Source organism: Arctopsyche grandis, chromosome 4, assembly GCF_051622035.1.
Source record: "Arctopsyche grandis isolate Sample6627 chromosome 4, ASM5162203v2, whole genome shotgun sequence".
Classification (NCBI taxonomy): domain Eukaryota; kingdom Metazoa; phylum Arthropoda; class Insecta; order Trichoptera; family Hydropsychidae; genus Arctopsyche; species Arctopsyche grandis.
The window spans coordinates 22,405,764-22,549,942 of record NC_135358.1 but is presented as its reverse complement, the minus strand read 5'-3'; the positions used below and the strand labels follow the sequence as shown (position 1 = coordinate 22,549,942).

The 144,179-nt window shown below is 32.2% G+C and overlaps 8 protein-coding genes across 14 annotated transcripts in view; 5 read left to right on the top strand and 3 right to left on the bottom strand.

The window, feature by feature from the left end:
• Positions 1 to 5,608, bottom strand: part of LOC143910875 (adipocyte plasma membrane-associated protein Hemomucin-like) — an 8,699-nt gene extending 3,091 nt beyond the window's left edge. The window contains exons 1-4 of the mRNA XM_077429487.1: positions 5,239 to 5,608; positions 1,674 to 1,811; positions 925 to 1,133; positions 566 to 851 (exon numbers count right to left, since the gene is read on the bottom strand). Coding sequence (XP_077285613.1) covers positions 566 to 851; positions 925 to 1,133; positions 1,674 to 1,795 — 617 coding nt within the window. The 5' untranslated portion in view covers positions 1,796 to 1,811; positions 5,239 to 5,608. The remainder of the gene's footprint in view (positions 1 to 565; positions 852 to 924; positions 1,134 to 1,673; positions 1,812 to 5,238) is intronic.
• Positions 5,609 to 8,059: 2,451 nt separating this feature from the next.
• Positions 8,060 to 16,214, top strand: LOC143910373 (uncharacterized). The gene is made up of 10 exons (XM_077428811.1): positions 8,060 to 8,114; positions 8,422 to 9,658; positions 9,744 to 9,830; positions 9,895 to 10,053; positions 10,135 to 10,409; positions 10,480 to 10,621; positions 10,719 to 10,861; positions 11,604 to 11,735; positions 13,094 to 13,180; positions 13,259 to 16,214. Exons 1-10 carry the CDS (start codon positions 8,062 to 8,064, stop codon positions 13,386 to 13,388), a joined length of 2,445 nt encoding a protein of 814 aa, XP_077284937.1. The 5' UTR covers positions 8,060 to 8,061; the 3' UTR covers positions 13,389 to 16,214.
• A 10,315-nt stretch (positions 16,215 to 26,529) lies between these two features.
• qvr (glycosylphosphatidylinositol-anchored protein quiver) lies at positions 26,530 to 58,085 on the bottom strand. Of its 2 annotated transcripts, none has more exons than XM_077429493.1 (4): positions 57,433 to 58,085; positions 29,694 to 29,741; positions 27,890 to 28,036; positions 26,530 to 26,936 (listed from the first exon to the last, which is right to left on the bottom strand). In XM_077429493.1, the coding sequence occupies exons 1-4, from the start codon at positions 57,503 to 57,505 to the stop codon at positions 26,707 to 26,709; spliced, it is 498 nt and encodes a 165-aa protein (XP_077285619.1). In that variant the 5' UTR covers positions 57,506 to 58,085; the 3' UTR covers positions 26,530 to 26,706. The 2 variants fall into 2 exon arrangements, with proteins under 2 accessions (XP_077285619.1, XP_077285620.1); XM_077429494.1 differs by lacking the exon at positions 57,433 to 58,085 and adding an exon at positions 39,623 to 39,687.
• Atf-2 (Activating transcription factor-2) lies at positions 46,559 to 49,722 on the top strand. 4 transcript variants are annotated; one of them, XM_077429286.1, is made up of 7 exons: positions 46,603 to 46,678; positions 46,841 to 46,991; positions 47,082 to 47,199; positions 47,471 to 47,946; positions 48,502 to 49,279; positions 49,357 to 49,526; positions 49,619 to 49,722. In XM_077429286.1, the coding sequence occupies exons 2-7, from the start codon at positions 46,853 to 46,855 to the stop codon at positions 49,696 to 49,698; spliced, it is 1,761 nt and encodes a 586-aa protein (XP_077285412.1). In that variant the 5' UTR covers positions 46,603 to 46,678; positions 46,841 to 46,852; the 3' UTR covers positions 49,699 to 49,722. The 4 variants fall into 4 exon arrangements, with proteins under 4 accessions (XP_077285410.1, XP_077285411.1, XP_077285409.1 ...); XM_077429284.1 differs by having other exon boundaries at positions 46,559 to 46,637; positions 47,471 to 49,279; XM_077429285.1 differs by having other exon boundaries at positions 46,559 to 46,678; positions 47,471 to 49,279.
• LOC143910876 (uncharacterized) lies at positions 51,602 to 67,418 on the top strand. Of its 2 annotated transcripts, none has more exons than XM_077429489.1 (14): positions 51,602 to 51,862; positions 63,508 to 63,621; positions 63,725 to 63,808; positions 63,891 to 63,998; positions 64,072 to 64,169; positions 64,286 to 64,352; positions 64,429 to 64,531; positions 64,612 to 64,697; positions 64,777 to 64,968; positions 65,054 to 65,155; positions 65,236 to 65,323; positions 65,431 to 65,555; positions 65,630 to 65,754; positions 65,834 to 67,418. In XM_077429489.1, the coding sequence occupies exons 1-13, from the start codon at positions 51,833 to 51,835 to the stop codon at positions 65,735 to 65,737; spliced, it is 1,305 nt and encodes a 434-aa protein (XP_077285615.1). In that variant the 5' UTR covers positions 51,602 to 51,832; the 3' UTR covers positions 65,738 to 65,754; positions 65,834 to 67,418. The 2 variants fall into 2 exon arrangements, with proteins under 2 accessions (XP_077285615.1, XP_077285614.1); XM_077429488.1 differs by lacking the exon at positions 51,602 to 51,862 and adding an exon at positions 57,960 to 58,103 and having other exon boundaries at positions 65,834 to 67,337.
• Positions 67,419 to 69,333: 1,915 nt separating this feature from the next.
• LOC143910877 (protein KTI12 homolog) lies at positions 69,334 to 73,679 on the top strand. The gene is made up of 5 exons (XM_077429490.1): positions 69,334 to 70,615; positions 70,712 to 70,916; positions 70,999 to 71,137; positions 71,229 to 72,509; positions 73,621 to 73,679. The coding sequence occupies exons 1-4, from the start codon at positions 70,351 to 70,353 to the stop codon at positions 71,526 to 71,528; spliced, it is 909 nt and encodes a 302-aa protein (XP_077285616.1). The 5' UTR covers positions 69,334 to 70,350; the 3' UTR covers positions 71,529 to 72,509; positions 73,621 to 73,679.
• Positions 73,680 to 75,045: 1,366 nt separating this feature from the next.
• Positions 75,046 to 79,509, top strand: LOC143910878 (LHFPL tetraspan subfamily member 2a protein). Of its 2 annotated transcripts, none has more exons than XM_077429491.1 (6): positions 75,046 to 75,083; positions 76,503 to 76,747; positions 76,815 to 76,930; positions 78,022 to 78,132; positions 78,207 to 78,320; positions 78,395 to 78,598. In XM_077429491.1, exons 2-6 carry the CDS (start codon positions 76,572 to 76,574, stop codon positions 78,535 to 78,537), a joined length of 660 nt encoding a protein of 219 aa, XP_077285617.1. In that variant the 5' UTR covers positions 75,046 to 75,083; positions 76,503 to 76,571; the 3' UTR covers positions 78,538 to 78,598. The 2 variants fall into 2 exon arrangements, with proteins under 2 accessions (XP_077285617.1, XP_077285618.1); XM_077429492.1 differs by having other exon boundaries at positions 75,053 to 75,213; positions 78,395 to 79,509.
• On the bottom strand, positions 79,087 to 90,129 carry LOC143910880 (uncharacterized). The gene is made up of 3 exons (XM_077429496.1): positions 90,047 to 90,129; positions 81,169 to 81,397; positions 79,087 to 81,079 (listed from the first exon to the last, which is right to left on the bottom strand). Exons 2-3 carry the CDS (start codon positions 81,357 to 81,359, stop codon positions 81,007 to 81,009), a joined length of 264 nt encoding a protein of 87 aa, XP_077285622.1. The 5' UTR covers positions 81,360 to 81,397; positions 90,047 to 90,129; the 3' UTR covers positions 79,087 to 81,006.
• Between the last annotated feature and the right edge of the window lie 54,050 nt (positions 90,130 to 144,179).

The window sequence follows — 144,179 nt, the reverse complement described above, 5'->3', positions numbered from 1 at the left end:
ACAAACATATGAGCCGTTATATTTGAAAGTGGTATAAGTCCACTTGTCTTCATTTCGAGAAATATCTCGCAAAATATGAAATATAATGTTTTGCGTTTTACAATATTTAAAAATACTGGTTGCCTATAATACGTTTATTCTGCTTATTCTATTGAAGTAATAACAATTTGTGAATTAATCAAAACAGAAATAGTGTTTTTAGAACTGAAAATTGGACTTCCGCCATTTTCAAATGTGATGGCTCATATACATATGTATGTATGTAGTTGCATGCATTTAACAAATCCTATCTAACTAGCTAACTGTTGCACATTAGTTTGAATCTAACAATTAAAAACTATAGTGAATCGCGTGCCTTTACAATACTGTTTTATTTGTAAAATGTGTGCAAGTTTACTGTGTTGGATAGTATGTAAACAATAGCTTACTGTCTTTAATATGGGGATTTAGGAATAAATCAGCTCTACATATGCACTGATAAGGCGATCCTAAGCTTTATGCATATAACACAATACTATACTACTAAATACGTGTAAAATAACATTATAGGAAATATGGTTCTTACCTTCCACTGCCATCAAGAAGCATTCCAAACACTCCATCTTGTAAACTAACATCTGATGAAGAATCGGTCCAGTAAAGATCTCCATTCATAGCCAAAGCCAAACTATTAAAAATTCTAGGTTTTTTGCCTTCGATTTCAACATCAGGGGAAATTAATAGTTGTTTCTGACCATTGATAATGTCGATTTTCCAAATTCCATAATATGCATCGGATACATACAAAACGCCTGATTTGTCGAATTCAATACCCAATGGACGACCACACTTTGGCTCTTGCCAGTAACCATCTATAAAAAAAGAAAAAGAAAAGTTTTAATACATATCCATAATAAAAAAAATCAATAAATATTGGTACAGTACCACATGGCTGTCCAATTTTAGCGACATGTTTCACTTCTCCGTTTGGTAACAACTTGATAACTTCTCCTCCATGTATCGATGCATACAATTCTCCATTCCATTCTGCAAAGCATTCAGGACCTTGGACTTTGTCTTCGTATAAATGGTCCGCATTATTTAAGTAATTGTTTAAGGTGTAAGGCCCCTCTAATGGCTTAGGAGATTTAATGCTGAAATCATATGATTGGAATATTTTACATAACATATGTATGGATATGCTTGACAATATCTTCATCGAATAAACCTATTGATTCAACTCAATAAATAACAATTGATTTTTTACATATTTCCTTGGACTTTGATTTGGATATTAATAACAGGAAAATATAACTTGCAAATTAATAAATGGAAAAAATTATAATGGTGAAGTTGAAATGTTTACATGTTAATGAATACGATTTCCTCATGTAAAACTCTCTTCACAAGTAGCAACAAGTTAGAATACGTTGTAAAAATGTTGTAACACTCAAAATATCTTACTACAAAATAAATTGCAGTTTTCAGTATTAAATATTATTAACGTATGACATTATTGAACAAATGTTATCTAAGAGACGATATCATGTGTAAGGTTCGCAGACATACAAGTTCACGAGTAATTAGATAACACCTGTATTACATACTGAAAGTAATATAAACAAATATTGATTTAAACCGCTACGTATTGACTTAATTGCGATCAATATGATACGACTGAAAAAAATATATACCTAGTGGCGGTGAAGGATCCTTCAGGCGGCAGACCAGGCATATAAACGACTAGTAAAAATGCCACAGTCAGTTCAAACAGCCGCAAGGCCGCATATCGCAAGAATCTTCCCATCACGCCCATGTTGGTTCAATATGAACTACAAATACAAAAATATACACATGTTTATTTAAATTTAAAGAATTATTTTCAGATGAAGCTATCAATTTAGAACAAGCGTGTAATTCAATTTTAAATTCGATAAAAAATACACATATTTTTATTGCTTGAACATTTGTACATGCACAAAAGACATTCATACATAAGTAGGTTAATGCAGAACTATTTGAATTCAAAATATAAAATAATATTATAAGTTAACATATCTTAACGATATATCAATAACATACTTTCTTGTGAGAAATAACGAACAGTAAACGAAATACAAAACAATTTGCAATCCAATATCTATTGGATATGTTACAATTAGAGGGTAAGTGTTGAGTGTTCTAATTGTACAAATTTTTACTTCATTTTTTGTTAGAAGCACAATCGTTTGTAAAATATTGCATAAAGTGTACGATTGAGTACTGAGAGTACTCACAAACATGTCTTTTTGATGTAATTACCAATTTTCATACATCAACGATTGTGAAATATTTTAAGCCTACACAGTCTGTAATATTTGCCGTTACAAATTATCATGTCGATTTGATACAATTAAATCATGCGGTACGAATAGGATGTGACAAAGTACATATGTATATATAAGGTCAATGTTTAAATAATGTCATATTTTTTAAGGAAAAAATATATACAAATATTATAAATTCAATCGATTTTATAATTTCATTATTGCAAATGACTGTTATAATACTTTTATGAGGACGATATTAAGGTTATCATTTTAAATAACTAAAGAGCGTTCTGTTTCGTCTTTATTATCTGTTGCTAAATTCTCAGATCGGAATTTAATAAACCATCTTGAATATTTCGAATATCGAATGCATTTTGCAAAAGTTTTCAATTGTCGCATTATGGTCATTATCAAACTCAAAAATCAAAAAGGTTGAATATGCACTACTCTTTTCAAAATTTTAACGACTCACAAAAGCTACAATTTTTTGTATAAATAGTAATAAGTGAAATACTATAGTCGTTAGTAGGGATTTCAATACCGAAGGTACCGATATCGATTTTAGTATGGATTTTTTAAAATTACGTACATACATTGAAAATGTGATAAAATATATTATTTAGTACATTTTTCAGTACGATATATACATATACAATGATTTCACGACAGGGACTATTTTTCTAATTAGTGTATGGAAAAAAATATAATTTGTCATTTAACAACAACTAATTCCCCAGCTGATGGTTGATTCTTCTCCAAGTTTTGCATCTCCAGTGAGCGATGATTGATTATCTGATACGCTTATGTCGGAATTGCAAAAAAAAACAACAACACTAGTTTCTAGGAAACATTATAATCCTTTATACCTGGGACGTACCTACTTTACAGTTTTGTACCCGAATATCCTGTATTTGAATGTTTGGTTTTGACGTATTTTTCAATAAACATGTTGAAACATGCAGGCGGTGCTCGAGATATCGTAAGCAACGCTTTTTTTTATTAAAAATTAATTAATTTGAAAAAAAAAATACCGAAAGTACCGTTAATACCAGTATTGTTCTTTATATATTTCAATAAGGCCTCTATTTAACCGATCAGTAAAAAATTCACATTTTGATCACTGGTGTTTTGATTTCTCGCTTTTCTCCTGGAATTCGAATTCTTTTTTCAACTGGCTTTCTTTCACTTGCTGACGCTACTGGCTTTCTGATTTGTTTTTTTCCTTGGACTGGCTTTTTCTAAGATATGTGTTTGACCCAGCTTTAACAACTTGAACATCGTTCATAAACAAATATTGACCCCCTCTCCGTTTTCAACCCTCTCGCTTCAAGTTCATTTCAGTCTCACTGTCTCAATTCTCGCATGTCTGTTAAATTAATAAATACCGACCCTAACAACCTAATCCTTAATGAATAGGGCCAACCCTAACTTAACCTGACCCTTAAATAAATAAGTGTTGGCTGCTAAGATATGTTTTTTTAATAAATACCGACCCTAACCTAACCTAATCTTAGATGAATAGGGCCAACCCTAACTTAACCTAACCTAACCTGACCCTTAAATAAACAAGTGTTAGCTGCTAAGATCTAAGATGAGCGACGCGCTATCATCCAACTGTCAAAAATTATAATTTATTTGGTTTTACTTATCATTTATATTAATTTATTTGGTTAACCCACCAAATAATTAGTTCCCTTTCAATAATATCGGTATCCGAAATTCCGTTACTTTTGCAATCCTTAGTCGTTAGCCATGCGATAATCATTGGCCACTTGAATTAAAATGACACATAAACGCCAACTGATGTTAAATTAAAGTTTTCATTAGTTAATACTTTAGCAGTAAACTATCGAGGGCACAAAAGGTGCTCGGAAATTTCACAGGGTTCTTATTTAATTTAAAAATTAAATGGCCAAAAGGCGAAAAAATACAACTTCACTTATGCATCATCAACTCAATATTTAAGATGTTAAGAGGGCTGTACACCCGAAACCTTAATTTTATTGCTGTTCCTTTCTTCGATATATATATTGAGTGAATGCATATATTGAGTGAATGCGACAGTTGCGCTTCGACCAGATAAAACGTATTTTAAATTGACAAAATCGAGGTTTTGTATTCTCCTATTTTCTCCTCCGAAACTGGACCAATTTTTAAAAAAATTTCATCATCGGTATGAGAAAGATATTCTCCGTGCAACTATGCGCGTATTTTTTTAAAAATCGACCGTTAAATAAACACGCTGGACTTTTTTCGTGTGTGTAAAAAAGAGGCGATTTTATTGATGTTTGGTGGCTCCTAGCTCCTATAAAAAATAATTAATCAAAAAAATAAAACGATAGATGCAACCCAATGGTGGATATCCATAGCATATTAAAAAATAATTTCTCTAGTGCCATAATTTAAGAAGGGAGAAGTCAAATACGTTTGTATGAACAAGGCGCTGTTGTCCAGCTCTCTTAATGAATAATATAAACTCAATGTAACAATATTTGCACAAAATTGAATTATAGTTTAATTTTTCGATGTCGTCCACGGCCTACTTTGCACAAGTGAACAACGATAAATCGGCGACCGTTTAGCCGACATTCCCAATTTGTACAATTACGATCAATCTATTGTAGAAGGGACAAAGTGAAAGGATTAATATATATAGAGTGAATATGAAAAAAAGTGGGCGAATTTAATCGAACGGTCAGGTCAGAAGAGGGCGAATGAAATTACCATCCGAGTTCAAGGTACAAGTGCAATTTCAATCGCTGCATAATATGAATCTATAAATAGTGTGAATGTGTATTGAAAAAAGTTTTAAATTCGATAGTCGACCGGGGGATGAGTTGGCATCACTGATGCGTTTATTAATTGAACATTTTATTAATGAATTCGAATGAGGGGGTGGCAAGGTGGGCGGGGCGGGAGAGGTGGGGTTGGGTCGATTCGCGGTGGTCACCTGGCGATTGGCAATTGGCGATTGGCGATTGGCGATCGGCGATCGAGGCGATGGTCGGTATCGAGTGAGTACAAAAGATGGCGTGTGCTATGTGGATGGATGAGATGGGTTTCACTCTTGTGTAGCTACAGCGGTTGTGACCGGTGCGATCTGCGCTGCAAACGTAGAGCGCGATCACCGACACCGACAGTCATCGACACAATCGACTGCCGCCACCACAACTGCACGACTGCACGACTGCACCACTACGCGCTGTCCACTGCTCGCCACTCACACACCCACACACACACACATACACTCCCAAAACGTCAATGCCACGCACACGCTCGCACAATACACATCACGCTCCCGTCACATTTACAACACACTCATCAATGACACGCCTTACCTTTTCACTTTCTTACGACTTTCATTCGCTTTCGAACTGTACTGCTATATACTAGAGCTGCCGCTCCAGTAAACACGCTTCTTGCAACAGGAAACGTGTGTACTGGAGAAGTTCCGGAGTCCGTAAAGACTCAATTGAGTTTTAACTATGGGGACTAATCTAGTTGTGAAGGTTTTCTTCACCACCAGTCCGCCATGTGTTATAGACAGGTTCGTCTGTGTTCGGTATTAAATACAACTATATGTGGGATATGGTATTTATTTGGTAGTAACACGTATACACAAGTATGATTAATTGTTGGCAAAAGTATGTCGTTCAGAGGTCTCTGGATGTGGTAGAGTGTCGCTGGCTCGGCATTCGGCTATGTTCGGCTAGTCTCTGGATACGGTAGAGTGTCGCTGGCTCGGCATTCGGCTATGTTCAGCAAGTCGCTGGATACGGCAGTGTTGCTGGCTCGTTGTTCGACTATGTTCGGAAGGTCTCGGGATACGGCAGTGTGTTGCTGGCTCGTTCGTTCGGCTATGTTCGGAAGGTCTCGGGATACGGCAGTGTGTTGCTGGCTCGTTCGGCTGGTTGATCTTCCAAGTCCGCGTAGTGAAGTGGTGGCTGGTCAGGAGCTGGATGTCGACTGGTCTGCTGCTGTGGGTCGACTGGCGTTGTTTGGGTTGTACCTCCTTTTATAGTGTTTCTGGAATCACCTGATCGATGGTGGTGGTTGTTGATGCGTAAGCGAGGAATTTGCTTTTGTCGATGGGGTGGACTTTTCTGGAACGATTGGCGCCGTTCCGCTCGATATAGTTTAATGGTGGCGGCGTGTTTCGACCGTTTTGGTTCCACTCGACTGGTAGGGGCGTTCCGCTTGAGTTTAATATAATGGCTGCAGGTGTGCGTCGTCTGGGTTTCGTTCCGCTCGAGTGTGAAGGGTGGATCATTCTCGAAGGATTTGGCACCGTTCCGCTTGAGTTGGATTTGGCGCCGTTCCGCCTGAGTTTAATATAATGGCTGCAGGTGTGCGTCGTCTGGGTTTCGTTCCGCTCGAGTGTGAAGGGTGGATCATTCTCGAAGGATTTGGCGATTGATTCCAAGAAGTGCACGGGTTGTTTACGTGTGTGAGTTTTGCAAGGAATGTGGTTTGTTGTTGTGGAATATTCTCGAATGTTTCGATGACGATGACGATGACGAGATTCCTACATAACCAAGTATTTTATTTCTCAATAATGTAGGGGAGGTGTATTGACCGTATCTCAGCCTATGAAAACACAGCTGTGTTTGTAAGAGGATCGTTTACTCACTCACTCTGTCTCATAAAGACCTTTATCAAATTATATACAAGGATAATATTCAGATGGCCTTCCTCTACTTGTGATAATAGGGGGCTTGGAGGGGCCTCATAAGTATAGATATAGCCTAAAGCGATGCGGTGCAAACGATCGAAAAGCGCCAGACAGACTGAACCACAGATTAACGACACGTGTACCTTGTGCGTGCGCACTGCTCGCACTTACACTAAGCGAAATCTACCCGAAGTCCCGACATACCTACCCTGTATACGTTCTGTGCTTCTGATACCATTTTAATAATTGTATGGGGGATGAACGAATGAGACGACTGGCATGTTAATGCACGTGTTTTATTTATGACAGCTGAAGGCAGAATGAGGTAGCTAACTCCGAACACAATCGAGTTGGTCCCCACTCGCAGGAAGGTGACCAAACTCGACCATGTCGTATAGCGAGCCGCCACAATCGCATCTATGCACATCGAAAGGTTACTCGTCATCTGATGTGCAATTTTTCATTCGTGAAGTCGAGAATTGCGTTTAAAACAGCCATCCAGTTAATCTGTGGTTCAATCTGTCTGGTGCTTTTCGATCGTTTGCACCAAACCCAGCCTAAAGCCTCTCTTCATCTAAATACGTCTTTACCACTCCAAAAAAAGTATCTACTTGCATTGTAAAAAGTATAAACTTGCATAGTATCTGGAAATGTTAAATAAAAATTTCATCAAGTTTAAACAATGTCCTGTGCTTGTTTAAACAATTGATTTATCTCGGCAAAATTTGTTGAAAAGTGTTTTTTTTTTTATATAATATATTTTTTAAATAGTTTAAATTTCTTGCTATTTAATTCACATATTGCAGTTTAATCTGGTCGATTATGATATGATAAGTTTGATAAACAAATTATTGTGCAAATTGCGATCGCGTGCACGACAATCGTTGCTACAAAAATTGCGAATACGGAATATCTGGCACTCGAGTTTTCGTTAGTACCATATTTTTTTGGGTGCTGGATGATCCATGATCGAGATTTTAGTGATTTTAGTATTTTAGTTTAGATCGCTTTTTGCGGAATAATCACCAAACCGATAAGTTTTGACTGATTGAATTTTTTTTGTAATTAAGTAAACGTGTATAGCGTTGGCTACAGTGTTACATGGCCGCCTGCAAACAAATCAGCTGTCATCGAGAGGTCGCTGCAGACATGAGGTAGGATGACGTTTACACTGAATTTGTATTTCCCTCAAATCTTAAAATAAATATGTGATTGATTATTTTATTAATGAATATCATGAAAATATATCAATGCATTTCTAAACAGAAATAATTGCTGGATCTATTTTATTGATATTTTAATATAATATCATTCTTATAATTTTCAAATGATTTATGATTTTTGATATGAAATTTGGATATTTTTGTTTAATCATATGAGTTACTTTTTTACTAAATGCATGATAATCAGTATTTGATTTATCAGATGTAAATTGACGATTTTTATTTCTCTACTTTTCAGTAATCATCACTCATGCATTTTACAACGAGATAGTCCACCGAGTGTTGAGTTTTCCGATGAGAAGCTAGATTCACTCTCTGGATCATGTACTTCAATGCCAGTCACTCCGAATTCGCCTTTGGATATGGATGATTGTGATATTCCATCAAAGCATGAAAGTGATGTGCTATATTTCCATACCAAAATTGAAAATCAAACTATTATAATGCGTGACGATGACGCTGATGTAAAAAATGTGCATAATGAAATAGATGAATGCGCTGCAAGTATCCTATCTACAACAGATGTAAACATTTCAGTACCTTCTTCTATATCCCTTAGCAAAATTGAAATATTAAGCAATAACATAACAAATAATTCAGACAATAGTTTAAAATGTGATGTTGATGTATCAAAATGCAATCAAAACAACGATATTTTATTTAGCTCTAATGAAAATGTAAAAAATTTGGAGGCGAAATCGAAAATTGTTCCAGAATCGTCTATAAAGCTAGAGGAGAAAAAGTCTGATAGTAAAAATTCCAGATTAGAATCAAATGTACCTAAATTAATTTCTACCCTCACGTTGACTGACGATCATCCGTTGATGGTGTTGTCGAGTCCTGACAGTCCACATTCAACTGGTAACTATCCTGATCTCATACTTCCGTCCTGCAAGAATAGAGATGACAATCGAACCGAAACTCGCCCGAGCCCTTACGAGAATAATCATTTGCTCAGCTCGGAGTGTACGGGTATGATGAGTCTTTCGAGCACCGAAGACGAAAGTTTTAACCGTAGTTTAGCCAACGGCGATATGAACAGCCTACATTCTGAAAGTTTTACAAATCCTTATGAGCCCCAAAGAAACACGTCAAAGAATAATTTGTATTTTTCGGAAAACTTCACAACTTCAGATGGGTGTAAAGGTGTCGAAGAGTTTTTCGCAAATGAAAATGCCAATCGGTGTAACGCCACTGAAGGAACCAGAGTCAATCTTGAGAGAAATTCTAATATTCAGCCTGATATTTTAGATTCAGGTCGCAATAAAGGTAGTAGGCATACTTCAAATGTTAACAATCTCAATCCTCCAGACTTAACAGTTGAAAGGAAAAAGATTAAACCTGATGTGAGAGCGCCTAAATCTAATAATACTGTAACTAAGCCAGCTAGTGGTACTTATAAAATACTTGGCAGAGAAATTAATCCATCGAAAGAACAGAAATTGTCTTCAACTGTTATTGTTACCGATAAAAAGGTACTTGTACCCATAATTTTACACTGATTATTAAAATTCAACTAATATATAATATTTTATTTATTATCGGTTTGTTTATATATAGGTGTGTGATATTGTGGAATCTCCAACCCAAACTAAAAATAATCATGAACTTTCAATAGATATGCCTTCAGATTTGTCAGCAACAGATGTTAGTATGTTTTACACAATTTTTTTAAACTGTATATAAAAAATCTAATAACAAAAAATTTCAGGACATTCCGTCCCCTGATAGTTCTTCAACATCTCGTGCTGAAAACGAACGTTCTTTATACTTAGCGGAAGTAGATCCTGTAGGCGGCTGTGTTACACTTAAACCGAGAACATCAGCACCGGTTACTCTTCCCACAAGGAAACGCATAAAACCATTACCTGTAAATTAAAATGATGTAAATTGTTACTTACAGTGAGCAACATTTTTTCATGTATAATTATATATTTTCTTTTATAACTAGAACGAAACTGATACCGAGTCGACTGTCCAGTCTGACGCTACACTATTTGTATCTTGCCAAAATAAAATATCAGGAAGTACTAGTAGTCTTGATAGTTTGTCGGATTGTAGTCTACATTCTGACGGCGCTGGCCAAGATCAATTTATTGCAACTGCTTCTAATACGTCCACTCCTCGAGCGCAAACGAACACTTTTATGAAACAAATCAGCGTTTTCAAAGCCAGCGATGCAGACGATTGCAGCGATACGGAAACGGAAACTGATGGTCCACTGAGGTAAATCCGCATTTTATAATGATCATCAAATATTTATCATCTATATTGAATACGGTAAACAATATTTTAGAAATAAGCTGCTGAATAACGACGAAGATAATGCCACTCCTGAAAAGATACCTGAATATTCATTGAGTGAAGAAAGACAAGACACTAGGCGTTGGCTTAAAGTTACTCTGCCATCAGGTGAAAAGCGCACTATAGATATGAAAGTAAGTTAAATGGCAAATTACACTCTATAATTGAATTAAGATGCAGTAGTTATTTTTAAGATGTTTTAAATATTACATATATTTATCTAAATTTTAGGTAATAGAACCATATAAACGCGTTTTATCCCATGGTGGTTATGCATTGTCTGGACGTCGGGATGCTATAGTAGTCTTCAGTGCTTGTTATTTACCAGACAGCTCACGTGTTGACTACAACTATGTTATGGATAATCTCTTTCTGTATGTATTTTAATGTTCTATTTATTTTTTATTGTGTAGTAAGAACATTAACCCTTTGAATGCTGACCAACGCCGATCAGCGTTTTGCCAACAAGTCCATGAACCAGAAATACGAAATCCTCGGCAGTAGTTATCTGGGGTTTGTTTGGATTACTTACAATTTTTATACCTGCTTTCAATTGGATTTCTAAATAATACTAGTTGGAAATATTGCCGGAATTTTCAGCTTGGCGGGCTCTCAACAGAAAAGACGTTAGCACTCAAAGGGTTAAGCAATTTTTGAAGCTTGGACGTTATGAGCCTCTCCATATTTCATGAGATCAAGTATCCAAGAGGCATTCGTTTTTTCAACAATATTGTTGAATGCATCAGCATGAAAGAGTTGTTGAACGTGCCAAGTTTCTCATTAACTCTCCATGCCTTGGTGGTGATGTTTGCACATCTGCACATACTAATTTACATTGATGCTAGCGTTAGATGCTAGTCTAATTTTTGACACAAACCCTAATTTAACTCTAGGATAGAACTGTTTCATTTTTAATTTATCACATCTATTCATTTATATTATTTACATATTGTTATTATTTTCATTTTTATTAGAATTATATGAAGTATAATATAAATAAAACAAGTGTTTGTATTTTCTTTGTTAACTATTGTGGCGCAATAGGATTTCCTATAATGCTACAATGGTCTGAACTTTCAAAAAAACATATATTAATTTTTAATCAATTGATTGCAGTTATGTATTGACAACATTAGAACAACTTGTGACTGATGATTATATACTCGTATATTTGCATGGTAGTGCTTCAAAACGTAGCATGCCTACATTCCACTGGCTCAAAAAATGTTATCAACTCATCGATAGAAGGTACATGTGTATAATATACATATACGAGGGTTGCTCTTTAAGTTTCTGGCCTAATAATGAAAAAACAAATATTTATCATCGAAATTGGTTTTATTGTTTTTCGAAATATTCTCCATGAAGATTAATACAATTTTGCATGCGTTGGAACCAATTTTCGAAGCACTTTCTCCAATCTGATTGAGGTACCTCCAAAATAAGCGTTTTGAACGCATCAACCGCTTCTTCGGCCATCGAAAATCGTTGATCACGTTATTTATTTTTGATGTTCGGGAATAAAAAGAAGTCAATGGGTGTCAAATCAGGGCTGTACGGTGAATGACCCATCAATTTGATGTGTTGAGTGCTCAAATAGGCGGTTGTTTGAGCTGATGTGTGAGAGCTCGCATTTTCATGATGGAGAATGATTCGTCTTTGGCGGCTGGTTTTCCTTATTTCTCCGAAGACTTCTGGCAGACAAATGGTTGTGTACCATTCAGAATTGACCGTACTACGTTCCACCAATGGTACGGTTGCGAAATGTCCAGTTTTTCCGAAAAAACAGGTGATCATTTGCTTTGAAGTGCTTCGTGCGCGAACAACTTTTGTCGGCTTGATTCATCTTGGAAGGTCCATACGGTGGACTGCTGATTTGTTTCGGGCTCATATGCATAGATCCATGATTCGTCACCTGTGCAGATGTTATACACAGCATTTGATTGTGATTGTAATTTTGCAACATTTCCTTGCACCAATCGACACGAGCCTCTTTCCGCGCGATTGTAAAATTATGCGGGATCCAACGCGAACAAATCTTTTTTACGGCCATATCTTATTGATTGGTGTCATACCAATGGTCAAGGATGCCTGAATCTCTCAGTATATCACATGACGATCTTGAATTATCAGTTCACGCACACCATCAATATTTTCTGGAGTAACAGCTGATTTTGGACGACCTTCACTAAATTCGTCCTGGAGCGAACTAAGCCCACGATTGAATTCGTTATACCAGTTTTTCACAGTACTGTAGAATGGTGCTTTATCGCCATATAAAGAACTAAGTTCATCGATACACTCTTGCCTTGATAGTTCATGTCGAAAGTTATGAAAAATAATCGCACAGAAATGTTCACATGCTAATTCCATTTTTGACAGCTATGATTTTTTCAAGTCTCCGTAAACAAAAGAATAAATTATTGTAAGTGTTCTGAGAACGTTTATGCTAAAAATGTCAAACTTCCCGATTTCGATGATACATAAATATTTGTTTCTTCATTATTAGGCCAGAAACTTAAAGAGCAACCCTCATATATTGTTGAGATTCAGCTTTGTATTTGTTAATATTTTTTATTTATGTCTTGTTTTGTGTGATATTTCAGATTAAGAAAGAGCTTAAAACATTTGTATCTTGTGCATCCTACATTTTGGCTTAAATCGATTATGTGGATGACGAGACCGTTTATTAGGTAGCATAACCAAAATGTTATAATTAATATTGTTATGATTAACTTTTTATACATATCTTTTGTACACGTTTGTTTCAGTTCGAAGTTTTCGAGAAAATTGAGTTATGTTCATACCCTTGAAGAATTGGAAGGCTTAGTACCCGTAGAATATGCGTCAATACCAGAAAAAGTTCGAAGATACGATTCAACGAGAACCTCATCAATATGAAAATTACTATTTCAATATAAACCTTTCATGGAATTTATATTATTTTCTTTGAGCGATAACCGCTCATTCGTCCATTCGGTCCTCTTTTCGTAGTTTTTGTGAATTTGTTTGACCTAAAATATTTATTTATTACCCTTAATTCCTCACAACGACTATTTATCGTATAGATAATTGATATATGATACTATTCGAATATATTGCTGATTTTTTTTACTCAGTTAAAAATTTTTTCATTGATTGAAAATAAATTCATAGTGTGCCGAATTAAAAAAATCATCGAAATAAAAAAAAATATAGTCCGTATTTATTTTCATATGTATATGATCAACAAATAAATTTAGGGGACCATTTTACATATACATACATATGTATAACAGATGATCAGTTTAAATGAAATTTTCCAAAATACACGCAATCTCATTATATTATACATATGTATATGTATTAATGTTGGTTATTATTTCGAATTTTTACAAGGCTTTTTTTTATTTTAGTGTTGATTTGGAGCAAGTGATAATTTACAATTATTCTTATTACATATACATATTTAAAATTATGATACTCCCAAGTAGGTTATAATTTATTACTTTATTTAAGAATTTCTGATAATAGTGGAACTTTTCATTGAACTGATCACTCTATGTATTCTTTAAGTATGTATATGTATATACATTGATGTACATATACACACAAGGAAATTAGTATTTGCTATGAAGCACTTTGCATTTGATGTTTTGTGAATGTTTATATAAATTTATGTGTGGTTTGTTCCTTTTTGAAAGACCAAGTTGAAAATATGCACATGCCTACAAACTATTTGCTACTTTGAATTGAATCTCAATTAATTGTTTGCCGACCTGCATTCTTAGACCCATTCCCTTGGCCTGCGTTCATAAATAATGGAAACCTTGTGTGTGAGTGTATTCTCATGCGTATACATAATATGTAATTGTTATATTGTCGTGTGTCTGTGTACGTGTAGGAAATAATTTCATGTTTTATAAGAGTGTGTAAATGTTGTATGTATTTAAATAATGTATGTATCATTATAGAAAAATTTTCAGTCAAACAATATTTAATGTTTAAGTGATTGTGATGCTGGTTATGAGCATTTTCATCTTTGCCTTAAATAAATCATTCCTTTTAGTACAGCTTAGAATATTGTGTATTTTGTACACGTGGCGTTAATCTTGAGATATTTCTAGCATAGTCTTACATATGTATATCATTATACAATTATCACCCATTGTTCATGTTCTTACCTTGGTTTACGTTCAAATTATCCATCATTATAATAATAAAAGTGCAGTGACCGTAAAGTCTATATATTTATGTACCTACATATTACAATTACAACGTGTAAAGATGAATGGGAAATTTGGAGAAAAAAAATACTTTGCAAATTTTTCATTTTTACAAGCCTCTTCTATATTTCTTTATTATTATAGAAAATCATGAAAATTTTGATTCGAAAAATGTTACCACAAATAGCAAATGTATAACATTTCGTAAACAAATCTTAACACAATGGGTGCATTCAGTTTAACTTTTCTGAATTCGAAGCTCATCAAAAAGACACATCATTATTATAAATTAATAAAGTAATTTACTTCAAATTGCATAACATTTAACTTCAATGAACTCGTCATAATCTATATTATAAATAATTTATTGTGAACTTGTACTTCATCTGATTTGTTGTTATATATATTTAAATTAACACTCGAAACAATTTTAATTAAAAATATTATTAAGAATCTTTAATATTGAAGCACTACTTTGAAGCTTTTGCAATAGAAAAATATGCCTAATTAAATATTTTACGAGACCTTATTATAATCAAAGTATTTTTCCTCCTGCAATAAGTATTACGGATCAAAGTTATATTTTGTAATAATTTACAAAGAAATATTATTTTTTATTTATAAATTGTATTTTTCCTTGCTTGAAAGAATTGTAAGCTTGTACACATTTTTAACTTACCATTTGATTCTTCTCGTTGCCATGTTAAATCATTAAAACTTTAATGCTGCAAATCAAGGTTTAATTCCATATTTTCAGTACAAAATGTGTCGTACTTTCTGTTTTATGTTGGTGTTTGCATTTAAGACTTCTTCTGTTTAACATTGCTTTATATGAGTACATAGTATTGATTAGACTAAATTTTTATGTATTATATTATTGAATTTAGTTTTATTTGTAACTTTCAGTGCCACAACGCTAAAGCTTTATATTATCAAGAGCATGAAAATATTATCAACTTTTAGTTAACAATAGAATGAGTTAAATTGTAAGGATTGTTAATGTGTGCATAATAAATACACGTAAAAACGTAAATATGATTAATTGTTGGATTAGAACACGGTAGAGATTGTAGAAACTAGAGCGGTGTTAATTCCATTTGAATAATATTTTTAATATATTACCGAACAGTAACCCTCATTCCAAAAAATAAATATTTTAATAATCATGCTTTCGTTCGAACAAATAAAATTATGAATGTCAGTATTTCTAAATAAAAAGTTGTGATTTTATTTTTACAAGTCATTCCAAACACAATAATCGAACTGATTTTTTGTTTCATAATATGTATTTTAGAGATCTCATTTTTTTATATAAATATATTGTTAGTAATTAGGATTAAGACATACTTATGCATTTAGGAAGAACAAATATTTGTGCAATGGTGTAGTTTATAGTGAGAATATAACATATGAAAACCAAACTTGTCGTGCTATTAATTTAGCTTAAATTAGTTGCTTTTTTATGTCAAAGTATTATATTGGTTTATATATTTTTTATTTTTGTTTTAATAAATTATAATGCAATAATTACTGTTTTCTTTATAATAATTGACTCCAACTCTTTTCGCCCCTACTGTTTTCTTGAAAGCTTTTATTTACACATGAAGACATGCATACATAGTTATTGGACATAAATATTTCATTTTCGTCGTATGATAAATTATTAAATATGCTATTACTATTGCATATATATATAAATTCACCAGAAGAAAAAGGATAAAATCAGGGATTCAATTGGGTAATGTTGGAATAAAATAAAATTGCATTATGATAGTGAATGTATTATTTCGATTAACATTCTCTATTGTACAAATAAATATATTAACATTAAAAGTATAACATTAAAAAAAATATATAAATATATATATATATATATATATATATATATATATATATATATATATATATATATATATATATATATATATATGTATGTATGTATGTATGTATGTATGTATATATATATATATATATATATATATATATATATATATATATACATATATAGATATATGTATATATGTGCCCATAATTATGAAAGTGGTCTAAGTCAAGATTTTTTTGAACTTGAAATTTTTTTCGACTTGAAAAAAATTTTTTTTTTCAAGTCGATTTTATCGTTTAATATCGGTATTATTTTAATATGTAATTTTTTTTTCTTGACTTAGACCACTTTCATAATTATGGGCACATATTATATATATGAATATAAATATATATTATGTATGGTAAATATAATAGAAAAAAATTGCGACGGCATAGCGTATCAGTTAACATTTTTTTCTGTTTATTTCTTGCCAAGCCGTATATATATTTTTCAATTTAAACTTTGATTATTCATCCATTTATTCATCGGTTTCATTCGTAAGTAAATAGTCAAGTTTTATATTATATGCATTTAAATATTAAGGCAATTACATTAATGTTTTGGTTACAAACTCGTTATTATGACTATATAGACACTAGTCTATTATTAAAAGGGAAAATTTGATTTGTGTAAAATGAAATAAAAACAAAAGAAAATTAACAACATTTTATTGAAAAATCTAAATCGAATATTTTTTGTCTTCCGTATTAAAAATACTTAAGCGTATCACAGGAGCTTTCAAACTTTGTGAAACTTCAATAAATCAAGTTTTGCTTTTTAAAACAGTTTTTTTTTTGTGTAATTTTTTATGTAAATTACCCCTATTATTCTGCCACACTAGAGCTTGAAAAAACTCGACGTTTTTATGTACAATCTTCTTTTTCAAAACTCTTCCATTAAAAAATCTCCAATCTAAATATACTAAATATTCTTCAAATTCTATTTAAAATACTTTCAAATCAAATTCACAGTTAAAATTTTCAAATACATACACATACGTATCTATGTATGTAGTTATGTACATTACGCATAAAAAGAAAACCTCATTGAATTATTAAAATATAAAATTTCAACTCGTTTACAAGCAAGACATAGTTTTTAAATTATTTTTTATTGTTCCACTTATTTTATTTTCACTTTTACGCTTTGTACGACTTGCAAAGTCGCCCTCGGAGTACAAGGATTTATTATGTACGTACGAAGCCACTTTACCAGGTGCATATATAATATAATATGTCAATGTATACACTATGTATAAGCTTCTGCGTAAAGCGTACAAGCGAATTTATTCAATTCTTTTTATGAAAAATTTTTCAAATATCTAAAATACAAAAGCTTTATTGATGAAATAATAAGCTTTGTCAACGTAGTCTTACCTGGCTGCTCGATAAAACTTGGCAGTTCCTCGATCTATCACATTAAAACCTTTATATTCACCATTATCAAAATTAGACATACTGCAATTTCTTTAATTAATTTTGTTTTTGTTAAATAGCAAAAAATTTTGTCGAATTTAAAATAAGATGGATGGTATACAATTTGTAAATATGTTTTATCTTTCTACAAAATTACCATTATGTATGTAGGTATATTTTAAATACAATATAATCATTAAATCAAAATTATAATAAATGAACGATGGAATGATACAAGTTGGAAAACTATTAAAATTATTCATACTTTTTTTCAATTTTTTGTTTATTTATTAGTAAATTGACCATTTTTTCATTATTATGCATTGTACGCACACACACGCACACACTCATTCACAGACACATACTCAAATTATCGTACATACAGATAGTAATGTATATAAATACATACATGTATTTGACTTACGCTAATAAGTATTCGTAGAATGGGATTCACTAAACTATAAGTTGCGACCCAATATTGTTATTACCTCTGACGCTTTTTGTTATAATGGCCAAATTTTATATTATGTAGTTATAGTGCATAAGTAATGAAAGGAAATATGTACCTTAATTTTTAGAAAAATTTAACTTCGATACAAAGATTTTAAATCATTAAATACTAATTTTTCAGGTTGAATCTTCTATTTGAATTGTAAACGTCCGAAATTCTTAAATATGTAGATCTAGAAAAGACTTAGTGTAGTTCCAGGCGAAAATATTTACACTAGAAAGGCGTATGCTATGCCGACTGCTGTTGAAATATACCTAATAATATATCTCACTGCAGGCATTTAAGTAACTTTCTAATGTCACAACGTTTGATGATCAAAAAATAGATCATTGGACAACATGTCAAAAATTTATTTCAATCAAAATATAATGATTACAAAATTAAAATTACTCCAAACTCAAATATGTAGTATGCTGCACTCTTGAAGTGTCGTTAGTATCTGGCATTGCATCACTGATGTGTCAGTAATTAGTACACACATGTTTCTTATTGTAATAAAATCTATTTAAAAATGTCAATGGAAGAGTTTGGGTGATGACAAATATGTTTTGTAGTGTTCTTGCAATTCCATTACTAATATTTTTTATTCAATTTTGCTAATCAATCGTTTTGTTGAAGAATTCCAATTTCAGTTGTTCATTTGGGAATCATAAATTTGCTCCTGTAATTGGTTTCTCAATCGTTAAATATAAATATGTAACGATTGATCTTTATCATTTATCGCATTTAGCGACATATCGGGTTGTCCACTGCTTAGATTGCTTTGTGGGTTTACCATAACTCATTAAATAATATATAAGAATTTGGAAGAACAGGGAAAAACAGCATTTTGATTAAAATATGTAAGATAATAAGAAAAGTTTCGAGAATGGAAATATTATCTTATGAAATATATAATTTATTGAAAAAATACAAATGCACAAATGAATAGGGATTCCCGGCAAATCTGAGTCAGTCGACAACCCTGACAATAAGTGTAGTGTTCGCGTTTATGTCTGTGAAAAGTATCTCTTAATACTAATTTTACAAAATAGACTGTGACAACTGCTTGTTTGTTAATATTTGAGACACATGTACAATGAGAAAAGAGACAATACACAGAACACACATGATCAAACCTTTGACGTCACAAATAAGTGAGAGGACATGGTATGAGGTGGTATATTTTTTGTTCCAATTTATTAATCGTACATGAGAAGTAGGATTTAGGAATTTTTTTTGTTTTATAATATATTTTAATTATTTTTTTTTGGTTCTGTAAGAGGATATACATATTAATTCAAATATAAAAGGATTGGTTCAGCAATGATGTGAATGATTCGATTACAAATAGCAAATGATGAGTGATATTTCTGAAATGAGTTAAAATCTACTCAATTTTAACACTACATTTAATAAAAAACTACTAGATAAAATTGAAGCAATTAGCTAATGAGTATTAATGATTTTAGTACTGTTATTTTTGTTTTGTAAAATAAATTTAATCGTGCAGCATGAGTGTGATTTAAAATGTGAAATCGTTAATATATATAGCAAGCAGATTCAATAAATTATTAATATATGTATGTATATAAATATATACCTTAAAAATTTATGTTTGTATTTGTATAAAATCTCACGAAATACTTTGTGATGTCTACGTATTATTATAATAATAATTAATAAATTAAAGAAACAAACAATAAAATAAAATACTATTCATGCATAAATATAAGAGTGAGTTACGTAGTATTTAAACTTAAATTACACTAATTTGAAAATTACTAAAGTTTTAATTTGTATTAATTTAACTTAAAATAAAATAATTTACTACAAATATAATTTAACTATTCATATGACTAAAATTAAAAAAAAAAAAAAAAATTTTAAATCCTACCAGTTCTGCATAAACACGGTGACATTAGTAGAAGGATGTCAGCTTATCAATACCGAAGATTTTATTTTTATTAGATAGGTACAAAAATTAATTAAAAATAATATAAAATAGCATTAGTGCATATTTTCGTATATAAACAAATTTTATTATATTGAATGAATTTTTAAAAATATTCAAAATGCGTTTTGGCATGTGTTATGTGTACAGTGTTTACATGGCAAATTGTTCGAATTCAAAATATTTTTAAAAATCACTTATCGATCGCTATATGTGCTACGAGTTCTTTGAAATTTGGGAATAATTATCTTTTATGAATTTGCATACATTTTATGGGTTGGGCTGAGATTTGATATAATATTTGTGTCAAATTTGCAGCATTAACATTACAATGCAGGCGTCACATGCTTTCTAAATATTAATACGCTAAATTACATTAAAAATACTTTTCACTATAGTAAAATCTCCACTTGGTATATTCATGTTTTATTTTTTGATTCGTCTGTATAAGCGTAAAGCTCTATACGCTTTACATACTTAAACATGTATATGTGTAAGGAGATTCTACTATAAATTGGCTATTCGAATTATTTCAGCAGTAAAATTGAAAAGGTAAGTGTAATTAAATAGTGCACATTACAATATTGCGTGAAATTATTTATTAATAATGTATAAATATAAATATAAAATGAATATGGTGGTAAGTTAGTATACAACTTTCGATTTACAGATATTAAAACTTTACAGCCATTTCTCTTCTCAGAACTAAAGCATTACATGAGATGATGTTCTTACACTTATTCTTCATTTTGCTGACTATCAAAAAATATTTTTATTTTTTTCAATAAATCAACTTCTATATTATTAATGCACAGAAGAAACAGTGTATAAACATTTCAATAAAATGATAAAATCTAATTTTAAAAAAATATTTGACAAAATGTGATATTTCAATTTAATTATAGCGTTACATACCTTTTAATTTGCAAATTTACATACAATAAAAAATGGACAGAAACGAGGTTAGGTTCTATGTAATTTAAACATTATATTATTTCTATAATACAGAATTTGAATGCGTAAAAAGCAACTATTGTGAAATTATATGCAAATATTGTTATATTCGGAATTAAGTAAATTTCAACGTTCACTGATAAATGTACCATTATACATATGTATGTATAATGGTACATTTATATACATTTATTGAATAAAATTTGTTCCAAATAGATTGAGACGATATATTTAGAGATATAAATATATAGAATCCATTCACATTTATCAAATAACGTTCATTTACCGTAAAAATACACATGCTTTAAGTGTATTTCGAATATGGACAGCAATGTGTTTATATATCTGCAATAACCTTCATTAACTATCTAGATTTGAATAAGACTTTCTTCAAATTGAAAATATGTAGTTTGAAAAATACATGTGAATAGCACGAATCTGACAACCATTATGTTTTGTTGAAATATAGAGTAACAAAAAACCAAAACAAAAAAAAAAAACAGACTAAACAATTCTCAAAATGGCTTTATTGTGATTCTGAATCTGTTTAAAAATTCATATTATTTTTAACTGCTCGTTCGACAATTGAATAAATATATCCGCAATTCAAATAAACGTGAAGTATATAATACATATAATCTTATTAACATGAAATTTAATTAAACGGAACAGATCATATAAAAAAGCCTTTAAATGAAAGGGCTTAAAGAATTTCTTTATCAAAGAAATTCCAGTTGAATTCGATGAATATAAATGTCTGCTTACCTAATATATTTTTTTCGATTTCAAACACAATCATAGTATTTCCAGGCACTTCTCACCATTCTGTCGTTATAATAAAAAGAACCACAAACAATGCTAACTAAAGGTATTTAACATATTTTATATAAAAGCATGGTTGTGGACAAAGGCACTAGTGCTAATAAATTGAATAAATTGACGTTTTATATGAGAAAATATTTTAAATAAAAAAGTTTATGCATAGATAATAAAAATCACCTATACGTTTGCTACATTTAATTTTAGTACTGGCTTTAGACATATGGCTGTTCACAAGGTACGTTATCATAAACTTAATATTGCAATATATTGTATGTATATAGGATGATGTTGATTATAATAATTTTTCGATTTTAAACGTACTTACCGAATTGTTTATTGAGACTGTTCTAAGATTCTATTAAGGTACGTTATGATGAATCAATTATCTATGTATATATAAATACAAGCAATATAATAAAAGAATAATCAATTAAAAAACCTAATTGAGAATCGCGGATATATTTATCATGCGTATTCAAACAGACTACAAAATTTAAATTATAGATAATATAATAAGTAAAGCTGAGTACGCGCATGTACAAATGTACGCACAGTGAAAACTGGTGTCCCAAATATTTAACCATAATTCTAATAATTAATGTAATTAATCAATCAATCAATAATAAAAATTCTCACTTTCAATATAAAATTTTAACCTACATAACAAATTCTAATTTGACATACATACTATTTAGGTAATAATAGTTTTTTTCCTGATATTTATCATTGGTTTGTTTAAATATATGACAAAATATCACTTCATTTTGAATTAATGGCATTTTTTAAGCAAACATTTACATTAACACTTTTTTCTGACAAAACAATACAAACAAATTCAGTGGTCAATCATATTCAAAAGTCACCATGTTTTATATTATGTGGTCATCATGTTTTATATTATGTGGTCATCATGTTTTATATTATGTGGGTCACAAATTTTTTTATTTGATTTTGAGCAAACATAATTCACCTAATTATTTATGTTATATTTCTTGTGCCATTTAACGGTGTTTTTATTATTACATACAAATCACTATTTCAAAAATTGAGGAGGATATTACTAATAATACGAAAATTGAACAATCATAAAACAAAATTAACACTCCACACATGCAAAAGAATAAAATAAAACTTAAAGAAACTACATACGTACATATATGAAATTAAATTAATTTTAAAATATTACCCTTTTAAATTGACCCCACTATTAAAATCTATGGCACATTACCCCAATATTGTGTATGTATGTATGTATGTATACATCATCTCTATAAAATATCAAAAGGTTAAGCGAAAAACAATGAAAATTACCACTGATGCCTTCTGACAATAATGTGTATTGTATATTAGGATTTTATCATGTGAGAAACGTTGAGCAATGTAATATTTATAATATAAGACTTCTTATATTTAAATTTTAACGACTCACAACTCCTTACTGTGCATGACCGGAATTATTGCCCATACACACATATCTGTAGGGGAAACGTCACAAATCTCTGTTTGGTTCAATGAAAATTATTTTAAATTAATTAAGAAAATATTTTAAAAGCCTTGGATATTTGTTTTTGAAAATGAAAGCTTTCTGGTTAATTCTAGTATGTACATTTAAGATATTGAAAAAAAATGAACAAAGACAAGAATGAATCTCAGTTGAAGTTTTGAAGTTTTGAAGTTTTACAAAAAATAAATGAAATATAGAAATAAAGCTTTAAATCAATGATAAAATTCCATTTCCTCCAAATATATGTATATGTGCTTTTGTATGTTTAGCTCTCAAAATATTTTGTTTCCACCAAATGATTTTCATATGCTTGTAAACAAAAGTCGTGCATATAAATTTATAATTTAGTAAATCAATAAAGTAAAATTGTAACATTTAAAAACTAAGTTGCATGCTATTACTGCATAACACTAATCATACTATTTATATCACAATATTTGTAATAACTATCGTAATTTCAAATGAGATATTTAAAAAAATATATAGGTATGTGAAAATATATGACTAATACAATTATATGTAATATATTATGTTTGCTGCATCGTATCCAAAAAAGACACAATGAAATGATCAGTTTTCGCAAATAACAAATATTCCGAATCACTGTAAAATAATCATGTTGTTTATAACTCTCTATGTAATACCCCCCTCAGCTGATTATTTTAACAATGACAATAAAATAATAATAATAAATTATCACTTTGACAAAATTCACTTTCCTACCAATAAAAAAATAATGATAAAGAATTGCTATTACAATAAATATTAGCACACTCGTTTTTTTATTTAGAACACTTTATATTTTGATCATTTCGCATATTAATTTTTACAATAAACATGTCCTAGCTATTTCGCATCAACTAATTATCTATATTTAACATAATTATTATCATAAAAATTTTATTAAAAAACACTACAGGCTTTGCGAGTATCAATAACACATTGTCTAGCATCCAGCTGATGCAATAAAAATTCGGTAAATTCTATATTATACGACCACTTGTTCTCGTACAAGCTCGTACAGGACACTAAATGTTTTAACTGCATAAGCTGAGATTCATATTAGGCCTATTCGTATTTTACTTATACACTTTTATATCACAGACAAATTCTTTTTCCGTTGACACATCCACTCTATTCCCTCATACTTTAATAATGCAGAAATATTTCGCCAGGATAAAGAACAAAACAAATTTAAACCATAAATGCAAAGCTTCACGTTCAGATGCGACATTCCGTTATTGATACTCTCATGACCTTATTTCATGCGTTTTAACTTACTTAAGCTTTCAATAGTTTATCAGGTGCAAAATGTTGTTGTACGTTGCCCTAAAATATGGCATCGATATATCAACCGACATTTTGGAGTGAATCAACCGTTAATTTTTTTTAAATTTGTTTCTTAAAATGTTTAATCGAAAGCTCCAAGTAAAATTATTATTTGTGTTGACATGAGTCAACACCAAGGTTTTTGCATGCAATTACTTATTTGATCGGGCTCATGCGCCGTGCATACTACGGCCACTCTGGGCGCATGACGATGGCTGCAGCTCCATTATCACCTCAATACAGAATAGTAAGTAGTATTTTTTTTATTATTATACATTCATACTAAAGCCTCTGCCTGATGACCAACTCCCGTCTGTTGAATTATGAATGATTTTAATTGTTCGAACTGATTGTCTGATATTGATAATCATAATTATTAACTTCAATCAAATTTCTATACAAGAATAAAATAGGTACACCTATTTACACTGAAATAAAACAATCAAAACCCCGTTCATAACATATAAATTAATTTATTGCATTTTAAACAATTATATCAATTGATTAATGTACTCGAATATATTTAAAATGGAAAAAAATGTATTGCTATTATTGTTTTATTATGAGCCGATATCATATTTTTTTTAATATCTAAATCGTTTAAGAAAAATTAATCAACAGCATACTAAAATATAAAATTTAACATTAATTGAGCAATTCGTACAATATTTTAAAATTAAAACAGTATTATTTTATTGCATTCATAGTTTCCGACGAATTTATTCACCTGAACCTAACCTCAAAATTTTAAAAGTGCTTTGTATTATTTAAGAAAATGTTAAATATTTGGAAGCAAATATGTTGAATAAGAATTCAAGCTTTTTAAGAATGATAGTAAATATTCAATTATAATAGATAGAAATTTATATAGGAGAGAAACTTATGTGAGGGCAAAAATGGCATAATATCTTATGATTGTCTTGTAAAGAGAAAAATAAGCCGTATTGCCGTATTATAAAACACTTACCTAGTAATGCAATTATTAAAGATAAATTAGTTATATAATGAGAAAATGATATTCTTTCAATATTGCTTAATTTCATTTGAATATTTCTTTGAATGAAAATAATTTATTATTATGGTCCCTGAGACTATAAAAATTATTTCGAAAATCATTGTAATTTAAATTGAATGTAGAGAATGTAATTATTGTATTATTTTTAGTAAAAGTAATGATAGAGGTTGAAGCGAAAAGAAGGTAAAAATGTAAACATGCATTTTATACGTATAATAAGGAGCTGAAGCGAATCCATCGTTGTGCACCCATCGTAATTATTTGTTCTAGACCTTATTCAAAATTTCACAAGCGTCAGCTAAATATTTTTCTATAAAAAAACATTATCAGTCGAAAGCTTCTACAGCACTCGGTGAAATTTTTTCTTTCGTATAATAATATATGTATGTAATAATATTCGGGGGGAGGGGTGCTAATTGGTGACTTGTTCTAACCCAACGAGTATAGTTGGAAGACTTAACACACAAGGTATTTTTATTTTTATTTTACCTAAGTTAACTTTTATTTAAAAATCATATACATGTTCACTCTGTGAATCGTCAGACTTAACAACGGTAAATTTTCGACTGATAATGTCACTCAAGAGACAGGTGGGCGATGATACAGAAAATAGTAAATGTGAGGAGAGACAGGCAGTTATTGGCATTAGGAGCAGGGGTAAGCCTCAACTGGCGGACGAGAATAGGAGATAGGGAGCCAGCAGTGCTAGCGTGGCCACTAACGTTAAACACGTGGCGTCACGGGGCCGGGGCCGTAACGCTGCCTCATTACACATGTCCTCCTCACAAAAACACATGTGCCCCGTGCCTGAACTTTCCATCATGCACACGTGGTCCACCATAAACAAGTTTATCTGCAACTGTGATGTGCACGTTCGCCGCACTACCTCGTACGCTGCAAAATAACACATACAACAATTAGCCTACCATCTGACCTGTTTAGCTTCCACAAAACTTCTTCTTCAATACAACTTTCATCAATTACATCAATATTTATCTTAAGTGGCTCAAAATATATAATACAACTGTGTATATACATAATATACATTTGTGTTATTTAATTTCCGTAACGATAGGTTTCCTACAAAAAATTATCTCAATACATGCTGTGGTTACAAAAACCATTTTCTTCAACAATACATATGAATAAATTATATGGCATTTTCATGATTTCATCATAACTCCTCAATTCATTTCAGAAAAATATCATATTTTTGTTCAAATCAATATAATATTTATCAAAAAAAAATAAAATGTGTCATAAAATTTACAAAAAAATCACCATAATCATTATAATATTTGAATATACCTGGAAGCCTGATTTTTTATGAATGATGAATGTTTACGTTTGAATGATGAATGTGATATTTAAAGAGGTTTTCTGAAAACCTTTGGAAATCCCCTTGATGTATAATACATATCAGTGGCGTGCGCTGAAATTCTCTCTCTTTTTGTCGTACAGCCTTACTTAGTGTGCACGAGCAGGATACAAGAGGAACAGGCTGTTCCTCTTGTATCCCGTTCGTGCACATTAAGTAAGGCTGTACGCCAAAAAGAGAGAGAATTTCAGCGCACGCCACTGATACATATGTATGTATGTATATTTAATGTAAATTATCTATGACTTTTTATGTGTCACAATTTAAAGTATGGATTATTGAAATGAAGTTCATTTCTAATAAAATGGATAATTATCATGAAAGAAACAATTTGCTTTGATTCTACAAGAAATGCACTTCAACAAACCTCTTTATGTTTGGACGCTCTCTCAGTTTTCAGTATGTGTACTTGAATTAATGGAAGTTTTTGAATTTTAGAATGGTTACTATTAATGATAGATTTACTCACGTGATTTGGAATGCCTAACCATCTTGACGCAGCAACCATGGCACTTCATCAACGGCGGCTGGTCTCTAGGTAGTGCCGTGTAATTGAACGGATCTTTACAACGAAGGTCCGTCCAGCTGTCACATTCATAGCAGTAGATGGAGCGAGCTATTGCATCATTATGAAACATATAATACGTGTTATTTATTGTTTTTCAATATTGAATTTTAAATTTTAAAGAGAAATTTGAAATGTGATCTATCAAGTAGTGGTGCTTTAAAAATATGTATGTTACTATAGGTAGGAAGAATTTTGTAATACCTTCAAGGATATATTGTCAAAATTGATACAGGTAGATCTCTGGTAATTGCAAACATCGATAATCCTCTCCCATTAAACCAATTATTTCCTGATTATTCTCATATTCATTGATAAATTAATTTCTTCATAGATTTTAAGATCAATATATTGATTATATTATTAATAATGAGTGAGAATAACATTTATATTTTAATTGGGATGATTTAAACCAAAAAAAAAATTGACCATGTGTTTTTTTAAATTACTTTTTAGACCCAAGCAATCAGAAAACTTTTCATCTATAAATTTAAATACAGGTTTTTCATTCCAAATTGACCCTTTTTCTTTACAAATACTCCTTAATATATCTTGCAACAATATAAAATAAACAAAATAAGCTTATTAATAAATATATTTTTCCAAAACTAGTTTCATCTTCTTCATTGTTGTTAAAATGTAATGCTCACAATCTAAATGCCAAGCCACAATCTAAAATACTTAGCAGTTAAGGATTTCCATCGGGAATTTCTGTTAAAAATTCAGAAATTCCGGTGTCTACCAATTTTTAAAAACAATTAAATGGATCACATGACCCATGTTCAATGCTTGACTTAATGGAAAGGCTTAGCGTGTTCTTGTTTATTTTTTACATACTTAAAAAACAACGCCTATCCGCGTATTTCATGGTTATTAATTTAGAAATTCCTGTGTAAGTCAGTCTTTATAAACGTTGACAAATGAATGACACAGATTACACGACCCATGTTCAATTCTTTTTTTTTCAATGCTTCCTGGAAAGGCTTAACGGGTAGTATTCTTATTTACTTTGTACATGCTCAAAATACAACGCCTATCGGCGTTTTTCAGGCCATGGACTTGTTGGCAAAACGCCGATCGGCGTTGGTCAGCATTCAAAGGGTTGATTTGAAATGAAAAAGGGTCAATTTGAAATGAAAAAGGCTCAATTTGGAATGAAAAACCTATACTTTTTATACATTTATACATTTGTATTGAAAATATATTTTGGGAAAGATAAAATAACTAAATTTAGCTCGTAAATTTTTCCATATATAAATATTGTTTATGTAATTCGGAGTTTTATCTTAATTTTTTAAAATGAATCATATCTCAATGGAAATAAGTTTTCATAATAAATAGTAACAGTAAATGTGAAGTATTAAATACAAAAATATATATGTGTATCTGCTACGTTTATTATTCAAATATATTCAACGTGTCAAAACGAAATAATTCAATATTCGATGGTGGGAAATCATTATCGTAGAGAGCTCAAAGTTAATATATCGTACCGAGTGTTCTGAAAATCTGGAATGGAATCTGGAAATTAGAAGCGGAAGTCGTTATGCGGCAGTTAAACCCGTTAGGAGTTGCTCCAGGAAAACATTAACGGGGAAAACTACGCTAAGGGTGGGACAGGGGGCGTTATCGATTATTTTGCAATAAATAGACATTAAATATAATAAATTAGAAATATATACATATGTATATACAACATTATACTCACTTTGACACTCCGCCCTGGCTAATGGGACTGTGGTTAATGCCAGAAGCACTGAAAGGGTTAGAAAAGCACGTTAGTTACACAAACGAACACACACACACACACATCGTAAAAAATTTATAAACATATAATAAATAATCGATGTGAGCAGACTGCGGACTTTGGCAGTAAATTGTGAAAAAAAAAGGAAAAATCAATGGCGGTTCTGACAATTTTGGCACACGTCTGCAATGCGGCAATTATCAAACGATGCAACTTAAAGTTCAAAGATTCAAAATTTTGGTCTAACCTCGGCCTAACCGCATTGATATTTATACATTAGTTATACATTTTTCAGAATAGATACATAAAAACCATATCTTTTAAAATAATTTATCTACACTAGTTAAATTAATTTTTGAACAAGATGATTATTGATGATTATCTTTAAGATATAATAAACATATGGTACTGCCGAAAAGGGAACACCAAGCGAGTTCCAAAACTAGCTATCTATCCAGATAATATCAAATAGGTTGCGTTATAAACGCCAATATAGTTGCGATCATTAATATCTGAAATTATAATTCTCATACGAAGAGTTATGTACATAAGTTTATTTTCGTTAACAGGCATAATGCATATAAACAATTGAATATACTAAAATATTTCAAAGATTATTCAAAAGATTAAATAAAAAATTAACATTCCTTCAGTATTAAACAACTACTCGCACACACATAGATGTACATGTATCGTTTTTGAATATGCAACAATGCGATTATTTTAAGTAATTAATTTAATTGTTGATTATTTTAACCTTTTTAGCTTATGTAAACATTATTCTGTTAGTTCTAAAGCGAAATTTAAACTGACCGGTTCTGATACAAGGGATCGTGTTCGCTTCTTTGACACCCATCCAAGTGAATATCAAAACTAAAAAATTAAAATAATTTTTCTTCTAAATGTACCTATACGTATATAAATGTGCATGTCATAAAATTATAATATACGTATACGTATTTTAATAATAATGAAATTTTTTCCATGTCGTTGTGTAGAGATGTTCTTTTTATTGAAATAAGGCAGGAAAAATTTTCCTTTGCTAATTGAAACATAAACCGAAACAAAATATTTCACTATTATAGGAACTTTTGTTTTTGAGACAAAATATTCAAATTATTTTCATGCAAAAGAACAAATAAGTAGAAAAATATATCAATTTTAAATGGAAAATCTGAATTTAACTACAAATGTAGTCAAATTTGAACATTGCCGCTTAGAAATATGCCGTAAATAATTAATGTAAATTATGGTACTTGAGCGACCTTTAGTTACGCTCGTTAGAATTGTAAGTAAACGTATCTTAAACGTTGCGTTAGCAACACAATGTCGAGTTAACACATTGACGTCGGGGAAATTCGACAGATTACAAGAGGCTCTTTAAAATTTAAACCGCATCCGCAAAGATACGTACATACATACGTAAATAAATCCTTTTTAGCGGTCACAATTGAAGACCATGAAATGAAAACGGCACTCGTTTGAAAATCTTGTATAATTAGATTGTGTCGTCGCAGTTACACTTTTCCAACTTCAACGATATCTTTACACTGATTGCGTGCTTACCTATCCGATCGATAAATTAATCTTGTTACTTCAGAATGGGATCAATTTAACCGTGTGGTTTTAAACTGTAGTCGTCGGTGTACTACACAGTAACAGTAGGAATTTCCGCGCATCCTAATTTAACTTAAAAAATAGTCATATTTAGTTCAATTAAAGGCAAGCGTTACGTTACATAGCTTTCGTAATAACTAATTAATTTCGAACGAAACCCGACACGTTTGCCAACGATGAACATGCATATGTAATTTTAGTATAAGTACACATCGAAACTAACGACACGTCTCGCTAACGACAAAGGTTTTGCATTTCCGACGGATGAAAAATGCACCGAGATGCATTCAGAGACTGTTTGCTGAAGTTCTTTGATGTCGGATGCCAGCGACACTAGCATACATATCAAACTATAATATACATATGTACATATATTGCGCTAAAGGCGCTTGAGCTGTTAACAGCTCAGCTCGAGTCACAATACACTACATACAAAAAAGTATGATTGGCGTTAAAGCATAATACTTACATACACACATAGACGTTTCCATCAAAACAGAATGTCTGGCTTTCGACGGTTTTTTCGTGAGATCGAAAAGTAATGGTACATTCATTTGTAATCGATGATAGCTAAACAATATGCCAAAAGAAAGTAAATAATTAAGAGGGTGAGGTGTTAAGGCGCATTCGGCACAACCCAGATCAATAATAAACGCTATTGCGAATTCTATTATATATACATACATATGAATGTGAGTTGAAACATGAGAATTTTTAGCATATGATTATGCGATTTTTTGCATGATCTACAAAGTTCGAAAGCTGCAAAAGCTTGCATATATTTTGAAAGTGTGCTCAATTTATACAATCGACATGTATCCGAAGGGGTCAATGATTTGGTGGGTGGGATAAATACGTATTTTTGGTGCCAATTTTTGTATAGAATCCTACCAAGAAATACAAATGGCAAGTTCTAACTGAAGACAACTGGTCTGAATTACATAAGTGTAATTCATATATTGCTATCATTTAAATGGGTCTACGTGACGAGACAGAATGTTAAATGACAGAAAACGCAAATATCGGAAGGCAAAGATCGAAAATCGAAAGATCTTAAGTCGAAAGATCAAAAAAAAAAAAAAATGGTGCATGGTAAACGGTACATACTCACGTACATACTCACTTAATTTGCGCGAGCAGGATACAACAGAATTTATAAATTATAAATTTTATACCCTGATATTTTTTGAATATTTTTACCTGAACGGGAAGTAGTACTTTTACTCTAGAGAATTTAGGTGTTTTATGTTTTTCTCAAAAACCTTTAGGGATATTGAACTGAAATTTCATATCTAGAAGTTTAAGCTTAATACCAAGCTATTTATAAAATTTGGTAAGCATTCGTCAACTGGAAGTGGCAGTTTACTCTTGTTCGATTTTTCTTCCACTATTTGTGTACAATAATTATGATTTTAAGTAAAAAAAAATTTTTGAACACAATCCGACGACTGGAAGTAGAACTTTTGTCTTGTGTAAGTTTCCCTACATTTGCGCTCAATTTATATCGAAAATGCTCTCATTACCGGTATGTTTTATCGAATTATGTTTTGTGACCTTCTTATATTCCTCAAATACATAGATAAAGTCATGGTTTTTTTATTATTTTACATTCATATAATACATATGAATTTGGTAATATTATATTTCAAATAAAACTTGGTGAGTTACTTACACAAATAAATACAAGTTATTTAAAAAAAAAAATTAGAGCCACCGAGGAAGGGAAATACTTGAACGACAATTAAAATCATTTTTCATCCCTAATAATAGCAGACGAGAAGTTTTGAAATCCCAATCAAAAAACGCGAATCGAAAAATCGCAAATCGGTCGAACCGATAAATGACACGTGAAGGCAATAATTCGAAAATAGTTTTTCGAAATTTTCAATAATATATTTTTTGATTTTATATTAATATAGCACACAACCCCAGTTCATTACCTATTTATGATATACAAAGTTTATATCGATTAATACAATCACGCTACTTAATATGGATCACGCTCACTCAACACGCATATTTGGAAAACCCGTTGAATAAACCACACATACATATGTACATATTAAATAGGCAGTTAGATACATACGTACATATGTATGTTGGTTCAAACGCAAATCTGGTATTAAAATAACCAGATATATGTATATACGTAAGTATACTAAAATTTGTCATTTGGTAAGGTTTCCGAGACAATAATTTTTCTTCTTTAACAGAAATTTTCATAATTCAATAGTAACATTATATATAAACATATAGGGTCAGAATTTTCTGTCGTAATTTTTATGAATTATTAAAATATTATCTGTCCATCTTAAGTTTGTCATATAATAGGTACACATATCATTTGACTTTAAATTTTTATTGTGGTAAGTCACTTCTTTGAATTATTTTGGAAAAAAAATAATAAAAGACCGTTTCCATACTACGCTACGTTTTATTTTTGTGTAAAAGCTTATAATTAGAGCTACAGCTTTTAAAGATCAAGGACGAAGACGCGTTGTTTACCTTCCAGATTAAGTCATAGGATTGTTGATTTCTGCCAAAACGCAAATAAAAATCATAATAAAATAGTATTATATAAACGAGATCGTTGATTGATAAACAATATTTACAATTTACCGTCTTGAACAATTTCCTATTATATTATTATTAAATGTATCTACCTATAATTAAACCACTTTTGACGAGTCAAAGAAAATTCTCTTTTCCCTTTGGTGGTTTTCCTTCAAATTATTTTTATATTTTCCAAGGTCCCGTAATTAAATTATTTTTACGATTATGTATTTCATCCTAATTCATTATATTCCAAACTATGAATGTTTACAAATATGTACTACTAGCGTTGGGCCGGATGAAATATCATCGCATGGATTATGGTTTATCAAGTTATTAAATAAAAATAAAATAAAATAAATGTGTCGGTCCTGTGTTCCATCCGCACGCAGTCGTATTTTTTCAAATACCTTTTAAATATATTTATATTTAATTGTTTAATATGAAAAAAGATAAAAATACCTGCCTACCTACATGTAAAAAATATAAAACACCAATAGAAAAATGAATTATTTAAATTAATTTTCAATAGTTGGCGCTAAATGCTCAGAAATTTATTTGCCTAGAAGAAACATTGGTAGCAAACAGTATATATAGAACATTTTTTGTTAATCTCTTATTATGTTCGTATTATATTCGTACTTTTTGTTGGCAGTGTTCTAACTGTGACGAATCAAACGTGAATCAAAGAATCAGACGAATCAGATGAATCAAATCAAAATCAAATCTACATATGTCGAATCAGACGAATATTATAGCACAAATCTACATATGTATATCGAATCAAAACGACTATTATAGCACGTGAGCGTTATCTTACACAGACAAACAGAATAGCGCTATTATATATATGATTACTATACATTACATACTCTTTTGTTTTAAAAAGTTGGATTTTTTATATCAAAATAATTATTAATATCCTCTCTTCCATTAAATTTTGATATAATTTTCTTTTGCAAATTGTGACACTTAATATAAACATAAAGGTAGTCAGATTGATAAGAATTTTTTAACAGAATTGTTAACGGCTAGAATGACATATTTGGTCCAAGCGCTACAAATTACGCTGACATGTCAGAAATGTCTATTTTCACAACGCGAACTTTTTGTTTGTGCACGCTTTTTATAACAACCAGGGGCTGTGAAGTGGGAGCCGAAGTTGTGAAGTCGTGGCTTTTTGACCGGAGTTGGAGTCCTTAAAAATCAAGCAACTTCGATTTCGCATTTATTTATTTTTTTACTAAATAATATTATTTATATATTTATATATACTTTTTACTACATAGTGGCGGCTCGTGAGAATTCCCAGATAGGCGGTGCAGAGTTGAATCGGTCTGTAGTAGCTCGTTGATCATACCGGTGACTAAATGCAAACAAAAATTGCATGTATGTGTTATATACTAGAAGGCTGCAGCCAGACGACAAAAGTATCATGCATATTTATTATATTGGGAGGTCTGCAGCCCGAAGCCCATTTGGATGAGTCCCCACGTTGTATATACTGAATTATTAACATAATTGTACAAATATGTGATGAGAGTGATTCACCATACCCAATGTACGCAGACCTGAGACATACATATGTGGTGTTTATATCTTTATCTTTTTCATTAGATGAACAAGCGCTTAAACTGAAGAATGAAGCTGACAATTTGACAATTTCATTTTTAACAATTAAGTTTAAAATATTCGCAATTACAATATGTATTTTTAAACAATTCAACTATTCACAGATATAAAATAAAATAATAAAAGCAAAAAAATATCATTAAAAGTTAAAGATTTATATCAGGGCAGGCGAACCTAGAACACGCGTGGACTTAAACGATTTAAAATTTTGATAGTTTCATCCAGAATTTCTTCAGTAAATGAAGAATAAGAAATGATGCAGAATTAAAAATAGTGAGAACTCGGAACACCATTCCAGAAAACTTAAGCTTATTAAAAAAAAACAAGCGATGGAAATATTATCAATTTTCTCTTTTACAAATGCTTGTGAACTATTATTTTCTGAAATGAATTTAAAAAAATCCAGTTTAAGAAATGCATTGACAGATGAATCTACTTGGGCATGCATATTGTTAAAAGTCACGAAATATAAAGCAGGCATGAAGCATTTGGATTCAAATTAAGGAGCAAAGATCTCATTAATAAATAATTGTGTATTTTATTTCAAATAACTGAACCCGACATTCGTTGCAATGCCACAATAACGCATGCAATTCCCGTTGCCGTTCGCATTTGTCGGAAAAAGGCAGGCGGTGAACACATTTGAAATTATTCAATTGTTTATTTATCCTAACAACGCAGGTGGTGACGCGAATACATTTGAAATTATTGCGTTGCAATGCCACTCATTCCCGTTTTTCCCGCATCCGTTCCCGTTTTTGGGTGATTTTTTTTACAGAAACTATCGCGGTCATACACACAATAACTCCTGTAAGTTTCATCGTATCCGGTTGAATGGTATAGGGACGCATACGTGACAGACAAACAAACGAACATTGATTTTTATTTATATGTATATAGATTTATTAAATTAAATAATATCATATTATAATTTTAAGTATCAATAAATAAATATTTTGAAATTTTGGCACGTGATTTTAAAAATGTTCGCCACCACTGATTTATGTACGCCAGAGATATTCAAAAATTAGACCATCCATCGTATTTGTTGGTGAAGTTTCGATTTGAATTTCGATTTTTTTTTAACCGAGTCGCATTGCGGGAAAATGTCCTACTCGGAGTCGGGGTCGAAGTCGAATTGTGGAAAATGTCGCAGTCGGAATCGCGTTTTATTAAACGACTACACACCCCTATAATAATTATTATGTATTGAACATAATAATATATGTAGATGCTGAACTTCATCTTTTGAAGCAGTGAATTCAGTGATAATATTAATAATTTTGACATATCGTGACCGCGAACCAAAATGACGTTGGTATCAAAACACACGTTACACTGACCCACAGAGGATCTATTTTCGTTATAATCTAAATTCATCGCGGTGAAGTGGTTCAAAAATGTATCAACTTTATTAATACAAATATTTTTATTTACATAACAGCTGCGAAGAGGCGTTCGATATTGTTTCAATGTTTTCCCTTCTGCATCGAAATAGTAGCACGAAAATTGATGTCGGTGGGGCTAATTCAAGCTAAACGACTAGATGAAAATGTTAACAGGGACAAATTAATCTAGAAAATAAGGACGGGAGTAGGTCATAATAAATGAAACAGCGAGTCCCATAAAAATAGTCTGAATACGTACTGAAACAAAAATAATATTTCCGTACCATTCGTATTCGTTCGACTGCTCGTCGTGCTTTGAACAAATTCCAGCTCATTCAATTATCACACATCGATGGAGCTCAAAAGTTTCTTTTTACGGATCAAAGATAGATACTCTGTTAAACTCTTTCGCACGAAATAAATTAATAATATTTTCCAGCATAACACTATATAGGCGATAAATAAATAAACCCACGCATTATTATTTTTTGTTTTCCAATTTTATGCGTCTGTCAAAGCTATCCGATTTCAGTGTGATTGATGCGGACTGATGATATCTGTGAGTATTTACAGTGCAAATTGCTTCGAATTCGATTCGATGCGGTCAATACGTCATGTTCTACGTATTTATTTTATTTCCTTTATTAACTCTCTGCGGTTCAGAGACATATTCATACATACAGATGTATTTTATAATAGAAAATAATTTACCCAGTTTTTTTTCTGAATTTTATAGACACACTATTCGGTCCCCTTTAAATTTTTCTTATACAGTTTACGTTTCGATAATTTTTTTTAGATGTTTGTTTACATACATACATATAATACATGTAAATATTCTTTCCCGGCATCAAGTCAGTATAATAGTGTTATTCAACATTTAATGCAAATCTAAGATACTTTTTTTTAGCATAACGAAGCCCCAATGTATTTAGGTATGCAAGGGAAATGCAATATTTAAATTATTTTATTTTTAATTATCAATCAGAAATTCTCTAAAAATATATAAAAATTTTCATATAATAATGTTCATATAATAATTTTCATATAATAATGTTCATATTAAATGCACTAATCTTATATATAAAACAAAAACAGCTCGTTGTGTGAGTGGAATTCGTTTCTGATTGGCTGTCGTTATATATTCAAATAAATTTAATAAAAAAACAAATGAATGTTAACTATTAGATTAGTCATATTTAAGCGGTTTATATTTGGTTGAAAAAGGAAATTTTTTAAAGTAAACGTATTCCATAGGTAACATACATATGTACATATATATGACGACACTAGCGCCACCAATTCTCAAAATATCCATAATGGTATCCACGATTTTTCAAATTTAGTTCCTTCACTTTTGATATGATTAAAAAAGGATACAATTTCAGCTCTTGTAGCCGAGCCAAAAAAAAAAATACTTAGTAGTAACTAATGTAAAAAGAAAATTTAATAAAAATAAATAAAATACGACACGATAGACTGGTAAATTGAGAGATTTATTTGTCTTGCATAAGCAGGTATATAACCAGGCGCGTCATTTCAGGTTTTCCCAGGGGGGGGCATAATTTTTTACCACAAAGGAATGAATTTCTAGGTGGGGGGGGGGGGTGTATTACATAAAAAAATAGTGTATATGAATCATTTGTTCAGTAATAGTAAGGCAATTTTATTCAACAATTTGTTTCGTAGGATAAATGAGTTCTACAAATATGTATCTTTCAAACCAAGACAAACAACAAAATAAAATATATTTGGGAGTTAAAAATTTTCTGGGAGAAATTGACGTGTTTATACCTGACAGTGTTCTAAAGAATTTTAATATTGTTGGTTTATTATATTAATTCAAATTCATAATAATATATTAAATAACGTGGATACTAGGGGAGGATGCTGCCCCCCCCCCCCCAAATAACTGTATATAAAAACAAAGTTAATTTATTTATGTATAGCAGAAATAATATTAATACCCTCATAGATTCAACTAAATAAATTAATTTGAGCTTTAAGGTATAATAAAAATCGTCAAACGTAATGTGTATTTTTCATTCGATGGATCTTTACTTAAATAGTAATACAATTTTTCGCTTCTAAAATGACAAGTAAATGGAATCCAGCCTAAATTGTATACGATAAAACAATAACAATTTGGATATTAAGTGCATATGTACATACATATGTATGTACAAACATATGAGTTTGGAACTAGTGACGCTGAATGATTTTTTTATTTTTATTTTTATAGAAAGATACATTTACATAGTGCGTGTGTGATCACATAATAAAATGCTTTTGAACCGGGCCTCTATTTTGGGATTCTTGTTCTCCTTTACGTTCCAATTTCTCAAAAGATAAAAAAATTAGAACAATTCCCGTCGAGTCCAAATATACAGATGAGCGTATAAATCAGCTCACTAGGACATTTATTCTCAAATTTTTCAATGAAAGTGACCTTTAGGAAACAGTCATTTAAATATTCATTAATATATGTTTGTACAAAATAACAACATAATTCTAATACTTTTTATGTACAATTTCTCAAAAGGAAAATAATAGCCAACCATTTTTTTTAAATATAAGTTGTTTCATAAACTATAAATTTTACTATCGTAATTTCTCGTCGCAAGTGTAATAAAATCAATCATGGAAAAAGTCTCAATATTATCATTTCAAAGGTGGTGATAGAATGGTGATTTGATTTACCTGGCACTGGAATGATCCAATTCATCTTGGTTTGAGGAGCAGCAGCCCTTCGAACCGTCGACAAATTGAGTTGACTACTGGTCAGTGCATCCTCTCCAACCACAAATTGGAATTACAGTTTTTTCTTTAATAATTATTTATTGAATTATTTTTATCTAATATCACGAATCTTCCGATTTGGTTGCATCGAACTTCATTTAATAAATCACTATTGGTTTTTTTTTATGTGCAGTTTTATATCACGAAACGGCCGACTCGATATACGTTGCATTTTTTATTTATGCATTTTATATAACAATTACGCGTATAATAAATTTATTTATATGTTTTTTTATTAAATATTTATTTACGTTATAATCTTTTGATTTTCACGATCATTCTTACCGTCTGTGGCGCACTGATATGTTTTTATTTTTCATCGAGATATTTTTTATTTATAATTTGTTATGTGTATTTACTATGTCACAAACCTAAAATTGGCATGCTAAAACACAATATTAAAAATTGAAAACACCATATATGTATTATACAATTCCTGGCTGTTTTTTGATTTTACCCTTCCGCAGTCAAAAGCTATTACTATGAATTCTCGCATGATTACAAAAAATGAATAAAAAAGCTCGAGGAAATATATTCAATAGTTAAAAAAGGTTTTCCCTTCGACAATATATGTACATATTAAAACGTTTACTTTACAAAATATTTGAAACCATTAGTAAACGTATCAGCCACGAAAAGGTTAAACAAAACGAGCCAACCCGGCAAAGCCTCGACGATGACTGTTTTGAGATCGAGTTGCGCGGGAAATCCCCCACTAGTGGCACCCACACACGCTCAATATTTACTGTCAATACAAATTAGAACACAAGTTATACGTATTGACCTTATCACAAGACCGACACATACCGTTGTATATTGACAATAAATACTGGGCAAGATAACTATCGAAACGGTTGCTAAGGGTTTCCAAGTAGACACCCCTAGCAACCGACCGCCGCGAGGGATGGCACATTACATCATGTTATATAAAAATTTAGCATGTTTACTGAGGATCTAGTGGAAAATGCAAGGGTACAAATTTTGTAAAATAGAAAATGGCGTATATTAAATATAATACCTTCTTCATATTATCGTTGAGCTAACAAAACAGCCTATTGGTATTCGAAGAAAAATATTTAGTATTTCGACCGTCTGAAAATGTTAATAAGGAACATTATGTACAAATTTGTGTTTGGAAAAAATCGTTTTGAAATAAAAAGGGAGTGAAAAGATCATCGTTAATCTAAAATCGTTGCAGGAAGCGTAGCCGAATGCGACCGTGAATCAATTCGAAGGTTGCCATAAAAACAAGGAAACACCCACTCACTTCCGGTGTAAATTGAATTGGAAAACATCATTATAGCACACTGTAACACTGGTCCAAGCACACAATTTTTATTTATTTATGTTTAAAACGAGAGGAGAGTGGAGAGTGGGTGGTGGCGTTTTCGCCTGCAAGTTGCGCATAGCGGGAAAGCGAAGGGGGGGAGGCAGTCAGGTAGATTGGCTTCCGGCTTAGCGCACTGTGTTTTTAATTTCCACCGAGGGCTTTTCCGAACTTCCGGGGTACAAAGTTGAAGTCGAAGAGTGCGGATTTGGCGCGGCACTTCGAATGCGGCAGCGAAGTCAGTGTCGGCGAGAAGCGCCGTTTCGACCGCGACACCGTGACCTAATGCGGCTGAATTTTTGGCATGATTGGGAATGGTCATGACACACATACACGTGCCCGCGTTAAATAAACGAAAATAGGGTGAGGGGGGGTGCAGCGTAGATATAACGTGTGGGCGTATGCGTGCGTATATATTTATATATGTATAAATGTGTATGGGGATGTAATGTACGTGAGCGCGTGTGTGTGTTGGCGGGGGGCTCGCGGTCGGGGACGGAAGGGGGGCGCATGTCTTGGCCAGCGGCGGCCACCGGCGGTCTGCGGGCCGCGGCCGCCCCGACAAACGCGCGCACCCGTATTGATCTCGCCGACACTGCCGCACACCCCACGACCCCCCCCCCCCTCCCACTACTACCCCCACCTCACCCTTCCTTCCCCTACCCTGCTCCCTCCCCCGACACCCCACGCACCCCCCGCAGCCGCCGAATAACCGACTGGGGTGCGCGGCGCCCCCGCATTTCTTATCTGAGGGCCCTCCTTTGCCTCCCCCTAGGAAAATTTAAGATTTTAAATTTTCTATTTAAGAAAATATGCGCGTCTCAGGCGAAATTTGCGTTAGTATGTACGGGTCTACGTGACGAGCCAGAATGTTAAATTACAGAAAACACAAATATCGGAAGGCAAAGATCGAAAATCGAAAGATCTTAAGAGGGCTGGACAGCAGCGCCTTGTCCATACAAACGTACTATACTTCTCCCTTCCTCAATTATGGCACTAGGGAAATTATTTTTTAATATGCTATGGATATCCACCATTGGGGTGCATCTATCGTTTTATTTTTTTGATTAATTATTTTTTATAGGAGCTAGGAGCCACCAAACATCTATAAAATCGCCTCTTTTTTACACCCACGAAACGAGTCCAGCGTGCTTATTTAACGGTCGATTTAAAAAAAAATACGCCAATAGATGCACAGAAAGTATTTTTCTCATACCGATGATGAAATTTTTTAAAAAATTGGTCCAGTTTTGGAGGAGAAAATAGGAGAATACGAAACCTCGATTTTGTCAATTTAAAATACGTTTTATCTGATCGAAGCGCACCTGTCGCATTCACTCAATATATATATTGATATATATTGTCGCATTCACTCGATATATACATACACTCAATATATATATCGAAGAAAGGAACGGTAACAAAATTAAGGTTTCGGGTGTACAGCCCTCTTAAGTCGAAAGGTCAAAAAAGGGTGCATGGTAAACGGTACATACTCACATTCTGCGCGCGCACATTAATACGGGAGGAAAAGCCTGTTCCTCTTGTTCCTGTTGTATCCTGCTCGCGCAAATTAAGTGAGTATGTACCGTTTACCATGCACCCTTTTTTTGACCTTTCGACTTGAGATCTTTCGATTTTCGATCTTTGCCTTCCGATATTTGTGTTTTCTGTAATTTAACATTCTGGCTCGTCACGGAGACCGAGTATGTACATATGTATGGACATTAGGACGGAGCGATATCTGCAAAATTTAGATTTCCTACTATCGCCCCAGTGGAAAAACTTGCATCTTATCTTGTATTTGGATGGTGCCATTGACATTTTTGTCATATCTCTCAACACCCTTAGAAAGAATTTTCGCCTTTGGCTCTCTAATCTAAAATTTTGAATGGCTTTTGGCGCTCTAATTTTAAATTTTAAAGCGCCTTTGGCGCATCGTTCGGCGCTCTAACTTATTTGGCGCCCTTAGGCGCCGCTCGACCTAGCCCCCCCCTAAAACCGGCACTGCTCTCTTCATTTGCTGCACCGCTTCCTGGGTTACGGGGGTCGCGACCAACTAGAGCAGTTAATAGTTGACATTTTTAACTGTTAACTGCCTATTTGGCTGTTATACTTTTATTTCTTGTAGAATTATTATGTCATGTATATTTTGTTTTTTTTTTCTTTTTCTATTTATGTATTTTTCATGTATGTTCTTTATCTGTATAGCACACTCGTCGCTTTGGAGCAATTGTGTACTTGATTAATTGATGTATAATAAAATGAAATAAAATAAATTTAAATGATTTATGTTTACTATTTTATAATAAACAATGCTCGACTTATTACTGTTTAATTTGGTAGATAATTCATAATTAGTTTTGACATCTCTTTATGAAATTTTCAGGCTTTAAAAAGGCGACTGTGAATTAGCATATATTAGTCAAATCTAATAATAATCGACCTCAAAACTCGAAAATATTCCCGAAAAAACAAAAAATATTTGATGTTATTTATTAAATAAAATATTGTATTTGGTAAATAAAATTGGTGTATAAAATATTTGGTAAATAAAAATAATATAAATATTTTACCATCGAAAGAACGGAAGTAATTTAAATCTCTATTGGCGGCTAAACCTCGCAAAATGGCATAGTTTTAAAACGATTGAAAGAATGTATGAATATTGTCTGACCGATTAGCGAAATAAATTTACATTTATATACACATTGTAAAAATAAGCACAAAACATTTACAATAAAGAGCCGGATAAGAATATCGAAAAAAAACGGTCTACTCCGTTCGATTGATCGATCCTCAGAAGTTTGTATATTTATTTTATTTTATTTTACATAGATATATGTATACTAGGAAGTCCGGGCGCCAGATGTTCCGTGATCGAGATTTTAGTGACGTGTGTGAGATCGCTTTGTGCGGAATAATCACGGAATAATATTCTGCGGAATAATCATCTTTGATATTCGAGAGATATTGTGATCATTGATAGATTTTAAAGCTTAAATTAACACACCTTAAAAATGTTTGAAAACTAATTCTCACAATAATGTTTACGTCGTAAAATAAGATTTTTACTGTGTTAAACATTTTTGTTCATATGTTTTTTATACCTATATATGTAATTTCAAGCAGACGAGGAATTTATAAATTCTAAGATTCGGTCAAACGCGAATCGGTTGAATCGGGCAAACCGCGAAAAACATACCACTAGAATTTGACAAGCTAATACTGTTGAGTAATACTGATAATAATAAATGTAAATAATAAATAATAAATGTAAAGTAATACTGATAATACTGTAATTATTTATTTTTATAATTTATTAACTTAAAATTTTGAAATTCACCTACATAATTTCATAATATTTCATGTAATCGAACTAGTCAACATATGTATATTCAACTTTCAGATTTTCGAAAATCTGAAAGTTGAACCGGCTTCAGCTTGTGTCTGTATAATTTTGTTTTAGCCAGGATTGTACATATATCAGAGTTTTAAAGGGCTTTGAAAAATGTAGTGTTTCTGCTCTCGATTACGTAATATGCCTACGTATCTCACGATTCGCTTTGGTAAAAGGGGAGTAAAAAATAGCTACATAACAAGTATCGGTCATATGTACATATGTAACGTATATATGTATATACAAATATATGTACATATGTACATATGTAACGTGTTTGCCTCCAAAACATTAAAAATCTTCATGAAATAAAAATAACATGATTAACTTAAATTTAAATTTATTAAATAACAAGGGATGAAAAAACGCCATTTAATAGATAAAAAGTGAATAAATATCGTTCAAAAAATCTTATTAGATTCTAGTTGGCTTTTGTTTCATATGCAAAATTTTCTATCCGTAAAAATTTGATCAAAAAACAATACATATGTACATATAAATCACTTTCTTTAGAATGCAATCGCGTGTAAGGTTATTAGTCTTGAATTTCAAATATAATGAAATACGTTGATATCCAAACACAATTTTCCGCATCCTTGACAGTTCATCACGAATTAGCTTAACAATTTGATTGACGATTTAAATTAAATTTCCTAAAACTTAAAATAAAAAAAATTATAAGAAAAGATAAGAAAACTCTCTATTTACTTTATTTGCTTTATTCACATATAATATTTTATTTCAACTATGAACTTTGATACAAAAGGATTATAAAATATATGCATACATGTTTGCAATCGATTTCGGGAGGTATATATAATAGAAAAAAATGTTAGTAAAAATGTTTAAAATGGACAAGGAATGAAAAACTTTGAGAAATTTTCCGAACCGTTGCTACGTCACCCTCAAGCACGCGCTTCGAGCCGAAAGATTTGCTTTCTCGCTTCAATTCATATCGAAATGAGCCGGTGTTGTTGTGCCGTTTCGCTCACACACGTTTGGCGCAATGTCTCACGCGTGCGCAAAACGCTTACACACAAAATTGGAGGGAAAATCGCAAAATTTACCTTTTCATATCGTTATATACCATTTTGTTTATTTTCCAATGACCAATATGAAAAATCGATATCGATAATATAATTCATATAACTATTTACCTAGGTAATTACAAATTATAATTAAATTTATTCCAAATTATAATCTGAAATTAATACAAAACAAAAAAAAAATGTTTTTTTTAGATAAAACTCAAGAGCGAGCACCTTTTATTAAAAAAATGCATGTGTACAAATAAAAAAATAAAATTGTTATATAAAACTAGTGATAAATGGAAATGAAATGTAAACCATGAAAAAAAATCTTCAATTGTTTTTTGTTTCTTGTTTTTCTATTAAATTTATTTGAATCGACAAATTAATTAATTAACTATTTAACGACCGACCAATCACAAATGTCTTTAACCAATCCAGCCAATCAGAAACGACTTTGACGACAGCCTATCAGAAACGAATTACAGACGCTATTTCGGTTTTATATTAGATTATTATTATTATTATATGTGATGTGACGCTTTGGGGCAACCTGTCAGGTCGTACTGGTCATTTTATTGTTGTTATTATTATTTTAAAATAATAAATTAAATTAAATAAATAAATATATGTATAAGATTAATACATTTTTTAAAGTTGTGATTGTATAATTATTTTAATCACTCATCTTTTTTTAGTAATTTTAATAAATACAAATTTAATTTTGAATGTTTATTAGTTTAAAATTTAATAAATTAATAAATATTTTCAATAATTCATGTATGTATGTATGTATGTATGACACAAAACTCAATAAATTAATAAAATTTATTATAAATTATGCTATTAAACAGTCGTCAGCCATGCTACGTGAAAGTTAATAACTTACAAGCGAAGCTAATAAAAGGCTTGTAAAAATAAGTACCGTGTGACATTATGTCATTACTGTAACATTCAATTTTATTTTTGTTCACTATTAACTGATGACTTTATCGTCAATTAATTATTTTATTTTAATCCAAATGTCTAACAATTATCACACAAATTACATAAATTAGTGAGTAATGAATTTGTTTTTTTTTGTAGTGGCAGCACTATGAATGGTATGGCAACATTAATAAATGACGGCGAATGTCAGATAGTGTCAGTGCCATGTTTTAGGTAAAAACTAGAGGAAATTCTTACGTTAGTACTAATAAAATGTAAAACCATTTATTTATGCTCATAATTTTTAGAAAAGTCCAATAATTTGTAACAAGTAAAAATGTTGAATATTAAATCGTGTACCCATTTAAATTATTGATCGGAATATTAAAATTTTATTTAAACATTGATGTAATACAATGAAATTTTCTAACTTTCAGATCTAATATAATATGGACGAACCTGAAAAACCGTTTTCTTGTCGCGAACTGGGATGTGGTGAGTCGTTTACAAATGCAGATAGACTGGCAGTCCATTCCAAAAAACATGATTTGGTTTTGCAACTTGGTAATAAAGGAGGAGCCTTCGTTGGTAATTAATTCAATTTATTTCTATCAATCGTCGATTTATCATGCTAAATATTATATAGAATTAAATTTCCTTTAAAAATTTATTTAACAGCTGATCAAACCCCCACGCCTACCCGTTTTATTAGAAATTGTGAAGAAGTGGGTTTATTTCAAGATCTTCAGAATGTCAACATTTTTGATGATTCTTTCAAACGAGAAATGGAAGCACGGTATGTATTAACATATATATTAACAGAATACTTGCATATATTGTATTAAAATACGGTTCGGTGATTATTGGTCGCAAACCGCTCGCCCAAAAGTCATTACAATCTCTATAACGGAACATCTGGCAGCCGAAATGTCCATCATACTAACGATAACTCGAGTGCCAAATATTCCATATTCGCGATTTTCATGTAAAAAATTGTCTTTTGGGCGATCGTAATTTGACTAATAATCCAAATACATAGATCATTTTTTTTTTGTATATTGTTACAGATCCACCATACATCACTTGGGCTTGGACAATCATGACAATCATTTAACAACGACGATGGCTTCTGATGATACTCTTCACACGCCTCACATATTCCCACACATGCCTGACGATTCAGCAACAAACTTATTTCTTAATAAACCAGAAGACAGACGAGATTTGGTTCAAAATAGACTCGGAAATGATGATATTGAACATTCAACAATAAATAAATGTATGAAATCAAACACCGAAGACAATCTATCATCCTTAACGATACAAAACAATGAACGTAATGATATTAATGAAAAGAATTGCATGAATATTGCGGAAAATATTACTCAAAACATGAAAATTCCTGCAAGATCAAGGTTGAAACTTATGCGACAGAACTCGGTAGATCTTGGGGATGGTGATATTCCAACAATAACAATCAAAGAAAACAATCGTCAAGAAAATCCCTCACAAGAAGGTTTAAAGAGCAGAAGAATAATTCAACGTAATAATTTAAGAGATATTCGATTACCTGTCATATCAATTTCTGACTCTTCTAGACATGGCACTGTGATAAATAGTAGACAAACTATTGACGGAATGTCGAGTAAATCAGAATTCACTGAAAAACCTCAAAATCAATCAAAAGATACATCTCTATTGACGGTACCCGATATTGATGTTAAAAATAATTTGAGGAATTCAATAAAGGGCAAGATTTTAAAATGTATGAGTCAAAAATCAATTGAAATGGAACTTGTTAGGTTTACTAATGACGCTAATAAGAGAACAGTAGATTTGAATAATATATCAATCGAAGATATGCCAAATATCAATGAAATGAGTAATGACCCTTCTGCAAAATCTAATTGTAGTGCGCAAATTAATATTTTAGAATCACAATGTTCATTCATTGAAAGTTCAAATTCTAATATTTCGTCAAATATGTTGAATTCTAATATAGCCTATGCTGGTAAAGAAAAAAAAATATTGTCAAATTCCAGCACTAATAATGCGTATATTCAAAACAAATTATTGATTTCTGAAACCAATATTTTAGACAACATGACCATTTCAAATTCTCCAATCCACAATGCAAGTAATATGAAGGAAATTCATCGTAAAACTGTGATATCTCAAAAAGATTCGTTTAAAACTGATACAATTGATGAAAATCAAAATGATGGGTATGAACTTTTGTTAAAATGGCCTGACGGTAAAAAAGTATACTTGAAGGAAGTTTTTAGAGATGACGATTCTGATGAACAAAAAAATAATAATAATACAACAAAAGTCCTTCCAAATAGTTTAACATTACTGCAAAATGATAGTATTAATGTCAATAATGAATCTGCTTCCTTCAAACGAAAATTAGATCCGCTTCCAAGTAATACGAAGAGATTTACACAGAGTCATGCTAATCCAAAACTACCTATCAAACCGATTACTTCAGAGAACTGCCTAAAGGAATGTTTGATTTTGCCACAGACGTTCATCACAAACAAGCTATCTAGCCCTCATATAATGACAAATTCCATACAGGTAGTACCAATTAGTAATGTATTGCAACAAGCGCAAGATATATTAAACAAAAATAGTTCATTGGAAAGCTCTCCCAGTAGTAGCAGTGTAATCAATAAACGATCAAAAAATTCTTGTGTCATACAAAAAACAAATAATACAAACAAACCCACTAAACGTTTGGATCCTGATTTTTCAAAAACAGAATTCAATAACGCAAAAGTCAACGATTCATCTAAAACAGATCCGAATAAAACTGATCAACTAAAAAAAGACTGTATTCAATGGAGAAATCGAGCTGCAGTAAACAGATACAGGTATCCTAATTTTTTTATTTATTTGTAATCCCAGTAATATTTTTTTTATGTAATATTAATTAGACAAACTTTTGTAGAAACAGACAAAAACAATTGCACAAGGTTGCCTTACAAAGAAATGAAGTCTTGGAGATTCAAAATAAAAATTTATTAGAAAAACTCTCGCAAGCTTTGCATGAAGTGAAAAGACTTCAAAACATTTTAGCATTGCACAACAATTGCACTATAAGTGTACCTGCACAAAACAGTTAGTATTTTGTCATTCATTCATTAATTATTTGTATGTATGTGTTTTATTAATTATTACAAATATAAATCAGCCACTAAATTCGTTTTTAGGTGCTAGTGTGATTCAACCGACTGAAATGTTTGATCGAAAATTTGAAAAAAAATCGGAAAATATTCATTGCGTAAAATAAAATAAAAATAAATTTAATATTTAATATTTATATCTTTATAAAGTTTATTAACTTATTCCTTTTTATTCAATACCGAACATGACAATGTATGTATGTAGAGTACTTACTTTTATATTTATTTTTGATGAATTTTAAATTAATATTTTTATATTATTGTTATTTCAATAAAATATTTTAAGATATATATGTATGTAACTTATTTGAATATCATTAAATATTTTATATTGTATATGAAGTACTCTGTCAAAATGCTCTTGTATTCGATTGTGTGGTTCCTACCAGAGAAATGTTGTTAAATTTCTCTGATTCCTACCATCAAACATGGAAGTGTGTTGATATAAGGATGTACGGCGGCAGAAGGGGTTAGAAGCCTGTTTGTGAGGGTTCGGTGATCATTCTTCACAAAAGTCACTAAAATCTCTATAACGGAACATCTGGCAGCCTAAAAGTCCATCATACTAACGATAACGATCATACTAACGAAAACTCGAGTGCTAAATATTCCACATTCGCGGTTCTCATAGCAAAAATTGTCTTTGTGACCACCGCAATGTGACTAATAATCGAATTACCGTTTGTGAGGGAAGGATAATGAACAGGGATACCTACAACCATGTTGGCGAGCGAGCTTCAGGATTCTTTCAATAAAATATTTATTAAGTGTCCCTCTACAATAAAATTCCAACAGGATGACTTTCCATGCCATATTTGCTAATAGTATGCCTTGTAGTGAGTCAAAAGAGAACCTAAAAATATTAAACATGATTGATTTAATATACTTCTAATTAATCCCAATCCTTGTTTTATCTCAAATCCCTTTTATTTAAAAATTATGAGAGATTTTCGGAGTTGCTTCAGACTTATGGCCAAGGCTGTACATATGTACATTTTTAAACATCGTGACAAGAGTTTTATGTAATCAATAATCACAGAATGAATTATTATAACAAATGCAGCGGAGTAGGGAGTATACCAGTTTTGTGTGGAAACGTTTTCATAATTAAATCAGATGAAAACTGATAAATTTTAATAATTTAATAATGTGCGCGATCGCAAAATGGTTCGGTGATTATTCCGCAAAAAACGATCTGGCGCAATTCACTAAAATCTCGCTCACAGAACATCTGGCACCCAAAAAGCCGAGATTTCGAGATTCGCAGAATAATCCGTTTACCTTGCGAATTAATCCATTTCGAGATCACGAGATTTGGAGAATAATCCGTTTACCGTGCGAAATAATCCGTTTACCATAAGATTCATATAGGATTCAGGGGGAGGGAAGGGGTGGAATGATGAAAATAAAAAAATACATTTCGTGGAAGGGCCTTAGTTGTCCACCATACGATAGTTGATGGACATTTGAATTAAATATTACGTCGACGGTAATCGATGGAAAATAAATATATATTGCTATGGTAGGTATTTCAGCAGTGAGAAAAGTACCGTCGAGGATACAAAATATTTTTGAAAAAACAAAGAGGGTGCCCTGATTTCTGGCTATTTTAGCATGACGAGTGAGTTTAACGTTTCCGTGTTTGAAAGTTTTTTACATTTGATTGAATTTGAGAATGAGAAAAAGGGGCCGTCGACACCAACAATATATTCCGTATCCAGTTCCTCCAGATTATTGCGTTAGATATTTGCGTTTTCGGGCGTTTCACATTCGGGCCCGTGACGGAGACCGCATTTGATTGAATTTGAGAATGAGAAAAAGGGGCCATCGACACCAACAATATATTCCGTATCCAGTTCCTCAAATAGCAACCACAGGTTGCTATATGGGAAATGGATATGGAAAATATTGTTGGTGTTGACGGCGCCAAAGAGGCGAAGTCTGAAAGCACAAGAGAGTTGGCCGTAACAGTAAATTCGGTGACGTAGTGCTTTCGAATGGGCATATTTTGTGCGGGAGCGAGTGTGTGTGCAAGCTGTAGTGTAGTGGCACTTGGCATCGCAGTGTCAGTTGTGTAGTGGCGGCTGCGGCGCGAGCTGCTCCTCGTCTCGCCTCGCGCTCTGCCCTCCACTCACCACCCTGCCCGCAACCCGAGTCTCCCCTCCCTCCGCGCCCCCACCCCACCCCAGCCGCATCCGCACCCGCACCCGCACACCCCCCCGCACTCGAACTCGCTTCGACATGTCGGCCGCCAACAGGAACAAGTTCGAGGTAAACAAACAATATTGACACAATCATAATCACACCGACCGACCGGCTGACCGCACCCTTCGCCCTCACCCCGCCTCCTCCCCCGCCCCGTCACTCCCCAGGCTCGTGCTCGTGCTCGTGCTCGTGCTCGTCCTCGTCGTAATCGCATACGTAGACGAAGACGCAGGTGTACACATATTCACTATACAGAATGTCGCGCTTGCGGTCGGTGCGATGCGTTGATGCGTCGATGCGCTGGAGAACAGCTGATCGGCCGCCATGGCGAACCCTTTGTTGTGTTTTGGGGCGGCGGCCACATACCCCACCCCACCCCACCCCACCCTACTCGCCCCGCACACCCCCACCTCGATTTCAAAATGTCATTCATTTGTTTTTCATTTATTTTTATTTTTATTATTGTTTTGTGCATTGCTATGAGTTGCACCAAACACCGCGACTATTGACCATCGACGCGTCGAATCTCTCTTTTAGACGGTGATGGTTTTTTCACAATTATTGAAGTCCACTCTTATATGTATGCTCTTTTTGATAGTCGAAATGACGTAAATGGTTGAAAATTTTCTGGTGGTGTTGAAAATTCTTATTGGAATTTTCATTGGCGTAGGGAAATTTTTCAGAAAACGTGAAAATAGACGCGTGACGTATACAATTATAAAGTGTGAAACGTTCAAAAATAACATTGATTTCTTCACTTTGATACTCGCTTATAATATGAATATGCATACATTGTATGTATGCATCTTACAAATTTACTTTTATTAAATAATTTAACCCACAACGGTCAAACCCCTTTAGGCGCGAAGAAAAATTCTAATTGGAAATTTTATTGACATTTTATTTATTTAATCTTGGTAATATATTTAAAAGTTAGTGATTGTTTATTTTTGTGTTGAAAGCAACAAACGAGCCTTATTTTACTTTCATATACATACTCTAAACTACGTTCGGCAAACATTGAAACTTGTCAATAAATGCATAAAAAAATTACATACATTTTGGCTTGAAAAATTGTGAAAAAAAAATTCCATTCTAAAACATTTTCAAATCGATATTGAATTTAATACTTATATGAATCTACATATATGTATGTACACACACGCAATTATTTTTTGTTTTATTCGGTTGATAATTTTTTCTGACTGAAAAATATACATACGTATATTAAATTTATAAAATCATTCAAAGTACTAATATAACATGTTTATATGTACATCGCGATTATTCTTCTCCTGCCCTTGTACTTCATATTATATGATAAATATTATATTTAACATTTGCTCATGCATGTACACATGTATTACTATTTTAATGTTGCAAATCGATTCCTCTTTCATACAATCCTTTGTTTGAATATTATCTCTTCTCTAAATGTACATATCTAGGTATATCTCGTTTGTGTTTGTCTACTACTGTATGACATTGAGTGTTGAATATTTATGTACATGTGTATGTAGGTACTAATGGGTGCATGGAAAGTATATATATTTTACATTACATATATCTGTGGATATATTTAAAGCAAAATTTTCATTATTCTGATTTCTGATTACGTTTTCAGAATGTGAATTTTCTAGGACGGTGCAATATTTGACTTGTAATAAGTTGGCATTGCTTTGGAAACATTAATTTTCGTTGATACATTTTGCTAGCCAAATTTAATACATTTTTCATCAGTATGGCCTTGCAATGTATTATAAAATAGCTATGCACATATGTATAATTATTTGAACGAATTTCTTAATATTTTAAACTTTTTTCTATATTTTGTAATAGATAGAAAGTAACGTTGCATTATATGTACTAGAATTTCATAAATATGTATTTTTCGGTGTAAAATGTGAGCTGGCAGGATTTCCCAAATTACTGACACATCAATATTTTCTAATAATACATTCATACACATATACACAAATGAGTCATAGTCACAGCGATCAAATAATTTATTTTATATTTTAAAAATACTTAATTTTATAGTGAATATGCGAAGAATAAATAGAAATGCGAGGTCGGGAAAATTGCGAAATTTTCCCTGGTAATTTTGTGTGTATTAAATTCTCCCATGGAAAAAAACAAAGAAATGGATTAACTAAATAATATTATATTTTTGTTTTTGATAAACACGGTTTCAAATTTCTCAGCTTTTCGTAATCTCTAAATAATCAATATATTTTCATATATTTGGTAATTACCCGAGAAAGATACATATGTATGTACAACATTGAATATACCACTTACGTATGTATATATAATACATATATACATACATATGTATGTATAAATCAATAAATAAAAAATATTCACTTTTACTAAATATGTATGTAATGTTGTCGATTCGTGAGTATAAACGATTTTGCCAGGGATTATAAAAATTTTAGTTTGATACCGTAGAATGCTAAATAATTTAAAAATTCAAATCAAATGATTATTTTACAAAGACCGTACGAATTCAATATCGGATACAAACCAATGGATCTAAATTAATAAAGGTTGACCATGTTATATATGTATGTATAATATGTATGATACATGAATGTAATTCTGTGTATGCCAACCGCAGATATGACAATACTGTATTGATGTGCTTATATACATACATACATACCTATAAATATATTCGTGTTGAATTCATAACAATTTGGAGTCATTTTCTGTAATTGCCTTCGTTCATTCAAATAACAGAACTCGGTTATTTTGTATTCCAGATATGTAGTTATTACTTTTTTATTTCCTTTGTTATAATTTTTTATGTGCATATGTACCTCAAATTTCTAAAAAAATTATGAATTGTTAAATATATAAATAATATGAACTTTTAGTTTTACTAATAGATTTTTTTTTAAATTCACAATAATATTTTCTTTGTTTAATTTTTAGTAAGTAAATTATTTTAGCTTTTTAAAATGTATCGACTCCATGAAAGCAATCCCTCGACATTAAGAGGGGGGGGGGGCGTCAATTACCGGAATGTCTAAATTTTTAAATTTTCTTTGTTTGAATTGCAGAAATTGTTTGCTGATCGGTTGCACATCGTGTTGCATGCGATTAAAGCAATCAATCATTTGCCCTCTTAGAAAACTAACCCTTTTTTTTCATTGTGCACTTTGGATGTTACAATAATCATTTTTATTAATATACATATATTTACAATGTCGCAAAAATGGAAATGCGCATTTGTGTCCTTTCCAATTGTGTTTTCCTTTGTTTAGGACTTTTCTTGGCTACCTTGTAGTCTGAACAGTAGTGAGGATATTCAATGGAATAAAAAAAAATAAAGTACCGCTCAAACGTGGCATATCAAATTCCAAATTGGTTTCATTCATACAACGTTATAATGCCGCGCTTGTTTATCTATTATCACTATAATAAAACGTATACACAAAACAGTTCGTTGACCAATTAGCTGAAATTTCAGTCTTAAATATTTACGAATGAATCACGTGAATGTTTTTATTTATTTTATAGAAGTTGGACTATACTCGATTTTAATATGGTTGTGGTGGTGGTTGAGATTCTTTTTTCACAAATATATGTATCATATACGAGCCAGAATGTTAAATTACAGAAAACACAAATATCGAAAGGCAAAGATCGAAAATCGAAAGATCTTAAGTCGAAAGATCAAAAAAAAGGGTGCATAGTAAACGGTACATACTCACTTAATTTGCGCGAGCAGGGTACAACAGGAACAAGAGGAACAGACTTTTCCTCCCGTATTCTGCGCGCGCACATTAATATTAATGTTTATGTTGTAAAATAAGTATTTCACTATGTAAAACATTTTCGTATAGGTGTTTTTATATACAAATGTATGTATTTACAAACTCGACGACAAAATACACAAATAAACAAATAAATAGGTGGAACGAGGTAGACCCTAAAACAGTGAGAGTGGTTCTTTACAAAATGTATGTAGTGGCTGTTTCAAAAATTTGAATATTTTCGGTCAAAGGCATTTTTTACTTGTGGCCTAATACATTTGTCCACGTCTGTATGTTTTGTTTTACTTTTAATTTCAATCAAAAATGTACACTCGCCTTTACAAATATCTCAAATCGACCAGTGTACTAATTCAGATACAATACCATCAATACTGTTAATACAAGAATTTTTATATAATGCGAATTCATACAAACATCATCCACAGTGACATGTATGGATACATTTTTGCAGCATTTTATTATAGAAATTGGCGAAGCTCATGACGCTGCATAACTTGATTATAAATTTCTGAGTAACTCAAGTTATTCAGCATTTTATAATCAATGTTGAATACCTTGAGATTTGCTAGAGAGATTGGAAAGGAAATGCGAATTTATAGGAACGATGTCAATAAAAATCATAAAAATTAGCAAACTCTGAAAGGAAACGATCTACTAGTGGGAATCGAACCGTGACCACTCCGTTCGAAAGCATAATACGCTAACCGCCTCGCGCGGGTCTCATGTCGCACAAAAATTCGTCGCACAGGAAAATTTCCGTACAGAAAACTGCTCAAATGTTGCTCAGCAGATGCTTTTTTATACGAGATTTGAGCAATATTTGGGCATTTTTCTGTTCGGCAATTTTCCTGTATGACGAATTTTCGTGCGACAGGAGACCGCGCGAACGATTTTCGTAGCAGCGGTTAACCTGGTAGCGATTCAAATTTGGGATGCAATCACGGAACCATGCTAACCACTAGTCCACGCTACTATTTATAAAGATCTTTCTCTCTGTCAATTTATCTAAAAGCAATTGACGTTATCAAAATGTTAAACGACGTTGGCCAACCGACCTTTGAATCAGTTAACGATTGGTAATATTTAAAAACATTCAATAATACGTAACTCATTCTGCTAAAAGATCAAAATATCGACTTCATTAACGACAATTTCCTTTACGAATTTTTCACTTATGCACCATTTATTACACCCGCAAAATTTCAACAATTTTGTACCCTTTGAATGCTGACCAAACGCCGATCGGCGTTTTGCCAACAATTTTATGAGTCTGAAATACGCCGATAGGCGTTGTTTTTTAAGTATGTAAAAAATAAACAAGAACACTACCCGCCAAGCCTTTCCATTAAGCCAAGCATTGAACATGGGTCATGTCATTGTTAATCCATGTCATTGTTTTTAAATACTGATTGACACCGGAATGTCTGAATTTTTAACAGAATTTCTCGATGAAATCCATAACTGCCGAGTATTTTAGATTGTGTCTTGGCAATTACATTGTGAAGAAGATGGAACTAGTTTTGGAAAAATACATTCATTTGTTTATTTTATATTGTTGCAAGATATATTAGAGAGTCTAAACACACCTTTACAAAACTCGAAATCCTCGGCGGTGGTGATCTATGTTTTGTTTGGATTAGCTACAATTTTTATATCTGCTTTCTATTGGATTTCGAAATAATAATTCGCCAAGTTGAAAATGTTGGCGAATTTTTCAGCGTGGCGGGCTTTCAACCGAAAAGACGTCAGCACTCAAAGGGTTAATACGAAGATTGTTCTGGATGCATATTCAATTTGTGCATACTTAGATAAATATATATGTATGTACATATGTACATGTGTAATACAAACTTGTGGAAATATTGCTACGGTCGGGGCGTCGTCGACTCCAGTTTCGCGCGCTCCTACCTATACTATCGGCCATTCAGTTTTGTTTGTTCAGGTCGTCTCGCGTCTGAAAACTTGGCCTTTCGTCGCACCAACGTCCCGTCGTCTCGCCGAAGATCTGCAGACCTTCGCAATAATTCTCAGCGGGTTAACGGCAGCGACGAGTTCGATGACCACACCACACCAACAACGCAACGCATACACTCCGCGATTGAATCGGTTCGTCCATACATTTGACGCTACACGGCGCGCACACATTTTAATTTAATCTCCTCTCGCCGTACATTTTAATAAATACACATTACATATATTAAGCAAAAAATATAATACATTTACTCGCGATACGATATCTGCAAAGGTCGACACTGTTTTGCGCTCGCTGTACGCGGTGCAGTTTTTGTGGCGAACGGCGACAATTGCGTCTCAAAAAAAAAAAAAGTATTCTGCCTTATCGTAAGTTTATTCGTCGGATGCGTATTTGAAACATTGTATCGGTCGTTCGTTGTCATTTGACGAACCTACATACGTATCTACGACTGAAGTCTCTTTGCGGAAAAATTTCGTTTGCGTATCACAAAGTGATGTTCACTTTTTGCGTTGATTCACAAGCAGCACTCAGCACGGCCCGAAACATGGTGCAGTATATAATTATATGTCTTTATTATCGTCAAATTGTCTTCTTGCTGCTGCGGCTATCCACTTCTATTCATCAAATATATTCGATGCTTCATCGCGCATGAGTAAATTCGTATTTTAATACATGCACATTTAATTATATTAATTTAATAGTGTTTTTACCCGGCTTCGCTCGGTTTTTGTGATATAAACCGCTTAAACATGGCCAATCTAATAGTTTTAAACATTTTATTAAATTTGTTTGAATAGTTTTAATTTATTTGAATATTCATTTGTTTTTTTTTTTTTATTTGAACGTCACGGATTTTACGAACTAAACAAACATATGTACATACATACAAAGTCTTTTTCGAAATTATATATTAGATATCGACTAATGTTGTGCCCGTTCGCATTTCAACGGGTGGTTTTGGAAAGGAATTGATGCATGAACCACACTCGAGGCTATTGTTGTAGCTAATATTTTCTGCATGCGCGGCCCTTGCGGTCAATTCACATATTGTATCTACACTATATAACATATTTTTTTTGTTATTATTTCGTGTGCTTTTTATCGCCCCTTCACTCCATCCCCACACGCTCGTCCGGCCGTCCACATACAAACGAGCGTGTCTATGTGTCTTCGTCAGTGGGCACAGTGCAATCTCCTGCATTCGTATGAATTTCTGATATGTATGTAATTGTAACATTTATTTTTCGAGATATCTATATAGTATATCTATACATAATGTACATACATACTATGTACATTATGTATAGATATACTATTGTTGTGCCCGTTAATATTTCAACGGGTGGTTTCGGAAAAGGAATTGATAGACGAATTAAAAAAGTTATATGTATAATAATAGTTGTCGTCGTGATCGTAATCGTAAATGAAATTGCAACCGAAGTCGTCATCCGAATCGAAATCAAAATCGATATAATAACTATTAATAATAACTTATTGTAAATCTTCATACTTGTCGATGAACTCACCACATACCCACATAAATACATACTCCCGTTTCCCATATCTCCCGTTTATACATATGTATATTTATTATATGAGCCGTTATATTTGAAAGTGGCGGAAGTCCATTTTTTTTTATTTTCAAAAACACCATTTCTGTTTGACTTAATTCAAAAATTGTTATCAATTATTTTAATTCGATATGTCCAGAATCTCGGAAAAGCACAATAGACATATTACAGGCCACCGGTATTTTTAAATATTGTTAAAAGCAAAACCAATTCAATATTTTGCGAGATATTTTTTGAAATTAAGAAAAGTGGACTTTCAATTATAACGGTTCATAAACGCCAAGATGTTACACAAAATCCAATGCACTCAAAGAAGTATGGAACGCTGTATGCTCGGCATAACGAGGAAAGACAGGAAGCGGAACACGTGGGTGAGAAATATTACAAGAGTAGTGGACATGGTGGATAGAGTAAAGAGATTGAAATGGCAACAGATATAGTGGATAGAGTAAAGAGATTGAAATGGCAATGGGCGGGCCACGTGGCTAGAAGAATGGACGAAGGGTGGACAAAAGAAGTGCTAGAATGGTACCCGAGAGAATGCAAAGGGTAAAAGGAAGACGGCAGTGAAGATGGGTAGACGAAATTAGGAAAATGTGTGGGGCGAGATGGATGAGAGTTGCGCAAAATAGAGACGAGTCGAAGCGTGTTGGAGAGGCCTTCATCCAGCAGTGGATGGTGAGCGGCTGTAGATGATGATGATGATATTTGTTTATGTGGACGTTGGAATAGCACTATCTTTCCTAAAGTCTAGAATAAAAATCCATTATTATAATTATTAATAATAATGTTGTGCAATGTACTTTTGACATGTTGTCACTTATTGCTATTTGTTTGCACTTGTAATTTATTGGGTAGTGTTGACCATTGGGGATGATCGATCAGTTACTACACTAGACAATAGATATTTACGGAAAAGACTGACTTTTTATAAATCCATTTGTTAAATGCGACTTACGATCCAAAAGAGGCATTCTTGCTGTCGTCTATAAATGCACATTATTTGTCGGTACACTTTTATACGTCACGGAAGTTCCGATAAATCCTGTTTGGTAATGTCTTCATGCACTTGGATGATATCGAATTTAAATCAAATTTAATTCAATATTTTTTTCGCAAAATACAATTGCGAACTCGGCTCATCTCTCGAGATGCGTGAAATTAAATTTGATTGACACGTTGTCAATTAAAAATGCGTAGACAAATCTCGATTTGTGTTGGTCGCGTTTCTTTATTGATAGCATATACATATAATTAGACGCCCACGATTTCCTTTTTTTTTATTTGTTTGATTGACAAAATTCTTTGAACACCGGATGGTCGAGAAATTCCATGTCTGTTGCAAATCTTGATTGGTGCAATTTCATCGTTAAATTTGTAAACGAAACAAAATGTCGTATTGGCGTGATCATTCAATATAATAAATTTGACGGCGAATTGTAGTACCTGTTGATCTTACCCGTTATCCACACCCTTTTCGGCAGGATCGTCGACGTAATCTGAACAGAGACGTCTAAAGCTCGATCGCCTCTAGTTACGGTGGGTTAACGGATTGGGTGGAATTCAAAAAATTGAGACAGATCGATGTTTTGGGATGCACCGACGCGCCAGGTCCATGACCCTTCAGGCCGTTGTCGTCTCTCGGGGCCAACAGACCATCCGATAAACAAAATAAATAAATAGAATTAAAAAATACACCCCCCGCCCCCCCCTCCTACGGCGCCTGTTGCTGCAACCCCTGTCGTATGATTAGCACCGGCTGCAGTGTGGGCGGTGGGTGGGGTAGGGTAGGGTGCACTTTTCGCCCCTTCAGAGTGAGGTGAACGCACCTAACCGCGACGTTCAACGACCGGGGTACTTCGCCCTCCCCCAACACCACCCTCTACCTACCCATTCTGAGACACATCCAATTGATGGATTCGGGTGAGCGTACCCCTCGATGACCGTTCCAGAATGGAATTGAAACTGATTCACTCGCGCGATAGACTCATTCCTTTGCCGAAGAAATTTCGTGATAAACTTATGTACATGTACATATGTGTTCCGAAAGAAGTGCATGACTAATCTATGAATATCGTACAATTAATGGATTGGATTTCTGTATTTACAGTTTCAATGTCTGTATTTGGTATGTATTGGTTCGAAGTGTTTTTGGGATATGCACAATTGCGGATAGAATTGTTTCAGAATTTCCACCCGTTAGGAGAGTATGTGTAATTTAAAATTATACTCGTCTACGTGATGCTTAAAACATCATTATCATTTACCATCCACTGTTGGATGACGGCCTCTCCAACACAATTTATCCGTTCGAATGCTGACCAACGCCGATCGGCGTTTTGCCAACAATTCCATGAGCCCGAAATACGCCGATAGGCTTTGTTTTTTGAGTATGTAAAAAATAAACAAGAATACTACCCACTGAGCCTTTGCAGGTGACATTGAAAAATAAATCATTGAACATGGGTCTTTTAATCCGTGTCAATGTTTATAAAGTCTGATTTACACCGGAATTTCTGAGTATTTTAGATTGTGACTTGGCATTTTAAATTGTGAGCATTAGATTTTAACAACAATGAAGAAGATGGAACTAGTTTTGGAAAAATACCTTCATTAATAGACTTCTTTTGTTTATTTTATATTGTTGCTAGATATATTAAAGAGTCTAAACACACCTTTACAAAACTCGAAATCCTCGGCGGTAGTTATCTATGGTTTGTTTGGATTAGCTACAATTTTTATACCTGCTTTCTATTGGATTTCGAAATAATTCTATTTGTAAATGTTGGGGAAATTTTCAGCATAGCGGGTTTTCAACAGAAAAGACGTCAGTACCCAAAGGGCTAATTCGTCTCTGTTTTGTGCAACTCTCATCTCGCACATTTTTCTAATTTCTTCTACCCATATTCCTTTCACGCTTTACACATTTTCTCGGGTACCATTCCAGAACTTCTTTTGTCTACGTTACGTCAATTTTTCTAGCTACATGACCCACCCATTGCCTTTTCAATCTCTCGGGTGTATATCCACTCGCTAAAAATTCGATTTTTATTTTGATTCTTGCTACAACTGTTTACATATTTTCGAATTTTCTTTGTTTTCATGTTTTCTATTAGCGTGCTTTATCTTGCACATATTTGAACAAATAATGAGATAACTAGTTTTAGTAGACTTTATTTTTGACTTATGCGTTTTTATGTATATAGTAGAAGTATTCGCGTATTTTAAACATTAGAGCGAATTAGATTTGAATTGAATTATTCATGTCACGTAAGTTTTTTTTATTAAAAAAAAAAAAAACATTGTTAGAGGGCGGCAAGCAACGATATAAATGATATAATTTTTTTCTTTGAAAACTTTTGGGTGTTTGCAATTTCAACACTTACGTATTTACGATTTGTGTTTTTATTTTCTACCAATCAATGCTTTTGAACATACACATATTCAATTTAATTCATACATATACTAAATTCATTTTACATCACTTTTTTAACTATTGACTATATTTATTTTTAAGATTATATATATTATATACGTTATATTGAATCTGTATTCCCAGCGAAATTATCCTTTCACCAGCAGAAATATACTTTCGCCAACTCTGTCGGTGAAAGCATATCACACAAATTATGGCATTGAAAATATTCTGTCAACTTGGAATCTAGATCATAACAGCACTAACTGGAAGAAAGGACTGTCCAATTTAAGAAAAATAAGGCATTCCATTCAGGAATCACACAGTCTCTATATGAAGTTGTATTTGGACAAACTGCAAAAATTAATCCAACTTCATCAAATTTGCCTTCTGATGTACATAATTTAACATTTATACACTGAATAAGATATCGAAAAACTTTTGCTGTATGTAGAAGAAGATACAACATTAATATAAGTATTAGACGTAAATGTTAAGGATTCGGAACATTAATTTCCTTAAACGCCAGTGATTACTTTTACTGCTGGTATGAACTCACTAACAAGTATATACAAATTTTTGAATATCGGCTATCGAATAATGGGCTAACCACCTACTTAATATATTATACAAATAGACATATTCAATATCTAATTTAAAAGATTATTTAACATACGGTTTGCAAATATGTATTGTATTATCAGTACGCTTGGGTGTTTCTACATCCTGTTTTTGTATATTTACATGCCCAATGTGTCACTTAAAATATTTGTGCTTAAATTAATTGTTTTTTTAATGATACATTAATCAGCGCCTTTTTTCAAATATCCCCATACATGTATCTACATACATATGTACATACATATATATACAATACGTTTTTTTTTTATCTATTGTCTTTTATAAACATTATAATTTTATGTTGATTGTTGGTTTTTATTTTAATTTATCTTCTTTTGTTCTAGCTTTCGAGATTCATGGGGGACGACGATTGCCAAATCAATAAGAAACTACCGAAAGAATTGATTCTCCGAATATTGTCATATTTAGACGTTGTTTCACTGTGTCGGTGTGCACAAGTAATGCTAAATTTCATCTAACTTAAAAATTGAATAATAATTTTCATTTGGATTTATTGGTTATGTATATTTAATGGTATGTGTATATTTTTTTAACTTTTAGGTGTCGAAATTATGGAACGTTTTAGCATTAGATGGTTCAAATTGGCAAAGGATTGACCTATTCGATTTTCAAAGAGACGTTGAGGTATGGACCACTCTCGTTGATCATAAATAATTATTTCCATATGTATATATATATTTGATTTTATATCGCAGATATTTTATAGGGACCCGTAATAGAAAATATATCTAAGCGGTGTGGTGGTTTTCTGCGTCAACTGTCTTTACGGGGTTGTGAAGGAATCGCAGATGGCTCAATGCGAACTCTTGCACTGGTAAACTGCACCCAATGGGTCTACGTTGATGTGTCTGATTAAATTGAATCTCATGTTGTTTGTCTTTTTATAGTCATGTCCAAATGTAGAGGATCTGAATTTAAACAAGTGCAAGAAACTGACTGATGTATCCTGCCAATCTATATCTAGACATTGCGCCAAACTTCAAAGGTTATTATTGTATTAACTACATGTCTATGTATAAATAGTAATCGAACCATATTTACATATGCATTAGATCATTATTAAAGTTCAGCAAATTAAATGGAAGATATTTTTATTTCCAGAATTAATTATGATTCCTGTCCGAATATCACCGATTTGTCTTTAAAATCTCTTTCCGATGGCTGTCCGGTAATTAAAAAAAGAAATCATTCTCACTCATTTATTTGCATGTTACGATTTATACAATTTAAATTCATATTTTCAGTTACTCACACACGTCAATGTATCATGGTGCCAAACCATTACCGAAAATGGAGTAGAAGCATTGGCTAGAGGCTGTCCCAGACTGAAAAGTTTTATTAGCAAAGGTGAAAATCATACAGCTAAAATTTCAATGCACGGTTTATATGATAGTTTAATTTACTTAATTAATTTAATAATTTTGCAGGATGTAAACAAGTCAACGATAAGGCTGTTACATGTTTGGCAAATTACTGTCCCAACTTAGAAGTATTAAATGTTCAAGGATGCGATGTTAGATCTGTTTTATTCCGCACTTCCTAGTTAATAAGGTTTGTAACGATATAGTTTTAATTTTTGATTATGTTTGCAGTCTTTGACGGATGAAGCAGTCTCACAACTAGGTACCCATTGCCCTGGTTTGCGCCAGCTGTGCCTGTCGGGCTGTGCTCGACTCACCGATGCCTCGTTGATGGTGCTAGCACAGCGGTGTCCTTCTCTCACCACTTTAGAAGCAGCTCAATGTTCTCTCTTCACCGATGCCGGTTTTCAGGCGCTCTCTAGAGTGTGTGCATTATTCGTCGAACATGTTGTACCTTTACTGTTTTATTATTAATGTACTGATACATTTTCATTTTGTATTTGTGTAGAGTTGCAGACTTTTAGAAAGAATGGATTTAGAAGAGTGCGCTTTGATCACAGATTCAACGCTTATACATTTAGCAATGGGTTGTCCTCGACTGGAAAAATTGGTTAGTGTATTTTATAATACATACATACATATCTTCATTTAAAAATTTTATATTAAATATATTATAATTAAATTTTTTAGACATTGTCCCATTGTGAACTCATAACAGATTCCGGCATTAGACAGTTGTCATTGTCACCTTGTGCTGCGGAACATTTAACAGTTTTAGGTAAATAAAAATAGAAGTAATGTATTCGATGAATATATACATACATATATGTATATTTATGTACATATGTAGAATTATTACATAATTTACTTACTTACGTTTACCAGGATTGGATAATTGTCCTCTTATCACTGATGCTGCCTTAGATCATCTGACATCATGTTATAACTTGCAAATTATAGAATTATATGACTGTCAGCTGGTCACTAGAAACGCCATACGGAAACTTAGGGTTTTTATTGTTTTTATTTTTTATTTTTTTTATTGATTTCAATAGATCTTACATATTATTTTTTCTTATTTCAGAATCATTTACCAAATATTAAAGTTCATGCTTATTTTGCACCTGTAACTCCACCTCCGTCAGCTGGTACCGGACGACAACGCTACTGTCGCTGTTGTAACATTATATGAGACGTGCCTCCCCACAGGTAAACATTATATTAAAATTATAAGGAAATCATTTTTCAGCATATGTGAGTGGCATTTGATTTAAACATTTTTTTTCAGGTGCTGCTAACAAGCCCTGTGCTTTAATGTCTCTTTTTTGTTTGGACATTTTCGACACATACCTGTGGTCGACATGCTCTTTTGTGGTGTGTGCTATTGCCGACGTGGGAGAGATGAAGACCATCTCTCTTAAACGAATAGCTGTGAAATTGTGCACCTTGTGGAGTTAGTCTGTTATATACAGATCCGTCAGTGAAATGAGTATAAAAAGTGACAATTGTTTCGAACGATGCACTCGTATGCTTTTTTTATTGACAATTTGACAAACAGTTGCAAATACGTATGTCCATTGGCAGCACATTACACGTGAGCCTTAACTTCATCAAAATGTATAAATACTGTGCGAATTCAACAAGAATCTTTTCGTAACGTTATTATACTCATTGTAAAATCCAGATGGGTAAAAAATGAAGTCTGATGATATTTTTTTGTATATGACATTAATAAAAGAATCTTAATCCCTTTTGGCCTTAATTCGACGATTATTAGAAATCGCTGTTTCGTATTTTTTTTTGTATGTGACAAAATACTATTAAAAAAAAACAATGTATCAGGTGCCCCATGTTAATAATTTTTCACGCCAACAGTGATGTTGTAAAATTTGTTAATAGATGATCTGTAGTTTTTGGCATATATATGTATGTATATGCATATTTGTACATAGATGTCTTGTCATGATTGTCACACTAATAAAGTTAGACCATGGTTTGCTTTTTTGTGTTAAAAAATAATATATGTGTATAAAATGTGTTTTTCCCTATCGTTTTGTATAAAATTTTGCAGGGGTCGATAAAAATGGAGTCTAAAATTTACCATACAAAATAAGACACCTTACAATATACACTTAATGTGTATGATAAATATTACGTGTATTCCCTCTCCCAAAAATAAATTTACTTAATATGTGATATATAATAATAATACGTTAATTTATTGAGTTTGCAGTTAAATTACCACTAAAGCAATTGTGTATTTTATTTATGATTGTTTAATTTAATTGAACAATTGTATTCAATTTACTAAGCTTCTCCCCACTCTGTCCATCTTTTGAAAAATAAAAATTACGAGTGTGACATTTAATATAATTACTATAAATATTGTATTATATTTACACGAAATCGGTATTCAATACATTTACTTTTATTATTTGGACGAGTGAAATCAATCGTGTTGTTAAATGTATTTATTATTTTACTGCCCAATTTTTTTTCATCAGGCTATATATGTATGTGTGCTTTAACTAAACACTAATTTACTGTTCATTAAATCAATAAGAATTTAATAGCATTAAACTTATTATATTGAAAGTTGGCGTGGCAATCGTCCGTATTGATTGAATTGCATGATATAAAATACTAATCATCTAATAATCTGTATTTGTACTGAAAATATAATTTTTTTAAGGCAACTGTTTAATTTAAATGGAACTTACGATTAATCCATACATATACCTAGATGTTGCATTTTATGTATGAAATTGTGTTAAACATGGATTTTTTTGCTCAATAACAAGTATCTTATAATTTTTTTTGGCAAAAAATACATTATGTATATCCATCCCAAAACAAAAATTACAAGATTTTTTAAAAGACTTATAAAAAAATGATGGTTATTTTCTCATAACGCGATCTCAAGTTATACATTTGTCTATTTTATGGGAAACAAACAAAATGTACTTGTTAATAAATTACTATTAAGTATGAATCAAAAACTCAAACACAAACATTTAACAACGTCCATTTTTTCATTGTTTATATATATACGTATCTACGTTAATAATAACTAATCGAATATCAAATTTCAATTAAAATTCGAACACAAAATAACATGATGTTTCATACTAAATAACGTGTCAGTGTTGTGGCACCGCAGATAATAATTGTTAACTTATGATCTGTAGGTTTAAGAAATATTGTGCATTATTCAAAGCATAAGATCAAATTTGGCTGAAACTAGATGTAACTTTTATATATAGATATATGAATATATAAATACACACTTGACATAAGAAACATAAATACATACATGCATATATTATATATGTATATATATGAAAACAAATACTACAATAAATAATATATTAGTCGTAGCGATTTTTGTAATTAAGGGCTTAGCATTTTCATGTATGTTTTTTTATTGAAACGTGGTTATTTTTGTGATTTTTAAAATGTTTATACACATTTTTTTGATCTATGCAAAAACAAACACACTTTCGTACTTACCGTTGTAAAATGTAATTCGTAATATAGTGTATCACAATTTCACCATTAAATAAACTTTAGCGTGATCTGATTCTATCTCGATATCTGTACTCAAAAATGATCTGACATGCTGATAAAGTGTAGACTTGTAGTCATTACCGTTATAGACTGTGACGTAATTAAAATGTTACATCTCCCTCTGCCCCTACTCACCCCCACAATTAATAGCCAAAAAATCGAAGATGGATAAACATTGATTATTGTGGTTATACACAGTAGCGGTCATTTGTTAAACCGCTATCAAGTGTGACTTCACTGATGTTTTCTTTTGCTTGACAATTAACAATTGCAAATTTTATTTTTGTCTAAATTGACACGATTTTAGTAAATGACTCAAAATCAGCGGCAAAACTTTACTGTAACATTTATCATACATGTCTTTTTGTGTTCGATTATTCCAGCGTTACACACCCACAACCTTTGCCATTCCATTTTTGACACGACAACGTGTCTAATTTTTTGATGGTGCCGCCGGTTTAGACCATCGTTTCTATTTTAAATGGAAGCTTACGAGTTTTGTGTTATGTACATCCATACTAGAAGTAGATTTATCATTATTTTAAACTGTGTCTTACCCCTTATATGGGTATTTTTGGTGCTTAAAAATAGTATTAAAGTTATATTTATTCCTGTAGCATTTAGTGGAGTTGTTGCCATAGAATATTCTCAAATGTTGATTTTGGAATTTTTTCACATTTCATTCGATGTACATATCAAAATATAATATGTGCAGTTTGAATCCATAGATCACATAGTAGATAACATACAGACGTGTATACCGTGATTTCAATTCAGTATTCTAGTTCAACGTGCATTTCTTCAATAACGATTTTTAAATACGTACTACTGTGTTTATGTATTCTTAATATGTACTATTACTAATGAGAGACCACTGACTGAATTTTAATGTGCGTATTGATAGCTGCTGAACAAATGATCTCAAGATTTATCTGTTGAACGTAATGTAAATAGAACATTTCTCTTTAGTGATCGGTTCAACATTTGAGAATATTTTATTACGGTGAACCTCAACTTTAATTTAAATATATATTATAACTTATTTACACAATCCTACACCATAATTGTTAGATCTTAATTTTATTTATTGAAAGAATATTGATGTTTAAAATGATGTGTCAGTCAGTTTTTTATATCTCAATTGAAATAAAAAAATAATACATTTTTAATTTTATGTGCTGTTTCTATTATTTTTCTTCATGCATTGTTTATGTGCAGATTCGTAAGTTTGAAGTATGCGATACTATAGACTTAACATTAAAATATGCTGGCCCGAGTGAAAGTTATTTATCAGAAGAATTGGTTTTTCAGATTTATTAACATTCAAGTTGAGACAATTAAATTGAAATCGCAGATTTTTGTTTGCGATATCTTAACTACAGGTTCTAGGGTAGCGAGTTCCCCTTGTATGTATATACAAACATTTCTATAAAAAATGAAGTATAAGGCGACCAAATTTTTATTACAAGCTGTTTATTCAAAATCAGGACATTTTGTCCAAAAAAATTTCTAAATATGTACTTCAATTATTTTAAATGTTAACGAATATAAGAGAACCGTGGAAACAGATTTTTGAAAATAGATTAAAAAAAAACGGTTTCAATGTGCTCGCACTTTTTTTAATGTTAATTTGGAAAAAAATTATTAATTTTCTCAACAAAAGATTTCAAACATTCGAATGTTCTTAAGTTAATTAACACAAGACTGGGTACTAATTCGGTGATCAGTGTTCACAAAGCGCTCGCCCAAAAGTCACTAAAATCTCCGAAAAGTCCTTTATATTAATGATAACTATCAAACGAGAACTCGAGTACCAAATATTCCGATTCGCTATTTTCATGGCAAAAATTGTCTTTTTTTGGGCGATCACAATATGCGTAATAATCCAATTACCGTTTTAAATGCTATTTTGGTTCGGTGATCATTGGTCACAAAGTGCTCCCCCAAAATTCACTAAAATCTCTATAACGGAACATCTGGCAGCCGAAAAGTCCATCATACTAACAAAATTTCGAGTGCCAAATATTCCGCATTCGCGGTTTTCATAGCAAAAATTGTCTTTATGACCATCGCAATGTGACTAATAATCCAATTACCGGTATTTTTTTAATTTAATGTAGGACGAAAATTGTGGTATTTAGGTCTGAAAGTTTGACAGTTCTAGGTTATGCTAACAATTTGACATGTGTTTGACGTTTGTCGAGTTGATATACGAGCGAGTTTTATCGCAGTGAAAATATGCCTCTTATAATTTTATCTGGTATACCAAGTAGTGGAAAGACTCTTCGTGCTAAAGAACTTACGACACATTTTGAAGAACGTGGAAAAAAGGTTGTTTTAGTCTCGGAAGCGAGCGCTATAGCAGATGCTGGTTTTTCCAAAAATTCATTTTACCAGAATTCGCAACAAGAGAAGCAAGTGCGAGGTGCTTTGAAATCCCAAGTTATTTCATTGCTCAATCATAACGACCTGATCATTCTCGATGCATCAAATTATATCAAAGGTAATTTTGTCAACAATTATTTATACGATCAGGCTGAAAAGCTGGTATAAAATGTTTGACAAATAAAAAAATAAAAAAAATGCATTTTATTTTTAGGTTTTCGATATGAACTGTATTGTGGTTCTAAAGCTTCAAAAACTACTCAGTGTACAATCTTTACTATTATTAATATTGAAGAAGCTTGGAAATTCAATGAAAGTAGAATTAATAATGACCAATCAAAAATAGAAACAACATTAGATAAATTCGCAGTAGATAATTCAGCATACACCAGAGAAACATTTGATGCTTTAGTTTTAAGGTAAGCTAAAAACTATAAATTACGTATAAGTTTTATAATAATTTGACGAAATTTACCTAATATTGAATATAATTTGTTTTAGATTTGAAGAACCCAATTCTCAAACCAGATGGGACAGTCCGTTATTTACTTTACAGCCAAAAGATGAATTTAATTATGATGACTTATTTAAAGTTCTTTATGAAAAAAAACCTCCCCCGCCCAATATGAGCACTCAAAATGTAAATACAATTTAATAGTCGAGCATAATATGATTATATGTATATATATGTATACAATTATTTTATTTTCATTGGTCTTATGTCATTTCAGCAACCACTATCAAGTACGAATTTCCTTTACGAGCTAGACAAAGTGACACAAGATATATCCAAGCAAATTTTAGACAATAAAAAGATTAATCCTCACGCAGACATGCGTTTCCCTTCATACCCCAACTCATACTTGGATGTAAGTAGTGTCCAAGCTATACAGCCAATGCCTTTGAATAAACTCAGACGACAGTTTCTAACATTTGCAAAAATGCAATACTCGAATCTAGATACTGTTAAGATTGGGTCATTGTTTATACAATATTTAAATACTAATTTACAACAATCAGATGATATATAAAATAAATTATTTTTACTGCTATTTTTTATTTTATTCATTTTCACATAATTCGTGGTAAACTGTATAAGATGTAATTTTAACCTAAAAACTACAGGCGTAGTTTAGAAATTTCAGTTTTTCAGTCTCGATGGATCGTTATCAAAAAATGCTAAAATTTTAGCTGTCGGATAATAATAATTAGATATTTCTGCTCTTTTTGGTAACAAAAAATTCTTTGAAAACATTAGGATTTTTTAATGGTCGATTTGAAAACATATATAGGAATTATTAATCAATTTTATACATTGAAGTAGAATGGGTAGAAGCGCTCTCAGCTTCCAAAAATGTTGCTACTAAAACTCCGTGCAGACGGAGATTTCGGCTGTTTTTCTCAGTTGCAGTAGGATCTCTGTAGCAGTAGGATCTCTTTGAAATAGGCTCTACTAGTGAAATTGTGTGGTAGTATTAGTTCGACAAAGTTCGAACATCTGTATGTGCACGTGCTAGATGTTCGGCTAGATGTTCGGACCAGCCTCACTCATTGAAAAACAGTTATTATTACTTTATCTACATTGAAGTAGTATGCATAGAATTGCTCTCAGCCCCTAAAAATGTTGCCACAAAAAATCCGTGTGCCAGGAGATGTCAGCTGTTTTGTCCAGTTGTTGTAAGGGACGATCACTTCCACGAAATTTTTTTCCTCACTCTTTTGTCTCTATTCTGACTTTCCGTCTCTCTCTTCGATGGCTCGCTTTTAAGCGATACTTTTGTTAGGAATGACTATTCTATACATTATACTTCAATGATTGTATACTTAACGCTTATATCATGGTGCTTATAATAAACATATTATTACATTCTATCAATATATGTGAAAAAATTCGACCACTATATTTTGACTGATTTATGTACATGTGGTTTTGTATTGAAATATATAATATTTTTAATTTTTAAATGATTTTTAATCGTTCATAAATTAAGTTCACAATACATACATCTTAGGTATATTCCAATAGCTACTGATCCAGTGATCATTGTATATTTTACACATTGTTTTTCATGTTAGTATTTATAGGATTATCTTATTTTAATGTTAGTGTATACGTTATAGTCTAAGTGTTCACTCAGGTTCGTTCATGAACATACTAGTTTGTTCATACACAAACTATAGTTTTTAGTTTAGTGCGAAAAGTCAAAGCTATCTTAAAATAGATTCCCACCAGGTATCGCATCCTGGAAATCCTGTGGAAACTGCATTACAACGTTGCTATAATTCCCATTTCCACTGATTTTTAAAACATTTCAATTCAGGATACGCTTACATAAAAGGCAGATAATGGAGGATAGAGCAAACGATTGAGAATACTTGAATATATAGTTTGTATATATAGCCTAATAGTTTGTACATGAGCATACTAGTTAATTTGTCAATTTGTTCTTTTGTGTACAATATAACTGGCCAGATTGGTTCGTGTATGAACAAACTAGTACATTTGTCAATTTGTTCTTTTGTGTACAATATAACTGGCCAGATTGGTTCGTGTATGAACAAACTAGTACATTTGTCAATTTGTTCTTTTGTGTACAATATAACTGGCCAGATTGGTTCGTGTATGAACAAACTAGTACATTTGTCAATTTGTTCTTTTGTGTACAATATAACTGGCCAGATTGGTTCGTGTATGAACAAACTAGTACATTTGTCAATTTGTTCTTTTGTGTACAATATAACTGGCCAGATTGGTTCGTGTATGAACAAACTAGTACATTTGTCAATTTGTTCTTTTGTGTACAATATAACTGGCCAGATTGGTTCGTGTATGAACTAACGAGTATGTTCATGAACGAACGAAATGTACATCATAATATGAAAAAAACCTATTTATAATTTCACAGATTACCTAAACACAATCTGCTTTAGGTCATCGACTTTAGTGAGTCTTTAATTAATATTATGTATTAGATGTATTATGAGCATTTATAAGGATTGTAAATAGGTTTTTGAGCTCTTTGTCCTATTATGCTGTAGATTAACATTAGAATAATATAATACTGTGATTACTAACCAAATTAAATTAAATAGTAAAATATAAAATGATCAGTAGATCAGTAGCTATTAAAATAGATATAAGATGGATTGTGAACATAATTTCGTAATAATAAAAAGCATTTAAAAATCAAAATCAATTTATAATTTTAATGAAAGTCCTTCTAATACATTTTATACACATAGCTGGACAGGGAAAGTAGAAAAGTAGGATTAAAAATTAACGTAGATAAGACCAAACTAATGTTCAATAGTTATTGCATGCCTGATAGCATCCCATTATATGATAAACCAGTAGAAGTAGTAAATAATTATTTATATTTAGGTCAAATAATTGACATGTCTGGTAGTAAAGATGAAGAGATAAAGAGACGTATGAAATTAGGATGGAGTGCATTTGGACGGATGAATGCTGTTTTTAAATCAAAAATGCCACTCTGCCTGAAGAAAAAGATCTTTGATCAATGCGTTTTGCCAGTGATGACGTATGGATGTGAAACTTGGACACTGAACACCAAGATGCTACATAAAATCCAATGCACTCAAAGAAGTATGGAGCGCTGTATGCTTGGCATAACGAGGAAAGACAGAAAGCGGAACACGTGGGTGAGAAGTATGACAAGAGTAGTGGACATAGTGGATAGAGTGAAGAGATTGAAATGGCAATGGGCGGGTCACGTAGCTAGGAGGATGGACGAAAGGTGGACAAAAGAAGTGCTTGAATGGTACCCGAGAGAATGCAAAAGGGTAAAAGGAAAACCGCAAGGAAGATGGGTGAACGAAATTAGGAAAATGTGCGGGGTGAGATGGATGAGTGTTGCGCAAAACAGAGACGGGTGGAAGCGTGTTGGAGAGGCTTTCATCCAGCAGTGGATGGCGAGTGGATGTAAATGATGATGATGATGATGATATATTCATATTTTTACTAACTTCTTCTTACTTTCACTTATTTAACACAAGACTTAAAGATCGACGATAATCTAAAATATAGAATATGAATAAAACAATAAATAATTTTGAATCCTTTCGATTTTCTTTGTGTTATTGTGCTGACAAAGATGCAATATTTCATGCATTCGAAATTAAGACACGTACAGGAAGTTGTACGTGATTGCAACGTCAATTTTGCGGCTTATGTATGTACGTTTGATTTTTAAATGCTTTTTATTATTACGAAATTATGTTCACAATACATCTTATATCTATTTTAATAGCTCCTGATCTACTGATCATTTTCTATTTTACAATTTAATTTAATTTGGTTAGTGATCATAGTATTATATTATTCTAATGTTAATCTACAGCATAATAGGAAAAAGAGCTCAAAAACCTATTTACAAAATGTGTATGTACGTAATTTAAATTTAATGCGAAAGTTTCGGAATGCTTGGAACAGTGCGGTTGACAATACAAAAGTAATGGCGACCGAGAATGGCCGTTATGCTAATTACGAATAGGGTCGAAATTTGCTCGTCCTTCTCTGACGAGATAGTTTGGTACCACAACGCGTGGGGCGTGTCGTCGGCTCGGTGAGTGAACCACCGTAGCTGCAGCTGCAACTGCAACTGCAACTGTTTCTGTTGTTTCTGACTCAAATTGCAATTACCCATGCACTATGCACTTCTGCTGATGTTTTGCTATTCTTCTACTGACTGCCAGGTTTGTTATTTGATCAAGTTTTATCACAATCGATCGACAGTTTGTGGTTTGCCGGTTGACGTTTGGTTGCATTGATAGTTCTATTGTGCATGTATCATGTGAATATTTGCGTATGGTAGACTGCAACAAAAGCTTATCGATTGTTTTTATATTGTTGGGATAAATTTAGCCTTAATGTATTGTGCTATAAATAAACAATAGTTCCAGATGCTTTCAAACTTTTCTATTAGTGTTACATTTTTTATGTTTTTCGGACGAATATCATAAAAATAGTGAGGAATTGTTAACCATATAAATAAAAACAAAATAAAGAGGTCTCATTCTTAAATATTAAATTGATAACCTAACCTTACCTGAATAAGAATATAGATCTGAGTTTGCCAAATATTTGGCAGTAAATTTCAGAACTAGGAATTATTAATATTTATACGGCTTCTCATTCTAATGCAATTCATTCTAAAATTTAGAAGTTGCATTTAGATTGTAAGTGCAACTTGCAATCAAATTGTATAGTTGCACAAATTTAATGTATATATGTACAAATTTTTGCAGCACATGCTTTTTTTTTTACTAATGATATTTTTTCTGTATGAAAAACAATTATTTTTCCCTTTTTCTTATTTTTAATTTTTTTAACATTTATAAATTAATTGGTTCTGAAATTTAAAATTTACTATAGGTTTTTCATTTCAAATTGACATTGAAAAGGGGTCAATTTGAAATGAAAAAGGTTTAATTTGAAATGGAAAAGGGTCAATTTGGAATGAAAAACCTGTATAATCTAAATTGTATGAAAATTGTATGGTTCGGTGATTACTAGTCAGATGTGAACCCGTCACAGGACAACCGGTCGCTCTAGATCGGTCACACGTGATCACCCGTCACACTAAAACTGGTCACGAGAAAACTGGTCACACCCTAAAACTGGTCACGAGAAAACTGGTCACACCCTAAATCGGTCAACCAGTCTTCTCGTGACCGATTTTAGGGTTTGACCAGTTTTCTCGTGACCAGTTTTAGTGTGACGGGCGATCTCGTGTGACCGATCTAGAGCGACCGGTTGTCCTGTGACTGGTTCACATATGACTAGTAGTCTGTTTACCAATTGTATTACCTTCCAAATGAAATACTAAAGTAATCATAACCATTTTGATTTTCATATTAAATTACTAATAATATACATATTAAATAGGAACTAAATAGTAGTATCTAATTTTTTGCTGCATATTCTCCACTAATTACTTATGACAAATTATAAGCTTTTAAAAAAACATTATTTTCATTTTCAGGCACCACATGGCACATCATTAAACATACTAATTTAATTAATATAAATTAATAAATTTTTCGAAATTAAAATGTGTTACGTTATAGTAACAGGTCGTGGCATTTTTTGGCTACTTTTGAATTTAGTAGCCACAATGTCAACTTTATTAGCACTACTTACACCTAAATGGGTGATCGGTCCAATGAAGATTAAAAATTTGGAAAACGATACCATTATATATACACCAACTGTCGGCATCTATAATAGGTTTGTGTTTAATTGAGAATTGCTGTAGTAATTTTGTAAATAAAATTCATATATACTTTTGTTTTAGATGTACTTTAATAAACGGTAGAAATCACTGTGGACCATTTTCACTTGAAGGATTTGCCACTGATGATGTTGTTTTTCCAGCTGTGTGGAAGGCGTGTTTCTTCTTCATAGCTCTCGGTTTGTATAATACATCTTAAAATGGATAGATGTCATAATTTTAGGTAGACAATAATCTTCTTTAGCGTTGGGATTTTGACCAGCATGAAGTATCGAAAAGCTGCACACCATCCTTTTCTCGTTTCTTCGGTCTTCGACCAGCTTACACGGCCAATCTCGATAAACTCTTGCACTCAGTCGCTTCACTTTTTTTTCCTGGCATAATACCTAGATCCATTAATTTTTCCATGCCTTCTGGTCCTTTCCGGACAGTATGCCCAAACGCCTTATGAAAACCGAAAAGAGTTTTTACTTGATGCTCAGCTCTTGAAGTATCAAGGCGTTTGTACGATGTTTGGCACACAATATTCTCAATATTCTTCTCCCGCACCAAGTCTCAAGGAAGACAATACATTTTATTTTTGTATCTTAGAGGATTCACGTATCTGCACCATAAAATAATACTGAGAAAACTAGAAATTGGACCAAATGAATTTTTGTCGTTTTTAAAATGCCAGTATTCATATTGATGTCAGATAGGATATGGCATAGACATACATTTTTCCATCTGGATTCTGTATAGACTACATATATAAATATTATATGTATCTTACATTGACAAAGAACTAACATTGATGTGATGGTGAGAGTAAAAAGATTGAAATGGCAATGGACAGTCACGTAGCTAGAAGAATGGACGAAAGAAATGCTCGAAAGGTGCACGACAGAATGTAAAAGGGTATAAGGAAGGCCACAGGGGAGATGGGTGGATGAAATTAGAAAACTATATGGGATGAGATGAATGGGAGTTGCCTAAAACAGAAACGAATGGAATCGTGTTGGAGACGCCTTAATCCAATAGTGGGTGGCGAATGACTGTAAATGATGATATCTTATATAAATATGTACATCTATTAAAATAATCATTAATATGACTCATAAGAAATTTTATCTTAGTCTAGTTCTTTTCTGTCTTCTCAATTTCATATTTCTTTGTTTATTTAATATTAATTTAAAAAAAAGTTCAAACTATAGATTTGCTGTTGAATTTATATATTTATGTGAATATTTTGTAGGTTATAAATCATTTATTAATAGTGTGTATGCTTCAGGTTTAACAATTAACAGTTTAACGTTAATAAGTGGAGTAATGAGCTTCTGTTTTCGGGCCATATGCAGGAAGAGCATATTTTCGCTATCTGGAACGATTCAAGCTTTAGCTGGTAAAATTTTATAATCCATCACAATAATGCTGATTCAATAATATATTTGATACTAATCGTATGGTTTCATTCAGGAGTATGCATAATATCTGGAATGGTTCTATACCCTTGGGGATGGGGCTCACCGAGAGTTCAGAGACTCTGTGGACCCGATGCGTCTCCATTTTCTTTAGGGGACTGTACTGTCGGTATGAATTTTGCATTATTTTTAAATCTTTGAGATTTTTGATGAATTCCTGTTTATATAATAATGTATTTTCAGGCTGGGCTTTTTATTGTGGAGCCGTTGGAGTGATTTTAACATTTATATCCGGAACGTTTTCGATAGTCGCTGAAAAGGCAGTATCTTCTGAAAAAGTTCAGCAACACATTCGTAAAGGAAAAACGCTTATTTGCTTACCTTGAATCTTTTCAAGCATATTCATATCCATATTACATACTCATAGATAATAAATATTTTATATGTATGTACACAGTCCCATGACTAAATTTTTATATTGAATATGCTATTATTGACGAAAATCAAAATGTTTGATATTTTAATATTATCATGACTGTTACCATTTTATTACAATTTTTGTATGATGTAAGAATATTTATTTTTTAAAATATGCTCAAATTTTTTTATATGGAAATAACAAAATTCTGGTCGTATTGCATTTATTTTTCCAAAGACTAATTATTTAGATTTATTTTATTTTAATATATTATTTATGTGTGCGTTTTTGTGTGTATATTTTGTTCTGAATATGTATTCCTGTTTTATACATAATGTATTAAATATATTATTATTATTATGTATGTGTGCCTCAATGCTACATAATAGCCATTAGAATTTTTTATACCGGCATTGTTATTATTAATTCAAATACATATCTTTTGGTACTGTTTATGAGATTAATATGTATGTATAAGTGCTATATGACTTATGATAATTAAAAGAAATTATTTTTATATAAGAATATTTCTTATATATGTTTGTATTTCATGTAACTTTATCAAAATTGCATTGGCTATTTATTGTAATTAATATTGGGTGTGACTTGAGTAATTTCTACAATACTATACTATTCCACTAATAAACTACCTCTACTACAATTTGTATTAACTGTAATATACAATCAATATATATTATCCATACCTTTTACTAACAAATATTATGCATTTGCTCCGATTTTTTGAGCAAATATTATATACTCAAGTAGTTTTAAAAATTATATTATGAATTATTCATAATTTTATATTATACATAGATACAGATATTTTATACAATATTTTGTGTGTACTTTAATTATAATAGATATTGTCAATTATCTTATGATCAATAATGATCCTTTTATATCGATTTTTTATCTAATAAATATAATATGTATCTGATATATTATTTTTTTATTTTAATGTAATGAAATTGATTGTATCGATAAAATCTTTATTATATTATGAACATATTTTTCAGTGCGTTTTTTTGTGATAAAAATGGTTTAATCCAATAATAAAATTTTATTGATAATTCATCAATTATTGAAAAAACACTGCATATCTCATGGTATATACATATTTTGTCTAGTTAAATCGAAGGTGTTTGAATGAATGACAGCTTAATTGAATGGGAGTAATGACTTTTCCTCTACAAAAAACGCACTGAAAATAATGTATTAATTCTTATCAAAGAAAATTAAGCAATCTATATTCTAGATTATCAACATTTATTTGCATTCAATAATTACCTGTGTGTCCTTATCAGTGTGGTTATTATATAAGCACATCAATCAAATATCCAGAGATATTATTAAATATGGTATTCAGAGTATAAAGATATGCTTGCAAGTCGACATGTCATATCGATGTTGATAATGCAACATTTCCATTTATATTATACAAGTTACTTATTTAATTTTAGTTAAATAAATTAAATGAAATATTTCAATGCATTCAATGTTTTATTTAATAGTTCTTTACAAGATAATTTAATGTTAATTTTTATAATTACGTACAATGAATGTAGTCGATATTCATCGTCCAGCCATTTCGATGAATATTTAACATTCACAGTTTAACAATAATAAAGTCTAACTTAGAATATCCTTTAATTTAACTGTATTGTTATTAATAGATAATAATAAATATAATAACCAAATTATTCATCGTTTTTAAAATCGATTAAATCTTTCACTATTAGTTGAAAAGTAACGATTGAATAAAATGTTTATTAAAAAATAAATACATACTAGTATCTGATGAAAAGTTTTTCTCAAAATAAAACTTATGGGACATTTAAAAAAATAATACAATTATTATTATAGTAAAACTTTTAATAACACATACAGATTTATGTTAATAACAATGATATGCATTTTAAATTTAATTATTGTTTTGCATATTATGTATTTCTGTTTTACATAATTATGTTAATTCTTAATTGAAATATTTAAATAAAATACTAGATTTGACTAGATTTGGACTAGAAACCACTAAATTTATGCTGTCTTAAGTAACTTTATAATAAATAAAGTAAAAATATATATATCCGTTTCAAATTTTTTTGACAACTTTATAATAAAAGAAAATATGGTTTGTATTGTATGTATATGAAACTAATAAAATAGAAAAATATATAGATCAATCATTTAATACAATAATTCATAATTACTGATTTGTAATTTTATACATACATACATACATACATGACTTTGATGATAGTATTTTATCATTTGAGAATTGTTCTTTGCTTTCTGTTTAAAGATTAAAATATTTTAGATCAATATATAAAGCATTAAAATATTCTAATGAAACGAACTTTTCATATCAAATATTTATATACAAATAAATGGAGTAGTGTAACGATTCAACTTGAGCCAAAACTTGCACATAATTCTAATACATCCGATTCTGTAACATGAAGTAGTTCCTCCAGATAGCCGGAATTTCATAAGATCTCTTGCCAAACCTATTGATACAAACAAATTATCTTTCAAGAAAAATTCAACCACATTATACATAAAATACAAGTCAACATCTACATATATGTCTTCTTACCTTCCCCCCGTTTTGGGTCGATAGTATTCTTTCAGCTTATTGACATATTCCATGAACTCATCCACATTATCAAATGATGACGGCCTAGCAGGCCTAGACATGTCGGATTCTAGTGGGGCAGCCATCGCAAGAGTTACCACTGCACACCAAACCACAACAATGGTTAACGCTATCGACGTCTTGCACCACATCTCTCCTCTTTGTTTTGATTGCTGTATGTTAATCAATACTGAAATCGACACCACACACAATTAATTTAAATTTCTGAAAATATTCATCATCGATAATCCGTTTATTGTACACATTCATATGTTATTTCATTAACATTGTCGGGATGATATCATAGGATTTGTTTTACATGAATGGGATTAATGTTATCGCTGGTGTTGATCATGCCAGTCCGTCACTTTAAGTTAATAGTGCTAAAAGCATCGTAAATGGCGATTAATCCAGTTGGAAACATTATCACATATGGTAATCACAAAAAAAAGATAAATAATCAGTGGAAATAAATGAAAACGAGTGTCAAGTGTTGTTTGAAGGTGAGTGGTGACAAGCTCTGATTTGATAAATTAATAAAATAAATTGCTCATTGGTTATTCAAATGTTAAAAGGAGATGTTTTTACAAATGGATGGAATACAAATTTGGGCACTTCATATTGATTATCGACATATCTGTAATCAAGTTTTGCCACCGATTCTAATTTATCTTATCGCAAACTAAATGTCGTTTCTGTCGGCTCTTTGACATACTAATTATCCGTTGAGTTGTTCCTAATTATAGGCAAACGGTATTATATCAATCAATATATATATATATATATATATATATATATATATATATATATATATATATATATATATATATATATATAAATATATAATATATTGATATCATACATATAATATATTATACCTTTCATTCAACTAAAATCTCATTCATTTTGTTAAATCAATATTTTATAATATTAAATTTCAGATTGAACCTTCACTTATAGTTGAATACAGTAATATTTATGTATATTAAGTAGAAGATATATAGTGTTTAGATTATACATACATACATAAAGTAACCACAGAGAGTTGATGCTTTCAAAGATATCAGGTAAATATGTATTTATTACGCAAACAAGAAATATTTAGTGTTAAAATCTATATAAATAGTTTGATCAAATATAAAATAAGACATTTACGAATGTAATTTAATAATTATAATTATAAGGCATATTGTATTCGGAACTGTTCAATTAGAAGTATGAAAATTTTTGCATTATTAAAATTAAGAATATAATTTTATTAATTTTTAAAGATTTCATATAATACACGTATTTTGTATGTATTTTACTATCACTAGGGTATTTTAATTGAATTTTATTAAAATTACTGAATTTAAATTTTGAGAATAACATACATATATCACAATTTTAAAGGGGAGTAAAATCGATAGCTCCTTTTTTTTGCCAGCATTTTTCATTAGGCGATGATTTTCAAAGGCTATTCAGAGATGAAAGAAAAATTTTAATTAAAATCCACTGTTATTAGTATTCGAATCTTTATATAATATTTCAATTTATATATGTACATATATACATACATACATATATATTTTGGAAATATTGTTTTAGGATACTTAAATGAAATTTTATATTTGAAACTGAATTATTCAGACAAATAAATATATATTTTTTCTTTTATTATTACACAATTTGAATCATATGTGTACATATATACATACATTGTATGTACGAGTTATTAGCTTTTTATTTTTGAAATTTATAATAATCATTCAAATTTTTTTTACGAATAATAATAAATAATTAAAAAATCATTATATCCTAAATGTAGTATTATATCAAAGAAGATAATAAAATGCAGAAAAAATCGCATTTCAGTCCTACATAGTCGTTTTTGAAATTTAAAAGTTTTAGCGTGGGAGGGTCAGCTAAGATAATGTAGCCATAAGTTTTCAGCATTACTGAAATATAATTAAACAAAGTTTAGTTCAAAACTTTAACATGCTGAAATTAATAATCTGAGAGAGTGGCAAACCGCCGACTTTCGTGGAGTATGCAGTTAAGATTAAGACCAGCACGATGAAATATTAAAAAGTTTTAAATTTCATGGTACATGAACCCTTCGCTAATTTTAGAAAAAGCTTTAATTTTGTTACAATAGCATTTGTTATGCCGAAGTGTGGTGCTTATTAGCATTTGGTGTTGACGTTCAAAAACTTTTGAAAACAATTTAAATATAAATTTAATTTAAAAAAATAAGAAATTTATTGTTAATATAATTGATTGCAGACATTCTAATATAGGATTACGATGTTTATTTTATTTAAGTATCTATTTTCAAACCAATTTACTTATATTATACTTGTATGATTAATCGCGAAAAAATGCAAAGGAACCGTTTTTTAATTAAAATTAACTTTGTCTTATTTATTATCAAATTACTGAAGAGTTTTATGCAAAGCTCTAGCGCGCCAATATATTGCCGAATTATTCCAAAGGGAAACTTTTGAAAAATTTGTATTATCTATAAAATTATCATAACTCACATATTATTTTATAATATGCATAGTGTATTTATGTACATCGATTATTTGAATCTTGTGAGTATTAATCGTATAATTTTCAATTAAACTGATCAAATTAAGAATTTCTCATTTTTGGATTGAATTCCGAGTAAAGTGCTATTTTTTGCTAAAATAACCAACTGTACAAAATTGGGAAGATATAACTCTTACTTCAATGTTATTCATCTTGTATTAAATTACACAATTTAAAATTTTCATCCGTTCGAACGAAATAGCTAAAATTTTCCGAGGAAAAACACGACGGTAAAATTATAATTTTCCTGCATAGAAAATGCTCGTGAATATTATATGAACCTTCACTGAAAACGGTGAGTGCGTTGAAAGCCTATTTTTATAGTAAATTTAGTTTATGTCAATCTTTAAAGGCTATTTGCAATTCTCGTTAAAGTTGCCAAAAAGAGGTAAATTTCAAGCTATTAAATATTTATAAATTAAAAAGATAGGTATTCCGAAAACCTCTTTAGTACATATGTACACATAGTGCAGTTAAATTGGGTCAACTCGTTGACCATTTATGGGGCTATAATATTACGAATAACTGGATGTGTGCCTACACGGACTCATAAACGTAAAAGATCGTTTTATTTATATTTACTAAGCTAAAATCATAAATGTAATTTATGGTCATTTAATATAAGTATAAATAAACAATATATAAAGTTTTGTTTAGTACACAATATGTATATATATAATATGTAGAATCACAATTATATTTGAGAGAAGGTGAGAATATATATACAATTCGATTTCAATTGATTTGTAATAAATATATATTATGTTAAAGGTACATGCAGTACAATATTTGGCAGTAAAATCGATTCCTTTTTTTATAAATACGATGGGGTTGATGTTGTCAAGTCGTGCATGCCTAATAAACCCTTCACATCGTTAAAACTTGTCACAATTGAAACGTATCGATGAATATTTTCGAGCTCTGTAAATTTCGCATCTAGAAATAAACTTTTCCTATGTCACCCATTTGTGAATCGTCAGAAATAGGCTTAATTTGAGCCGTTACAAGTTTTATAAACTGTCGTTCATTGTGTTACTTATTGACATTGGACTAAGCGTATGTGTGTATAAAAGTATCCAGGTCCGTACAGACAGTTTTTAGAACTAGCCTGTTAAAGTGTCGAAAGTTTCCTCGTAATGACTAAAACAAACAACAATAACAACTCTATTACACCGAATGGACATGTGCAAAAAGACGATAAAACATACTTATGTATGCATAGATGCTTACGTTATAAAAATCGTTGTTAAGAGGGCTGGACAGCAGCGCCTTGTCCATACAAACGTACTATACTTCTCCCTACCTCAATTATGGCACTAGAGAAATTATTTTTTAATATGCTATGGATATCCACCATTGGGGTGCATCTATTGTTTTCTTTTTTTGATTAATTATTTTTTATAGGAGTTAGGAGCCGCCAAACATCTATAAAATCGCCTCTTTTTTACACCCACGAAAAGAGTCTAGCATGCTTATTTAACGGTCGATTTTAAAAAAAATACGCCGATAGATGCACAGAAAATATCTTTCTCATACCGATGATGATTTTTTTTTTTAAATTGGTCCATTTTTGGAGGAGAAAATAGTAGAATACGAAACCTCGATTTTGTCAATTTAAAACACGTTTTATCTGGTCGAAACGCAACTGTCGCATTCACTCAATATATATATCGAAGAAAGGAACGGTAACAAAATTAAGGTTTCGGGTGTACAGCCCTCTTACGACGGCTGTGAAACCTTAATTTTGGTGTCGTTCCTTTCTTCGATATACATATATATATTGTGTGAATGCGACAGTATATATCAATATATCAATATATATATATATATATATATATATATATATATATATATATATATATATATATATATATATCATCATCATCATCATTTACAGCCATTCGCCATCCACTGCTGGATGAAGGCCTCTCCAACACGCTTCCACTCGTCTCTGTTTTGCGCAACACTCATCCATCTCATTCCGCACATTTTCCTAATTTCGTTCACCCATCTTCCTTGCGGTCTTCCTTTTACTCTTTTGCCTTCTCTCGGGTACCATTCAAGCACTTCTTTTGTCCACCTTTCGTCCATCCTCCTAGCTACGTGACCCGCCCATTGCCATTTCAATCTCTTCACTCTATCCACTATGTCCACTACCCTTGTCATATTTCTCACCCACGTGTTCCGCTTCCTGTCTTTCCTCGTTATGCCAAGCATACAGCGTTCCATACTTCTTTGAGTGCATTGGATTTTATTTTGCATCTTGGCGTTCAGTGTCCAAGTTTCACATCCATACGTCATCACTGGCAAAACGCATTGATCAAAGATCCTTTTCTTCAGGCAGAGTGGCATTTTTGATTTAAAAACAGCATTCATCCATCCAAATGCACTCCACCCTAATTTCATACGTCTCTTTATCTCTTCATTTTTACTACCAGACATGTCAATTATTTGACCTAAATATAAATAATTATTTACTACTTCTACTGGTTTATCATCTAAGGGGATGCTATCAGGCATGCAATAACTATTGAACATTAGTTTAGTCTTATCTACGTTAATTTTTAATCCTACTTTTCTACTTTCCCTGTCCAGCTGTGTTAGTCTGATAAGTAGGTCAGCTGAATCACGAGCTACTAAAACTATATCGTCTGCGAACCGAAGGTGACTCAAAAAGCGACCATTGATGCTTACTCCGGCTGTATCCCAATCCAATTTCCTGAAAACTCCCTCAAGCACCGCATTGAATAACTTGGGCGAGATTGTATCTCCTTGTCTTACTCCTTTTCCTATGCTAAATCTATCTGTACCTGAAAAAATTTTAACCGAAGCTGTGGCATTCTTATATATTGCAGCTAACAGTCCCACATAGGTTTCCGGCACTCCCTGTGTTTTTAGAGCGTTAAGTACTGCATTATGACTAACTGTATCGAAGGCTTTCTCATAATCGACGAAACCTAGGCACAATGGCCGTTGATATTCGTTGGCGCGCTCGATTAGTTCGCCAACTACTTGGAGGTGGTCCATTGTGCTGAAATTTGCCCTAAACCCTGCCTGCTCTACAGGTTGGTTCTCGTCGAGGATATTCTTCAGCCTTTCTGTAATAACCTTCGTGAAGAGCTTGTAGACCGCTGAAAGTAGACTAATGGGTCGGTAGTTCTTGATATCGCTATATATATATATATATATATATATATATATATATATATATATATATATATATATATATTGAGTGAATGCGACAGTTGCGCTTCGACCAGATAATACGTATTTTAAATCGTCAAAATCGAGGTTTCGTATTCTCCAATTTTCTCCTCCGAAACTGGACCAATTTTTAAAAAAATTCATCATCGGTATGAGAAAGATATTTTCTATGCAACTGTGTGCGTATTTTTTAAAAATCGACCGTTAAATAAGCACGCTGGACTCTTTTCGTGGGTGTAAAAATGAGGCGATTTTATAGATATTTGGCGGCTCCTAGCTCCTATAAAAAAATAACTAATCAAAAAAATAAAAGCACAGATGCATGCCAATGGTGGATATCCATAGCATATTAAAAAATAATTTCTCTAGTGCCATAATTGAAGAAATAAAATAAAACTATTCAAATAAGTCGGGTAAAAGCACTAATAACATTATAAAATATGAGTTTTTAAATGAAAGTATGACGCCGATGATATTATAATTAAGTATATCATCATCATCGACAGTCTTTCAACATTCACTACGAGATGAAGGCGTTTGCAATCCCCATACATTCTTTCATATCATGCTCAGCCATCGTCTACTATTTTCCACATCATCGTCAACTCATACGCAACCTCCATTATTTCCTTTACACATTCTCGGTTGTCATTCGAGTATTTTTTATCAATATTTCATGTCATACATGTGTCACTTGCTACTCGAGTATGTATTTATATTCATTCCTATAATTCACTAACATATTTTTCACCTACATTTGGGTTTCTTCTTGTTATTTCTAGGATTCATCTTTCCATGTATCATTTTTACTTTATCTAGTTACATTTTTACTTTATCTAAGTTTTGTGATCATGCGAAAATTCGAACTCGGGATTTCTTAATTCAATGCCCAATTGTTATATTAATATAAATATAATACACACATATAAGCATGCTATCTCAATTAGGCAATTTCAAGTGTGAAATCGGGTTACAATGGGGTGGCAAAAACAAGTAGTAATCGAATTGTTTTTGCGATTCCGACTTGGAAACTTTATATCGGACCCTAAATCAGGGGTAGTCAAGCTAGAAATAGATAATTACTGTCGGTTTGCGAATGGGACCGCTCATTTGAATCTAATTGAGGGCGCGTTTGTGACCATTGTCGGGGAATTCAAATTAATTTTAACATATTTTTTCCATTACTTATATTTGGGTATGTGTGAAAAAACAATTCTGTCCGATTTTAATTTATGACTACGAATTCAAAAATAAATAGCAATTCTATAAATATGATATGAACAGTGAGAAAGTGCTGTTCGGTGTCCCGCAAAAAGACATTTCCGTCGTAGGATAATATTTATGCGCAAACAGAATTAAATCGTCGATTCGCAAACATCAATTTAATTTTATAAATAAACCACTTTATCAAAAATCATATTAATATAAAATGAACATATCGACAAAATAAATAATACGCACGTATGTACATATGTAGATAGATAAAATCTAATTCTGATAAAAATTAATACTTTTAATCGTATTTTGATAATATTTTTTTTAAATATATTCATTGTCCATAATATAATACTCATGTATTAGATTATCTATTAATCAAAGCAATTAATAATCGTTTAAACCTTTTTGTGATAAAAGGGGTCTTGAATTAATATAGTATGATTTATATCTATTTACGTACCTATCTACATACATATGTATGTGATAAATCAACTTCTTCGGCCATTAATATAACCCGCGTAATCAAATTATGAAAATCGATAGATTTGTCCTATTTCAAGAAACATTTAAACGTCCACAAATTAAATGAATAATATTCAATTTGCAGCTAGGTATTATAGAATTAAATATTTCCCAATTTAATCACTAAATTTTTTTTAGTGAATATGAAAAGGACAATTAAATTACTGAAGTTATAAATATGAGCTTTATAACTTCAGTAAACATAAAAAATTATTTGCATTTGCTCTATTTTCATTATTTTTACTTTTCAATTACATATTTATTTAAAATATTATATTATACTTGGGAGAGGCGGCATAGTCGATGTACCAAAGGGTATCGAAAATTACAATGCAATAAATAAAACATACATATATGTATGTATGTAGGAAAATATGTAAAATACCAAGAAAGAAAAATAAAATACTAAAACGCATTTTGAAACAATAATAGTAAAGAGAAAGAAAATAGCAAGAAGAACTAAAATAACCCATTTATTTTTGGGAAATCATATTTATTTTTAAAAAAGGTTTACGTTACTAGAACTCACTAACTCATTACTGTAGAGGTAGGATAGCCAAGGTGCCGCTCATTGTTCCATTGTTGTAAATCCTTTATAAAAAAGGTTCGGCAAACCTTTATCAATGCATTTACAACATTTGAACAATACGCGGCACCTTCTGGGTCCGGGATTTACAGTCATTAGTAGTCACCGGACCCAGAAGGTGCCGCGTATTGTTCAAAGGTTGTAAATGCATTGTTAAAGGTTTTCCAAACCTTTTATACAAAGAATTTACAACAATGGAACAATGGAAAGCACTGTGACTATCCGGTGTCTACTCATTAGTATCATTTTTAATTTTAAATACCTTTTTTAATAAAAATTAAATTTCATTGTAAAAAATAAGATTTCATAATTTGATTATAATTAAAAAAAAAATACAAAACTACGTACGTATGTAGTTGTATTGTATGTATGTATTCACATAATATGTAGTAATCATATTAAAAAAATCTATTATATTATATAATAAACTACATTACATATAATAGTATTATATTCAATGTATGTAGTTTACTACATAAGTAAAGCATCGACTGTATATAATGCGATTCAATCAATAGTCAAAATTAATGTGAATATTATAAATATTGAAACAACACATCACAGAGTTTAAAAACACACAAAAACAATATCAGTATTTTCAAGTGTCAGAATTCACACTTAAAAAATTGTCAAAAATGAAATTCCATAATAATTATGGAATAATTCGAAAACCAAAAAATATTATTATATGAATGTACACATAATTGGAGTAAATATTTGGGTAATAGTGGTTACCTTTGGCACATCCGCCGTAGTGAATGATTTGAGAGTGCAGAGAGGTGCAGGGACGGCACAAGGGGGCGGCACGGCACGGGCCTGAGTGCGTCTACGGGCCGCGCGCCAGCCCTTATAACTCTCACTAACACCGACACACCACACACACACACACACACCACAAACACCCACACAGATAACTTTATTAACAATCGTTGACGTCGACATACGGGCGGGCACGCACAACCTAACTTTTTTCTCTATAAAAATCACACCTCTGAAAGGAACATTTCAAATTCACGCTCTTTACATGTAAAAGTACATACATACATACATATGTACATATTTGCAAAATTACAAGTCTCTTTGCGCGTGAACGAGAGATCCATATATGTATGTATATTCAAAGTACATATATACATACATACTGTTGTGTGAAAATGTTGAAAAATATGCACAGATAAGTTTTCCAAGAAAAATTTGGATCTACCAATTCGACACCAAATTCTGTGTATGTTCTTACAATTTTATTGACACTGTTTTCCCACCCACAAAAAGTACGAAGTAGGTAACAAAATTGAATTTCGGATTGTTCTTTCTCTTTTTTTATGATTGTATATTCGATATTCTGGAATATGATTCAATGATAGAATAAGCACCTTTTTTCTATATGACAAACATTTTTATTCTATGCATACTTATAAGAATTGTAAATAGGTTTTTGATTTTTTTATGCTGTACATTAACATTAGAATAATATAATACTATGATTACTAGAGGTAGGACCGGAAGCGTGCCGTTTATTGTTCAATCGTTGGGCTATAAATGATTGCAAAATTTCGGCCGTTGTGTGTGAATTTCGGCCGTTCTGGAATATGATTCAATGATAGAATAAGCACCTTTTTTCTATATGACAAACATTTTTATTCTATGCATACTTATAAGAATTATAAATAGGTTTTTGATTTTTTTATGCTGTACATTAACATTAGAATAATATAATACTATGATTACTAGAGGTAGGACCGGAAGCGTGCCGTTTATTGTTCAATTGTTGTAAATCCTTTGTAAAAAAGGTTCGGCAAACCTTTAACAATGCATTTACAACATTTGAACAATATACAGCCCCCTCAGGGTCTGGACTTTAAATTGATTACTAACCAAATTAAATTAAATTGTACAATAGAAAATGATCAGTAGATCAGTAGCTATTAAAATTGAAATAAGATGTATTGTGAACATAATTTCGTAATAATAAAAAGCATTTAAAAATCAAATTCTATGCATATGTACGTATGTATGTATGTATATTAAAATTCTTGGGAGAGAAGTTGTCTTTTGGACCAAATATATACATACATACCAAGAAGGACCAACAGGTAAATTCCAATGCGCCTTCTTGGTCAATTACAAACAATGTAGCATTTTTATTAAGTCGCTGAATTACGATACACTGAAAAACTCGAAATTAACGAGACATCTATGAATTTTGTACATAAATCATACTCAAGTAGTGGTGACATAGTAGGTAGGATAGGTTTTTAGCCAATTTAATGGAGGAACTGTTTCAACAATGAGATTGGCAAACTCTGATAGGAAACAAATATATGATGAACAATGATTTTATTAGCAAGAATGTCTTTTCATGTTATGATAAGTTGCATTTTTAATTATTGATTTTCCACACATGTATATACATATATGAGCCGTTATATTTGGATGCGGCTTAAGTCCAGTTTTCTTAATTTCGAAAAATATTTCGTAAAATATTAAATACAAATTTATTCTGCTTTTCCGAGATTCTGGACTGTCAAATTAAAATAAGTCAACAATTTATGAATTAAGTCATTCAGAAATAGTGTTTTTGGAACGGAAATTTAGGGTTCCGCCACTTTCAAATATAACGACTTACATATTACTTTTAATTTTATTATCAGTAAATAAACATTTACAAAATTAATTTTTGTATCAATATTATTATCTATTTAACTATCGGAACATCCTCTTTAATTTGAAAATACAATTTAATCTAAACATGTAATATGAGTAGATTATATTTAATATTCTAGAATTCGATAAGCTCAATGAAAATCTTATCTAAACGTATAATTTAGATTGTATTTAATTTTAATTTTTCAATAATGTAAGTATTTGTCAATGATAGAGTATGACAAATAAACATATTTATAATAATAAAAAATTCAAGATTACGAATTATTTATAAATAGGGTGATCATACGTCTCGTTTTGGCCCGGCAGTCCGGTTTTTACGTGTTTTCCGTTCGTCCCGTCGTTTTCGAAAAATTGAAAGAAATTTTTAAATTATTCGATGTTTAAATTATTCGTTATTTATTTTTTTATTACCATATTTTTTCCTGTTTTTCCTAATCAATTTATTTCCGAAAAACAAATATTATTATATTAATATGTATGTATGTAAATTTACATACAATATATTTATATATACATATGTACATGTTTTTGGAAAAAAAATGGCCCTGAAAAACGTCAATAGGCGTTGTATTTTGAGCATGTACAATGTAAACTAAAATATTACCCGCTAAGCCAGGTAACATTGAAAAAAATATGCATTGAGCATGGGTCGTGTAATCCGTGTCCATTCATTTGTCAATGTATATACCGGAATTTCTGAATTTAAACCATAGCAGAATTAATTAGCCGATGGAAATTTTAGATTGTGGCTTGGCATTTAGATTGCGAGCATTACATCTTAACAACAATGAAGAATTAATACGTCCTTTGTTTATTATATACTAGTGGTTTTACCCGGCTTCGCTCAGTTTGCAATATAAACCGCATAAACAAATGGCTATCTAATCTATATATCAAAAACCTAATAGTAAACATTCATTTATTTTTTTATTAAATTTATTTGAATCGGAAAAAAAATAAAATTCAACGATATCAATATGGGCGGCATTGAAACTTTGATTTTTTTGGTCTCTTTCGAAATTATATATTATGTAGATGCAAGCAGTGGCGGACTGGTAATACAATCGACATTGCCTGATGGCAAGTGGGCCCCGCTATATTAAAATTAAATAACTTTTTAACTATTTCATTTTACGTGTGTAAAAATTTACAGGATATTGCACTTTGGACAACTAATATATTTAACAACTTATTTGCACAACTAACAACTGCTTTTACAGCCCAAGGATCGGTTTTATTTAACTTTTTTTATTAGGCTCGAAATGTAAGTTTCAACATTTGCGTGGGCCCTTTTGCCGGGCCCATTTCCAACCTCTAGATTATGTTTATACCTATGTAACAACTACCTACTGCAATAAAAATAGGAATAAACAAATTTCCGTGAATAATATAAACTGAATTGCTTAAAACAATTTTGATAGGACGATTCATCATCAACCAGCGATTAAAATTTACTTCATACTTTCAAAATAACATTTCATTATACTTCGACAATATAGTAAGATTTAAATACACAATTTTAAACAGTTTCCGTATATAAAATCTATTCCTAATCTATACACATCCATGAATACAGAAATATATGAAAGGGCCCTTTCCCCAAGAGCCCGCCCGATTTTCGATTAACACATTGTATGCGGGAAACGGAGATTACAGTCTTTAGCGAATTGTTGCTTGACAGCGGGAGACGTTTATCTCCGTTTTTTACCCTTGCTTTCCAACTGTGATTTCCGTGGACAGGGGTAGATAACTAAGCTTTTTTTATACAAAAAAAATTGAAAAATGAAAAAACATTTCCATCATCTTTGGGCTATAAATGATTGCAAATCTTCGGCCGTTGTGTGTTTCGAAATTGTGTGTGAATACAGTAGAATATCGTGACGACTTTTAAGAAATAATGACAAGATTATTTTTCGCTCGTAAGCAGCGAAATTATAATATTTCTCTGGTTGTAAATGCATATCGTCGTAATTCAAAACATTGTTGTAATACAAAACATCAACGATGATCTAATTTTAGCCCAATCTCGCTCTTTAGCTTAATTTTGATATTTAATTTCATTTTTTTAATTTAATTTTTATTTCGATATTTTGTACGCTACTGGTTTTAAAAGTTGGCCTGTGAGTTGGTTTGGTGCGTACGCAGTATTAGGAGAGCTACCATTTCCGGTCAACTAAAAAATTTACGTCGTGTCGATAAGAATTTCAGTAACCGATACTAAGTTTCAGTTCGATAGGACTAACGCTGTTCAAAAAATCCCCAAATAACACACAGACACACACACACATACACACACATTTTTTTGTAGATCATGAAAACGTGATCAGTGATCGATTGTGAGTTCGAATCAGTCAAAATCTCGAGTTCGAATTTTCACATGATCCCGAAACTTCATCTATTGTTACTACGTACATAGATAAAGTAAAAATACGGAATGGTATCGATATTTGATACTTTCATTTATTACACATACATATGTATGTACATATATATGTATATATCGTTAGATTCCATGAGTATTTGTGCTCGAAGACTTCACACGAGCCATTTCGAAAATACGTCTAGATATTCGTTTAAGGCGAAGTTAGTTCGCTCTCTATCGTTAACCAATTTATGTACAGTTTGTTAACAAATTTTACATTCCACATAAAGGGCTATATAATTCGATCACACAATCAATTTCACAAAGACCATGCGCAAAGTTCACCTTAAACTTTCAATAATATTCCACGTGTATGCGTACAGGTGATGTACATAAATACGTAGTTAATGTTTGGGATTTGCAGTTTTTGCCAAAACGGGAGAAAATGACGTCTCAATGACGCAAAATAGTAGCTAGGAACCTTTTTCCACCATGTTCATATAGAAAACGGAGAGCCGTATTGTTTTTGCTGTGATTTTTCCAGCGTATTGTCACTTTTGTTGGGAAGCTTTACGGTTAAAGGTTCGTTTATACCAGCAGAGCTCAAGCCGGAAACTGCACGTAAACATCAGTACGAAAAATATTCTTTAGTACATTCTATATTTATTTATTTATTTAATATACAAGTATACCACAGTGTGGATACATTCCAGTGGTGTGCCGTGAAATTATAACTGATAGAATTTCATTCAACAGGTAGAATTAAATGACGTCATACTGAGTACCCTCGTATCCTGCTCGCGCACACGTAAGTAAGGCTAAGCGACAAAAACGGAGATTTTCACTGCACGCCACTGATACATTTATACATATGTATGTATGTATGTTTCGTAATGCGTATGTGATGTTTCCGAAACAACAGTAGCCGACACGATCTGTTCATATTATTTTATTTTTATTTTACATAGATATATGTATGTATACCGGGAAGGCCTAACAGGTAAACCCAATGCGCCTTCTTAGACATTGAATTACAAACATAACAGCATTTTTTTATTACATAAATCCCTGTTTTACTAGCGGCTGAAGAATATGAAATTAACAATTAATTAATTAATGAATTAATCCACAGAGACATCTATGGATTAAGACTTTTACATAATTTTTACATATTGTACATACATAAATCAAATTCAGATATTTTTGACTTAGCGGGTAGGATTGTTTTTGCCAATTTGATGGATGAACAATTGATGTCTCTGTGGATGATGAAATCAGATAAATTGGCAAACTTTGAAAGGAAACGACCGACCTGGAGTCACAGATATTCAATTCTGACCGGCAGTATTAAAGATTAGCACGGGATTGAACCTGGTAGCCTATCGGTGCTAAACACAAACGCAATCACCGAGCTATACTGCTGGCTCGGTGGTTGCATTTATTATATAAAGTATCAAGCAGAACCGTTTTTCTATGGCCACTGTAAAAATATTCACGCATGGCGTGACGTTATACTGGCGAGTGCACCCGTACTAACGAAATTGTTAAACTTCGTATTGAGATAATATTCACTGAATGATACAGCGCATGCAATATTGCGCTCTGTAATGTACATATGTATATGTAAGCCGATTTTGCATTGCACTCGTCCAGAACAAATTTGAAAGTGTCGAAAACGGGTAGTGCTGTATAGTATGAATAGAAGTCTTTTCCATGCAGTGTTGTGCAGTGCTGGATAATTAATGTAGGTTAAGACTTAGGGTAAAGCTAGGGTTGCCAGGCGTCCCGATTAATCGGGATTGTCACCAGTTTTAAACATCGTGTCCCAGTGTCCCGAACGAACTTTTCGGGACACCCAAAAGTCCCAGTTTTTAAATATTCCTATTATGCATAAATAATTTCAAAGGGATAAATTGTTGGATTTAATAAAGAAGAAGCAAAGATTTATGAAACATTGACAGATTATTTGAAACAATGGACAATACCATTAAAACAATATTCTGTGTTTTCCTGGATGAGCTTGTAAAAAATACCAGAATGGTCACATATTAAAAAAAAACAGTTGAATATTTAAATACGAAAAATATTATAACAAATGACATGATTTGTTGCATTAAAAATATAATAAAAAGAAAATTACAATCTCCAAATTGGAATGGCAAAATAGCTGCAGAAAAATGGTTAGTTATATTTTCGCAAATAAAAATGGAATTTCCCGAACAATATATAGATTTATATCGGATGTGCGAGCATATTTTCTCCATACCAGGGCATAATGGTAACGTGGATAGAATATTATTGTTAACGAAGATTCAATAATGGACTGATGAAGAAATAGACTTTATATAGATAAGACATATCTATTTGCTCGATAAAAATTCTCTTAAGTCATAACAATTGCAATCAAAAATTTGATCATTAATTCAGCTTCTACGGTTTTTAATAACAATCTGTTTCTCTCCATTCTTCAGGCCGTAAATTGCATTCGAATGTGGAATTGAGAGTATGTGGGCCCCAATTTCATTCAAATTATTGCCAGCGGAATATGCGTTAAAAATATTAAATAATATATGATGCTTTACTCAAGCATAGCGTGAATCGAAAGTTGAACAATGTAATATTAAATAATGTAACTTTTACACGACATTATTATTGTATTTTACAATAATGAGCTTTAACTTTGAATAATATATACAAAGAATTGTAATGTGAAAGGATTTGACTGATTTCTATGATTTCTATGATCACGCTCTATGGTTTTTAATATGTAAGGATGAAGTTAAGTTACTTTAATAATATTATATGATCTTAAAATTGAAAAAACAAAAAAAAAATTGTTCGGAAAATGACGTAGCTAAATATCCTACGAGAAATTGAGACCAATCGTAATAAGAAATTCTTTTGTGTTTGTGGGTATTTATGTATGATCAACTAGTTAATAATTTGTAACAATGGAGGTAGTTGCTAACATTAACGTTTTCGACTAAACCACCTTAGAATAAATCAAATTAAAGGAAATTTAGTGCTGGTGTTTCTTTGACGACCTTACAGCAATGACGGTTCATAAAATACAACTATAGGACATTTAAAAACTGTCGATAAAGCTTAATTTTTTCGATTTCACAGGGATTTAATCATTAAAATTCTCAATCAATTATCAAATGTTAATAACTAGTGGTTTTACCCGGCTTTGCTCGGTATTTGTAATATAAACCGCTTAAACATGGCTAATGTGATAGTAAAAATTTATTTAATTTAAATTTATGTGTATATTCATTTGTTTTTTTTTTTTTATTAAATTAACGTCATGGATTCTCCCACCCAAACCTTACATACAAAGTCTCTTTTGAAATCATATTAGATAATCTGAATATTCTAGACTTCATAAGGGTAGACGTCCAAGCTGACGTCATAATACAGGGTTAATGACGTCACGGAGTCACTTAATGTTTTTATATTCTTTTGAAAATAGTGCGACATGTTCACGCACATAATTAATTAGACAAAACGCGACATAAAACGGGCATACTCCAGATTAACCGCGGCATTTTTAATCGTCGACCGTATATCGCGTGAGGGCTTCTGAACTTTTTATTGCACGGACGCGCAGCGCTTCTCAAACACATCGGTCGCAATAAATTACGAAAATTCGGAATGAGAAAAAAAAACGACAACGTAAAATCGTAAAACAAAATTATGTCGCTTTACGAGCGTGCCCTACACGAATATTCCATTTATGACGTTTGAAAAGCGCGCTTTTTGCTTCGTCTGAATTCGCACCCAGCGTCTCGCGAGGCACGCGCCTAAGTTTGAGAAATTAGCCATGAATGGGGAAGCAGCCGGTAGTAAAGGTGTTGAAGTGCTGAAAGTGACACAAAGCGTGTTTAACGCCTGTCGGAGCTCTCCTGGGGGCGTGAAAGCGAAACTTCACCTAAGACTCAAACCTGTCTGTCTGTCCGTCCGTCTTTATCCACACAAAAGTTTTTAAGTTGGAGAAAGAAACAAGCCGAGGTACATTTGCATCACAATATGCGGTTGATATTTGGCTAAATAGAACTGTAAGATGATGGTTTGGTGAATGAAAGGTGGCCATCCACGTAGAGATTTTTCTGCAGACAAGTGTCTCGCAGCATCACTGGCTACGACGTTTGTCGTAGCTAGAGATGCTAGGATAGACAAAAAGTCTTTTGTCAAAAAAAAAAAAAAACAAAAAACTATCACATCGAAAACACTAATTAAAACTGGTTTGAAATACACAATCTTGAATAAGATTGTGTATTTCAAAAACACTAGTGAATATAATTAGGCACACCTATCGTTTGGATTGTCTTTGAGAAATCGCCATGACAAATTGCCGATTTTTTTTCAGACAATTTTTTACATGGAAGGTTATATAAAGCCTGTTATCCAGGTGGTATGTCTGAATATATAATTGTGTGAGAGGCGAAAATGAAAAGTTTTCTAAATCTTGTGCATTCTTAATTTAAAATTTCCACTGAGAAATTTTAGTTCTGCCACCGGTAAATTAAGCCTCTTTGCCGAAATCCAAATATATGTATACTCTTTATATGCATACATATACTATGTACATATATATGCTACTGTCGTGCCCGTTGATATTTCAATTTGTGGTTGGTTTTGGAAAGGAATTGATGCATGCACCACGCTCGAGGCTATTGTCGCTGACATTTTCAATGTACACCGTCAATTCGCATTTATATTATGTATAAAAATATATAAAACTAAAACTATATAAAAATCTGTTCATTATTTAATTGAAATATTTATCACTGCCCTCATTCATTACCCCCACCTGAACGTATATACATACATACCTTCGTGTATTGTGTTCTTGAAAGTCAGTGGTCACTTTTGATAATTGTCATATTTATATTTTGAAGTGTCCCTGAAAAAAACATACAAATGTACATTCCTTCCGTTTATAATAAAATTCATAGTGAATATTTATATAATATAATAGTATATACCTGAAAAAGGTTTCAAAAAACGGGTAAACGGACAATTTCGCACATTGTGATCTCGCACACGACAATCGTTGCCCCAAAAATCTCGAATACGGAATATCTGGCACTCGATTCTCGTTAGCGTTAGTTCGCGTGGGTGACTTTCAGTGGGTTGAATTTTCGAGTGTCAGATATTCCGTGTTCGAGATTTTCATGAGATGTGCGAGATCGCTTTGTGCGGAATTGTCACCGAACCATATTATAAATGTGTTCGTAATAGGCTGAATTAATTTACTGCTTGACCAAATCATTAAGTTTTTGATTAAGTTAAACATAATACCTAATTTTATAGTTAATTATATAGTTATACTCAATGTTCAAGTATAAATAATAGCGCTATACAATATATATTTAAAAATGTGTAATTTTATGATTTTTTATTTAACTGTGTATCATTTTCATTTTTTGAATACTATTATATAAAACTTAGCTTCGCTTTGATATTCATAACATTCATTTGTTTTTTTAGTAAATTTATTTGAATATATAATGACAGCCAATCAGAAACGAATCACACACTTTGGGCTTTGTTTTTGTATATATGTACATACATATGTAAGATAAGATACAGATTTCAATTAAATTTTTAGCACTGATTTTTCCAAATACATAGTGTTTACTGAAATATACATAATACTTCGGGAGCACTTCTGCCACCTGTGATGGGATATTCAAATTTGTAATTCATACAAGATTCATCGCAACAAATAAATCGTTGGTATTTTCGAGGCTTTCCATAAATTTTCCGGAAGAGGAAGTGAACAGACCAACGATTTGAGCTAAAAATATATTTTTATTAAATATGTAAATCTTTTGAGTAAACCCGTTGGCTTACTTATTCATATATTCAATTGAATGTACGTACTTTGATATTGATCTGTATTAGTCTAGAAACAATTAATGTTTGATCATACATGTAGGTACATACATATGTAAGTAGGTTTTCGAGGAAAACCCACACGAATGGTTAGATTATTATGATTTTCGCGATACATATTTATCAAGCATTGACGTACATTTAATATTCCGTTAGTATAATAGTATTAAACCAACAGATAAATCCGAGTCGAGCTATTGCGGAGTGCAGATATATAATTACATATGTACATATATTGGAAAATGTAATAATATATTCTTAGAAAAATATAGATATAGGATTAATCCCCCAAATAAAACGTATTAATAAAACCTTTCACACTATTTGTCAATCGGTTGTATATTAAATTCTGTCAAGATTATCATACTAATAGATTAGGCTTAGGGTGGAGAAGTACAGGTATGTTAGAAAAGTTTATCAATGAGTTCTAAGAATCATATCGGTATTGTAGTAAGTTGATAAATCAAACATTTAAGCTGTGAATGTATTGGACCGGAAACGTGACAAAGCAAATTTCTCGGAAGCTGACTAATCGTCGTGTACATACATATACGCATGTTATAATTAGCAACTACCTGTTTTTGCGTGATCGACATTATTTCAGTACAATAAAAAGCAAATGTCACGTGACAATTCGGTCATTAGCAAATACATATTTATGTACAGTTTCACAACAGGAATTACGGCCGATTAAAACCTTTATAATCGGAATAATCTAAACTATGCACGCATGTCAGTCAATGGTTATCTTTATGTCAGGTGCTTTTAGATCTATATATATCTGATATATGTAAGTAAATATAGTATTTCATCATCGTGAATATTTCACACATTAAAAGCGTGATTCGTCATAGTCTCGAAATAGCGAGCATCGTCTATAATTCGTCTTTTATCTTAATACACCTTGTTATTGTAATGAAATATACTAATTTAAAAGACGCAATTTGGTTTGGCAGGAAAATTATGTGTTTCGTTAATTAGTGTTTTGACATATTATATTTCGTACGAAACAAACGCCAAACAATAACAAAGAATGTTATCGATTAGTTTTACTGATATAATAATTTTGGTTCATGTTCTAAATATATGTACATATGTAATTAAACTCATACTGTATCTGTTCAACTTTGTAATCATCATTTTGAATGAAAGTCTTTGTCTTCGATACTTTTTACTACAATAATTTTTTTAGCGGTCAAAACAAAATACATAGACGATGAAACTTGTTTATAGACTCGAGTAGAGTGAAAAGCGAATATGGTATTAAAAAAGGTTTTTCCTGTCTTTTCATAGATTCGAAATGAGATAATTGTAAAGAGTCGTACATACAAGTATATATGTATATATAATTTTAAATATCTAGTATCTATGTACATATTTTTGAATCTTGATATTGGAAAAAAATTTAAAAAGATAAAAAAAATATATTGAAAATATCAAATTTTGGAAGAGACAAATACATGATACTGTGAACAGATAATACATATAATAGACAAGAATAATACACATTTTATACAAACATACATACATATATAAAAAAAACACTTCATTTTATTTAACAAACATTCACATGCTACCCAAAATATTTAAAGAAACAAAAGAGAAAGAAGGAAATAAAAAAAAATGAAAAATTATATACAGGATGTTATGAAGCTAAGTGCAAAGCCTTAAAGGGTTGATGGCTCATATAATTTAGAACATTTTGAGCCAAACATATTTCAGTACAGAGTCTTATGGTTTTAATTAAATTTAATTTTTAAAGATTTTTAGTTTTTGAATACAATTATCTCCCAAACCGCTAACTGAATCGGATTGAAATTTTTTTACATGTATTAGAAATAATAATCTTTATAACTTTATATTTTTTAAATATTTTTGTCTGAACCGGAAGTAGTACTTTTACTCTAGAGAATCGAGGTTTTTATTGTTTTTCTCAGAAACCTTTTGATTTATTGAACTGAAATTTCATATCTAGAAGTTTCAGCATAATAACAAGTTATGTATAAAATTTGGTAAGCATCCCTCAACCGGAAGTGGCAGTTTACTAATACTAATGGCTAAGACAGCATTTTCGATACAAATTGAGCGCAAATGTATGGAAACTTGCACTAGACAAAAGTTTAAGTAAATTTAAACTTGCACAAGACAACTTAAAGTAAAATTATTTATTTTTTATGTTCAAATGCCGATTTATAATGCATGCTGGAGTCCTTCGTAATTTTGGGTTTCATGTCTTCTTGTATTTTATATAACAACTAGCGATTTACCCGGCTTCGCTCGGTATTTGTAATATAAACCGCTTAAACATGGCTAATCTAATAGTAAACATTTTATTAAATTTATTTTAATTGTTTTATTTTATTTAAATTTATTTGAATATTCATTTGTTCTTTTATTAAATTTAACGTCACGGATTTTACCACCCAAACCGTACATGGTTACATTAAACCTTACATACAAAGTCTCTTTTGAAATTATATATTAGATTATTGTAGTATTCTTTATGTAGTATGCCTTTTGTGTATTGAATGAATTAAATACATACATACATATGTAGCTATAGTTGTGTTTTAAGCTGTTTGAAAATTTTGATTATTTGAGTGAAATATAATTCCTGCAATATAGATAAGCAAATGGGTTAATATAATATTTATGTGATAAAAAAATCGAAGATGATTAATATAATACATATATTAATTATCTATAACCACAGGAATAAATAAGTAATATGTCAACATAATAAATATGTATATAAATAGTGTAAGCTCGGTGTCATAAAGTTTGGTACTTAAATTTGGTTAAGTCGAAAGATAAAAAAGGGTGCATGGTAAACGGTACATACTCACGTACATACTCACTTAATTTGCGCGAGCAGGATATAACAGTAACAAGAGGAACAGGCTTTTCCTCCCGTATTCTGCGCGCGCACATTAATACGGGAGGAAAAGCCTGTTCCTCTTGATCCCGTTGTATCCTGCTCGCGCAAATTAAGTGAGAATGCACGACGGGGGGAGAGAGAGTCTTGCCGCATGCCACTGATATATTTACTAACCGTTTTTCATATGTATGCATGATAAACGAATATTTTCGACTTTTTCACGGTCACCCGTATCGAATGTATTGGGAATATATACATACATACATACATATATTGCGGAATTTTTCGTATATGTATTTATGACTTTTTTATATTTGATACACACGGCGGCCGCGGGGGCGCCGGTGAGGTACCCCCTCGGTACGGCAGCCTAGGGGCGGCAACCTCGATTACTGTTTTAGTTCCGATCACTGTTTCAGCTCCGGATCCGGATTCCTGTTTCAGTTCTGGATCCGGATTCTTGTTTCGGATTCCTGTTTCAATTCCGGATCTGGTTTCCTATTTTTGTTCCGGATCCCGATTACTGTTTCAGTTCCGCATCCCGATTCCTTTTTAAGTTCTGGATCCTGATTCTTTTTTCATTCCCGGTTCTGGATACCTTTCTGTTTCGGATACGGACTCTATTTTCAGTTCCATTGAAATTTCAAGGGGCACCCGTTGAAATTTCAAGGGGCACAACACTAGTTACAAACAATTTTTATATATAGATAGTGATGTTAACATCCGAAAGTCTGTTTTGTATCAAATCGTCAGACACGAAGCCGCCTGAAAATACGATAGAGCGAATTTTCAGGAATTCAGGAGTTAATGCATCAAATTATTTTGATACACCGAATCGAAGTTTTGGATATACGCAACATTCTACTTTGAGATAAGATAACAAATAATAACAAGTTTCAAATTAATAAATGACATGTGTATGTACACAAGCGTGTGATATACCGATCGCATGATGTGAAATACAGGTAAAAAAACTATTTTGAGTCGACACTTAAAATCAGATGGTAGAGAAGCTTCCCGAAGAAAATTCCTGTTGCGTTGGTAGGAATCAAAATTTTCAAATTGATTTTTTCAATGACGTAATCGTGATTCAGGAAGTTTACATTGTGGCCAAAACAAAACACCCACTGCTATGGATGTTCGTTGGTGTATTCCGTGAAACAATGTAAAGAATTTTGAGCTATTTGTAAATCAATATTGATTATAAATGAGTTAGTATGCTGAAATAGCATGATGATTATGTTGGTTAGATGGTTCGGTGACAATTTAACACAAGGCGATTTCGCATACGTCACGAAAATCTCGAGCTCGGAATATCTGGCACTCGAAAATTCCACCTACCGTGAGCCACCACCCGAATAATCACGCTAACGAAAATTCGAGTACCAGATATTCCCTATTCGAGATTTTGATGGCATCGATTGTCGTGTTTGCGAGTTCGCCATGTGCAAAATTGTCCGTTTACCGGTTTTTTGAAAGCTTTTTTTTAGATATTATATACTATTTATTATATTATAAAAATATTTTATTTTAATCCTGGATATTTTGAAATTTCGTTATGAATTTCAGGAAAACCTGAAAATAACGATGACAAAGGTTATTAACTTTGAGGTGAAATTTTATTTATTTAAAATATATCCAGTTATCATGAAATATGAATTTTTCGTTTATTTCGAGTATTTTATATATAGTTAGTGACATCTGTTGAAATTATTAAAAATATATTTAATAATACATATTTAATATGCATGTATTAAATTTGCTTCACTTTATTTATATTATTTTAAGGAATATTTCTAAAAAAAATTGTAATCTATCAGAATTTTAGAAATATCAAAACATGTGTGTAGTAAATTTTTAGTCAATTCCACAACCACTAAAAAGCACATTCAAAATAATAAATTTCTTCAAAAACAATAGATGCCTCAATAATATCAAACACTACATATTATATGCATATATGCATATTAGATTTTGTATATTGAATTAGTAGTGTCTCCAAAAATGATATTAAATCAATGATTATATTTTTCATACATTTAAACTATTTTTTTTTAAACAGCGAATTAAACAGCAATGACGGTGTTACTAACAAATTTCATAACCTATGTACATACATATGAATTGGTTTCACAAATCGGTTTTATTGCCAGAAATACGTTCTATATATGATAGCGAAAATTTGAAAAAGGAGGTATGTAAAAATATGGTCCAAATCCCCAAAACCGTTTTTTTATCAGTGTATATCAAAAGTAAGTTTGTATTGCTTATACAATTGTTGTACAATGCATCAAGAAAAACCTAATATAGTACACTCTCGTTATCCGGGCTAATGCTGGGGAGGAAAGGCACGGATAATTGAAAAATACGGTTAACCCGAACCATCAAATTTTGACTTGGTTTCGAATATCATTTTTACAATACAAATTTTTGTTTCATAATTTGAACACTCATTATTTATTAAAAAAAACGCTCACAGTTAAGCAGGAAAGTGGCCGTTAGTAGTTGCATAGTACTAGTGTTGTACCGTTTTATGACTAATGTAACCACTGGTATCTTCTTCACTTGTAGTGTCACTCGCACTTGTAGTGACACTCTCTTCCTCTTGAGAAACAAAAGAAATGATATCTGCATCATCCATGCAATTTTTTTTTAATTTTGCACCCATTCCTTTTTGAACCAATCTTCAAAAATCTCCCTCTCCATCCGTGCCCCTTTCTGACTATAATAATCGATGGAATGATTTTTTATTTCAGTTCCCTTAAAAGATTGAGGTTTCTTTGCTTTCCCAATCATCAAATTTTCATTTTATGGGTTCCTGACGCGTTTCTGTAACACATGACAGTTATCATTTCTCTGGACGATTTATGTCCAGGAGCGTACTTTTTTCCCATTGAATCCAGCGCTTTTGTCGGTAAGCACTTCCAGTACAGGTCTGTTTCATCTGCATTATAGATTTGATGGGGTTGCAAATTTTCTCGAAATTCGATGCATAATTCATCAGCAATTGAAAATAATTAAAAAATACGCATGTTACGAAAAAATCTGCTCTGAATACACGCACTTGTTACTTCTTCGCTGATCAAAAGTAGAGGTTGTGATTTCTCGAATATTTTTGATTATCGAGATTTGAGAATCTCATTTTCTCGGAATATTTGAATCTCGAGGTTTGAGAATCTCATTTTTTCGGAATTTTTTGTTTCTCGAGATTCTCGAAAATTCTCGAGAATTTTTTTTTTAATATAGTGAATCGATTTTTTTGGCATATAAAATCGAAAACATACAAAAATCAAAAGACTACATATATGTATGTATTATATTAGGGGTTTATAACTTTATTAAAGACATGTCGATAGAAAGATATAGAGAAATACAATATAATATTGAATAGAAAAAAGTGAAATTACATTTACAAAAATATAATAAGGCATGAAAAGCAAAAAAAAGAAAAATATACAATATTAATTTAAAATAGTAAAAATAACAGTATGTTACAAAGAATTTTATAAAATTCCTAGTATTGCCACCCGGCTTTGGCCGTGTTTTTGCGACCAAAAGATAACATACTGATATAAAATAAAAAAACTGGACATACCGGACAAATAATAAAAATTCTGACCATCTATGCATATTTAAATACTAACCTTAAATTTAATATCTAAGAAACTAATACACAAATATCTACACAAATACATAAATAATAAATCAAGCATTTTTTATGTTTGTTACTGTGGGGTCGTATTGTCATTGAAAATATATTTTCACTGGCGTTTTAGTGAAATCATATCCGACGACTTTCCCATTAGTGACTAGTATATGTATGTGTATGTTACAGGGAAAGCATATTTCAAATTAAAATGTATTTTCACTAGTAAAAATATATTTTCACCAATTCAAGCAGTGAAAATGTATCAAAAAATTAATTTACAACGTACTACCACCCCTAATAACCCAATCTTAAATGAATAGGGCCAACCCTAACATAACCTATCTTAAATGAATAAAACTAACCCCGAAAATGCAACTGGTTATGATTTCACTGAAATTTCAGTGGAAATATATTGTCATTGCAGTTATAATTTCACTGTGACATACATATACATACATATGTAACTTAAATATGGTGCAATTTCGCTGTAACATGTGCATGTGTACATACATACATATATGAAGAACGAATAATAACTTTCCGGACAAATAATAAAAATACTGACCATCTATACATATTAAAATACTTACACAAAATTATTTACGAGTTAATAAGTATATAAATCAGTTAATTTATTGAAAAAAAACGTGTAGCGATAAATTAAAAATAATCTCGATATTTTCAAGATTGTAATAAACGATTTCTCGAGAAACAAGAATCACGAATTTTCATAATAAAATATTCTCGAGAAATGAGAATCTCGAGATTTCAGAATAAAATATTCTCGAGAAATGAGAATCAAAATTTCTCGAGAATATTACATCACAACCTCTAATCAAAAGCAACTGAAAGAATTAACGCAATAGTAAAAGACATTTAAAAAGGGAGCGAAAAACATTTCTGTCGACATTTTTTTCAAATAACACGCGTGTTTACGGTCGCAATCAATCGGTGCGTCTTATAATCATTTAAGATAAAAATTAAATTAATTTAAAAAAATTAATTAATACTTTTCAAGCACGGATAATCCGCACCCTAATAATCGAGAGTTTGCTGTATAAACCTTGTAAAAACCGGTGTATCCAAAAATCTTAAAAATGGCACTTGGATGCTTTTTTATTTCCAGTATATATACATGTATATGTATTATACGGGTCTACCTCACGGGCCCGAATGTGAAACGCCCGAAAACGCAAATATCGGAAGGCAAAGATCGAAAATAGAAAGATCTTAAGTCGAAAGATAAAAAAAGGGGAATGGTAAACGGTACATACTCACGCACATCCTCACTTAATTTGCGCTAGCAGGATACAACAGGAACAAGAGGAACAGGCTTTTCCTCCCGTATTAATGTGCGCGCGCAGAATATGGAGTTAGTTTAAAGAATTTGACAAACCAGATACTTGTTATTCATTCTAAAAAGCTATTGAGGCTTGATATTTCATTTGTAAAATGAATCACACATGAATAAAAAATCATATGATCCACGCAATATCAGATTAAAAATTGAACCGGTCGAAATGTATTAAGCGATTATATTATGTTAACTTTCGCTAAAATCTCCCGAGCTCGTATTGAAATATGCAATTTTGGTTAGAATTTCCAGCGCATAAGCCGCTATTGCATTTGCTGCACTATCGCTCTGTATGGATGAGGGGTTTGAGGGTGGTATTACGGACATTACTGTAAATAGTGAAAAGTGGTTCGCTGGCGTAAGTTTGAGTGGCCCAAGTTTTAATATCTGCGGATTATGGCGGGCTGGCTGGCTGCCGGTACCAAATCAGACAGATAAATCTCGACGCCATCCGCCACTACCAGCCAGTGCTTCTCAAATGCACAGCCAAATTGCTTTCAGTCCATTAACAGTCGCTATGGCTTTGCACGGTCACCTGGGTCGCTCATTTCAGGACTTTCGCTAACCGAAACGATAATTTGATTTGAAAATTATACGATATTTTTTTTAATCAGCAGGAATGTGTAGGAACAAAGAAACAGGAATGTATCAGAAGCAATCAAATCTCTATTGGCAATAACTCAGACTAGTAAAATTACTGAACGTGTCACTTTTAAAATATGTTTTAGTGACAAAATGTGTGTATGAAAATATCATGTGATAATGATCCTTATTGCTATATGTACGTATGTTCATATATTTTATAATATGAATAGATAATATGAATATGTACGTATGTTCATATATTTGATAATATGAATAGACTTTCATTGTTTTTCTTTCTCAATATTAAAAAGGTGAGTTCACTTGAAAGTCGAGCGTTTCCAGTCTAGAGCTAATATATGCACCGGTCGGCCATTTTACGCTTAGTGATGCACTTTTTCTGCACGCATTGTCTGAAACCATCAGCCCTTGTATTTACTGCACGTCTAGGGGGAAGGTAAAAGGGTAGTCGGATAAGGGAGGAGAGATATTCAACGTAATCCGCCTTCAAATCAAAAGCATACGAATGTCAAAAGACGCGGACTGTTACACATTAGATTCAATGAAAAATCAATGGGGAAAAGGACACGAAAGAGGGAAAGCAATCAGGCGGGATGGGAGAGGGAGGGTAGACAGTTTCCCGTTAAGTGGTGACCTCTTTATACGAAAAAATAGGTCGTATCTCAGTGTTAGCCAATTAGCCACTAAAAGCTTACAATGGAACAGAATGAGAATGCGATGTACCTTACATATGTACGTATATGTAGATACGTCCAAAGCAGCAGCTCTCAACCATCAAATTATTTTGAAATCATAGTAAACGTCTCTGTTTAACCTCTCAAAGGAAAAGTAGATATTTTTTTTTTGGAAAAGCATTGTGCAAATTATCATCCATGAGCATTATACTTGAAATACTTGTTTTATTTATATTTTGGATTTCTTTGTCATGAAAAAATCGCAATAATCACACGATATATCTAAAATCTAATGTATGTATGCATCAGGGGTATGTTACCAACCTTATATTAGTGGCATTTCCGGTTTGGGATTGCTGAAATGTGGAACATCCGGTGAATATCCCGTCAGAATGCACTCGACCTCGTCTAAATTACAAATTAGAAGCGGGTACAAGTCGTTGGATCCGAATTGTGTAAAGCACACATATACATATTTGGATCGTGAAACATAGCCAATGATAGCATTTCGTGTATGTTTGAATTTCCATTTCCGTAAAATAGATACATATGTATATTATGGCATGATTTCGAACTAAATTTATCAGATATATGTATATATATATATATATATATATATATATATATATATATATATATATATATATATATATATATATATATATATATATATATATATATATATATATTATTTCATAGAACATGAACACTGGACTTTACAGATCATTACAAAGTGACGAGTGCACTTATACAGATAAAATACAATCAATATATATAAGCATTTTATAAAATGCGAATTCATACAAACATCTATGGAGAAAATTTTGCAGCATTTTATAATCAAATTGGCTCAAAAAGGTCAAGATGCTGAATAAATTGAGATTAGCAAGAGAGATAGGAAAGAAGATGCCAATTTTATAGCAACCGTTTCAATGAAAATCAGAAAAATTGGCAAACTCTGATAATAAACGATCGACCTGGAGTCACAAACCAAGGTCTGGCCAGCAGCGGGACTCTAGTGGGACTCAAACCCGTGATCACTCTGTTCGAAAACATAATATGCTAATCACTAGTCCCCGCCGCGGGTATATGAACTTCTGGAGTACTTACGGTTTTATCATTAGGAAATTCAAAGTGTTCGAAGGATTGATTCAACAATAGTGAGTTGGTGGAGGAAATATAACGAAGAAAACTTTTAAAAATTCATTTGATCTAGTGAAAAATGTTAGATTTAGTAGAATGATGATAGATTATTTCTGTATAACAACCCATTACTCACAGATTTTGCTAGTAGGAATTAAAATTTAAAAGAAATATTTATACTGTTTCCGATGATTTTAAATGGCGACAGAAAAAAATGTAGAAAAAAAATCAATGAAAATATTTTGTAAGTATGAAATCAAATTAATTATTGTTATAAACTGATTACAAACTCTTATTGGAAACTATTGACCTGGAGTCAAATATGTATATTCAAGGTCTGGCCAGCAATACAGGGTCAGGGATCGAAATCGTGACTCCTCAGTTGCTAGCTTTATATCCTAACCACTGAGCTATATGAATAAACTGTGATAGAGTCCTAATATGCTTGAAATTTTAATGATGTGAAACGTGTAAAGGTTTTTATTAGAATTTTTCAACATTACTGAACAATTTCAAAAATACTTCGTATCATTTTGTACAGGAAGTCAAACAGTTGGCATACAAAAAGAGCATCGATTGAAACAATAATGAATCAGATTAAAGCATAGGATTTGTTATAAATTTCCATCTATCACGTCATAGCTTCTCCATTTGTAAAATATATATTGAATACATTCTTAAGGGGAAAATAGATGTATGAAGAGGAAATGAGGTGAACAGAATGGAGGGGAATAAAGCCGACTTTCATAATAATTTTATGAACGAAGTAATTAAGCAGTGGCGTCCGTCAGGGCATAAATGCAGGTTGTAATAAAAAAAGGAGAGAACGACGATTTTATTTATGCAATGAGTCATTTCTATTCCGTTCGAATTGGGTCATTTCGTAGAGGGGCGCTTAACCCGCTGCGAGCCGAAAGGGATTTTCGCATATAATACCTACAATATAATATTTCGCGAAACCCGCATTATCCAATATGTTGTACGCATTCAAGAGTTAGGGGATGTGGAAAATTGGCCCTTTGATTTGTCAACTCTTCTTCATCTCTCCCAGCGGAAAGAATGTATTCGTTATCCGCTAAATTATTGGGTATACCGCTACTGAAATTATATACAATTTCTTTTATTATGGGTTGCATAGTAATGATAAGCAAAATCAATTTTTGAATCTACTGGCTATGGAGAAATTTGCTCATTTTTATTTGTGTGAGTGGTAAATAGAAGAGGTCGGCTGCGTATAAATTTTGAATGCAACGCTGTGCTACAATCCGTCGTTATTATTTTCGCTGAAAAATTGCCTATTAAAAACAGTCGAGGGAGATGTAGGGGAGGGGTCAGGCTAAGGGGAATGGAAAAATGTGGACTTAAAGACTCTAAAAAAATAATCGCGCAGTAATTAATAGGGTTTCATTATGAAGTCGCACGCTGGCAACACCCATTTGTAACGGTCGAATAGCTCTGAAAGTGAAAAAGAGAGAGAAATTGAAAATTTTAGGATGAAAGGCAAGCTTCACACTGTTGGCAAACCGATCTTTGACTTCTAAATCGTAAATTGAAAGCATCGACGCAAGTTATTAAAAAAAAGTTGGCACATTCTATGTATATATATAATGTATTGTAATTAAGTACAGATAGTAATCTTGAAATTTCCAATATTTCCTGGCATCGTAGACATAAAAATAATAAGACCAGCAACATAGCTCAGCGGTTAGCGTATAGTGCTAAAAACTGAGAGGTCACGGGTTCGAGCGTTGATCGAGTGTTACTGGCTAGATCTTGGATATATGAATGTAACTCCAGGTCGATCATTTTCTAACAGAGTTTGCCAATTTATCTGATTTCATTGTTGAAACGGTTCTTACCAAATTGGCCAACTACCCTCATTTGTCAATATTATTTAAAATTAATATGAAACGATATTATAAATTTATGCTTTGTATGAACATGTGTACAAAGTTGAGCATAGATGTAACCTTGGGGTAATCCCGCAATGACACCTAGGTAAAAATATTTTTTTATATTATCTTTGGAAGAAGTGACATTAGGATAAACTTTGCAAAAAAAGAACGCTACCACATTATTAACTTTTACATAGTGAGTGGAATGAAGTTTAACTTTTTTTAATATTATACAAAGATCTAAGTTTGCCTGTCCCATTAGGAATTATTAATTACAAAAAAGTTAATATAATTCAAATAATAATAAAGCATCAAATTGCGACTACTCATAATATAATTAATTATTCAATCTTAACTTCGCTTTCATTAAAGTGTACAAACGTCTATTTATCAACTTTGAACGTTCACCGGATTTATTAACGCCAATTAAAATAACTTTTAAATAAATTAAAAATTATGAAATAAATTAAAGTAATTATTAAATACTCACCCATAGATTGGTTCATTTTATGCTCTTCGAGTTCCTTCAGATTTTTACTGCTTAATCTATTCTTTTCCCTTTCCAATTCCTAATTATTCCTGCACCTGGCATTTCCATATCTTAATTTTAATAAAAATACATCCATATTGTCCATACGAACAAATATTGAGAATGCAAATAAAATTAAAATATAAATAAATAAATGTATATATGTACATTAATGAAAATATAAATTTATTTTTTTTGAAAATATAAACAATTGTTTTTTCATTCAATTTTTTTTTATAATATTTTAGTATGTATTGCCGATTTTAAAATTTTTTTTTAACTGTTTTATTTATTTATTTATATAGGCTACACCCATTTTTATTAACATGATATCTATTGTCAACATTGTATATAAGTATTATTCAAGGCCAATTACAAACATCGATCATCAAACAATAAAATCATCATAGAAACATCTATGGATTAATTTTTGCAGCATTTTAAATATCAACGAATTATGAGATGCTATAAACTCAAATTTTGTGGGAAAAATAGTACAGGATTGTCAATTTGTTGGAATCGTTTCCAATGAAATCAGATAAATTGGCAAACTCTGAAACAAAACAAAACCACTGTATATATGTATATACCATCTATGTTGCTGATAAAATAATTATTTAAATGTAGAGTCGATATAATTATCTTTTTTCAAAATGTTCAATTGCATGTTTCGTTTTTGATGTAAATAAATAAAAAGGTTACTAGTGACTGATTGGGTTTCACTCGCAAATAATAATCTCGCTTTACAAGCAAACGTTTCAAAAACGAATCGTTTCATTATAATATGAGCATACCCTGACTACATCATATATGTATGTATTTTTTATTATTTTTAATGTAATATGTATTTAAAATAATAATGCATGTATGTAATACGGTCATTGTGGAATTTTTGCATTGTTCGCAACTACATATACATATGTATGTATGTATGTCCATGTTTGTTTCGCAATTGTGGCAAAGCGAAAACGGTGAAAATTACAAAACGTTTCCATGTTTGCAGTACGAAAGCGGTACTTTTTTTTAACGTACCGTCCTCGATTTTCATTTAACCCAAGGTAAGCATCTCTCAGCACGTTCAAATACTCGGATGGGTGATCGTTTTGAATGCAACACGACCGGTCGCTTTCGCTCTTTTCTCATCCCCCGTTTTTTCCTCCACAGCCTCCATCAAAACCACCCTCACCTCTCTTTCCCCCCTCCCCCTACCTTCACTTCTCCGTTTTACTATTTCTTCTACCTCGTTTGCATCTCGCAAGAATCCATTAATATCAAACAAATGCAGGAAAAAAACGCGCCACTCTATTATATTTCTTGACACGTCCATTACTCGAGCCGATCTAGTGAGAAAAAGTAACGTTTAACGCCGCTTTCCAAACGTCCGAAATTCGCAAATGACGTGTCAAATTCGCGTATCGTTATGCTATTTTTCGCTAGTTTGAATCGCGCAATTGCATGCGACAGTGCTATTATATTTGTGCCGTGCAAGCTCTTGCTGAAAGATGACGTGGCACATTTACACCGGTGAATGAAAATACGAGCATTGCCTTTTATACCTTCGGCTTAGTATATGTATGTAGATTTATTGTATTTTTAAATGCTTCCACGTGCATTACAAGTATTAAATTTTAGTAAACATGTGTGTAATCGAAATTTCGCTTACTAGAGAGGCAATAGTTTCAATTTAGAATTTCAAATATAACCAACTTTAGATTATAAATGTTCTGTTAAACGAAAAGCCACTCAAATGTACATGTTTACATAATAAGTATGTATGTATATGTATAATATGTTCATATGTACGTGTGACATGTCTACATTTCGTATTCTTTCAAAAATGTATAAAAAGGATAGGTTTGTTATTTTTTCATAACAATTTTCGGGTTGTGAAAATTTTAAGCGGCCGGAAAAATCACGAATTTTATTTTAAAAAAATGTTACGAACTATCTAAAAAAATATTCCACTTCCATAACATATAAAAGCTTTATTGAAATTTCAACTACATGGGTCTACCTCACGGGCCCGAATGTGAAACACCCGAAAACGCAAATATCGGAAGGCGAAGATCGAAAATCGAAAGATCTTAAGTCGAAAGATAAAAAAGGGTGCATGGTAAACGGTACATACTCACTTAATTTGCGCGAGTAGGACACAACAGGGACAAGAGGAAAAGCCTGTTCCTCTTGTTCCTGTTGTATCCTGCTCGCGCAATATAAGAAAAGTCATATTTTGTCTCTAAACAGTGTAATTAATCGGAATCGGAACTGAAACAATAATTTTAAAAGTAAACTAAATAATTCATGTGTAAGGTGGAAGACATCTGTAAAACCGCTGTATTCCAATTTTTAATTTAATGCATACAAAAGTTTAGCTATTTTAATAAGTTTACAAAATGTAATAATTTCCGATTATAAACAAACGGTCATTGACCTTGCAACCTTGAATATTTTTATTACACATAAAAAGGTGCAACTCGATAGCACATTACATATATGTACATTACTTATTAGAATCATCTATCACTCCCATACAACTGGAAATGATCAATTGAATGGCCCTTTCAGTTGAATGTCGCTCTCTAAAACCTGATTGTTCCTCAGTCAAACAATCATTCATAACAACAATTTTTTAAATTGATTTATAACTACTTGTTCTAATAACTTTTCAACAACAGGTAACTTATTAATGGGTCTCATTTCATTGGCCTTAAAGGTACCCGGTTCCTTTGGCACTGGCACAACCGTGGTCACTTTCCAAGCATCTGGACAATACCTGTTTGTAATGATAGATTAATTATTTTTAATTAACATGAACCTATATTAGTACATGTTTGTTTTAATACTTCCACAGTTAAATAATCGATACTTCTTACTGATTTCATGCCATTCAAAATATCTTTCAACTTATTAAATGTATTTATCGCTGTAGATAAATTATCCAAACTATTATAATGCTAATGAGACCCAACCTGTATTGAATCTACAATATCTCTAATACTATATATAAAAAAACTCATTTAACCTATCATTTAAAGTTGTATGATTTATGTACAGTTAAAATTATGTAGAAGTTTAAATTCATAGATGTCTTGCTAATTTCGAGTTCTTTGGTGTCTCGTAATTCAGCGACTTATGTAATAAAAATGCTGCATTGTTTTTAATTGGCCAGGAAGGCGCATTGGGGTTTACCTGTTAGGCATTCCTGGTATATATGTATATATCTATGTATGTAAAATAAATAAATAACGAGGAGAGAAGTATGACAAAGGTGATCGATCTAATGGTGAGACTAAAGAGATTGAAATGGCAATGAACGGATCACGTAGCTAGAAGAACGGACGATAGATGGACGAATGAAGTGCTCGAGTGGTACCCAAAAGAATGTTAAAGGGAGTACCCGAAAGCATGTATGGGATGAGATGGATGACAGCTATCCGAAATATACGAATGGAAGTATGTACATATGTTGGAAAGGTCTTCAGCGGATGGCGAATGGCTGGCTGTGAATGATGATACAAGCAGTACCAGCAAAATCATTTTCCACGGACCGCCACTGACTAGCACAACAGATTAATAATTTATTATTATATATTAATAGTTTTGGACCATTGTGGCATTACAGGAAGAACCTGATGCGCCACAATGGCCTACATTTAACAAAAATAATACAAGTAAAAAACAGAAAAATTATAGCAGAAAACATGGTAAAAATAATAATAAAAAAGTAACAAAAGGAAAATAATAATACAATTAAAATAGTACATAAAAATGTACAAAGGAGAAAGAAAAAGTAAAATAAATCAACAAAATATGAATAAAAAATAAAATCACAGCGAGGCCCAAATGAAAGAGAGTAGATTAAGATTCCACTCATACATCACATTCAAATTAAGAAAGTAATGATGAGCGCAGGTTACCAGATAAATATGTTAGAATAACATCCGATAATCTACTCTCCCCAAGGTGGTAAATATCACATTCAGGGACGGCAGCAACGATTTCATTGAGAAGTCGAATAGCTCTTGGAATAGGAGCCATTCGAAAAAGAACTGTGCGAGCAGCAGGTACAACCATCAAATGATGATGTCTACCACGCACATAATTATTAGGGACATAAAGTCCCAACTGTTCCAGCAACAACGGGCATGACGTATTACCACGCAATAGCTGGAGAACGAAACGAATTAACGAGAAGTTTCTCCGAAGAATAATAAAAGAGCATCTTTGAATCGCGGCTGGCAATTTTGAATGCAACCTTTATACCTTCCAGGTGAATTCTCACGGTTGAATACAATTCGAAAGCGCACAGATTGATTTTGATCGGCGTTAATTATTTGTTGGTTTGCAGGCTAGGCGAGAAGAGTGCGTTCGGGTTGGCAGTGCGGGGTGTGTCGTTGCGATAGGATCCGTCGTATTGTAGCAAAACCGGAGATTGGAGGCGAAACCGGATGGAGGGCCCCAAACGGTGCCCGGGGCCCCCGCCATTATAAACCGACCGCGCTAACGAGTCACAAGCAACCAGGGGTCGACAACTACCCCCGACCAACCAACCAACCAACCAGACGTGCAAACAACTCGTCGTTATCGAATAAAGTTTTTTCATGAAGTCGTCTAAGAAGAGTAAAAAATATAGTCATAATAAATAAATATGTACATACGTATATGTATATGCATATGCGAAAACTATTGTATAATAATATAATGGTTTTCATTTTACCTACAATTTATTATTGTGTTGAATTGACACGAATTGTACATGGCGCATTTCTATTATTGTTCATATTTAACGTGGATAACCGTGTGCATTAAGGCCGGAGTGATTTTTGGTTTTTCATCGATGGACCTAGTGGAAAAAATTTTTTGTATCAAGGGAACGTTACATAAAATGTTAAAAACAGGCTTTTTTAGACACTTTTTCGAAATAAATCGATTGGGTGGAGGCACAGAACATTGTTTAAATTAATTAATTTAAGCGTTTTCTTGATACGACGAAAGTTTTCCACTAGGTTCATTGATATAATATGTTTAATCAACAAATGCTGAACTCCTTGATATAATAATGTGGAATTATCCAGATCGTAGTTAATTCGTTTCAAAGGATATAAATTAACAAAATACTGAAAATAGAGTGTGTTGTACATCATTTTTGTGAGCTTTTGAAAGTCCTGTTATTTATTAGTAAATTGTCGAAATTCACGCTATGATGGATTGCCCAACTGATTTTTTGAACGAACTGCGACGTCTATGAGCTTTATTTAAGTATTAAATAAAATCATTATTTGTCAGATTATAATGCATCATTTACATAAATAGCTTTTTTATTCAATGCTGGATGAAAGCCTCTCCAATATTTTTCCATATTTTACTATCTTGTCCTACTTTCAATCAGCTGGTTTTATACAAATTCTTTCCTTTTACAGACCTCATCTTCTTGAAAACTATTTAAGTACTTCCTTTGTCTATCTGCCGTCCATTGATGCATCTACATATGTATACATGTCTGAATAATATATTCGTATGCTACATCCATGTGCTCTTCGATCGATCATTCATACTGAATATTGAGTTTTCTTTAAACATTTTTAAAACTTAGGGCGGTTTCTCTTTTAAAAAAGAAGTTAACTGTCACTATTTTAAAATTCTTAACACAAAATGTACCAACTTAGAGTTGTAAAAATATATTTATTAATTGTAAAAAAACTTTACACGCGAGTCACATCGAGCATTTATAGAGCATGCTTATAGAAACACCCAATTTATATTATAGAATTCGCATTTGCATATATTAAGCTCGAATTTTATACACGATTGGCTGGCCTTTTTTTTAGGGTTGGTATACTTTTTAACTTTTACCTACTCGAGTGGGGTTTAAAAATCAGTTAGTGCAGATATACGATTCGGCGATGGCAGTAAACAAGATAAAGGTGGGTTGCAGGTACCGTTCCCGGGTTAACAACGTTGTTCCCATTAGGGCGCGCGTGGCCGCGAATAGGGATCGCCTTAATGAAATGGGGACCCGAGGTATGGGGCCCGGAGGGGGGAGGAGGGGGGGGTAGAGCCCCTTCGGGGACACAGAACAACTAGAGTGGGTCGTTAGTGAAAACTGTGTCAAAATTCGAATTAAATTATAAAATTTATTCATGTGGAAAGTATGTACATACGTATGTGGATTTAGCGCCGACCCAGTAATACTATTTATTTAAAATATTATAAATATATCTTATATAGAGAAATAATATCACTGTAAGCTGAAAAACTCCCGCTTATCAGAACGATTTTATCTGCTTTATCTACTAATAGGTAGTTTCTATATTACATATCATAGGGAACTTTACACATAATTGGGAAATGCAGCTGCAAGTGAAGTTTCCCGAGTGGTGCATCTTATCGTGAGTATATCTCCCTGCTCGCAACAAATTGAAATGTCAACTGGTACGTGAATTTTCCGGAAAAAAAAATCCAAAACCCATTTTGAAATTGTATAGAAAGTATATTAATACATACATACATATCTATGTACATGTAGGCATTTTGAATTTTGAATTTTATAGATTATGAAAATAAGTATCTTTTCTATAAGAAAACAGTAAAAATAAGTATCTTTTTTACTTTTAAAATTCGCTAGATAATTGATTTTATAATTATTTTGAAGCAATAAACGATTTCAGTCACTATAAAAAAAAAACTGCTGACTAGTGATTGTAATACTAACTTTTGGTAATGCAATACTAGATTTTGAGTTAAGAGGGCTGGACACCGGCTGGACACTTGTCTATACAAACGTATTAGACTTCTCCCTTCCTCAATTATGGCACTAGAGAAATTATTTTTTAATATGCTATGGATATTCACCATTGAGTTGCATCTATCGTTTTATTTTTTTGATTAGCTATTTTTTATAGGAGCTAAGAGCTGCCAAACATCAATAAAATCGCCTCTTTTTTACATCCACGAAAAGAGTCCAGCGTGCTTATTTAACGGTCGATTTTAAAAAAAATACGCGCATAGTTGCACAGAAAATATCTTTCTCATACAGATGATGAATTTTTTTTAAAAATTGGTCTAGTTTCGGAAAAGAAAATAGGAGAATACGAAACCTCGATTTTGTCAATTTAAAATACGTTTTATCTGGTCGAAGCGCAACTGTCGCATTCACTCAATATATATATTGATATATATTGTCACATTCACTCAATATATATATCGAAGAAAGGAAAGGTAACAAAATTAAGGTTTCGGGTGTACAGCCCTCTTAAAGACTGCAAAAATTACGCGTTTTTCTAACGTTCATATCTTATAAATGAGAGTAAACCGACAACAGGTGGTTTGTAAAAAATCATTCGAATTCAGTGGGACAAACTTGGTAAAGGTTGATTAGTCTCTGCTGCGGTAATTACTTTTTCTATGTACGTAGTAGCAATAGAACACATGATTTTGACTGATTCGAACTCAGAATCGATCACTGATCACGTTATTATGATCTAGAAAAAAATTGTATGTGTATATTTTACGGATTTTTCTTTGTTGCTCAGTGAATTGGAGAAAGTTCTAATTGAACTTTATTATGTGCCTATTTAAATAAAGTAAAAATTCTATTAGAATTAATTTTATATTGAATATACAACAAAATTGTCTGTTTTTGGTATTCAATTTAGTTCAAATTAACTACAATTAGTTATTATGTATATGTTATTATTTACTGTATTTAAATTTTATTAAAATATTTTGTATAATATGCATATATAAATTTTTCATTCTAGTTGGATGTTGGACGCTTCTAATGCCAACAACTAGATATCTAAGAAAAATAATAGAAAATAAAATGGTGTGTGAAAAAGCGCATCCGCAATAAAGCGAGTTAGAGTGAAGATACCAGCTTTTCCTAAAGTGAGACCCGTCGACCGGAAAAGCCGAATTTTTCCCGCTCGTACGCACACACACACATACATACAGCCACGTTTAAACGGCATTTCCACTCGGCAGCTTTTCCCGCCGGTTTTCCAATAACGACAGAATTTCCAATTGTACGCGGCGGACCGACTCTCATTTTGCACATTTTTTCGCCGCGGCCGTCGAACGTCCGTGACGTCACCGGTTCGAGACTCTTTGTTTATTTTCGCTTTTGGATTTGTTTTTTTTTGTTATTTATTTCGCATTTCAAACTCTCTTTCCCTTTTTCCCTACTTGGTGATGGATGTCCGCGCCCATCCGAAAAATGGATAATGATGCCGTCTGCTAGCCGGCGGGGCTTCGATTGAATTCGGACGAGCAACGTTCGTCACTCATTACTCTCGTTCGGGTTACACAAAAAAGGAGAAAGAATTTACTTTAAAATGTCGATTTGGTGAAAACAAATTAAGCGTGTGTGTATGTGTGTATCTACAAATAATAACAACTAGAGCTGCCGACTCAATTTTGAGTCGTTTCGTACGGGCACAATATTGAGTGTTAACATTTAACATAAGCATTTACGAAATCATATAATCAAGTTATTATTAATGTATCGAAATAATAACTAGAAGTATGTAAATATGTACACACATATATATATATATATATATATATATATATATATATATATATATATATATATATATATATATATATATATATATATATTTATATATATATTCATCATCATTTACAGTCATTCATCATCCATTGCTGAATGAAGGCCTCTCCAACACGCTTCTACTCGTCTCTGTTTTGCGCATCTCTCATCGTAATATTAGTACCGCGATGTATGTATGATCATTATTGGATGTATCGGTGTGCGGGCAAGCTTAATACACGCTTACATAATATTGATATTTTCATATAATATACATAAATATACATATATATAATAACATAAAATTTTTCTCAATTTCCTTGGGGGTGCTGCAGTACCGCAGTGCGTATGGACGAGCCGCCACTTCATATACATATATATTCAAGGTCCGGGCAGCAACAACGGGCCAGGGATTGAACTCACGATCCTTTAGTTGATAGCAGTATACGTAATCAATTTTGCTGGTTAATTTCATAATTGACTAAACCTGGACTTTTATAATTGACTAAATAATATAAACCGCTTAAACATGGCCAACCTAATAGTAAACATTTTATTAAATTTATTTGAATTGTCATTTGTTTTTCTACGAACCAACAATAGTTACATACATACAAAGTCTCTTTCGAAATTATATATTAGATTTTATGAACTTTGTTGATTATGAATGTACATATCTATAGCGTATTTATCTAAGTTTTTTGTTAATAATATCATGTCTATAATGGAAATGTATTTATTACATAGAAATGTTTTCATTGAAAATGTAATTAATGAACGTATAAACTACGTTCATTTTAGTCGCATTGTTTGGATTGAAGTTACAATTCAAGTTAGTGTCGTCGTCTAAGCGTAAATAGACGTTAATTGTTCACAATGTAATATATTATCAAGAGTGGAGTACATTTTGATTATACTGTCTCCGAAGCAACAATGGTTAAAGCCGAGTTCAAATTAAACTAAACGTTCAAAACCAACGGAGCCCAATTAACCAGAGGCGAACGTAGCCTTCGATGGTTTTTTTAACGAAGTTGATAAATGGTTATTTTTTTCCTTTTTTCAGTTATAAAAGTTCTTAGCGGGTTCGACGTTTCGACTTCTGAAAATCATGTTTAGTGGTGGTGGTTTCAAAAAGGCGGGTTTATTACTCTATTAAATTTTGCTCGCTCGAATGGATAGCACGCCGTAGACCTTAAGTTCAGTAAATCACGTTTTGTGTAAGTGAAAGCAGTTTCTAGTTGTTCGGGATCATTATTAATTGAGATAAGAACTTAATGCCGCCAAATTTCGATGTATTGTAATTATTTTTCATTGAAACAATGAGCTCAATACCATTGTGCTGATTACCTGACTGTTCTGAAAGTTGTAGCTATTATTGTGTGAACTTTGTTAAACTCGGTAAATTTCTTATTCGTGTGCTGTCGATGATGGGTGCTAAAATTTGCAATGAACGAAACATTTTCCAATTACTTTAAATAAGTTGAAATTATCGTCGCACTTGTGACCTTCCTCGTTTCCTTCAATTGTGCAATATCTTGGGGTACCACTTTTGATACACATTTCATACATTTTCATCCTATATTTAGACCATTATCATTTTATCATCTCATTGTTCCAGCGATGATATACATATATCACATAATAATTATTGGTAATAGTATACAGTACTATGTTTCATAATTACCTGAATTCATTTGGCATTTTATCATATATGTATATACGTCAAAATATTTCTGTACTTAAATGTACCAATTTTTGTAACGATGTAATGAAGTAATTCTATAGTTTATTTACTGTAACTAAAATATCAGGCAACTTATGTAAGTGTCCTACAACTTTAATTATATTAATCAAATATAATGTCCTGTTATTACACCGTCCTAAAATCAGATGCAATATTTTACATGTACATATACATATTCTGAAAAGTCTTCATCTATGTAAATATATATGTACATAGTTGCGGAAAATGATTGCGGAATTTTTATTTTGTATAATTATAGTTTTAATCAGGTAATTAATAAAGAGGGATATAAAAGAAAATCTAAATTAGACAATGAACATTTGGGTACGAATGAAAAATGTTGATACCAGACCAATGCAATCTCAAAATAGCAAAGTTCGTCATTGAGTTACGGCCGGGTAGTTGCCAGATTGGATAAATTAATTTAGACACCCTTATACACTCCGTTTTCCGGATTTCGGAACAAAAACAAATCAAAGAGAAAAGGGTGGAGGCTGGGTTAGACGAGACGGCAGAATCAGACGTACTAAATGTCCACCAGCAAAGTGCACACCACCACATAATCGACTATTTAACCGGGATTTAGCCTCGACTATTCTCGAATACTGCGACTAAGCCTTTTCAAACAAACCTTCTCTATTATTCTTATTACATGTATTATTCTTATTACATGTAGAATATTCGCTGCCCAGCAGATTTTCAAAATTTCCACGTGCATCGAATTCATTGGAACTCGATGTGAAAAAACTTCGATCGAATTCGAATTAGGGTAACTTTTTATTATATTTACACGCTTTATGATTGTTCGTGCGTATGATAAATGTGCAGGTGTAACGAATAGTGTACCGCAGCATCCGTTGCACAGCCCTGCGGTCGGTATTGATTTTACATTAGCGCAGGCCCGCACGCCCGCCTAATCCGCCCCTGACTCCTTACACCACTCTACCCACTGCCTAAACATGAGACTTCATAAACCGATATCGGCAACACTTGCCAACTTTGACTCGGATCGTATTTCTCATTGTGATCTCGTTACGAAACGTATTAGAGAAAATGGACTCGAAAGAAACGTCAATCTAGGGATTTATTGTTGACAAAACTTTACACATTATACCGATACAATCAGTAATTGTAACTGTCAATTAGAAAATATATGTACTATGTATGTATGTATGTATGTGTTTACTTATATATGTTTATTTTTGGTTTTTAAATGATTTTTATTATTACTAAATTATGTTCACAATACATCTAATATCTACATATTTTAATAGCTACTGATTTACTGATCATTTTTTTTGTCAGTAGGTAATTATAGTATTACATTATTTTAATGTAAATATGCAGCACAATAGGAAAAAGAGCTCAAATTCCTTTTTACAATTCTTTATATGTTAATGTGCATATGTAAGTATGGGGTCTACCTCACAGGCCGGAATGTGAAATTACCGAAAACGCAAATATCGGAAGGCAAAGATTGAAAATCGAAAGATAAAAAAAGGGTGCATGGTAAACGGTACATACTCACGGACATACTCACTGAATTTGCGCGAGCAGGATACAACAGGAACAAGAGGAACAGGCTTTTCCTCCCGTATTTTGCGCGCGCACATTAATACGGGAGGAAAAGCCTGTTCCTCTTGTTCCTGTTGTATCCTGCTCGCGCAAATTAAGTGAGTATGTACCGTTTACCATGCACCCTTTTTTTTGATCTTTCGACTTAAGATCTTTCGATTTTCGATCTTTGCCTTCCGACATTTGCGTTTTCGGTAATTTCACATTCCGGCTCGTCACGGAGACCGGTAAGTATGTATTCACGTGTCGTTGCATTCTATGCAGATAATAACTTAGCATCCCCTGTGGGCTTTCTCCTTTCGATCTACCCACGTGGCCTTTGTTGCACCCTTTAACATTCTCTCCGGTATCATTCGAGCACTTCTTTCGTCCATCTTTTATCCACTCTTCCAGCTGCCTGACCCACCCATTTACATTTCAATTTCTTTACTCTCACCATTAAATCAAAAAATAAATATAATTCATCACAGTAATAGAATCAGTTATTTATTTAAATATGTATAAAATAAAAGATGAATTACAAACTAAGTAAAATAAAAGATGAAGTACATACATTCATACATATGTATAATTTATCGAAATTAAAATAATAAAAAGCAATTGAATCATAATGTACATAGTCAGTTTCTAATAGGCATGGATATTTTACTTAATCGTGTTAACGTCAGAATATTAGTAGGATAATTAATGCACAAATAATTTGTGACATGAAAACGTTCGCAAATTGGGTCCTTTTTCAAACCATGTATTCAAACAGAAAGGCCTCGAGAGTGACGAGAAATTTACGCATTTAAAAATTAATTTAATTTACATTTAAAATTTTTTAATTTACGCATTTAAAAATTAAATAAATTCATAAGTGCGTAAATAAATTAATGAAGAAATTTTTCGAACAGAATTTCATGTAAATTAATATTGTAATTAAAGAATATATAATATACTAGCTGATCCCGGCATGCGTTGCAATGCCACAATAACGCATGCAATTCCCGTTCCCGTTCCCATTTGTCGGGAAAACGCAGGCGGCACGAAAACATTTGAAATTATTGCGTTGCAATGCCACTCATTCGCGTTTTTCCCGTTTCCGTTCCCGTTTTATTGTGATTCTTTTTACAGAAACCATCGCGGACATACACAATAACTCCTGCAAGTTTCATCGCAATCAGTTGAATGGTATAGGAACGCATACGTAACAAACAGACAAACATTGATTTTTATATACATATGTATATATATATAGATAAATATACGTGAACGTACTTCAGATACAGATAACTAATAACAGATAATAAATGATTGGTAATTTATTCATATGCTTTAATACTTTAATACAAGTAACAAAATATATTTATTTGAATGTGTTTTTTATTTTGGATTGTTAATTAATCCAGATCAGATGTCTCCAGTAAGAGTTTACGATTTTCATCTAACTTAATTGTTGAAGGCTCCAATAAAAAACGGAATCCTTCCCCCCAGTTTCCCGCAAATTCATTGCATCGGATTTGTTGATGCATAAAATATGTTTTCCTACAAACATTTGTAGAATGTGTTTAATACTTACAATACTTATGTACGATGTTCAACCATAGATGTAAAGTAAAATAAAAATGGGTTTGTATAATACCTGTATAAATAAATAAAAAATGTACTTATTAGTAACTTTCTAAAAGGGGGTTTCAAAGATATATTTACCGATGTTTGTAGTAGGACGTAATTTTGAAATGTAATATTTACACAAGGGATTAAAACCCGAAAATAAACTTTGCGCTCTGCTGTATTTTCATGATTTTAAAATTTAAAAAACTTCTTTAATATCGACTCAAAAATTATTAATTATTTACAAATTATAATAACGATCAAAACTGCGTTATAATTTTATAAAAAAAAATATGCGGAAAAAATAACGAGGGCATATTAATAATTAGGGCCTTGATTCATTGAGGGTTTTGCCTTTGAATTTACGGAAAATTTTAATTAAAATTTAATCTAAACTGGAAGCTTCCGCCCCTGGCTCCAAATTACAATTCAACCCCGGAAGTATACTGTCAATAAATTAAAAAAAATGTATGTATATTATTATGAAAATTTATAGTGTAATTAATTAGTCTCTGGTAAATGATGACAATGTTTTATGATATTTTATAATAATATACGTATGTGGAACTAACAAAGTAATATAAATATAAATTAAAAGTTTAATATACATACAGACACAGCACGTAAGCAATTGGTAATTTATTGTTTACGTGCTGTGCTGAAATATACTTATTTTTACTAATAATATGTCTAAAATAAAAGATTTTTTTTCTCAATAGCATTATTTTATTTTGAAATGCATTTTATTGTTTATAAATTATGACCATAATACATATTACATCTTAGGTCTTTTATAAGTGACAGACCTACTAATCATTTTCTATTTTACAATTTTGTTTTGTTAATATTTACATATAGTATTTTCTTATTTAAATGTTAACGTACAGCATAATTGTAAAAAAGCTCAAAAACCTATATACCATCCTTAGAAATGTTCATAATACAAACATTTTATACATAATATTTAAGCTAAAAACAGTTTAAAGTTGAAGATTTAATGCAGAGTATAAACATCTTGTTGATTCAATAGTTTTGACCATATATTAAACTATCGTTAATCGATGCATCTGACAAGAATGCAACTATTTCGCTATCTTCGAAAATGTTAAAAATTTCCGATAATAATCATATACATATGTATGTACAAATATAATTAAATATAATGCATAAACAACAATGATAAAGTAGCACTGTAAGAAAACAAATAACAGATATACACGATGAATAAGGAAATTAGCCAAATGGAGAATAGTGTCTTCAATTGCATTTGATTTGAATTCGTGATGTTTGAGCCCGAAAGTCTATTCGAACTACGTGGAAGCGGCTCATTAGTATGGATTCGATGTTGCGCCCAGTTTTGTCAGCGGGCTGTTGCATTTGAATAACTGCATAATGTAATTGCGATTTTAAGAGGACACGACCGTGCACTATTTCGCGAATTAATTTCGCATCGGCGGACAGCTGTCGCCTTGTAGACGGACACACAGACACTGGATATGGAAATTCGTCCATGACAATTAAAACACAACGAATTGCTTTTTCAATTAGAAATACATATGAAAATACCTATACATAAAACTACTAGACCGCCTTCAAACACGAATCAAATGAAAACGAATGAGATTATCTAAAATACCAAGCTGTGCTTGGGTTTCAAACCAGTACAGAACACTAAACAAATTAGATTAAATTTGAGTTTGCTTATGTACGTACATACATACATATACATACATATTCCACTAAAGAATACGTCAATGCAAATTTTTAGTAAAACCCTGCCTTCCTTTTTTTCTACCCTTCTGTATACATAACTTGAATCTATGTATTTGTAAATTATACATACATATATGTATGTATAATTTATAATTAAATGTTTTGCTTGGCATAATGAGGAAAGATAGAAACTGGAATACGTGGGTGGGATGACAATAGTAGTGAATATAGTGACGAGATTGAAATGGCAATGGGTGGGCCACGTGGCCAGAATAATGGACGAAAGGTGAACAAAAGAAGTACTAGAATGGTACCCGAGAGAATGCAAAAGGGTAAAAGGAAGACCGCAGGGAAGATAGGTAGATGAAATTAGGTAAATGTGTGGGGTGAGATGGATGAGAGTTGCGCAAAACAGAGACGAGTGGAAGCCTGTTGGAGAGGCCTTCATTCAGAAATGGATGGTGAATGGCTGTAGATTATTTTTTATTTTATTTTATTTTATTTTATTTAATTTCATACCAGGAAGGCATTACAGGTAAACCCCAATGCGCCTTCCTGGCCAAATTACAAACAATACAGCATTTTTTATTATATACATAAGTCGCTAAATTACGAGACACTGACTTAAACTCGACAATTAACGAGACATCTATGAATTGTACATACATTTTTATTGTAATATTTACATTAATCATACTCAAATAGTGGTGACATAGTGGGTAGGAAGGATTTTTAGCCAATTTTTAATCGGGAATCGTTTCAACAATGAAATCAGAGAAAATTGGCAAACTCTGATAGGAAACGATCAACCAGGAGTCACAAATCCTGGTCTGACCAGCAGCATTACAGATATACTCAGAAAAATTCTTTTCAATCGAGGTCAGCTCAAGGGATCGAACTCGGCGCCTCTCAGTGTTAAGCAGAAGCTTAACGACCGAGCCACGCTGCTGGCTAATGGAGATAACCCATTTTAACAAATTCGTTATAAAATGTAAATAGAATTTACAAATATGGAAGAATTACTCATAATAATATGACATTTGACATTCTATAAACAAATGAGTCCTCAAAATAAAAGAAAAAAAACTATAATTTTTTTTTTTTATGTATTTTTACTTTATTGTACGTAGTAACAATAGATGAAGTTTTGTGATCATGCGAAAATTCGATCTCGAGATTTTGACTGATTCGAACTCAGAATCGATTACTGATCACGTTTTTATGATCTAGAAAAAATGTGTGTGGGTGTGTCTGTGTGTTTTTGGGGGATTTTTTGAACAGCGTTAGTCCTAATCGAATTGAAACTTAGTATCGGTTACTGAAATTCTTATCGACACGACGTAAATTTTTTAGTTGACCGGAAATGGTAGCTCTTCTAATGCTGCGTACGCACCAAACCAACGAACGGCCCACAGGCCTACTTTTAAAACCCGTAGCGTACAAAATATCGAAATAAAAATTAAATTAAAAAATTGAAATTAAATATCAAAATTAAGCTAAAGAGCGAGATTGGGCTAAAATTAGATCATCGTTGATGTTTTGTATTACAACAATGTTTTGAATTACGACGATACGCATTTACAACCAGAGAAATATTATAATTTCTCTGTTTACGAGCGAAAAATAATCTTGTTATTTTTTCTTAAAAGTCATCGCGATAGCTACTGTATTCACACACAACGGCCGAAATTTTGCAATCATTTATAGCCCAAAGATGATGGAAATGTTTTTTCATTTTTCAATTTTTTTTTGTATAAAAAAAGCTTAGTTACCTACCCCTGTCCACGGAAATCACAGTTGGAAAGCAAGGGTAAAAAACGGAGATAAACGTCTCCCGCTGTCAAGCAACAATTCGCTAAAGACTGTAATCTCCGTTTCCCGCATACAATGTGTTAATCGAAAATCAGGCTCTTGGGGAAAGGGCCCTTTCATATATTTCTGTATTCATGGATGTGTATAGATTAGGAATAGATTTTATATACGGAAACTGTTTAAAATTGTGTATTTAAATCTTACTATATTGTCGAAGTATAATGAAATGATATTTTGAAAGTATGAAGTAAATTTTAATCGCTGGTTGATGATGAATCGTCCTATCAAAATTGTTTTAAGCAATTCAGTTTATATTATTCACGGAAATTTGTTTATTCCACGGAAAATTGTGTATTTGAAAAAATGTGTGTGTGTTTGTGTGTCTGTGTATTTTGGGAATTTTTTGAACACCGTTAGTCCTATAGAACTGAAACTTAGTATAGGTACTGAAATTTTTATCAACATGACGTATATTTTTTTCAAATTTTTAATGTGACTGGAAATGGTACCTCCCCTTATAGGTGTCCTCTTTTTTTTAAGTTTTTGAATTCAATTATCTCCCAAACTGCTAACTGAATCGGACTGACATTTTTTTCATGTACTAGAAATAATAATTTTTATAACTTCATATTTTTAAATATTTTTATCTGAACCGGAAGTAGTACTTTTACTCTAGAGAATCGAGGTTTTTTATGTTTTTCTCAGAAACCTTTTGGTTTATTGAACTAAAATTTCATAGATAGAAGTTTAAACGTGATATCAAGTTATGTATAAAATTTGGTAAGCATCCCTCAACCGGAAGTGGCAGTTTACTCTTGTTCGATTTTTCTTCCACTATTTTTTTCGACCCTTTGGACATGTATGATCTTCACGAAAAAATTCAATAATAATTCTTGTATTGATGTGATTAAAATAAAAAAAATCACTAAATTTAATAAACCGGAAGTGGGATTTTTTCCTCTTAGAAAGGTCAAGAATGTTGTCGCCTGAAAATTTATATTTGTATTCTTTATGTACTAACTAAGAGCTACTAACGTTTTGGTCAGAATTGGTAAACCGGAAGTAGTATTTTTTTTTAAAACAATATTTCATTATTTTATTTTGACCTTTTAAATTATTTTTATTTTCTTGATATTTAATGTGTATAATGCTGATAGTGATTTTAAGTTATAAAAAAAAATTGAACAAAATCCGACAACCGGAAGTAGAACTTTTGTCTTGTGGAAGTTTCCATACATTTGCGCTCAATTTGTATCGAAAATGCTGTCTTACATAGCTTTTAGTATTTCATAATGCTGCCGGTATGTGTGAATGTGTCTGTACGGTTTAATATAGAATTTTGTTTTGTGACTTTCTTATATTCCTCAAATACATAGATAAAGTCATGGGTTGGTCACACCCGAATTTTTTATAATAATTTCATCAAATATATTGATTTGCAATAACAATATTTTAAAATCGCTTCCCCCCCCCCCAGATTAAATTCTGGGTGCATTACTGCTGTCTGCCATAATACATATATGTATACATCATCATCATCATCATTTACAGCCATTCGCCATCCACTGCTGGATGAAGGCCTCTCCAACACGCTTCCACTCGTCTCTGTTTTGCGCAACACTCATCCATCTCATTCCGCACATTTTCCTAATTTCGTTCACCCATCTTCCTTGCGGTCTTCCTTTTACTCTTTTGCCTTCTCTCGGGTACCATTCAAGCACTTCTTTTGTCCACCTTTCGTCCATCCTCCTAGCTACGTGACCCGCCCATTGCCATTTCAATCTCTTCACTCTATCCACTATGTCCACTACCCTTGTCATATTTCTCACCCACGTGTTCCGCTTCCTGTCTTTCCTCGTTATGCCAAGCATACAGCGTTCCATACTTCTTTGAGTGCATTGGATTTTATTTTGCATCTTGGCGTTCAGTGTCCAAGTTTCACATCCATACGTCATCACTGGCAAAACGCATTGATCAAAGATCCTTTTCTTCAGGCAGAGTGGCATTTTTGATTTAAAAACAGCATTCATCCGTCCAAATGCACTCCACCCTAATTTCATACGTCTCTTTATCTCTTCATTTTTACTACCAGACATGTCAATTATTTGACCTAAATATAAATAATTATTTACTACTTCTACTGGTTTATCATCTAAGGGGATGCTATCAGGCATGCAATAACTATTGAACATTAGTTTAGTCTTATCTACGTTAATTTTTAATCCTACTTTTCTACTTTCCCTGTCCAGCTGTGTTAGTCTGATAAGTAGGTCAGCTGAATCACGAGCTACTAAAACTATATCGTCTGCGAACCGAAGGTGACTCAAAAAGCGACCATTGATGCTTACTCCGGCTGTATCCCAATCCAATTTCCTGAAAACTCCCTCAAGCACCGCATTGAATAGCTTGGGCGAGATTGTATCTCCTTGTCTTACTCCTTTTCCTATGCTAAATCTATCTGTACCTGAAAAAATTTTAACCGAAGCTGTGGCATTCTTATATATTGCAGCTAACAGTCCCACATAGGGTTCCGGCACTCCCTGTGTTTTTAGAGCGTTAAGTACTGCATTATGACTAACTGTATCGAAGGCTTTCTCATAATCGACGAAACCTAGGCACAATGGCCGTTGATATTCGTTGGCGCGCTCGATTAGTTCGCCAACTACTTGGAGGTGGTCCATTGTGCTGAAATTTGCCCTAAACCCTGCCTGCTCTATAGGTTGGTTCTCGTCGAGGATATTCTTCAGCCTTTCTGTAATAACCTTCGTGAAGAGCTTGTAGACCGCTGAAAGTAGACTAATGGGTCGGTAGTTCTTGATATCGCTTTTGTCGCCTTTTTTGTGTATTAAAATGATAGTTGCGTTATTCCATCCTTCTGGTATAGCTTGGTTCTGGATGCATTTGCTGAAAAGCCTAGCTAAGATATTAATTAGGGGGGGGCCGCCACATTTTAGTAAGTCAATGGGAATATTATCTTCCCCTGGGGTTTTACCGTTCTATATGTATACATACATATATATAAATACGGAAAGGATGTAGGTGGGTATGTGAATTATGATTAAAAAAAAACAAATTTTATAATTGTTATTATATTGATTTTGATTCCGATGACGACTTCGATTGCGATTTCGATTAAGATTACGATTATTTTTGTTGTTTTTTATTATTATTTTAATTCATGTATCAATTCCTTTTCCGAAATATCAACGGGCACAACACTAGTGTAATATAATGTTTAAAAATACAATAGTAGAAGGTGTACACATAAATAAAACATGTAAAAATTATGAATTGAAGTAAATTTTATCTTATAAAGTGATATTGTAGACTTAAAAAGCCACACATTTGTCAATTTCAACAAACACGTCAAATGAGAGAAAAATAAGTCAAAGGTAAATCTAAATTTTAATATTCTTCTTTATCTTGTTTTTTTGCAGTCAGCCACACTTGTCCACAAGTACTAGGAGGATTTGATATCATGGATTTTTGCCCTTTCTATAATACATTAAAGAGTATACCTAGAATATAGGTACTTCGTTGTAGTGTTGAAATATATGTATGTGGTTGGCAATGGTCCCAGTCATCGTTTTATTGGCTGCGAAAAAGCCTTAAAACTCTAGATATTTATCACAATTCTGAAAACCTCATTCCAAAAACGGATATTGAGAGAAGCTGGGTAATTAAAGCTTGTATGTACTAAATATTACAATTTAATTTAAGCGAACCAACTTGAATGTAAAATTTTGAATGGTCACATTCAAAACGGGTACTGCTTCTCCGATTCGAAATCTGAAATGAAAAGGTTTTTCGATTTATCGGAATTCGGTGTCCGGTATTGTGACGTCAGAGCGGGTTTTGATTTATCTGAAGGGCCAACACATCCGGATTATTCCCGTTTTTCGATTATTATTCGAGCCCTCCGTTTCCTCCATTAGCCGGGGATAACACAAACAGGTAATGTAACATTATTTATACGACCGCACGCGTAGAATTCGCTTTTATTTCGCATTATTACCAAGACGAAACCCGCTCACGCACCACTCCACTATTGCAAAAACCACTTACATCACTTTTATGGCCTCAATTATGCTTATGAAAAATCAATTTTACTCAACCTAAGGTGACACAGACACATAAAGCCGAAAATAAATGAATTTTGATTTTATCAAAAGAAAATTTGGAACAGAATTTATGTCGAGACTTTTATCATACAAAAATTGCTTTTGAACCTATACCATTCCATTATTTTAAAATAACGGAAAACTACTGGAGAAAAATATTATCCGCCCAAGAGCAGTTATTCAGATATTTGTACCTGGTATAAAATATAATGGTACACACTTACAAACAAGTAATTTACGATCCACTGCTATTTCTTATTGTCAAAAACTCAATTATGTGATAATTGAGTTTTTGATGAGAGACCCAACGAGAAACTTGGTCTGTCGACCTTCAGATCCAGTATGTAGATGTTAGAGTATGTACATATTTCAAAAATTTTAGTAGTACCAAATGGATATTCGTATTTCAAAAAGTAAAAAAACTTAAAATATTAATTTATACAAATTATAAAATATCATATTATTCAAATTCTGGAGTTACTAGATGAAAGAAATTACATTAAAAAATATTATGGTGACGCATTCATGACCATTTCGCAGAATTTTGAACGGGCTAGTTTAAATACGTTAAAATTTTTCATAAACCATCAGACCAACGTTCATCATCGAATACGTAATTAACGCCATCAATCGGAAACGCCATTGCGGAATGGAAATGGTTAAAAAATTGTAGTTGGCTGAGTGCCACTAAACGTGAAATAAATTTTCAACCACTTCAAATGCGATTATGAGCCGTGACAGTGCCGAATTCTAGCAGTCGAATGTAATCGCTATTTTTAATTTCCAATTTCAAACTCACACACCGGAAGTAGATACTAACATATACATTTTACACCCTGGAGATCCAGCTTTCCAGATACGTCAGTGAACCTTCGTCTTTTTCGGGTTTTACTAGAAATTCTTCAGCGGAGAATTGGGTCCGCCCTTTGTGCCGCCCTTCTATGTTGATTAGTATATTACAAGCCCTTATCAGTTCTCCGTCCAGTTGTTTAGAAATACACCGGGCGGGAGAATGACAAGGGGTCGGTAATTATACAAAACTGGATGATGTCTTCGGGGTAGATTGGTTCGGCATCGCCTGTCAAACAAGACGAAAACAGTTAGCACTAAATTTTTGTTAGATGATGATGCAAGAGAGATGGACACAGAGCTGGAGATGGATAGAAGTCAATTTGGCCACACCCAAATAAAATACACATACAAAATATCACAGAGGGGAGACACATAGTCAGCACTCGGGCACTGTGTATATTTGTATAGAGGGCAGATGTTTAGTGTTCATCGTTGGGTTAGTTTGGCTCTTGGGTCTTTGCATTCAGATAACCGATATATGAATTTCGAAAGAAATTATGACGTTGAACGATGATGCAACAAACTCGTAGACAGCAGTTGATAATTGGGGGAGTTCAACTTCACATGCAAACCAGAGCTGTTTCGAAGGAATGCTGTAAATGTTACATTAGTCAAGTACAAATTTGCTGGTTATAGTTTATTTCAGAATTATAAACATTACTTTTATTTGACTTAGGCATATTAGAAATATTGGTTAGAAAAACTTTCACCTCGAATAGACATGTTTCATCTTTAATTCAAAATTTGCAGTCACAATTATACATATGAATAGCTCCTAGAATTAAAAGTATTATAATTTATCATCATTTCCGTAAAAATAAAAGGTAAAATGCCTCCATTTCGACTATTTTGCGAAATCTTCAAACATTTTACTCACTCGGTTTTCCATTATTTCTTCTACATCCTTTAAAGGTACCACTCGAGTCATTTATTTGTCCACCAATTCGTCTAGTAGTTCGATCGTGAGGTATAAGTACAAAAAACTAGAGTAAATATGTAGAATGGTCAGATACTTACGTATGTACATACATACATACATATATTGTCTGAAAATCAAATCGTAAACCTCATCGAATGAGCACAAACCTTGAAGATGAGACACGACCGAATATCCGCGTTGTGACAGGACTATTCTCCCCTTTGCGGGGTGTGAATCACCCCATCGGTGAATCATTGGTGATCAAAAACGGATGTGAACCGGTGTTCCTAGGAATTAGGAGGGGAATGAAACTTATGTACATGCGGGTACGCGTGCATCACCGATATATAGGTATGTACGTAGTAAGAATGATCAAAATTATAATTGGGGTAACTTTAGATAACAAGTAAAAAATATGTTTGCACATGTAGAGTATGCAGATGTATGTTGTAACTTGCCATTAATCAATGGAAAATTATTTCAATACACATAGGATTCGGTTTTGAACGAAACTAAAGTTGTCCATTCACCCATTCGAGATATTCGGGTGTGCGACTATAAATCTAGATTTAATTTCGTACGAATAACGTTTATATGACGCAATAAAATAATACACACTCGACAATAATCAATTCTCGGATTGTGCGAAAGCTTATCGCACAACCAGTGCTGTTCAAAGTGTGGGGTACACCGCTACGAAAACTCCAACGGAAATGTGATACTGATAACATTGTCAAGACTTTCCTTATCTAGTAAAGATTTTTTTAAGGAGCGATCGAGCGGAATGCGGAAGCCAAATAGTGATTTTGCGACAGCTTGAGCAGACTGGAGTGCCGAAATTTTTGAGTTTATTTTTTCAGTTTTGCTGAAACGCTTCTGATAAAATTTATTACGGAGGATCGAAATGGGTCGTAAAATTTGAATCCGAGAATGAATTATTACTAAGTCGTATCCGATTTTGTTGATCCAAACCACATGGTTTAAAAGCAGAATGTACATACATACATATGTATCTATATAAAATCATATATAATATTTAAAAAGTAAATCGCACATTTAAGTAAAGCGTTTAAAATACAAGGATAGTATCTTACATATGTGGGATTCAGTTATATGCATGAACGACTGATTAGGTTGGCCTGCGTGAGTTGTCACCTTGTCATGTGACGCGTTACCGATCAGTTCGCTGTGGCTCTCCATCAAATAAACAATGTTATAAAACGCCCAGCGAGTTTCATTTCACACCACCGACAATGTCTCCTAACAACAAGATCCTACACATATGCATTTTTGTTGAGATAATAGATTATTATTATTCGAGAAAAAATCAGCATAACTAAGAAAGTGACTTTTATATTCTTAGTTTTCTATATAATGCAAAATTACTTACATGCATAAAGCTCAGATAAGACTAATGTGAAAAATATACATTTACGAGATCTGAACAGTGTTTTCTAAATACCCATAGTTTTTTTCCTCTGCTCTTCTTTGAGAACAAAAGACAGGATGATTTCCGTTTCTGAACAATTTTCCCGCATCCTTAAATCCCCTCCACACATTCGAATCAATTGTGCAAATAGATTCGAAAAGAATGGTGTATCACAAAATTCCATTAAACACATTCTAAAAATAGAGTTAGAACAGAGCATAGTTTTTTTTATTAGTGATGATTTTGTAATGTCAAAAATATTCAAAAATGAAATTTCATTATAAAATATATACATAAAATTTAACAGCGTTTAAACAAAGCGTCAAAGTGCTATCGCGATGAGTAAGTCAATTGGGTATTTTTTTCAACCCCTTCCCTGTCGCTTTTACGGTCCGACGCGACATTACGAGTTGAGAGTGCGTACTTTGACGGTCACTTTAGGCGCCCGAAATACACACATATTGTTTCTAATTTGTTAAAAAGGGTTAACCCTAATAAAGTGTTACGCAAATTTCTGAGTTACACACACGGCAGACGTTTGGGGTAGCGTAACACCCCAACGCTAAAAACATACTGTGTCACTATTATTACTCCACACAAATTTTAATGTGCGCATCGTACTTACTGTTAGTATCGCGATATGTCGAATATTGTAATCCCTAGCATAAATTTATTTATTAATACCGTGTTCAAACCCACTAACGGACTACACATACATATGTATATATGTATGTTCTTGGACGTTATGTGACATATTATACATACATTGTGATTTAAAAAAAAAAATGAATCATTCTATCAGTAAATCTCCATGCACCAACGGAATCGATGACGATTGAAGTCAACGGAATTAATCTAAACTGTGATCTTCTATGATGTCGTTGTATACAAACTATTTTTTCCTCTCAATCATTTTGCTTGCAAAACGGTTACTGTGATCACTGATCACGTTTCGAAAATTTGAAACTGACAAGGTATAAGATTCGGAAATTTGAAACGTATACCGTATTATTATAGAGCTTTTTAACGTCGTAAGCATATGTATAATCGTAGATAAGATACGTTTATGCATACAAATATTAAATATTGTTGCATCTACAAATGCAAATTAGTGAATTCAAAATATACATACCTCGGTGGTAAGCACGTAATGCTTTCAATTGAGGGGACATGGGTTCAATCCCTGGCCCGGGGTTGCTGGCTAGACCTTTGATATATTATATGTGACTCTGGGTAAATCGTTTCGTATCAGAGTTTGGCTATTTAACTGATTTAATTGTTGAACCGGTTCCACCAAAATTGGCAACGTATCCCCGTTTCTCCAAAATTAGAGTTAATTGCATCTCGAATTTGTTGATTATTATAAATATGCTACCAACCTACATACTCGATAAAATGTACTTATTTTTTGCAAAAACTTAGATAGATGTCTCTATGGTGTTGTAAGTATATGAGAAAGTTTGAAAGCATGTAATATACATACATAAAATGGTTGTATATGAAAAAAGTGTTACAACCAAAGATCGGCGTGGATGGATGGATCACTATTGCCTTTTATTGCTCTCTTGCTTGGTACGTTAATGGAGAGGTCCATTGTTATTTTATGGCGGCATCCTCGGCCGTCGAAGTATAGTATTAACCGTTACATAGTTGTAACGCCGAAGTCTAGTTACAACTATGTAACCAATGAAGTTAAGTAGAGGCGGCGAGCATATGCGACTGATGGCCAGATGTCATCACGTCGATCTGACAGTCGATTCTAATGAAATTTTGATGATTTATTTAATGATTAAATTATTCTAACGCTATGTCGGAGACTTTTGCTTACTTTAATTATATCTAACCTGCGTATGTCGGTAAAATATCAAAGCGATCAGAAGAGCGGAAGTTGTTCAAAATCAGCTCACAAATGTTGCGCCACGGAGAGTCAGTGAAACTAATAAAAAGCTTGTTAAAAAGTGGCAGCGCAATACGTATGAATTATTCTTTGTTCACTTGTTGAAATATAAATATAAAGTTTTTTAATGAAAGAAAGCGATACCCTTATTTCTTGATAAACCTCGAAGGAAAAATCGAATTATATACATATGTATGTACCATAATTAATTAGTACATATTGTGTTTTGTCTTGATTTCGTCTCGATGGAGTTACACAGGGGGAGGACTAGGGAGGTTCGTTACAAATTTACGCCGGTCATTATATAATAATGAGCCCTGGGAGCCCTTCACCTTATACTGGCTAAGTTTGGGAAACGGCGCCCTACTTATTGCCCCTCACACGCCCATATATATCCACCAGCCCTCCTATCCCCCTTTTGCTCTCACTCTCCGGCCGAAATGTGTTAATGTAAATATCGTAAATTGCTTAATGGGAAGCGAGCAGGACTTGCGAAGCCCAGCGTCAACAAAAGTTAAAACGAGCAAACACATACACATACACACACACAGTCACCCTTCGAATAAAATTACATAGCCCACAAAATAATAATAAAAATTTATTAGCTATGTTACCGGTAATGGAAACAGTTCTGGAATTCTATAAAATGCCAAGACTATATACCCAGTTTTAAGCATGTATCAAATGGAAGTTAAATTGTGTGAAGAGTGCCTTGATTAAGGTCGTTCATAGATCCTATGGGGTTTCGCGGTTCATTGGACACAAAATTATTATGAAATGCAATTCAACTACAGGTAATAGTAGTTTTAATGTAGTATGAAATCGTGATTCTGAAAGAGGTGGATATTATTATACTCATTTTTCGGCTTTTTTTGGTCTTTGAAACAAAATTAATTCGATATCTGGAACTGATATATTGTTGAAAAAAATCTGAAATAATTTATAAAATGCAACCAAAGTAAATTTGAATAAAAGTACAATTTTTTTTGGCTCAATTTAACTGTGCATTGAAAAAAAAAACAATTTTGTTCGTCAAATGAATTATTTGTGCATTAGAATAAAAGAAAATGCGAGTCATTTTTGATGTATTAAAAATGATCTCATTGTTGCATTTATTTCTGAAAAAACTGCAAAGGGGATGATTTTTTTTAAATATTTGGAATGAAACAAATAACCGAGCACATTTCGCCTTTAGACACATTTACATATACATATATAGATATATTTTTAATTGTTACACATACTTTCCATCCTTAAAATAAAATAAACAAATAAACAAAAACTTTATGTTGATAAACATCTGACAAAATGATAAACATCTGATACATTCGCGTATATAATATATGTATATATGAATTTCGTGATAAAAATAACCAATATAGCACTAGGTGACGCAGATGTTTTTTTCGCGGACAAATTTTCAAACAATTAGGGTCCACAAGCTTCCCTATCGATCCTTGGACACCCTGACGCTGGGCGTACAAACCAACCACCCTCCCCGCCACCCCCTAATGAAAATTGCACGTGAAACGTGGAAGTTTGCGGGAAAACAGATCAATCATTGTGTCAGACGAGGTGTTTGCCCGAAATTGGGATTTGTATTGACCCGGCGGATTGGAGCGCCAACAACATATGGACAGGCGTTTGCCAATGGCGACCCACGAACCCTCTCCTCTTCCGACCCTTCCCCATGGAACCCACCTCCATGCCGAAAGAACGATTGAATCCGGTGTAAATGCGTCCCGAGGGATACCGCGCGATAATATAGGTTTTTTAATGTGGCGAAATGTCAACGCTATCAAGTATCGAAAAAGCGTATTGTCGAGAGAGAAAATAGCTCATGCGTCACTCGCTGATTCGTACCGATTGACGAAATTATATCCATGTATCATTCTGACAATATGGAACGCTCAAAATCAGGATATATTCAGATTTAGAAAAGATTTTGTCACATAGACCGAATGAAAGAAGACAGTTCATATCAGGCCTGGTATTTAAATCAATAGCTGATTGGTATCACACGTGTTCACATTTGTAGTGACGTACTTAACAAGTGAATATAGAATCATACAACTTTGCTGATGATGTTATTAATAATAATAGATGATGTTATAATAATAAGTAAATAATGTAGGCAAAATTTCGTTAGCTACCAATAAAACGTTCTGAATAATACCATATTTTAAAATTAAAAATGTAAGAGCAATTTTCCCAAATAATCAATGAACAAATCTTTCAAAAATTGTTCTAAATTAACTAGAATTTAGTTATATTAGCAATGATGAATAATATTCGACAATAGAAATACGTAGTACAAATCTAGTAAGTATTTAATTTAATTAATCTAGGTTTGATTATTTTTATTTAAGGATGATTTTTAAATAGAAAAAAAGCAACCCAATTAATATCTGTAGATGTGAGGCGATGTTTAGCTAATGTTTTAATTCTTTGACGATTAACTAATGTTTTAATTCTTTATAGAACGTCGTTAGCCGGCCATTGTCATTACACTCTAGTCTGTATACATACAGACATGTTCGTACAAAATTCAGATCGTAACATAAACATACACATTCACAAGTTTTTAGTATATTCTTCGTGTTAATTCACATACGCAAGGCACTCAAAGGTGAAACCGAGATAACGCAACGGGTATAGTTGGCAAGTCAAACAAGAAAGGGTTAATTGAAGAAGACGAAACAACACGCGACAAAATACACACATACACACACACACAAATGAAACAAAAACAAGACGCATCCCACTGAAATGGAAAATCCAGTTTCTCCGGGAAAAAAGAAAAATAACAAAAAGTTACACCGCACTGTGGGTTCAATCGAATTAATCAACCGAGCTGACCGGCCAGCTTTTCTATACATCTATGTGTGTATCTAAACTTTTTCTCTCTTCTTTTCCTTCGGGAAGTTACACATTGACACGCCGGAATGTGAAGCTGGCAGAGAGAGAGCGTTAGTTTGATTGAAATTTTGGAAAACGCAGAGTCATCTATTGAATTGGTTTAACTGAGGGGTACATCTGCGTTGCAAATCCGACCCTCACGAACGCTCGAACAAACCTGATTTGCAATATTGCGAAAATGACCCTTATTGAAGAATACATGCTTAACAACCTACATACATACAACGATACATCAATTATAAACAAAATAGCATTTGAATTCGTCTTAGTACAGAAGTATAAAGGCGTGATTCCGTTACAAGTGACAGAATTTTCTTCAGCCCCGGTAAAATGTTAACTGTTCATATATGTATGTAAAAGGAGAATACAATAAAATAATTCGGTGCGCCGAATAAAATGTGTAAATGTACTGCAATAAACGTCAAGAATGATTTGTTTAATTAAACAAATTTAAGAAAAGAAATAAATTCTCAAGTCTCACGTCCATATATTAGCAGAGGCCGTTAATATGAGATTGCCATCCTGGCAGTACACGTCGTACTCGACAAATGCAAATCTGGCGTGACAGCATCCATACAGTGCGACACATATTATATTAATATAATGGCGAGGGCAGGGTGTAGGGGGTTCGGTGAGAGGGATGGTGGATGGTAGACGGCAAGAGCAGTCGCCCCGGACGACACTAACGCCGCTGCGTTTGATTAATGCGTTTAATTAAGTGGCAGCGAGAAACTAACAAGCGGGTGGTTAGGGGTATAAAACCACCCACTCCCGCCCACCGCCCACACTCCCACTTCAAGGTAGGGATGGCGGCGTTATATAGGTGTGTCGCAGAATCCGCGTCTTCAACCTCTCTCACCCTCCGACAACAGGTCGACTCGGTTTCATTAACCCGAATCGAGTCTGCAGAGTTTTTGTCGTGTGGGTCACGAGCGGACACGGCAGAGTTAAATGGTCAACGGTCTGACTGACAAAATATACATATGTACATACATAGACCGATTAATTAATTTTCAATTATAAGCTAAACTGGTGTGGAAAAATTGTATTTAAAAGTAAAACAAAAAAATTCACTTGTCTATGATTTTATATTTCAATTTTTAATTCATGGACATTTCAAAAGGGAAGAGACTAGAAATTAGCAAGTTAATTCTTTGAAATTTTTTAAACTTGTTCAAAATGCTGCTTACGAATATTATATATTGAATTAATTTACAATTTTTACATACATATATTTGAAAACCGGGTTCGAATATTATCGACTCGTGACGATAATACGAAAAATACGAAAGAATTTTTCCTGTAGTGAGAAATTGTGATGAAATATTCTACGAATTCCCAATACAGACGTAAAAATATTCACGGTTGTGGGAAATCAATGTCGGATATATCATCTCAATTCGAAAATGAAGCGTTTGTATCTACGGGAGAAGGGCGGAAGGGAATACATTTCCTTTTATCTGTTCGCATCAAAAATGTAAGCGTTTACATTTGCGTTCCACTTCAATTATTCACATTCTCTTGCCATCCATCATACATATTCGCGTAGTTACTAATTCAGCATACAAGCTCTCAAGGTACGATTGCTTTTGAAATGGGCACACGTACGAGGAAAGGTATTTTATATCATATAGATAAAAGTGTAGAGATAGTTCCAACAATTCTCGTTTGTAAAGGGCAGAAATTTTGTTGAAAATAGAGTTGACCGGGGAAGGAATGATGATAATATACTTACTTATATTATGTAGCTAACCGGAAAAGTATGAAAAAAATTGATTCTAGACTGTAAAAATTTCTATACGGCCAAAAGTTTTTTGGCCAAACAGTTTGTTGCCCAAACTTGAGCACTATTTATTGATTAAATCTGAAAAAATGTAAGAAAAGGTCTCATAGATACCTAATTGAATAAACTAGTTTCAATTATATTTGAATGAAAAAACTGCCAAAGATTGAGTCACAGATAGAGAAATGAGAAACATTTGTACCTCATACTGCCAATTTTTTTCCCGAAGTGTTGACTCTAACACCTACATATAAAAAAATTCATTGAAATCACAAAGGATTTCGAAAACACAACCTTACGCA

Excerpts from the sequence above, each read along its gene's own strand:
- LOC143910876 (XM_077429488.1), top strand. The coding sequence starts at position 58,050 with ATGTTCACTTTTTGCGTTGATTCACAAGCAGCACTCAGCACGGCCCGA. Across the intron at positions 64,170-64,285 it reads CATTGCGCCAAACTTCAAAG|AATTAATTATGATTCCTGTC; the intron begins GTTATTATTGTA and ends TTTTATTTCCAG. Across the intron at positions 64,532-64,611 it reads GAAAAGTTTTATTAGCAAAG|GATGTAAACAAGTCAACGAT; the intron begins GTGAAAATCATA and ends ATAATTTTGCAG.
- LOC143910878 (XM_077429492.1), top strand. The coding sequence starts at position 76,572 with ATGTGTTACGTTATAGTAACAGGTCGTGGCATTTTTTGGCTACTTTTG. Across the intron at positions 76,931-78,021 it reads TTTCTTCTTCATAGCTCTCG|GTTTAACAATTAACAGTTTA; the intron begins GTTTGTATAATA and ends TGTATGCTTCAG. Across the intron at positions 78,321-78,394 it reads TTTAGGGGACTGTACTGTCG|GCTGGGCTTTTTATTGTGGA; the intron begins GTATGAATTTTG and ends ATGTATTTTCAG.
- Atf-2 (XM_077429284.1), top strand. The coding sequence starts at position 46,853 with ATGGACGAACCTGAAAAACCGTTTTCTTGTCGCGAACTGGGATGTGGT. Across the intron at positions 46,992-47,081 it reads TAAAGGAGGAGCCTTCGTTG|CTGATCAAACCCCCACGCCT; the intron begins GTAATTAATTCA and ends TTTATTTAACAG. Across the intron at positions 47,200-47,470 it reads AAACGAGAAATGGAAGCACG|ATCCACCATACATCACTTGG; the intron begins GTATGTATTAAC and ends ATATTGTTACAG.
- LOC143910877 (XM_077429490.1), top strand. The coding sequence starts at position 70,351 with ATGCCTCTTATAATTTTATCTGGTATACCAAGTAGTGGAAAGACTCTT. Across the intron at positions 70,616-70,711 it reads TGCATCAAATTATATCAAAG|GTTTTCGATATGAACTGTAT; the intron begins GTAATTTTGTCA and ends TTTTATTTTTAG. Across the intron at positions 71,138-71,228 it reads CCAATATGAGCACTCAAAAT|CAACCACTATCAAGTACGAA; the intron begins GTAAATACAATT and ends ATGTCATTTCAG.
- qvr (XM_077429493.1), bottom strand. The coding sequence starts at position 57,505 with ATGGCCGATAGTATAGGTAGGAGCGCGCGAAACTGGAGTCGACGACGC. Across the intron at positions 29,742-57,432 it reads CCGTAGCAATATTTCCACAA|TGCTTCTGGCATTAACCACA; the intron begins GTTTGTATTACA and ends TAACCCTTTCAG. Across the intron at positions 26,937-27,889 it reads GGTTAGGCATTCCAAATCAC|CGTACGAGGTAGTGCGGCGA; the intron begins GTGAGTAAATCT and ends GTTATTTTGCAG.
- LOC143910880 (XM_077429496.1), bottom strand. The coding sequence starts at position 81,359 with ATGTGGTGCAAGACGTCGATAGCGTTAACCATTGTTGTGGTTTGGTGT. Across the intron at positions 81,080-81,168 it reads CGACCCAAAACGGGGGGAAG|GTTTGGCAAGAGATCTTATG; the intron begins GTAAGAAGACAT and ends TTGTATCAATAG.
- LOC143910373 (XM_077428811.1), top strand. The coding sequence starts at position 8,062 with ATGGCCGCCTGCAAACAAATCAGCTGTCATCGAGAGGTCGCTGCAGAC. Across the intron at positions 9,831-9,894 it reads CAGATTTGTCAGCAACAGAT|GACATTCCGTCCCCTGATAG; the intron begins GTTAGTATGTTT and ends AAAAAATTTCAG. Across the intron at positions 10,410-10,479 it reads GAAACTGATGGTCCACTGAG|AAATAAGCTGCTGAATAACG; the intron begins GTAAATCCGCAT and ends ACAATATTTTAG.